At 41.9% G+C, this 127,754-nt stretch overlaps 4 protein-coding genes across 5 annotated transcripts; 2 read left to right on the top strand and 2 right to left on the bottom strand.

Moving 5' to 3' along the window:
* Nucleotides 1–6,874: 6,874 nt before the first annotated feature.
* Nucleotides 6,875–17,371, top strand: LOC139576251 (high choriolytic enzyme 1-like). Its single transcript, XM_071402078.1, has 7 exons — nucleotides 6,875–6,948; nucleotides 7,040–7,186; nucleotides 7,291–7,408; nucleotides 8,626–8,804; nucleotides 16,580–16,661; nucleotides 16,836–16,960; nucleotides 17,213–17,371. Coding segments are annotated over exons 2-7 (627 nt in total). The 5' UTR covers nucleotides 6,875–6,948; nucleotides 7,040–7,065; the 3' UTR covers nucleotides 17,215–17,371.
* Nucleotides 17,372–17,526: 155 nt separating this feature from the next.
* LOC139576252 (FAS-associated death domain protein-like) lies at nucleotides 17,527–19,006 on the bottom strand. The gene is made up of 2 exons (XM_071402079.1): nucleotides 18,600–19,006; nucleotides 17,527–18,164 (listed from the first exon to the last, which is right to left on the bottom strand). Exons 1-2 carry the CDS (start codon nucleotides 18,895–18,897, stop codon nucleotides 17,875–17,877), a joined length of 588 nt encoding a protein of 195 aa, XP_071258180.1. The 5' UTR covers nucleotides 18,898–19,006; the 3' UTR covers nucleotides 17,527–17,874.
* Nucleotides 19,007–20,155: 1,149 nt separating this feature from the next.
* On the bottom strand, nucleotides 20,156–71,869 carry LOC139576249 (anoctamin-1-like). Of its 2 annotated transcripts, none has more exons than XM_071402076.1 (25): nucleotides 71,790–71,869; nucleotides 67,923–68,095; nucleotides 61,214–61,558; nucleotides 49,120–49,218; nucleotides 48,490–48,641; nucleotides 46,036–46,090; nucleotides 45,641–45,692; nucleotides 45,403–45,458; nucleotides 45,275–45,316; nucleotides 41,136–41,200; nucleotides 40,811–40,945; nucleotides 38,994–39,154; nucleotides 37,082–37,164; nucleotides 35,512–35,583; nucleotides 34,341–34,415; nucleotides 33,305–33,506; nucleotides 32,925–33,036; nucleotides 32,677–32,734; nucleotides 32,236–32,336; nucleotides 31,839–31,981; nucleotides 29,686–29,838; nucleotides 29,095–29,147; nucleotides 28,745–28,929; nucleotides 23,739–23,844; nucleotides 20,156–23,575 (listed from the first exon to the last, which is right to left on the bottom strand). In XM_071402076.1, exons 2-25 carry the CDS (start codon nucleotides 68,028–68,030, stop codon nucleotides 23,363–23,365), a joined length of 2,826 nt encoding a protein of 941 aa, XP_071258177.1. In that variant the 5' UTR covers nucleotides 68,031–68,095; nucleotides 71,790–71,869; the 3' UTR covers nucleotides 20,156–23,362. The 2 variants fall into 2 exon arrangements, with proteins under 2 accessions (XP_071258177.1, XP_071258176.1); XM_071402075.1 differs by lacking the exon at nucleotides 71,790–71,869 and adding an exon at nucleotides 70,522–70,955.
* Nucleotides 71,870–113,362: 41,493 nt separating this feature from the next.
* Nucleotides 113,363–119,141, top strand: LOC139576247 (apoptosis regulator BAX-like). The gene is made up of 6 exons (XM_071402074.1): nucleotides 113,363–113,730; nucleotides 114,381–114,429; nucleotides 114,524–114,685; nucleotides 117,064–117,196; nucleotides 117,316–117,420; nucleotides 118,591–119,141. The coding sequence occupies exons 1-6, from the start codon at nucleotides 113,664–113,666 to the stop codon at nucleotides 118,687–118,689; spliced, it is 615 nt and encodes a 204-aa protein (XP_071258175.1). The 5' UTR covers nucleotides 113,363–113,663; the 3' UTR covers nucleotides 118,690–119,141.
* Nucleotides 119,142–127,754: the final 8,613 nt, after the last annotated feature.

Genomic DNA, 127,754 nt, shown 5'->3' with positions numbered 1-127,754 from the left:
AACAAATAATGTGTAGCTATGACAAGAGATAGGTTCCCAAAACACAAAATATGCTCAGTTGTGATGACATTCACACAATGTTAAAGTGAGGTTGCACAGGATATTACGCTAATGTTGTAAAAATGTTGACAGAACACCTGGTCTAAGTTATTTAAAGGTTTGCAGAAGATTTAATTAAGTTATGGGACTTGTCTGGGATGTTGCTAAAATATTATTGTGATATTCACGCAGGTTGCACAAACATTACCACAATGTTCCAAAATTTTCAAATAAGTCATGCCGTTTTTATGATGTTCATAGCATATTTGTTGTAGGTTTAACATAATATTCTATTGATGTTCACGCAATATACATTTTACTTTGTCTCGGATGTCCTCAGAACATTTCAAGAACATTTAGAAAATGTTATATTTACCACAGCATTCTCAGCATTCAAATTTGTAGCTCCTTAAAGCATGTTGGAATACCAGTGGTGTAAAGTACTTAAGTAAAAATACTTTAAAGTACTACTTAAGTAGTTTTTTGGGGCATCTGAACATTATATTTTTGACAACTTTTACATTTACTCCAATACATTTCAAAAATAAAATAACGTACTTTTTACTCCTTACATTTTCCCTGACACCCAAAAGTACTTGTTACATTTTGAATGCGTAGCAGGACAGGAAAATTGTCTAATTCACACACTTACCAAGAAAACACCCATTGGTCATCCCTACTGCCTCTGATTTGACAGACTCATTAAACACAAATGCTTCGTTTGTAAATTATGTCTGAGTGTTGAACTGTGCCCCTGGCTATCCGTAAATTTAAAAACTTGAAAATCGTGTCATCTGGTTTGCTTAAATTATTTATACTTTTACTTTTGGTACATTTAAAACCAAATACTTTTAGACTTTTACTCAAGTAATATTTTACTGGGTGACTTTTACTTTTACTTGTCATTTATTTGAAAGTATCTTTACTTTTACTCAAGTATGAAAACTGGGAACTTTTTCCACCACTGTGGAATACCTCCCCATTAAGTTTATTTTTTATTTTTTATACCTCACATGTTGACAATCTGCAGCTTATTTAATTCATAGGACATTTGAACAGTATAATATGTGTGTCGTCCGGGGTAGGCTGTCATTGTAAATAAGACTTTGTCTCAACTGACTTGCCTAAATATAAATTTTTTACATCATACAAACACAATCATATTTTTTGCACTTCATATGTTGACAATCTGCACATGTGGCGTTTCTTTCCCAAACCAGGTCTTTCAGCCTCTGCACAACCAGGGAAGGTCTCTTACATCTTCTTTTTCAGTATATAGCCATGGCAATATGTGACCTGTTTCAGGAAACTATGTGTATGTCGCGCGTCACTACTTCACAGGAGAGGCATTTGAACTTTTTTTTATCAAAATGTGTTTTTTGGCAGAAATGCCTTCTGGAGCAGGTAACTTTGATGTGCCTTAACCACAAACTTGTATGCCATCTGTGAATAAGAATAAAATTGTTAAATTACGAGACTAGTTGGTTTAGCTATGGAAAAAGACTGGAACCTTCCCGCCAGTCATGATTGGCTGAGATAATGGCTGGGCTGGACATGCCGAGAGATGAGTTTGGATTGGTGGTCAGCAGCAAGCCACTGGCAGCATCGGGGACGGGGTAAATATCTGGTAGGTAGAACGCACTTGTTTGTAATTAGCAGAGGTGGGACCAAGTCATTGTTTTACAAGTCACAAGTAAGTCTCAAGTCTTAGCACTCAAGTCTCAAGTCAAGTCCCAAGTCAAGTCTCAAGTCAAGACCGTCAAGTATCAAGTCAAGTCTCAAGTCCTAAACTTTGAGATTTCGAGTCCTAAACAAGTTATAATGTGCTCCTCACCAAATGTAATACCATTTCATATTTTTAACAAGAGTAATAGTTAGTATATTACATTTACGCAAATCATGAACGCTTTTAAAAACATCTATATATTTATTACTTTCCAAATAAATGGTTTTAGGAACAGCAGTAACATCAGCCAGTTGTAGCTCAATCTTGGGTGCAATGATCACGTTCCCGCACTGGCTGACTGTGTGGAGGCTCATTGATTTAACGTTACGTTAGCCTACATGCTACACTAGTAAAGTTATAAATTATATAGCTGTCGGCTATATTAGCCACAACTTACCGTTTTTGTGCAGCTTCAAATGTCAAACAAAGTTGGACATTTTCTTTCCGCATGTTTTGCAAGGTGCAATCCGTTTTTTGATACAGCGTCCTCTTTATATCCAAAAATAATAATTTAGGGTATCATCTTTCCAAGGGCTCCATTTGAATTCACCCGCCGACGTTCCTCTGCACTGCCACACACAACTTTTTCTCAGCTGGCACAATTTGATTGGCTGCTGTCCGATTCAAACTGTAATCCGTTAAATGAAGAGTTGATGCGCTGCATACTTTTTAAAATAGCATAATTTTTTATATTTGGCCTTGGGGAGTGTATCAAGTCAGGTCGATTCAAAAGGCTCAAGTCCAAGTTAAGTCACGAGTCATTGGTGTTAAAGTCAAAGTCGAGTTGCAAGTCATCATATTTGTGACTTGAGTCCACACCTCTGGTAATTAGCACTGCCAGACACAGAACACCACACGGGCATGATGACAAACGTTAGTGAAAAATAAACATTAAAAAAAAAAAATATTGCCTAGAGAAGTTCTGAGATTATTGTGTTGGTCGTTTGAAGTAAACAATTATCCAAGTTTGTGGGCACGCCCCATCTATCTAGCAGGTGGTATCTGCATTCACTATGAATGCTAGACTTTGTGGTACACTATGAGCAGCCGAATACAGAAGAAATCGTAACTTCCCGATTCTACCAGAGAAATGTAGAACTGATGCATATCAACATATCAACTTTCCCACAGTACATTTTTTTTAAATGCTGTGCCATTATGCATAATTTTTATTGAATTACCTTTTAACTTGTAGGGATGGGCACTCTCGAATGTCTTATTTATAGGCTACCCTGAGTTCCTCTGTTTCATATTTCTATCATATTAAATATTAGCCACTGTCAATATTGACTCTCCGTAGGCCTAACCACGCATATTCAACTGCCAATTTACTGTTAGTTCCCTTCAGTTGTATTGCCTACATTATTTTCAATTTAATTTCATTGTTTGGTTTAACTTGATTTGCTTCCTTGCTGAGGACCATTAGTAACAGTTGATAATATAAAAAAGGCATGTTGTCTAATTAAATCATTTTCGAGCAGAGCGCAGACCAAACCGTAACAGTTTGAACCCTATGCATGTTGCAATACTTGCCCTTGTCATCACACAGTTCCATGGTTAGTGTAGGCGATAGACAAGGGTATAGCCTTCTATTGTACACTATTCTCCCTATTATAATTCTATGTACACTAACCTTCTATCCAGGGGTTGGAACCGGTTCAGGGAACAGAACAGAAAACCGTAACAGAAAGACATTTTCAGAGGAACAGAATCACAACCTGGAATGCAAGTGATCTACAGTCGTGACCAAAAGTTTTGAGAATGACACAAATATTAATTTCCACAGTTTGCTGCTTCAGTGTCTTTAGATATTTTTGTTACTATGGAATATTGAATTATAATTACAAGCATTTCATAAGTGTCAAAGGCTTTTATTGACAATTACATGAAGTTGATGCAAAGAGTCAATATTTGCAGTGTTGACCCTTCTTTTTCAAGACCTCTGCAATCCGCCCTGGCATGCTATCAATTAACTTCTGGGCCACATCCTGACTGATGGCAATTCTTGCATAATTAATGCTTGGAGTTTGTCAGAATTTGTGGGTTTTTGTTTGTCCACCCGCCTCTTGAGGATTGACCACAAGTTCTCAATGGGATTAAGGTCTGGGGAGTTTCCTGGCCATGGACCCAAAATATCGATGTTTTGTTCCCCGAGCCACTTAGTTATCACTTTTGCCTTATGGCAAGGTGCTCCATCCTGCTGGAAAATGCATTGTTCGTCACCAAACTGTTCCTGGATGGTTGGGAGAAGTTGCTCTCAGAGGATGTGTTGGTACCATTCTTTATTCATGGCTGTGTTCTTAGGCAAAATTGTGAGTGAGCCCACTCCCTTGGCTGAGAAGCAACCCCACACATGAATGGTCTCAGGATGCTTTACTGTTGGCATGACACAGGACTGATGGTAGCGCTCACGTTGTCTTCTCCGAACAAGCTTTTTTCCGAATGCCCCAAACAATCGGAAAGGGGATTCATCAGAGAAAATGACTTTACCCCAGTCTTCAGCACTCCAATCCCTGTACCTTTTGCAGAATATCAGTCTGTCCCTGATGTTTTTCCTGGAGAGAAGTGGCTTCTTTGCTGCCCTTCTTGACACCAGGCCATCCTCCAAAAGTCTTCGCTTCACTGTGCGTGCAGATGCACTCACACCTGCCTGCTGCCATTCCTGAGCAAGCTCTGGACTGGTGGTGCCCCGATCCCGCAGCTGAATCAACTTTAGGAGACGGTCCTGGCGCTTGCTGGACTTTCTTAGGCACCATTAAGCCTTCTTCACGACAACTGAACCGCTCTCCTTGAAGTTCTTGATGATACAATAAATGGTTGATTTAGGTGCACTCTTACTGGCAGCAATATCCTTTCCTGTGAAGCCCTTTTTGTGCAAAGCAATGATGACGGGATGTGTTTCCTTGCAGGTAACCATGGTTGACAGAGGAAGAACAATGATTCCAAGCACCACCTTCCTTTTGAAGCTTCCAGTCTGTTATTCGAACTCAATCAGCATGAAATTGATCTCCAGCCTTGTCCTCGTCAACACTCACACCTGTGTTAACGAGAGAATCACTGACATGATGTCAGCTGGTCCTTTTGTGGCAGGGCTGAAATGCAGTGGAAATGTTTTTGGGGGATTCAGTTAATTTGCATGGTAAAGAGGGACTTTGCAATTAATTGCAATTCATCTGATCACTCTTCATAACATACTGGAGTATATGCAAATTGCCATCATACACACTGAGGCAGCAGCCTTTGTGAAAATTAATATTTGTGTCATTCTCAAAACTTTTGGCCACAACTGTATACTGTTCTGGAACAAAACCATTATTTTAAAAGCATGGAAAACAGTTAATAGCGTTATTTTACGTTTCTTGAATTTTTTTCCCAGTCCCACAAAAAAACACAACACAGCTCCCATGCAAAGCCCTCACTCTTGTCACTCATAAAGGTATTCCGTTGTCTGCCAACCAGCTGAAAATCTTTGCCAGTGGGTGTGTGTGTAGGCTACCTTCCCCTCCCCCTCTGAAGCATAGGCTACTGTAGCCTACTGACATTACAAGTGTGATTCAGAAATTAGGGAGAGAGATATTTAATTAGAAAAGAATGGATTTACTTTTTTAATGCTAGTTAAGGATACTATCGTTATCATGTTTCCCACCTCCTCCACCCTCTCTTGCTCTCTCCCAACCTGCAAAATCGCAGCCGCATCTCACACCCTACACTTGTCTGTCCAATGCATGTAAACAACTATAGCTTGCCCGCTCCAGCAAGCAGCTCTATCCGCATTGATTGGTGAAGAAATTTAATGTTGAGCTAAATGTAAAACTATATATACTTCAGAGGTTTAAAAAGGAAAAGAAAGGAATTATATAAACCGTTAAATTTTTGGGGTTCAAACGGTTTCCTAACTTTATTTTGCTGGTCGGAATGCGTAAAGTCGGAATATTCTTTCAACATCCCAGACAACTCCCATAACTTAATTAAATGTTCTAAGAACATTTAAAGAACAAGGACCAGGTGCTCTGTCAACATTCTTACAACATTATAGGAGTGTCTTGTGCAATCTAACTTCAACATTGCATGAATATCATCACAACTGAGTATATTTTGTAATGTACCCACACTGTTCCCACGACCTAATTAAATGTTCAGGCAACCTTTAAAGAACTCAGAAAGGCTGTTCTGTTAACATGCTTGCAACATCAAAGGAATGTTTTGTGCACCCTGATATGAACATGATCTGAATGTCAGCACAACTGGAAAGGAACATATCTTATGTGATGTTCCATAAATCTTCTCACCAGACTGTACCCACAACCTAATAAAACATTCTGGGAACCTTTACACAGCGTTCTAGGAACGTTCTTGCAACATCAGGTGAGTGATTTATACAAACATTCTATAATTACCAGCACAACTGGACAGTTTTTGTGTTATGAGAACTTGCACAGAACCAGTTTTGGTTTGCTTGGATGGCACTATATTTTGGGATGTCTGTTAAATGACCAAAATGTTAATGTTGATGTAGAAATGAACACTTGCAAAGCATACCTAGTATTATTCTTATGAGCTTTGCCCTGAAACAAGGCCAATACAAAAACGGTCTGCTTTTCAGTTGTTCATTTGTACATTTACATTTGAATCATTTAGCAGACACTCTTATGCAGAGCGACTTACAGGTAGTGGATTCAACTAGGTAGATAAAGAAGACAATCACAGTCATAGCAAGTAAAACATTTCTGTAACCATTACTGAGAATGTTGTTGTTAACGGGGCTACTTGCTAAAATAATGAAAACGTATGTTGTCATTTATTTTGTTGGTCTTATTTTGTAATTGTATTTTGTCATTTTTGTCCATCCCTGCTGTGACCTTAAAAAAACTTCACACAATAAATATATTCATGTAATGTGTTCTTTATGAGTTTGTACACTTTACATTCATTTCATTTGTATTCTACTTTGTCATTGTCTGTCTTATTTCATGTTGTTCCCCGAAGTCTAAAGGTGAGAAGAATAAAAACTATTTTGGCACTATCACACATTTCCAACCATATGAAAAATATTAACAATGTCATGTCATGATTTAGCAGACTTAATGGATCCGATGTCCTTTTTACAGAGAATGTTGCTGAGGAAGACACTTCTGCTGAGCTCTCTGTTGGTGAGCTGCTGGCCAGAGCCAACAGGGATCTCAGTAAGTTGGCACTATGTTCAATGCTCAAGGATTAAAGAGCATTTTTTGACTAGCCCTCAGAGTCACTTGTTCTACGTGTTTTATTCTCAAGCCCCCGAAGCCGATGAGCCTACTCTGATGGGTGACATTGCCATGCCCTCGGAGAAGAACGCTGACCCCTGCACCGCCCGCGGGTGCATGTGGCAAAAGTACAGTGACGGAAACATCTGGGTGCCCTACGTCATTGCCAACCACTTCTGTAAGTGTTCACTTACATGTACATTTCATTTCATATATTGAGATATTGTACAAGCGATACAATAATTTTACTATCTCTTGTTCTTAATTTGATCTCTACAACAGCATCTCGCGAAGTAGCCATCATCCAGCGTGGTCTTGACTCCTTCGCCGAAACCACCTGCATCCGCTTCTTCCAGCGCCAGAACGAGAGGGACTATCTCAGCATTGAGAATCGCAGCGGGTGATCCTGAATTTAAATAACATCGTTAAACACTTAGAATATTACATCAACACATTATTCATTGAATTTCCCTTTGAGGATCATCCATACAATAATTGTTTTGCAAACCTGCCCGTTTCCTTTATCCTTCATGATTTACCTTTATCTTTCATTAGCCTGAAGTTTTCTGAACGTTATGCTGCGTTCGTAACCAAGTGGGAAGTGGAGACGACAAAACGTTATTTATAAAAAGCAATCGATTAATATGGGTTTTGAACACTATAATTAGTTTACAAGCATGATATCTGCACTTTTAGTTGATGGTATACACAAGTTGTTGGCCATTAGCCAATCAGGGTTTCTCAACGAGTTCAAAGCCTGTAAATGCATCGAACTGGTGTACAGTGATCCCTCGCCACTTCGCGGTTCACTTATCGCGGATTCGCTATTTCGCGGATTTTCATAATGCATTTTTTTTTTTTTTTTGGTGCATTGTGCTCTGCATTCTGATTCGCTAAAAACTCACTCCCGCTTCTTGTATCAAAACATGCTACGAATTGTGCTATCATTTTGTCGTCTCGTGCAGTTATGTGTACGTACATAAAACAGCTTGGCAAATTTACATTAAGTTGGACAAATTATCTTGTAATTTCGAACATCTCCTAAACCCATAATGTCGACGAAACGGCCTACACGTGAGTCACTGTATTTGTATACATGTAATAGTTGCTAATTGTAAAAAAAAAAAAAAGTTTTCTATTTCGCGGATTTCACTTATCGCGGGTCATTTTCGGAACGTAACCCCCGCGATAAACGAGGGATTACTGTATTCATGACTTCACAACTGGTAAATTCCAACCTCCCACTTGATAACGAACGCAGCATTACTGAACTGACTACATACATAATTTGGATATTTTCTGGCATTGGATTTAATGGTCTGCCTCGATCCTCCGCTGCCTTATATCCTCAGCTCTAGAATTTCAATAACATCCTTAAACAATTATATTGTCACATCAACACATAGTTCATTGAATTTCCCTTTGAAGATCATAATCCATACAATAGTTGTTTTTGCAAACCTGCACTGTCAGGTGATCCCCACCACCATTCATCGCTTATGAACCCATTACCCTGAGGTTTCCTAAAACCTTTACAATAAACTAGATGATTAGTGAAGGCCTTATTTCTGGCATTGGATTTGGGACACCTTGACCCTCCTCTGCTCTTCTTCCCAGGTGCTACTCTTATGTTGGCCGTCGGGGTAATGCCCAGACTGTGTCTCTGGCCCGTCAGGGCTGCCTGTACCACAGCACCGTCCAGCATGAGCTCCTCCACGCCCTGGGCTTTAACCACGAGCAGACACGCAGCGACCGTGACAACCACATCCGTGTCGCCTGGGAGAACATCATTGATGGTTTGATACCATGCCTTTATTCTGTATCCCTTTCACTGACATTCATTTCTAATGATAAGAAATGGAGTGCCTCTATCTCACTGATAATTATAACAATACACACTGGGTTTTTCAATGTGTGACTTCTTTGGTGTTGCATATGACTTGTCAGTAAGCCTGCTGTAACATTAGTGTAATCCAGCTGTAACATTAGTGTAATCTTTAGACTCCAAATTTGAGGCCTATAGATGATATTACAGTTGTTGTTCATTTCTGTTTAGTAAACAGGTAGCTGCTGAAGCCGTCTGAGTGGTTGGCTTCTGAGCCCATCATACCACTCCTAGTCCCTCTGATGGACTCCACCTTTCCCAATCAAATACAATAAAATACAACAGGTGTAGACCTTACCGTGAAATGCTATACTTACAATCCTTTAACCAATAACGATTTTTTTCAGAAATATAAGAGTGAAGAAAACCTTTACGAAATAAACTAAAGTAAAAAATATAAAAACAGAAGAAAAAAATGCAACACAATAAAAGAACAATAACGAGGCCATATACAGGGTACTGGTCCCGAGTCAATGTGCCGGGGTACTGGTTAGTCCAGGTAATTGAGGTAATATGTACATGTAGGTAGGGGTAAAGTGACTTTGCGTAGATAAGAAACAGCGAATAGCAGCAGCATTAAAAAAAGGGTGGGTCAATGCAAATAGTCCCGGTAGCCATTTGATTACCTGTTCAGCAGTTTTATTGCTTGGAGGTAGAAGCTGTTAAAGAGCCTTTTGGACCTAGACTTGGCGCTCCGGTACCGCTTGCCTTGCGGTAGCAGAGAGTGTCAGGTTTTGGCCAGGACTGTTCAGGTTTTGTTCACTAGATGTCCCCCTTGCACCTTTTTTGTACCTTTTGTTTTTTCTTGCCCTAATTATTGTTTGCACCTGTAAGTCATTCCCTTGATAGTATTTAACCCTGTGTGTGTTCCTCAGTTCCTGGCTCAGTGATTGTATGTTAGCACCCAGCCCCAGCCTTTGTGAACATTTTTCTCTTGTTGAATTTTCCAGAGGTTCTCTGGTTTTGTTCTCGTGTATTTTTGGATTGATCTTTTGAGGTTTGTTTTTTCCCTTGCTGTTTTTACCACTTTGTGGATTTTCTTTTGTATTTTGGAAGATATCTATTTTTTTATTAAACCACCATCTCTAGTACTGCTGTGTCTGCCTCATCTTCTGGGTTCTGCCAATTATTAGTGACTGTTTCTCGCACTGGGTCCTGACAGAGAGAACAGTCTATGACTAGGGTGGCTGGAGTCTTTGGCAATTTTTAGGGCCTTCCTCTGACACTGCCTGGTATAGAGGTCCTGGATGGCAGGAAGCTTGGCCCCAGTCATGTCCTGTGCCATATGCACTACCCTCTGTAGCCCCTTGCGGTCAGATGCTGAGCAGTTGCCATACCATGCGGGGATGCAACCAGTCAGGATGCTCTCGATGGTGCAGCTGTAGAACTTTTTGATAATCTGAGGACTCATGCCAAATATTTTCAATCTCCTGAGGGGGAATAGGTGTAGGTCGTGCCCTCTTCACAATTTTTGGGGTGTGAACTTGAAGCTCTCGACCTGCTTCACTACAGCCCTGTCCATGAGAATGGGGGGTGCTCGGCTCTGCTTTTCCTGTAGTCCACGATAATCTCCTTTGTCTTGATCACGTTGAGGGAGAAGTTGTTGTCCTGTCACCACACTGCCAGGTCTCTGACCTTCTCCCTGTAGGCTGTCTCATCGTTGTCTGTGATCAAGTCTTTCAAATGACCAGCCTTTCACTGTCTGTGATCAGGCCTTTCCCATGACAAGCCTTTCAAAGCACTTCATGGCTACAGATGTGAGTGATATGGGTCAGTAGTCATTTAGGCAGGTTACCTTGGTGTTCTTGGGCACAGGGACTATGGTTGTCTGTTTGAAACATGTATAGGTATTACAGAAAATGTCAGTGAAGACAGTTGCCAGTTGGTCAGCGCATGCTTCGAGTACACGTCCTGGTAATCCTTCTGGCACCGCAACCGTGTGTATTTTGACCTGTTTAAAGCTCTTACTCATATCAGCTACGGAGAGCGTGATCACACAGTCGTCTGGAACAGCTGGTGCTCTCATGCATGCTTCAGTGTTGCTTGCCTCGAAGCGCGCATAGAAGTCATTTAGCTCAACTGGTAGGCCCAACTGGGTATCTCGCGGCTGGGCTTCCCTTAGTAGTCTGTAATAGTTTGCAAGCCCTGCAACATCCAACGAGCGTCAGAGCTGGTGTAGTAGGATTCACTCTTAGTCCTGTATTGAAGCTTTGCCTGTTTGATGGTTCGTCGGAGGGCATAGCGGGATTTCCTATAAGCGTCCGTATTAGAGTCCCGCTCCTTGAAAGCAGCAGGTCTACCCATTAGCTCAGTGTGAATGTTGCCTGTAATGCATGGCTTCTGGTTGGGGTACGTACGGTCACTGTGGGGACGACATCATCGATGCACTTATTGATGAAGGTACTATTGTATAGTTTTTAGCCAGTAGACTCCTAGGAAAAAAGGTGCAATCTAGAATCTAAAAGGGTTCTTCGGCTGTCCCCATAGGAGAACCCTTTGAATAACCTTTTTTGGTTCCAGGCAGAACCCTTTTGAGTTCCACGAAGAACACTTTCCACAGAGGGTTCTACATGGAACCCAAAAGAGTTCTACCGGGAACAAAAAGGGTTCTACCTGGAACCAAAAAGGGTTCTCCTATGGGGATAGCCGAAGAACCCTTTTGGAACCTTTTTTCTAAGAGTTCAGTTCTGAAAGTAGCACTCAGGAGCCAAAAGTGGTCCCCGAAAATTGCATCCCATGTCACATATGTGCACCACGTCATATCTCTCTCTCTCACTTTAGTGAATTTACGAGGCATTCAAGACAAGACATTGCGAGATACAGATTACCAAGACATATGCGCATGGTTCTTTCTGCTTGCCCCTTTCCGCTCTCCCTCACGCTGGTTCACCTGCTCTTTCTCTTCGCTAATGATGCGAGCATGTGTTCAGTCTTCGGTCTGTTGCATGTAGAATATCCTAGCCTATTCATTGATGATATGCCCTGCTTTACTGAAGTTGCGAGACGTTGCAAGCCAAGAAATTGCAAGATACAGCATTCCATTGCGAGATACAGCTTTTTATTGCCGATAGATAGGCCTAGTGAACGGTTCCAACTGTCTGCCTGGTGACCAACCAGCCTATAGTGTACCCCTCAGAAGTACTGCAACTAACCAGTCGCCTCCCTTTCAAAAATACTGAATCTTAAGAGTCGATTCCTAGCAGAATCAAATCTTGACACTCAGAAATGGGAGTCAAGGAGTTGAGGAATCAATCATCAAACCAGTCAAAAGTTTGAACACACCTACTCATTCAAGGGTTTTTCTTTATTTTATTATTTTCTACATTGTAGAATATAAGTGAAGACATCAAAACTATGAAATAACACATATGAAATGATTTAGTAACTAAAAAAGTGTTAAACAAATCAAAATATATTTTAGATTTTAGATTCTTCAAATTAGCCACCCTTTGCGTTGATGACAGCTTTGTACACTCTTGGCATTCTCTCAACCAGCTTCATGAGGTAGTCACCTGGAATGCATTTCAATTAACAGGTGTGCCTTGTTAAAAGTTCAGTTGTGGAATTTCTTTCCTTCTTAATGCGTTTGAGCCAATCAGTTGTGTTGTGACAAGGCATGGGGTGGTATACAGAAGATAGCCCTATTTGGTAAACGACCAAGTCCATATTATGGCAAGAACAGCTCAAATTAGCAAAGAGAAACGACAGTCCATCATTACATTAAGACATGAAGGTCAGTCAATCCGCGAAAATTTCAAGAACTTTGAAAGTTTCTTCAAGTGCAGAGGCAAAAACCACCAAGCGTTATGATGAAACAAGCTCTCATGAGAACCGCCACAGGAAAGGAAGTTACCTCTACTGCAATAGATAAGTTTGATGTGTGCGTGCTCAGTCCCCTCCTGTACTCACTGTTCACTCACGACTACATGGCCAGGCACGACTCCAACACCATCATTAAGTTTGCAGACGACACAACAGTGTAGCCTGATCACCGACAACGACGAGACAGCCTATAGGAAGGAGGTCAGAGACCTGGCCGGGTGGTGCCAGAATAACAACCTATCCCTCAATGTAACCAAGACTAAGGAGATGATTGTGGACTACAGGAAAAGGAGGACCGAGTACATCACTGGGGCTAAGCTGCCTGCCATCCAGGACCTCTACACCAGGCGGTGTCAGAGGAAGGCCCTAAAAATGGTCAAATACCCCAGCCAACCCAGTCATAGACTGTTCTCTCTACTACCGCATGTGAAGCGGTACCAGAGTGCCAAGTCTAGGAAAAAAAGGCTTCTCAACAGTTTTTACCCCCAAGCCATAAGACTCCTGAACAGGTAATCAAATGGCTAGCCGGACTATTTGCATTGTGTGCCTCCCCCAACCCCTCTTTTACGCTGCTGCTCTCTGTTTATCATATATGCACAGTCAGTTTAACTATACATTCATGTACATATGTACATACTACCTCAATTGGCCTGACCAACCAGTGCTCCCGCACATTGGCTAACCGGGCTATCTGCGTTGTGTCCCGCCACCCAAAAACCCCTCTTTACGCTACTACTACTCTCTGTTCATCATATATGCATAGTCCCTTTAACCATATCTACATGTACATACTACCTCAATCAGTCTGACTAACCGGTGTCTGTATGTAGCCTTGCTACTTTTACAGCCTCGCTACTGTATATAGCCCCGCAACTGTTTTTCACTGTCTTTTTACTGTTGTTTTTATTTCTTTACTTACCTATTGTTCCCCTAATACCTTTTTTGCACTATTGGTTAGAGCCTGTAAGTAAGCATTTCATTGTAAGGTCTACTACACCTGTTGTATTCGGCGCACGTGACAAATAAACTGTGATTTGATTTGAAGTTCATTAGAGTTACCAGCCTCAGAAATTACAGCCCAAATAAATGCTTCACAGAGTTCAAGTAACAGACACATCTCAACATCAACTGTTCAGAGGAGATTGCTTGAATCAGACCTTCATGGTCGAATTGCTGCAAAGAAACCACTACTAAAGGACACCAACAAGAAGAAGAGACTTACTTGGGCCAAGACTTACTTGGGCCAAGAGTCCAAATTTGAGATTTTTGGTTCCAACCGCTGTGTATTTGTGAGACGCAGAGTAGGTGAACGGATGATCTCCGCATGTGTGGTTCCCACCATAAAACATGGAGGAGGTGGTGTGATGGTGTGGGGTGTGCTTTGCTGGTGACACTATCAGTGATGTATTTAGAATTTGAGGAATACTTAACCAGCATGGCTACCACAGCATTCTGCAGCGATACGCCATCACATCTGGTTTGCGCATAGTGGGACTATCATTTGTTTTTCAACAGGACAATGACCCAACACACCTCCAGGCTGTGTAAGGGCTATTTGACCAAGAATGAGAGTGATGGAGTGCTGCATCAGATGACCTGGCCTCCACAATCACCCGACCAGAACCCAATTGTGATGGTTTGGGATGAGTTGGACCGCAGAGTGAACGAAAAGCACCCAACAAGTGCTCAGCATATGTAGGAACTCCTTCAAGACTGTTGGAAATGCATTTATCATGAAGCTGGTTGAGATTAATGCAAAGAGCGTGCAAAGCTGTCATCAAGGCAAGGAGTGGCTACTTTGAAGAATCTAAAATATAACACGTATTTTGATTTGTTTAACACTTTTTTTTGGTTACTACATGATTCCATATGTTTTATTTCATAGTGTCAATGTCTTCACTATTATTCTACAATGTAGAAAATAGAAAAAATAAAGAAAAACCCTTGAATGAGTAGTTGTGTCCAATCTTTTTACTGGTACTGTACATGTAGGTAGGGGTAAAGTGACTATGCATGGATAATAGATAATAAACAGCGAGTAGCAGCAGTGTAAAAAAAAATGGGGGGGGGTCAATGCAAATAGTTCAGGTAGCCATTTGATTAGCTGTTCAGCAGTCTTATTGCTTGGGGGTAGAAGCTGTTCAGAAGCCTTTTGGACCTAGACTTGGCGCTTCTGTACTGCTTGCCGTGCGGTAGCAGAGAAAACAGTCTATGACTAGGGTGGCTGGAACTCCCAAAAACACATCAATGCTCATGAAACGAACTCCAACAAGAAACGAGGGATTATTAGACCACTTATCGTCATCAACAACTTTGATCCTTTTTGCAACTTTCCTCTTTATCTGCTGACAAGATAACCACTCTAACAACCAACCTACAGTGGGATAGGCCAGAGTCCAAATTTCCATTCGGACATGCTGATTGGCTGAAAGGAATGGCCTTTTCTACAAATGAGGGGATTCAATTAAGCTACCCCGGGTTGCACCAGGCTATGGCCAGTCACGTTACTGGGTGAAGCCGGACTGGGAGGCCAGAGAGGAAGAGAAGAGTCTTCTCCTGCATGTGGCGAGTTCTTGTATGGAGGTCAATGAGAGAGCGTCGAATTTGGTTAACAAAAAATGTAATTTCTTATTTGCTATGCGTGGCTTATTTGATCAAATAGAAGTTGTGTAATGCTTAGGTTGTTATTAGTGTAATGATATACGTAGGACACATGACTTCCTGGCAACTTTGAGAAAAAACACATTATATCAGAGTTGTCCCTGTTGTCACACTTGTATCTGCCTTCTCATTGGCTAGAATGGCAGCCTGGTCTCATGGACTAGGCGTAACATAGTAAATGCAAATCAGGGACACTCAAATTAGTATGATAATTTATGTTTGGTATGGTTACATAAGACAGAAGGTACTTAATGCAAAAACGAAAGGAGGGTGATTGGTCGGGTGGATGGGGTGGGTGTGCAAGGCGAACGTCTAGCAACCCAAAGATTGCGTGTTTGAATCTCCTCACGGTCAACCTTAGCATTTTAGCTAATTAGCACCTTTTCAACTACTTACTTATATTTAGCTAATTTGCAACTACTTGGCATGTTAGCTGCCACTTCCCCTAACCTTAACCCTTTTCCTAACCTTAACCCTTTAATCTAACTCCTGAATTTAGCCTTAGCCTTAACCCTAACCTCAAACCCCTAGCCTAGCTAGAGTTAAGAGTGGCCAATGGAGTAGCCTATCTGGTCAATATAATGGATAATCGATGGGGAGGCATGACCTGCTGAAATCGAACCATAATCTGCGCCTCTTGACTTATTGTCAACAAGGCAGCATGATGCATCGTTCAGAAACATAGGCCTACATCTCTTTTCCATAAAATATATGTTTGAATTGTCAAACTAGTTTTCATTGGGAAGGCAGATCTTGGCCTCTATTCAGTCGGTATAGCTGAAGCATTATAGATTGAGTGATAGAAATGTCATGATCATTTCCGATTGAGCCGACATATGCAGCGTTTACTCTGAATCCAGTCTCCGCTATAACACAGGAATATTGCCTTTACATTTAAATTATGCTGAACTTCCGCAATACGGACTGAATAGAGCCCAAAACGTTTTTACTAAAAGCAATCACCTTCGCATGTTAAAACACAGAATCTTACATTACTCCACGTGCCTAACACGCTTCACTTTTGATTTGAGCCCAATTCGCCATTGGCCAGAGTAGAGGCAGCCCGTTTCCAAAATGAACACAATCACTTTACACCCGGGAACCAGGGCCATCTTAATCGAATCCCCTTACTGACTTTGCTCATGAAGTAGATTGAAACACAGCCTATCAACTCTGTGAACATTTTGTCTCGTGTTTCTCCAGAGTACAAGTACGCATTCGATAAGATTGCCACCCTGAACCAGGGAACTTCCTATGACTACAACTCTGTCATGCAGTACCACAGGTCAGCTATGAGGTCTTTATAATCATTACAAATATGTCTGGAGTGGACCCCTATTGTATTGCAAGTGCTAATACACCATCCATTCCTGTGAGCTGTCATTCAGGCCAAGCTATATTGTACCTTCAGCAGTGACATTGTTGAATAGGCATGTATTGTGATTTGGTGTGGTTACAGGTACGCCTTCTCGAAGAACAACCGCCCCACCATGGTGCCCTTCCCCGACAGCAACGTGTCTTTCGGCGAGGCCACTCAGATGAGCAAGAACGACATCGACAGGCTGAACAGGCTGTATGGCTGCTGTGAGTACTGTCACAGTGAACAACTTACTGTACTTGGGTTTGGATGATTAAAATATAGGCCGAGGCTGCTCGAATGGCTCATACATCCTCGTTACAACCTCCTGGATGCCTCTTCCCCAGAGCTAATATAGCTCTAATGTACCTAGAGCTTAATAACTGTGAGATTGATGGTGGGAGGATATATTACAATGGACATAGCTTTATGTGCATGAGTAAATAATCAACAAAAATGATCATTTCCCCCCCCAATAGAAACAGTTGGACACCTGTGGTCTCGCTTCCCGATGGACTCAAGATCATTCCGCTGAAGGAGTAGAGTGACCTCTAGTGGTAGAACTGTTAGAATGTAATTTGCCTCAAAACATCAAGACTGCAAACTGAAAATCACAATAAAAATCTGATCAACTGAAATCAAAAGCTTAATCTGCATTGATCCTTCCTTTCAATACAGTTCTCCAAATGTGTCCATACAACATGCTTTACTCAACATAAGTATTCTAATGCTAAGTATTCTAAACAAGTATTAAATAAGTAGACAATTATTTTTACCAGCTTGAGGGAAAGACTTCTTTCAACAAAATTTTACTAATCTCAACAGTGGATACATCAATATCAAATTTGAATGCACATTATCTATACAATTTCATAATATCCATAGTTCAATCAAGTTTCTCCCAAATTCCCTTAAGGTACGTAGTAGGAATGTATGTACCCAGAGTGCACTGGGCTACTCTGCATAAAATTATACTGGTCCATGAGTATACTGGTATACCAATATTGCCAACAAATTGTGGTGATTTACTGAATCTTATAAAAGTACCAAAATCACTGTGAAAACAATGAATAAATAATCCATTGAGTAAATAACAAAATAACAGAGGCCTGAGAAGAGATGAATATTGTTTGTCACACTTTCACTGTCCACCATTAGCTGTAAGTTTTTCAAGTTCTGTCTGTATCAGATCAGCAGTGTAGTTCTGATCACAGGAGCGAAGGGCCTTTATCATAGTGTCTGTTTTGGCCTCAGCTTTCTGCATTTTTCGCCATTCCTTCAAAAGCTCCACCACTTGCTCCTCCAGGTCATTAGGGTGCTTCTGTGAGATGTGGTCCAGTTTGGCCTCTGGCAGGCCAAGTTTACGGCCATATGCTCGCCACCTCCTTCCAAGGTTGTCAGTGATCACTTTGGTTGCAATGTCAAGTTTTGCTGGGAAGAGAGAAGATGCCAAGGAATGTAAATAAGTCCCCTACAAAAGTCATATTTCCAACACACTGCACTATATACAGTAGGCTATACATTATCTGAGGCATACAGTTGCATTTCATATTTGCCCTCAGAGGAAATATCGGATTTACACTGGCAAACATTTACTGTATGGGAGATCATGTCAGAAAGATAGTGACAATGTAGCCTAATATCTTTCATAGCAATTGTGACACGGTTCCCGAAATAACATGAAGTCATGATCTCTGATACATTCTTACATTCAACAAGACATAGGGCACTTCCCTCTGTAGAATGACTAAGCAACACCTCCCTTTTAAGTGTTGAAACAGGCGTCAGAGCCCAAGAAAAAATGGCCTATGCTATGTCAACATTTTGCCATCAATATTCGGGAGTGGGGATAACCACTTAATTTACCTTGCTCCTCGTCGTTAGGAAGATCATTCGGTGATCCAGCATATTGACTTTCACAGTTGGTAATTTTGTCTGCAAGATCTAGGCGGCCAATGTCTTTCAAAAGCGAAACTAGAAATACCGTGTTGTCAGGTCCAAGTTTATTTCTTTCCATTAAACCCGTGAAAAGTTGTAAACCATTGGTCATCTTCTCGAGACGATTTTTCCCTATTTCTTTAATACAAAGGAACTTCATTTTCTCCAATTGATCACCAACAAGTTCACCTGAAATCTTCAGCAAAAAGTTGTTAAATGAGCTCATCTTGGCTGTAGTGAAGCAAGTAACTTCCTCACACACGACAGCCCGTCTTCTTTGGGATTGGGTTGGCGGATCGCATTCAACTTTCAAGGTGTATACATCGCCACCTACTGTACTGGATTGGGAGCCCAGGCACGGGAAAACTACATTAAATTCTCTTCATTAGTCCTGTTCTTCTAAGAACGTGAAATAGACCCCTAGACACCACTTCCCTCCTCTCGTCTCCCCCCACTACACCACCCGAACATGCCTCTCTAACCCTGTCACACAACCTCTCCCTGTCTACTTCATACAATTCACAAAATAACCAACACATGCGCCCCAGTTTCCTCCGGTGAACACTCATCACACATACCCGTTTGTCTCCCTATCATCCACAACGTGGCACCTGTGTGCCCAAACCGTAGTCTACTCCACACAACTTCATCTCTCCTACATCCCATACTCCCCACCTCTTCCTTTACTGACCAATGCATGCCATAAAATTGCCTCCCTCTACTACTAGCATCCCACTCCCTTTGACAAAGATCGAGCCCTTGTTCCCGGATCAAGGACTTGACTTCTCTGCGGCCCTGCGGGACCTGAATATCTACCCCCTCTCCTCAACAGCACTCTTAGCCACCACATCGACCTTCTCATTACCCTCCACACCCACATGGCTGGGAACACAACAAAAGATGACCATCACTCCCATCCGCTCCAATCCCATTAACAGCACCATCATCTCCACCAACAAGTCTCCCCAATTCAACTTGCCCTTCTTCACACTACTCAACACTGCAGCCGAATCAGAGCAGACCACCACTGTGTGGTTTCACCTCCTCCACCCATCTCAAACCTACAATCATGGCCATCATCTCTGCCGTATACACTGACACAATCAGTTAACAGTTTACATACTCCAACATTAAAATCTGGGATATATACCCCAGACCCCACCCTTCCACTCACTGGATCCTTTGAACCATCTGTATATATCCTTAAATACAAATAAAACTGGATTCTCTCTATATCTCTCCACACACCTTCTCACGTCCTCACCCCATTCTCTCCTGGCCTCAGGCTCGTCCCCATAGGCCCTCTGCTTACCCCCTCCTCACTACACACACACACGACAGCTTTTGCCAATGTTTCGCTTTTGATTAACACTAGTGGCACTTTTGTTCCATGATCAGGGTGAAAACATTGTATTGCTAACATGAGACATCAATTATATAAAGAACACATGACACGCATACATACATATACTGTACACTTCTCATAACTTGTATTCTTTTATTGGAATTCAAACATCCAAAAATGTTAACTTTAGGCTGACAGAGACCTCTAGTGTAAATATAAGCCCTGCTGTCAACAAAAAAAAAAATCTCAACTGAAATATGAAATAAATGTAGTACTATCCTAATCAATTATAGTTGCAATGTTGCTGTACAATTCAGGTAAATATTTAATACACCAAGTTGATCTCTACTGCTCCAGTTAAATCTATATCAAGAGGAATATCAAGGACTGAAATATCTAAGGATCAGTTGGGAATAAGATGCCACTCGAATCAAAAACAAGGTATTGTGGCTGCCATTCAGCGTCGGCCTATAAGTCATACAATGAACATACCATATTAAGTCGATTAGTAGTTAAAAAAACAAAAAACAAAACAAGAACATGTCCTTGCATCAGAAATTAAAATATGAGGTAATGCAATATTCTGCAGTGTCCTTTCAAATACATTTTAGACTACGTTAATGGTCAACAGAGTTCTTTCTATAAGCAAAATGAAAGACATCTTATATAATCAGTATCAAACACCTGGGTATGCATCCAGGCGTTATGTAATATTCCAAACATATTATATTGCAAGAGGTCGATGTTGACACATTTCAATACCGTAGACACACAAAACAGAAGTTTAAGACAGTTAAATATTGTACATATCATTGAAAATAAAATATATCATAATTGTTAATTGTGAATAACGTAATTAATTCCAACAGTCTGGGGGGGGGTGGGGGCTGGTTCCATGTCATTCCATTGAAGTGAAGTAAAACATTTTTTTTTTTACCTGTTTGATCAGAAGTCTTATGGCACAAAAAGGGACTAAATCCAAGGTCTGTCACATTCCGAAACACAGATTTACAGATCATACTGTATAAAAAACAGTGGTCACAAAGAAGAAAAACAGGGACATGCTCCCACAAAGGACAGAAAAAAATGTTTTTCCTCTCGTTTGTTTTTGTCCTTCATTTGTAAATATGGCCTTGGTTTGATCATGCGGTTTTAAAAAGGCTTTTAATGATGTTGTGCAACTTGTGTTAAGATTTTTTTTGAATGAAAGTTGATCCTGTTTTTACAAATCATATACACTGAGTGTACAAAACATTAGGAACACCTGCTCTTTCCACGACAGACTGACCAGGTGAAACCGGGTGAAAGCTATGATCCCTTATTGATGTCACCTGTTAAATCCACTTAAATCATTGTAGATGAATGGGAGTAGACAGGTTAAAGAATAATTTTTTATCCTTGAGACATGGATTGTTTATGTGTGCCATTCAAAAGGTGAACAGTCAAAACAATAGATTTAAGTGCCTTTGAACAGGGTATGGTAGTAAGTGCCAGGCGCACCGGTTTGAGTGTGTCAAGAACTGCAACGCTGCCGTTTTTTTTTTTTACACTCAACAGTTTCCTGTGTGAATCAAGAATGGTCCACCACCCAAAGGACATCCAGCCAATTTGACACAACTGTGGGAAGCATTGGAGTCAACATGGGCCAGCAACCCTGTGGAACGCTTTCAACACTTTGTAGAGTCCATACCCTGATTAATTGAGGCTGTTCTGAGGGGGAAAAAAACCCTCAATATTAGGACAGTGTTCCTAATGTTTTGTAGACTGTGTATATTGATAGGATTCAATATTGACTATGTATTGGATATGCATTAAAAAGTAAAGTTTACTTACAAATGATATACAAAATGAGCTGACAAAATACCTTCTTCCTCTCCTTGAAATAGTTGTCTGTGCATGGGATCCATTCAAATTTTTGTTAATCAGAAAATAAACTCCTTCAAAGTAATTTGTGCTTATGAAACAAAAATGTAGGCCACTGTCCCAGTCTAAATGTTTGAATTGCTAGAATTTTATTCACAACATGGCTATTATAAAGTTTTCCATCCAACCTTTTTATGCTAGTAAAGTACATGTCAGGGTAAAAAAGGTCATGACAGGTCTGATGGAAACAGTCAAATGTTTAGTAAACTTTGCAAATGTCGACAAAATACGATCGACAAGGTGGGTTCTTTTTGTGTAGGTAAAATTAATTATGCGAGAAATATCGGTGGAATAACCATCATATCGAAGTAAACTTGGGAGTCACGCGATGACATGTGTGGTCCTGCCACTACGAATCGTCGGGAAAGCAAGCAGATTAAATAAATTATGATAAACTTCACATGGTGGTGAAAGTGCTAGGTGATGAGCTTGATGCTCCTTTCCAGTAAATATCGAGGATCTTATTCTGGTGATATGATCGTCGATGCTTGGCTGCTATTTGACAAATAAAAATAATCTCGCTCTTTTGTCCATAATATCCTCATGTAGGCTATATGCGCACTCTAGCCAACAGCGCGCAGATACTTGCCAATACCAGAGTGGGCACACTCGCTATATAACATTTTTTGTGAGAAAACCATCAGTAAATTTGAAAATGTGATGGATACCTTTAACTTGTAGGCATTTTTTTTATTCGGTATGTGGGAATTAACTGCAAAAGGTATTTTTATGTGTACTACGTCATCATGCACATACTTTTATCTGCAACATGTCAATTTGATGGAAACATCTCTGGTGGGAAAATTTGCATATTGTTTTTATGCAGATTTTAGAATATTTGCATGAAAATCTGTTGCCAATTGGATGGAAACCTAGCCCATGATAGTTATGAATGAGTCTAATAACAAACAGGACATAAAAAACATGACATAATGGAAAATTGGCATGGTAAACAGGCAGAATGGCAAGCTCCTTTACCTGATCTCAGTGTCTTAAAAAGGCAAAAGTTACAAAATAAAAACATTAGCTAGCAAAATTGCATATTCAAAAAATATCTACATGTTTTCCTGCATTGTATTATTTTTGTGCAAAAGAGAGAAAAATCACTTTGAGCCTTCTGCCTGATACCTGGTTCACCAAAAAGATGGGCAATGACTTGCTACAAGTCAGAAGGGGTGCAGGTGCAGAAGCCTGCCAATAACTGCCTCCCTCTTTTCTTGAGTAGGCCGCTGTGTGTGTGTGTGTGTGTGTGTGTGTGTGTGTGTGTGTGTGTGTGTGTGTGTGTGTGTGTGTGTGTGTGTGTGTGTGTGTGTGTGTGTGTGTGTGTGTGTGTGTGTGTGTGGAGTGTGCAAGTCCAGACAGAGGGACTGAAGGTTTTTAAACAGATCAGATGAACGGACAGATGGAGCCGCCCCCTAGGGCACTAGCAGTTAGAATGTGTATGCGAGGCAGGGCGAGAGCGGGGCTGAAAAGGACTTTGGTTGGTGTGGTTGTCTCGGAGGAGCTTCTTGCCCTCTTCCTCCTTCATGAAGAGCTCCACCATGAGGATCTTCTCCTTGTGGATCTGCAGACTGATGTCCTTGGGGATGTCTGGGATCAGCCAGTCAACAAAGTCACTCATCAGCATCACCACATTCTAGAAGGGAAAACAGATGGTACGGATCGGAGGCATTTCTTTCACAATTCCTTCAATACAATTCCAAAAACAGTCATTCAAAAGGATATGATAAAAACACTTTCAGCATAAAAAGATGAAACCCTCAATGACTCATAGGTTTGTTTTTGTATAGGCATCTGACCTGAAAAACAATGACAAAGGCCAGCCGGCAAGCCAGTATAGCCCAGAACTCCTTGGAGAGGTCATAGGGGGTGTTGGACCATAGTGTCTCTCTGTAGTCTTTGTATCTGGAGAGAGGATAGAATTGGCAAAATGATTGACTATAAATGACAACGCATCCAACGAGTACGATAGACTCCACACACATTCTCATGATGTAATACCTATTTGAAAACAAGGCACAGTAAACATGTCGGCCCCGCAAGAATGACGCGGCGCCCCCCACTTGGGACAATTAGTGGCAACAATTCAAAAACGGGAGAGGCTATCCGGACACGCCTGGTGCCCAAATTGAGAGTCGACTGGAGATGAACGGATTCGGTTCAGTCAGTCGTCCTGACGAGCACTTCCCAGCTAGCTAGTTAATGCTAGCTAGCTGGCAACAACAGCAGCATGGCTCTGGTTAAAACTTGTAAAATAAAGTGATTATTTCGATGGGCGAGGGAGAAATACCTTGTAGTATTGGTCACCATCTGGATGTCACTGGGACATGGAAACAAGCTAACGCAATGACAAGTCGGTGTGAATGACAAGTGCAACAGTGTAGAATCGAGGTGTTTCCCTTTTACCAATGTTACTTCCAGCTGGGCAGCAGTTGCTTCACCGGGCAGCTGTATCACATGTCGCTGGCGGTAGCTACGTTAGCTACTTTATGTTTAGCTCACATAATACAATTTAAAAGTATGCATTAAGGTGTCATGTCATTAAACACGGCAAAAACAAATGTAGACATTAATAAATGCATATTTTTTTTACAATGATGGGTTAGCGCCAAGACAGACAGATGTGCGGTGGCTTCAAAACAGCTCACTCTGTCAGTCATCTAGTGTACGCAACGAACAAAAATTTTAACGCAACATGCAACCATTTCAAAGATTTTACTGAGTTACAGTTCATAAGGAAAATCAGTCAATTGAAATAAATTCATTAGGCCCTAATCTATGGATTCCACAACTGGGAATACAAATATGCATCTGTTGGTCAAATATACCTTTAAAAAAAAGTAGGGGCATGGATCAGAAAAGCAGTCAGTATCTGGTGTGCCTCATGCAGCGCGACACACCTTCGCATAGAGTTGATCAGGCTGTTGATTGTGGCCTGTGGAATGTTCTCCCACTTCTCTTCAATGGCTGTGTGAAGTTGATGGATATTGGCGGAAACTGGAACGCGCTGTCGTAAACGTCGGCCCAGAGCATCCCAAACGTGCTCAATGGGTGACATGTCTGGGGAGTATGCAGGCCATGGAAGAACTGGGACATTTTCAGCTTCCAGGAATTGTGTACAGATCCTTACGATATCGGGCTGTATATTATCATGCTGATACATGAGGTGATGGCTGAATGGCACAACAATGGGCCTCAGGATCTCATCACGGTATCTCTGTGCATTCAAATTGCCATTGATAAAAATGCAATTGTGTTCGTTGTCCGTAGTCCGTAGCTTATGCCTGCTCTTACCATAACCCCACTGCCACCATGGGGCACTCTGTTCACAACGTTGACATCAGCAAACCGCTCGCCAACACCATACACACTGTCTGCCATCTGCCCGGTACTGTTGAAACTGGGATTCATAATTTGCCCACTGAAGTTGGTTACTACGCCGAACTGCAGTCAAGTCAAGACCCTGGCGAGGACTACAAGTACGCAAATGAACTTCCCTGAGACGGTTTCTGACAGTTTGTGCAGAAATTCTTTGGTTGTGTGAACCCACAGTTTCATCAACTACAGATAATCCTGCAGGTGAAGAAGCTGGATGTGGAGGTTCTGGGCTAGCGTGGTTACACATGGTGTGCGGTTGTGAGGCCGGTTGTACGTACTGACAAATTCTCTAAAACAACGGCTTATGGTAGAGAAATAAACATTGAAATATCTGGCAACAGCTCTGGTGGACATTCCTGCAGTCAGCATGCCAATTGCACACTTCCTTAAAACTTGAGACATCTGTGGCATTGTGTTGTGTGACAAAACTGCACATTTTAGAGTGGCCTTTTATTGTCCCCAGCACAAGGTGCACTTGTGTAATGACCATGGTGTTTAATCAGCTTCTTGATATGTCAGACTTGTCAGGTGGATGGATTATCTTGGCAAAGGAGAAATGCTCACTAACAGGGATGTAAACACATTTTTGCACAACATTTGAGCGAAATAAGCTTTTTTGTGCTTATGGAAAATTTCTGGGTTCTTTTATTTCAGCTCATAAAACATGGGACAAACAGTTAACATGTTGCATTTATATTTTTGTTCAGTGTTTCTAAATCATTGGGCACAGTGTTTCCTTCGCTCCCGCTTGCAGAGCACTGCTGGGGGAAGTAGCTCGATAGTGTAGCCAATATCATCACGCCAGTGTGACAGCTAAAACATTCATTGGAGTGATTTTCATCCAAAATGTACAACTACGGCATTAACATCTATGTTTTGGGATGAAAAAAACCAAACAATTTCTCTGATAAAAACAGAATGATTCTGAACACTCTCCTAAGTCCCAACTATGGCAGACAAGTTTTAAATTCTCACAGAATTTTCTAGCCACAAGCATAAACTAGCGAGTTGGAGAAGGCTCATTAGGATGACTGATGGAACTGACTGAACCTAATCCGTTTGTCCCCACTCAACTCTCCCTGCATGACATAAGTCATCAATATTGGGAACCAGGCATGTCCATATATCCTCTCCCAATTCAACCTAGACTATACTGAAAGTAACAAAACATGTGCCCGTTAGAGTGCCATTGTGTGGTCGATATGAATGTGATTGGATGTGTTGAGTCTTGAGAATGGTTGCAAAGGGACGATATATTACTGGAAACTTGTGAAGTTTACAAGTAAACAACCAGAATTTTGGTTTCTTTCAAGGATTTTATGTAATCTATCATAAAACAGATTGTTACAGGTGTCTGTAATTATCTTTGGCACACTGTGTGGCCTTATCACATGTAAAATATATGAAATAATATAGAATGACAAAGCTATAAAACCTCCTAATCCATCAACTTTGTGAATACCATTGGTGTTTAATATGAGGGTTTCAGCATTATCCCTTTTATTATACACTTGTATTTATTTTACTATGTCAATATGTACACTATATATAAAAACGTATGTGGACACCGCTTCAAATTAGTGGATTCGGCTATTTCAGCCACACCCATTGCTGACAGGTGTATAAAATCGAGCACATAGCCATCCAATCTCCATAGACAAACATTAGCAGTAGAATAGCCTTAATGAAGAGCTCAGTGACTTTCAACGTGGCACCGTCATAAGATGCCACCTTTCCAACAAATCAGTTCGTCAAATGTATGTCCTGCTAGAGCTGCCACGGTCAACTGTAAGTGGTGTTATTGTGAAGTGGAAACGTCTAGGAGCAACAACGGCTCAGCCGCAAAGTGGTAGGCCTCACAAGCTCACAGAACGGGAGCGCAGAGTGCTGAAGCGTGTAACGCGTAAAAATCGATTGTCCTCAGTTGAAACACTCACTACCGAGGTCCAAACTGCCTCTGGAAGCAATGTCAGCACAATAACTGTTCGTCAGAGCTTCATTAAATGGGTTTCCATGGCCGTCAAGCCTAAGATCACCATGTGCAATGCCAAGCATCAGCCGGAGTGGTGTAAAGCTCACCGTCATTGAACTCTGGAGCAGTCGAAACGCGTTCTCTGGAGTGATGAATCACGCTTCACCATCTGGCAGTCTGACAAACGAATCTGGGTTTGGCGGATGCCAGGAGAACGCTACCTGCCAGAATGCATAGTGCCAACTGTATAATGGTCTAGGGCTGTTTTCCATGGTTCGGGATAGGTCCCTTAGTTCTAGTGAAGGGAAATCTTTTAACGTTACAGCATACAACGACATTCTAGACGATTCTGTGCTTCCAACTTTGTGGCAACAGTTTGGAGAATCCCCTTTCCTGTTTCAGCATGACAATGCTCTCCGTTCACAAAGCGAGGTCCATACAGAAATGGTTTGTCGAGATCGGTATGGAAGAAATTGACTGGCCTGCACAAAGCCCTGACCTCAATGCCATCGAACACCTTTGGGATGAATTGCAACGCCAACTGCGAGCCAGGCCTAGTCGCCCAACACCAGTGCCCGACCTCACTAATGCTCTTGTGGCTGAATGGAAGCAAGTGCCCGCAGCAATGTTCCAACATCTAGTAACATCTAGACCAACTCCATATTAATGCCCATGATCTTGGAATGAGATGTTTGACATTTTGGTCTTGTAGTGTATTTGTGGTCAATGTTTTGTTGTCAAACTGGTGGAAGTTGTGAAAAAAGTCAATAGTTGGAAGAGTTGCAGAGTTTATTGAAAATAATGCCATTGTTGATTTGATGCTTTTTTTCATTAATTAGGCTATTTTTCTCTTGAACCATATGATCTATCTAATATAAACTCATGGACACAGATATAACAAAAATAAAAGTTATTTAAGTATAAATGACAAAAGTGACCATAGATTCTGTTAATTGCCCAAATTATTGAAGACTCCGGTTACTTTGGTAAATTACGATTAGCTTTGGTCAATATTGTTGTTTTAATTACTAGTCTGGAAAATATTGCATTGAGACCTTTCGTGCAGATCGATAATTCGGTACCAGAGTAGCGCTTTTAGTGTTTTTCACAACATTCAAAATGGCGGAAAATCCATCATGGTGGACCTTATGGGTCGCTGAGGCAATCTTGTTCCTTGTGAGGAGAGGGACCTATGTAGCGAATTTCATGACATTATGTCAAACAGAGTGCGGAGCGTGACCTTTCAAAGTTGTCATTTTCAATCGCTTGTTATAGCACCACCATCTGGCCAATCAGTGTCATTTTGTAAATGCCGGACCTCTATGGCAAGACATCATTCACCCAAGTTTCGTCAAAATCGGGCCAGTGGTGACGTACACACATACACACGGAGACAGATTCATAGTCCTCTTCCCGATTTCATCGTAGGGGGCAATAATATTTTGACTGTCTTACCTGCATATCTGCACTTCATACCCCAGGTGCATAGGCTGCAGAGGGGCAGTGCCAGGCTGGAAGTCACTGACGTTGAAGTAGGACAGAGTGTGGTTGACAAAGCCGTGCATGGAGCCATCGGGGCTGTACATGTACTGGTAGACTAGTCGAGGGATGAAGTCTGACGTAAAGGAAATCACAAACGCCTGGAGAGAGCAGACAGAGGAGAGGGGAGTGGAGTTATGACCAAAATTATTTTCAAATGTCCACTAATGCAAATGACAAAATGTCAACATTGTATAATCTTGATGACAGACCTGGAAATAATGAGCACTTTAAATGTTTTTATTAATGTGAAGGTATGCACTTACATTTACAATGACTGCTACTTTGCTGAGCCCTCTCAGAAGATTATACCAGATGCCTGAGAGAACAAATAAGATATAGAGATATGCCCAAAACACCAATAACTGGGTAGACAAGCGGGCTTCATAACATGTACCTATTTTAATTAAAAATGGTAGATGCAATGGTTGATTCATTGGTAAACATTTTTTTATAATGATCACACCATCAATGTGCACCACCAGAAAAACATTAACTTAAAATGTATATCTCACTGATATACTGAATGGATTGTTAATAAGGGGTTAATAAGGGGCTTTAAGGATCATTCGATTTTACTGCATTCTTGTAGGCTAAAAATGTACTGCATTCAAACCAAATAGCCACAGTATTTGGTCAAAGTCAGAGACTGACTCAATTATGTATTCACACAAACAAGACCAGAACATTTGTGAGGGACCTGTGTTTTCAGATGGGAAACTCCTGCAATCTAATTCAATTTGGTATCTATTGTGTAGGGTCAAGTCTAGGAATCTCCAATTATGTAAAAATGCTCTTTTATTATAGCATCAATAGACCAGTGCTGTTAAAAGTGTGGAGATGGAAACCTACTGTACCAATGTCTTTTGCTCTGGCTGCGATGGGCCTCCTGACCTCTGTGACAAACTTCTTAGCATCCAGACGGATCTCGATGATGTTGTTGAGCAGAGCAAAGAGTGGCGCCAAGGGAAAGGAGGCCACAAACAGGGTCACCATCCCAAACTGGATGACTGCAAGTTAAAACATTTTTTTTTAAAGATATTCAAATGGACATTATAACCACAAGGAAATCAACACAAAGCATGCTGGGTAGATTAGATCTCAAATTAGATAACTGGAGCACGAGTATAGAGGGAAGTGGAAAGCGGAGCACAAGCCTATAATAGTCTACTCTTAATACCAGACTACGCTAGATATGCGTTTACATTTAAAATACACAGTACATACTACAAGGAGAACATATGAGAGACGAACATGAATGAGATGGTGGAATGAGGACACGCCATGTTTCTGCACTTGCTTTCGGATGGCCAGTCAGAAACTTTACTGAAATGTACTGGGTAGAACTTCCAGAGATCCAAGCAACAAAATATATACGAAAATTGCCCACTTCACACTCTGAATGGGTTCAAACACTCTGGTCTTTTGTGCCTGTGTGCAGGTTTTATGTCTGCTGCATCCATATATTAAACCTAGCTGGTTTTCAGTTGAGTACCCTTGAAAAAGCCACTTAAAAACAGGCATGCCTACCAACCTAAAGATGGACTGAATCTTTGAGTCAGAGTATATAGGACTGCTATGCTACAATAAGATGACTGTGCTTCTATAGCTGCTATCCAGAGATGAACTATTTCTAGTTGATAAAGTTGTACAGTGTAAATAATAACTAGACATATTGAACTAACCCTGGAATCATTACCATAATCCTTCTTTATGGCTTCTGTGTATCAGGGTATGGAACTGCATTATAAACACTGTAGTTCAAAATACTGTGAATGAATTCCACACAGTAATTATTCAAGGTTTATCCACTGCACGGATAGTGAGAGGGAGCAGTGAGGCTTCTTATGACTGATATGGTGTGGGAAAAAGAAGGGAAAGTGGGATACCCCATTCAGTTGTACAACTGAATGCATTCAACTGAAATGTGTCTTCCGCATTTAACCCCTCTGAATACGAGAGGTGCGGGGGGGGGGGGGGGGGGGCTGCCTTAATCGACATCCACGTCATCGGCGCCCGGGGAACAGTGGGTTAACTGCCTTGCTCAGGGGCAGAACAACAGATGTTTACCTTGTCAGCTCGGGGATTCGATCCAGCAATCTTTCAGTTACTGGCGCAACGCTTCTGGTATACAGTAAGTAATGTAGTAGTATCAGTATGTTATGGCACAGATGTACGGACGTTTGAGGTTTCCCCCATCTCCGTCTTACACAATGTGTCTTTTCAATGAACATGATTGCCCAGTTATTCAGTCGGATGCTGCAATTATGAAAGAAGCCACTGATAAAGACATCTAAGGACTAAAGTAAAATCAGGTCAACTAAATCCACTTACGTTGATTACGTCGGCATCATAGACAAAACAGTTCTCTGCTTCTCCACTGAAGATTATCTCATGCAGAGAATACGCATTTTAGAAAGGGTTCCACATCGGAGGTTTTACAACTAATCAGGATCTAATACCGTGAGCGGCATGAAGTAACATTTCTTATCAAATGTCACGCTATGCCGTCAATAAAGTGATTAGTGGAATTAGCAAGCAAGAAAATGTTATCCTCGGTAACACCGCTCTTTACGCAGTAATCAGTGACATTTATAGAAGTTGCCAATTTCATACAAACATGGTTTTGTCGTCCCTGCATAAAAACACACAAAGACCTGACCTCAATAGCAAGAGCTTAAAAGCTTAAAATAATTGGTCAACTAATGTACATTAGTTGACCAATTATGTATGTAGTGCACAGTACATTAGAAGTAATTCATTGCCAGTAATTAGTTGACCTTAAAAGGGAAAATCCAATCAGACATGCTTATCACACTCCCTAGAATGAAACAGTATATCTATGATCTCTATGATCCTTTGCTCCAAATCTCTACTCACGGCACACTGCAGTAGTTCATTTCCCTTCTGTCTCGTGTGATAAGGAGCATTTGGAATAGGGTGGGCTGAGGGCGGCTGATCCTCAGTAAGCTGTCAGGAGCTTTACTGGACAGACTGACATATGACTCACTCATCTCCATGTACTCTGGGCTGAGGCCCACAAAGGGACCCAGGAAGTGGTCCTTCTCATGACGCTGTAGGGTCATGTTATAGTCCTCCTGCTGCTGAGAGTCCATGTCAGACTTCCGACGCCTGATCATCTTCTTTATTTTACTGTTTTGAGCAGAGAAAAGAAATGGTAGTAACATGAGTCCAGCCCTGAGCATCTTTCTTTTAGTGCTTGGGTGTGTGTGTGTGTGTGTGTGTGTGTGTGTGTGTGTGTGTGTGTGTGTGTGTGTGTGTGTGTGTGTGTGTGTGTGTGTGTGTGTGTGTGTGTGTGTGTGTGCCTGCATGTGTGTGAGAGTGGGTGTGTGATTATGTCCTAGTTTCATCCAGACAGAATGGCGCCTGCTCTGTACTGTACTTACGGGATGCCGATTTCAAACAGGTTGTTCTGGATGAGCTGTTTGCCAAGCATGGTGATGCAGAGCTGAATACACAGCTCCATCAGACAGCCTGCGTGGGCACACTGGTGTACAGACGAGACAGCAGTCAACCCCATCAGACACACAGATAACAGAGGTAATCTCCATCTAACAGGTTTGAAGGTTGGCTAGCTTTGATTTGATCTACAACGCGGATAGGGCTCAAGGGCACCAGGCCTGGAACCTATACAACTGCCCTGGGATACCTATAGAGGATCTTGCCCCTGTTACTTCGTAAATAAGGGAGGGTTATAACCATTACAGCATATGGTAATATTTCCATTGATTATCCAGCATTGAATCCTTAGAACTTATTTTGGTCAACATTTAAAAGGCATTCTGGTCAATGTTCAAAGATAAACAAAGACGAACACAGTTGATTACCTCCTCCATCCTGTATGACCCGATAACATACACATAGTCCCCAGGACGCCCAACCATTCTGTGGACATAGAGGTTGAAAAAAGTTCATATTCATTGGCCACTATCCTTAAGAGGTGTAAATCACACTACAAAACAAATGATTAAACATAAAATCAGGTTTTATGGTCAAAGTGTATCTATGGTCGAATATCTGTTAAGATGTTTGAGTTGTGGAGAAGCTTATTAGTCAGAGTAGAGGAGAGTTCAACCTGCCCCTGAAGAAGGCCAGGTAGACGATGGGGGAGAAGGCATTGGCAAACTTCAGAACAAAGGTCTTGATTATCAGCCTCTCCTCAAAACTCTTGTCAGTCTTTGGCACCTCTGAGAATAAAAACACAATGAGTTTATATCACTTGACTGATAAAGAACTGAAGAGGTTTCAGTGGTCAAGGGGGATATAATCCAGAACTGTAGCTTTTGTTGCCAACACCAAAAAGTAGTTAAAAATGTAGTAAAAAAAATATTGGTAAATACAGTCAATACAGGTAGCACTCCCAGATAGACTGCAGGGTCTAATACAGGGAGAGCTTTGCTAAGATGGTACAGTTGTGTGATCACATGCTTCCTTCTCATATTTTGAGGGACTAACCAAGAAGAGTGAGCCAGCGAGCTACGGCACCGTAGACCTCATCCATGATGATGATAATCACCAGGTTGATGACAGCAGCTGTGCCCTTGACAGTTGCCCGGATGTTGGAGCGAGCCGTGAGATTGGAGCTCATGTGTAAGGCAGCCCTGATGGAGATTCTGTACAGGATGACCCCGAACACTACAGCAAAGGTCACACCAACCTGCAGAGGAGACAAGAGAAGAAAACCTTTGACTTCATGAGCTGTTTAAGGCCAGGCACCACACCCTAATAAGGTACATATTTTTTTTTATCTTAATCATATCACAAATCAACTTTTACCAGTTGAATGTAAACACAAATTTAAAAAAAAAATTGTATTAAAATGTTTCTGAAATATTGTGTTAAAATATGCAAATTAGGCCATATCTAATTAAACATGCACATATTTGCATACCATGCAAATACATTTTTCTGGACACTGGATGAAGTCAAGCTAAATATTTTTGTTTCCTTTTGTCAGGACACTCCAGGACCGGACTTGTCCACAGCTGCTTTCAAAATACTTTGTATCCCTCATTTACTGAAGTATTTCCATTATTTCGGCAGTTACCTGTAGGCCTAATTGTGTGTGTGTCCAGAAGATCTGCATTGCGTTCAATTGCTAGACTAATTGCTAGACTCACTTCAACTTAGCTAAAGTTTCCCAGCCTAATTGTGTAACCAAATATACAAATGGAGATTCAGTGAAAACAAAAATCAGACATTGATTTATCAAGACGAGTTCCTGTGCTTGTCTCAAGGCAGCACAATGCCAATGTCCCAATTAAAATGGTGCTGAAATTACCATCTACTTGACCACACACGGCAATTGCTTTACATTTATTATAACGGTTGGATGACTTTGGGAAATTCACGTAACCCCCGGCTCTACGAACTAAGTGTGTACCCCACCCTGGGTTCAAGGCTAAATCACTGAAAGCCCGATCCTAATGACGTCCCTGGATCTAATACCACAGACTAACATGCTGTGTGGGCCCTGGGCACATCAACTTACCATAAAAAGCATGATGAAAAATCCCATCATATATGCTGGTGCACGGTCTGTACATGTCAGTTTCACTTTTTTATCCTGAAACAGAGTAATTAATACATAATCAGGTGAGAAATAGGAGCAAACCGTAACAACTATCTGACAGCGATTTGTGTCCTCAGCCGTGATTGCTTATGCTGACAGCCATTTCCAATCAAGTCAGAGCGACTCTCGCCCCGAGCGGACTAACTCCGCTCCAACCAAGCACACGTAACCTGAGCTCCTGGACACGAAACTGTGCAGTCAAATCGCATCTCAATGTGTCTAAAAAAAGTATAATTTTTTAATAAATAAAAAGAGGGTCAGCGACTTCAGACCGTGTTTCCAGATGAGCAAGGGAATGTAAGGTAATGACCCCTTCGTGGTCTGATGAGAAAGGAGCTGACATGCACGAGCTGCAGTTCAGAGGAAGCCAGACATAAACAACCACCTGTGTTGATATCCAACATGTGCTAACTGTTGTTATGCAGCAGTAAATAGAGACAGTGGAGGTTGTTCAGCTTACTATAGACTGCAGAGCATCTAAGACTAATAAAATAGCTGATAGGAGTATTGAGGGTGGGGTTATGGGTTGTGGACAACTCCAGGATATATTATATTTTAGAGCCTAGGAGAAGATGAGACGTGCATGTGGAGACAGTGTCAGTAGAATTGAGGTAATCTATATAGGAGTCCAACTTTAGATTGGCATTCTTCGGTGACATTGAATAAAGTTCTGGACTGTGACTATATGTCGATAACTTTACAATGGGTGGAGTTCACGAGAGAACAAAAAGTGGAGGCGACAAACGCCATGTGTTACGTAACCGTGCCTTTACTCATAGCACATGTGTGTTCGCAAATAGGAAATGTCGCCCAGAGACAAGAGCGAGAGGGGAGAAGCAGTCTGTGTGATTCCATTAGGATGGTTCCAGTCCCCATCTCTGACACTATAAGGCAAGAGCACCAGCGCAACAGACACTTGATGCAGCAAAATAATAGACAGAGAAACACTGAACACCATAAATAATCTTCAATATTTCATTTATTCTATGCATGGATGCATACATAGAATGAAATAAATCATTTAATAATATTTATGGTGTGTTGTTTGACAGCCCACCAAGAGGCACATGAGTGATAGGGAAAGGCCTACCTTGGGAGACATATCCTGTTTCTTCAGGGTCTTCTGCATGACTTGGATCTCATACTCAGCCCTATGGTGGTCCTAGAGTGGACAGATGCACATTAATAAACAAGCTCGTCCAGCGGTATCATCATCAACACATTTTACTCAAAAATGGAGGAACTGACATCATCCAGGTCAAATGGCGTTTTTAACCAGTTGTCAAGTACATAGCAACACCCACACAGAAAACTCTGTCATCTGCTAAGTGTTTCAGCTCAGTGCGGTGTGGGGTACCACCACCGATATTTCTAGCATACAGGAGGAAATGTGTGACAGAACAATGTTAGGAGTACTGTAGCTGTAAGAGGGGATGCAGGCTTTCAAAAATGGGTTTGGCATTCATGCATTTGGAAATGTTTACTTCATTTTGATAAGGACACCTACTAGAATACCTCTACGGGTTATATTCATTATCTTGCCTGTCTACTTAACAACCTTACCCCCATCTACCAGTAAACATAAACAGTCATTGGATATTAAACAGAAACAAGCCCATAACTGTGCGAGCAGACAGAAACGGAGAAGGCTAAGCAAGTGTCTTTTAACCATCTCTGACATGCAAAGAGCCGAGGGAGAACCGGGGCAGGCAGTCACGAAGCACGGTTTACCAGACACCCTGGTGGTAAGGCAGGTATGAGGGAAACAACTGTCAACTCTGCTAACATCAGTAGGTGATGCCTAGTGACTAAACGTTTTTATAAAAAGGACAGGGGATGTTAAGAAGCACCTTAGTGAGAGAGAGAGAGAGAGAGAGAGAGAGAGAGAGAGAGAGAGAGAGAGAGAGAGAGAGAGAGAGAGAGAGAGAGAGAGAGAGAGAGAGAGAGAGAGAGAGAGAGAGAGAGAGAGAGAGAGAGAGAACAGATATTCCTTCCATATCTAGACAAAAAGACACCTTCTTTACACGGCCTCTTCTTTATATTTAAAAAGGGGTGGGGTTAAAAAAAAAAAAACGTGGTACATTAAATTCCACCTCAAGACCTAGTCATTGTCTTGATCTTATCTCATATTTCTTGTGTTTTTATTTGTTACTTTATATCACTACATTGTTGGGAAAGAGCTCACAAGTAAGCATTTCACTGTACTGTTTTACATCCGTTGTATCCTGTGCATGTGGTGAATAAACTTTGAAACTTGAAATGATGGCCAGATCGCCAGGCTACTCCCACCCCTCAAAGTGGCAAATAAGGGACTGTTTGAAAGGGGGTCATATAAACAATTCCTTTTTTTTTTCTTTTTTTTTTTACAAGTAACATCCCATGAATTCTGTCTGAAATAGATAAGAATGTCAGAGTGAGGGAGAGTGATATAAACCTTGTCGGGGGAAGTTGGTTAGTATTGAGTAACAGCAGCTGTAGAGAAAGCTGCAAGAAAATTAAGTTAAAAAATAAAATCAATTTCAAACCTTGTGCGCCTGCTTCAGGAACCACCATAATATAAAACATAAAAAATATGATTAATAGGAGAAATCCTTTTTCATTGTATTAGACGTTCATGTCCAAATTGGCCAAACAGGTCCAAAACAAGGGCATAGGCTCACCTCTTCCTCTTCAAAGCCAGTCAAATCCCAGATGTAATTGAGTCTCATTTGCCTTCTCTTCCAGTGCTCCATGAACATGGTAGCTGGGAAACAAAACACAACCCATCCTTAAAAATCAATCCCTCCAAGATTTTGCGATCAAAATGAGTTTTTGCAAAATCAACAATAGCCAGCATATTATGCACAGTCTCGAAAACCAGACACTAGGCAACAGTGACCAGGGTCTGGCTTCAATGATGGACTCTTTTGGCATAGAGGAACTACATCTCTGCCTACATCACTACTCTATCCAGGGTGGGTCCTATTCAGACAGAAAACTCGACCAACATATCACGAGGCAGACATGCCAGGACGTCGCGATTCAAACCAAACATTTGAAGGCAAAACCTTTGCAGTGGTTTTAGAAAGGTAATTGATGTAAAACTAGCCACTTGTGAAATGCACTCATTAAAAATAACCTCTGATCTCCATCTTGCTAGCTACTATTTTATATTTTATTAAAGTGTACTGACTGACGTCGGCAATGTTGAAGTTCCTCTATGCCAGGGGTATTCAACCTTTTCTTGCCCAGGGATCCCCTCCCAGGCAAACCGGAGGCCCAGGGAACCCCATCATACGTTATCAAAAAATAATAATAATATGGCAAGGAGAAATAATCAATATATTAAAATGTATAGATTTGGTAGATAGATATTCATTATTTTGACATAATTGGAAGAGAAAGTGTAAACTAACATAGCCCATAAGCTAGAAAGGTAACTCAGAACTCCTAAGAGCAGCTGTTTAGACAAAGGTTAGCCATGTGTTGGCAACAATGTATATCCAAGTCAAGAAAGCTGACCAGCAGCCACACTGTAGCCTATTCGCAGGTGATTTTTTAAAGTCTGTCAGATACTCCAGTTAGTGTAATTGGCTCCAATGAGTGTTATTTGCTCAACATTAGGAGTTGAGAAATAAAGTTGAAACCATTAGAAATAAGATATTGTCCTATTTTCTACTGTAGGTATGTAATTCAAAATGCCTTTATTCTGTTGGTGCTAGCAATACATTTGGAAAAAATGTGGACCCCCTGCAGTACCTCCACGGACCCCTGGTTGAATGCCCCTGCTCTATGCCAAAAGAGTCCAACATTGAAATCAGACCCTAGGTCTAGTTACTGCCTAAGGTTTTGTTTTCGAAACTATTATGCAAGGGCTTGCAAATTAGACCAATTACTGCACTATTACCACATAAAACAGTCAAATCATTGCAGTAATATGTCATTAAAACTGAGCGATCACCGCATAACAGAGGACTCACAATTTCAACCAATCACGGCACATTTACCGCATAATATGGTTCAATCAAGCCACATGTCAAACTTTTTCCCTCAGCGTATTTCTGACAAATTGGACAAAATCATCGCATTTTGCAATGAACAGTATCAGAATTGCCGTAATATTTTTTATAACCACCCCTGCTTAATGACTACAGTACGAGAAAGACAAAGGATCAGGGTTTATACTTTATACTTCATAAATATAGTCAAAAAGATCAACATCTCTGAAACTCAAACAAGTTACGATATTATCTCCTCCAAATATAGGAACCTACAATCCAAACCATTATCACAATTTTAACTCAAAAGATTGTCTAATGGCAACTGACACTCTTCTCCCGTGGCTCCTGCACTTCCTGGTCTCATAGACTAGACGTAACATAGTGAATGTAAATCCGGGACACTCAAATAAGTATGACATGTTATATTTGGTATGGTCACATAAGACAGATTGTTATTTAAGTCATAAATGAAAGTAAGGTGGCTCTGAGACCAGGTTGCTCTGCAGGACTCTGCCTGGTCCCGTGGTCTGTAGCAGATGGCATTGTTTTATTGGCAGAAGATGAGGGAGAGAACATGGGAGGGACGGCTCACCCCAGAGGGCCATGAAGATGGAGAAGAAGACGGTGGCCGGGTTGTCAAAAAGATGGCTGGCCCTGGCCGTGCCGCATGCGGTCTTCAGCTTCCAGTAGCTGCAAGCGCGGTCACACAGTGGGCACATGGTGATGTTGTTTCTCGGATCACAAATCTCCATGCTGCGTGTGGGAGAAGAACGTTAGTGGAAAGCCTGAGTAAAAGAGATCTAACCAGAATGGTCAGCATAAACTAAATTACCAGTTTGAGAGGCTATAGAGTCCAAAAGCAACGAGGAATGAAAGAATGTAATAGAATGTAAAAAAAGACTAAACCTTGCGTGCTCCAGTTCCCGCAAAGGGTTGGTATTTATCAAATGTTGAACTTGACGGGAAAGTGTGCATATCTCCACGCAAATCTCAGACCATGCGTACGCACAACTTCTAGTCGTTGATCAACTGTATTGCAAGCAAATACTGTCATTTTGGGAAATGGAGGTGGTTGATGAACAGTAATTCTAGTAGGCTAATAAAAACGTAGGTCTAATGATAAAACGGATGCATTTGCCATTGGTAAGAAGATGGCATAGCAGCATTTCCTGATACACAACAAATATTAGGCTACCATTCCATCGCTCATTTAATAGCCAATCATGCTCGAAAGTAAATAGACTGGTAGCCTATGGCAGTATGGGTAGGCTACAGTATTGCTGTGCAATAGGAGCGCAACAAAATGGCCTGTTTAATCGCAGAGCCTATACCAAGGTAGGAGACAGAAACACAATCATGTACTGATGAACAAAACATTGAACGGCAATTCGTATTTTGATTAGAAGTGTTGGCTGTAGGCAGCATTTACTTTTAAACTGGTCAATAGACAATCAATCTTGTAGAATGTGCGGCCAGTGTTTGGCACTAGGTATAGGCAGCATGAATTTTTTTTGTTTGAAAAAAAACTACTGCAAAAACATTCTGCCCACACCTTTACAGAAATGTGATCAACTTTGCCATTGCTCTCTCTTTTATAAACTGTCATGGTCCAGTTTCAACATCTCCAAATCCTACAGCAAATTAGGGTGTTTTTTTGTTACCATAAAAGGTGAATAGAGGGCGTTTTCTAGGCGGGGTTGTAACGCTCGTTAATGAGCGCAGAAATACAGTATGGGTCTGAATTATCAATGAAAACGTGTATATGTTGCATGCAACAGTTTGTTGAGCACGCAAATCCTGGAATGTCCACAGACGCCAGAATCTAGTGAGAAATGTATGCATGGTTGACAAACAAGGCCCCTGGAGAGCTACCGTACTGCAGGTTTACTCCAGCCCTAATCTAGCGCACCTGATTCTAATAGTTAGCTGGTTGATTAAGCTGAATCAGGTTTGTTACAACTGGGGTTGGAGCAGAAAACTACAGAAGGATAGGTCTCCAGGGAATGTCCTGATGGGATACGTGATCATAAAGTGGGTCTGCCGCCCAATCGTTCTGCTCTAGGTAGACTGTGTCGTGGAAAAATCCACAGGAGCACTGGTTTATGGCCAAGGTAACTGGCAGAGTCTCTCAACTCAGGCCAACAGACTGTAAGAAGGCGCTACACAGGTAGGGTCGCTTATAGATACATACAGGGAAAAAGACACCAGGAACGCACAGACTCAAAATGAAAAGCAAATAACAAATCACAGCATGTCTGTGCAAGGTAACTGTTACAGCACTGTGTTCAGCAGCTCTTGGGTTATTGATAAACCATCACGTGTGCTTCCATGCCGTTAGAAATCTAACCATGTAAGTGTAGTTGTGGATTTAACTGTAGTTGTGGGTGTAGTTGTAAGATGTCATTGTACCTGGGAATGTCATTGTCCACAGTCGCACAGCCGTACAGGAACACTATGACCCCCACTATAGCAGCAGGGATCAGCATCTGGGTGTAAACCCCCAGCCAGGCAAAGTACAGGCCAATCTTCTCCCCAAAGTACTTCCTGCAGGAGAGGAAGGAAAGCAGCACTGAGTACATACATCAGGAATCAGTTCAGATATGGTGATTATTAACTAACATTAACTCAAGCCAAGCCAATGATATAATGCTTTGTCTTTTTGATTGCTACAATACAGTATAGCATATAGTCTCTGCCTTATCATGTCTTAGAGTTTAGAGCAGGATTCTCTCACCTGATTAACCCAATTGGTTGGTACTTGTAGAAGACACTGTAGCTTGCCCATTCTTCATACAAGATCTGACGAGACAATAACGGGTAAAACAACGTCTTAAATTTAACAGTACTTAGAGAGGCAAAACCATGATGGAAGACTACATTTAATATAGCTTCTTATCTTACTTCTGAGTCTCATTATAGAACAGAGGAAAAGTCGGGTTGGGCTCATAAATGATTGAAATTCATCATGCAAATTATTAATTTAAACAATGCTGGTAGGAAAAGGTCAGTCCCATTACAAAGCCCTTATGAAATAATGCATAGCTGTTACTAGTCACAGCTATGCTGTGATCTCAATTGTAACGATGTGCGCTGAGAGTCGGGAAGCAAGTTCAGAGAATGAGTGTTTTAATAAAATAAACGGAACATAATACAAGAAACACTGACAGCACACAGACATGAAACAGAAACAATGACACCTGGGGAAGGAACCAAAGGGAGTGACATGTATAGGGAAGGTATTCAGGGAAGTGATGGAGTCCAGGTGAGTCTGACGACACGCAGGTGCGCGTAACGATGGTGACAGGTGTGCGCCATAACAAGCAGCCTGGTGACCTAGAGGCCGGAGAGGGAGCACACGTGACATCACAAAGCTATATTTACAGCATGAGTTTTGCTAAAGAAATCAGTGCCATTAAGGCCCAGGGGCCAGTTGCATAAAACTCCTTAAGTTTATTTTTCCCTGATCTTTTCCCTTAAAGTTTCCTTAACTTCAATCAGGTGCAGAACACATTTTAAGGTGAATTCCCCCTTAAATGAAGTAAAAAAGTTAAAGGTGCCTATGAAGTCCTCAGGAGGCTGAAGAAATTCGGCTTGTCACCAAAAGCACTCACAAACTTCTACAGATGCACCATCGAGAGCATCCTGTCGGGCTGTATCACCGCCTGGTACGGCAACTGCTCCGCCCACAACCGTAAGGCTCTCCAGAGGGTAGTGAGGTCTGCAGAACGCATCACCGGGGGCAAACTACCTGCCCTCCAGGACACCTACACCACCCGATGTCACAGGAAGGCCATAAAGATCATCAAGGACAACAACCACCCAAGCCACTGCCTGTTCACCCCGCTATCATCCAGAAGGCGAGGTCAGTACAGGTGCATCAAAGCAGGGACCGAGAGACTGAAAAACAGCTTCTATCTCAAGGCCATCAGACTGTTAAACAGCCACCACTAACATTTAGCGGCCGCTGCCAACATACTGACTCAACTCCAGCCACTTTAAAAATGGGAATTGATGGAAATTATGTAAAAATGTACCACTAGCCACTTTAAACAATGCCACTTAATATAATGTTTACATACCCTACATTACCCATCTCATATGTATATGTATATACTGTACTCTATATCATCTACTGCATCTTGCCATCTTTATGTAATACATGTACCACTAGCCACTTTAAACTATGCCACTTTATGTTTACATACCCTACAGTACTCATCTCATATGTATATACCGTACTCTATACCATCTACTGCATCTTGCCTATGCCGTTCTGTACCATCACTCATTCATATACCTTTATGTACATATTCTTTATCCCTTTACACTTGTGTGTATAAGGTAGTAGTTGTGGAATTGTTAGGTTAGATTACTTGTTGTTATTACTGCATTGTTGGAACTAGAAGCACAAGCATTTCGCTACACTCGCATTAACATCTGCTAACCATGTGTATGTGACTAATAAAATTTGATTTGATTTGATTTAGATTTGAAGTCCCGTGTGGCTCGTGTGGCTCCCGTGTGGCTCAGTTGGTAGAGCATGGCGCTTGCAACGCCAGGGTTGTGGGTTCATTCCCCACGGGGGGACCAGGATGAATATGTATGAACTTTCCAATTTGTAAGTCGCTCTGGATAAGAGCGTCAGCTAAATGACTTAAATGTAAATGTAAGTCCCTTAACGGCTTCCTTCAGTGTGGATATCAATGTAAACAGCATTTGTGGAGGTGAATGTTGCTTTTATCTGCCCTGGTTACAATAGGAAAACATCAACCTGCTAAGTTCTATTTTGCTAGCTCACAAAATAAATGCGATCTCTTTGATGAGATGTTCAGTCAGTGAATCAGGCCGTCTCCATGGTAACCAGATACTATTTCTGCAGTACATGCCTTCAAACTACCACGAACCCCCCTTAACCTGTTAAACTCTGAACCCCTCTGGTGGCATTTTATAAATTATGCATAATCTTGTATACTACCCTCATTACGTAGAAAGGTAAGAACTGTGGGATTCCGATAAAGGTGTCAGAAATAATGTTACTGGGCCTCCCTAGGGGACCCGGGTTCGATCCCGGGCTGTGTCACAACCGGCCGTGATCGGACGTCCCATAGGGAGGCACACAATTGGCCCAGCGTCGTCCGGGTTAGGGGAGGGTTTGACCGGGGGGGCTTTACTTGGCTCATCACGCTCTAGCGACTCCTTGTGGCGGGCCGGGAGCCTGAACTCGGTCGCCAGTTGAACGGTGTTTCCTCCGACACATTGGTGCAGCTGGCTTCCGGGTTAAGTGGGCGGGTGTTAAGAAGAGCAGTTTGGCGGGAGGACGCATGACTCGACCTTCGCCTCACGAGCCCGTTGGGGAGTTACAGCGATGAGACAAAATCGAAATTGGGGAGAAAAAGGGGGTAAAAAAATAAATATATATAATAATAATGTGACTACTACAGAGCCCGAGATACTAGCTAGCTAACAAGACTAGCCAAGCTATCTGCGTTGTTGCTTGCATGCGATTGGCTGTGGTCTTTGGGGTGGCACTCGGCCTGGAAACAGTGCTACCTGTCAGGCATCATTCAGGGCTTAAATACCCCACGAGCTCAGAAGCTGTTAGGTCAAGGTAAGGAACATTTAGCTTGCTAACATTCTAACTTATAAACTGATAATGAGCGCCAAACACAAATGAAAGCATGATGTTTACATGAAATGTAGGATCCCTTAGTGTAGCAATCAATAAAAACGCATGCGCCGATCCACTGTGGGCTCTGCCGCCCAGCCATACTGACAATCTATCATCATTACGTCCACTCCTATTTATAGAGTTTCTCGTGATCTCGACAAAACAACTTCTGTTATGTCGTGATCATGGGATAAATAAGTTGTGATCTCGATAACGAGGGAATTCTTTTTATTCATATGTCCTCTCTGGACTTTCGTAATTAAGGGAAACACTTAAGATGTTTTATGCAACTGGGCCCAGGATCAGCATGTAGGGACAGGGTGCTGTGGTCTGTGTCGTCTGACAGGTCAAGGTCATCCTTGAGCATCAAATGTTATTTAGATTACACTTATATTGCCCCTCAGTAGTCCCTAGCGTGCATCTGCATTAAATAATATAAGTGAATTTCACTGTTGGTTTCATGTTGCACTCCTCTGCCTGTCATACATGAGGTTTCACTAATGAAGTGCCATCACTGAACAGTAGTCCCAATGGCACAGCACCGAACAGAGCTTCAGTAGGTTACTATCCTCCAGCCAAATGGTCCTGTCTGTTCCCAAACAGAGCTCCCACTTTGCAAGACAAATTAGTGATGCTTGTGACTCATCATAGACCAGCCTAGCGTAACAGAACACAGGACTGGAAAAACAACAAACCATGGAACAACTCATCACGACATAGCCTCTGAAATGTAATCATGCCGTCATCTCAAGGACATAAGTCATTTCTGTGACAGAGCACTCAATTTGCTCTGTGCACGGACTACACCAAATGAGTGGGAAAAAAACATACCACTGCCATATCGCAGCTTGGAAATTGAGTATTTCTCTGAGGCTTTAGATTTACTTTGCTCTGGGCTTTAATCGCTTAGATTCGACCAGACTGGTTGTCGTACAATGCTTGAGGATGGTGAAAAGGGATTAAGCCTGTTGCCGTGGTGACACTTTCAATACATACAGTATAATTATTATCTAAGCCAAAGGGGGCTTTTCCTCTCCAACGTTGCTGACGGCTTGTGTTTAGAAAGCGTTTGAATTCTGTGCTTTAACCTTTTCAATATGCTCTGACGCTGGTTTATGATAATCGCTAACAGTGACACAAATAATGGATGTGTTTGTAGTTTCATTGATTGCTTATTGACATGGCCGATGATTTGCTCGTCTCACCTTTCTGTCATTGGCCTCCGCCCCCTTGCCGTCAACATCCCCCTGCAAGACAAGTAATGACAGAATTATATCTGGTCACAGAGTGCTTGGCTTCGCATGGGTATTGATATGTGTGGTAATATACTCACATCGTGAAGAGGGTACGCAGCAGTGTAAACACCGTTGCCAAGGAGACTGGTGATTCCTGTAAACGTCATTTTCAAGAGATCAAATTTACTATCAAACAGAAGGCACACAATAGCAATAATATTCTACTACAGCATACTACATGTAGTGCTGTCTGGAAAGATAAGACAGATGTCATTTACACCCCTAAAGGATCCAAATTCATTGTAATATCCTTAAGAGATAGGGGACATGGCTTACCCATGGTGTATTTGGCTTTCGTGCATCTTGTACGTTTCAACACTTCATATACCTAAATGGGTAAAAAAAACATGAAAATAAACACAAAAATACTTCTGCAATGTATTAAGATGATCTCAGGTAAGAATCACATCCAAATAGGGCAGAAATCCTGTCTTGTGCCATGAATGTGTTAAGAAATTGACCTCAGCTCCTGGCCATTAATGAACAACTCTAAATGCATTGATGGACAAGTTGTTTTCAAACTTCACAGCAATCTCCACTGCGAGCAACATACGCTAACTGAGAAAGAATCCAATGAAAAGTAAATTACATTAGCAAATCATACATTTACTTGTGGTGCGAAGGGCTTTTAATTGACTTGCCCATCATTCAAGCAGATCTATAGTACTTACTATTGAGGCCCTGGTTTTGCTGTCGAAGAAAGAATCTCTGTCTGAGAGATCAAACCTGTTAATACAGAGGAGCCTTCTGTCAGCGGTTTATTTAAAGAGCCATGTACTCAACCAGGAGAAAGAATGTTAGTTTTGTAGGTACGCGGAGAGCAATGTTTTTTTTTTGTGTGACCAAGATGTCACACACATTGTCATTATTTAGACCAAACATACAATACAGGGTGGCTACAGGTATAATACTGGTTGCAACATGTCTTGGTAGCTAGGGTTAGTCAGCAGCCTGGCCTACACAGTGTTCATTGAGAGACAGGAGCTCAAAATAGCCTGTAACCTCTATGCCCACTCTCTTGAATAAAACCTAGCTTGTTTACTAGCCTCACTCAAAACACATTCAAATATTGTGCTTTTTACAATACATAATATTCTAACATCCAAACGCAGATGAACTATTCCCGGAACATCAGAGGATAAGTCTCGGATTAAAAATAATATTGAATCGCAGTGTGGATCTCTTCCAAACAACAGCTTGGTTCAGATTTTGTTTCTGTTGATTTTGTATCCGTTGGTTTTGTGCCTGGTGATTTTGTGCCGGTTGATTGCACCTCTACATTATTACTGTCAAGGCACAGTGGGGCCATTAGCCATGTCAAAAATGACAAAGAGCTCAAGACTGGTGAAGACTGCGGGTAGAAGAACAATTTAAATTCCATTTACTTCAGCTCAGCCAGATCACATTATGGGGAAATGCACCTACTGAGATTAATAATTACAGGTAGCAACCAGTATCATTCATACATAATCACATCTTCTACACATTAAGCATCCAGCTCACTAATTAAAATCTTTTAACATTAAAACCACTGGGCCTTGTGGGACTCCCCTTCAAGCTAATGAGCAGTCATTTTTATTGCAACACTAACAGTGTAATTAATATATGTCATACATGCGATCGCAAAAGTTATAATTTGATTGTGTTTATGAAGGTCTAACGTAACAGAATACTCTTTATTTTATTTCAAATAACTATTGCATTTTCATTAGATTCTGTTACTGTAGGCTATACAGTATGTAAAGAAAATTATTAAATAAAAACACAAAAATGTAAGTGTTCCCTCAATTTTATTAGTGGAGTGCCTTTGTTACAGCTATGAAACAGAAAGCATACAGTATGTCCATTGAACACGCTAACAGCTTATTTTTTTAATAAATGAGCCCCCCCAAAAAAAATATAATAATAGCCCAACCACCAAGGCGCGCAGTCAGCAAGACACGCAGTCTAATGACGAAAACATCAGTAGCCTAAACATCATTATAAGCCCAATTGTGCTTAATAAATAGTGAAAATCAGCACATAAGCAATAATGGCATTATAAGAAGTGTCGATATGACAGCAGTGAAAAATAGTCCGTTATTTATACGTTGGATACCATGGCAAATGTGTTTGTTACTTCGTTATCAAAATCTGAAGCGATCCCGTGACATGTTTTATCCAAATAAAAGTATCCCATACAAGTCTGACCAGAAGCTCTCCATATACACACTCTTTCCACCGAATGCTTCATGGACATACAGGCTTAAAATGAACGCTTTCAGCTCAACAGACAGATCCCAGGCAGTGTCTCCTTACCCCGTAATGACATTTTGAGTTGATAATCGCCATGTAGCAAATGTCATCGGCTTGTTCTATCTAAATGGTGCCATTCTTTCCGCTCTCCTGTCTCACTGGCGGGGGGACCTACACAGTGCCCACCATTCTGGCTTTTTTTGCTCTTAACTCTAGAAGGTGTAGGTTATTCATGCTGAGGCTTAGAATCAGAAGAATAATCATCAGAGATGTCATGTTTAATTTCTTCCCGCCATCTGAGTTGTTTTCAATCGGAACTCGTAGCATCGCTAACGCAACATGTGCATCCGTTCATCTTGGTCGTCTTGCCATTGTAAATTACGCACGCTCTCACTGTGTACTCCCCCCCAATTATATATATTTTTTTAAATGGCATGTCCTCATAAAACTGGTTGTAACTCCAGTTCTGTTTGTCCTATTGAGATTCTAACAACGGCAGTGTGTTATATGTACTTATTTAGGAAAAGTCAAGGACTGAGGCGGCAAAACTTAAAAAAGGGCAGAGTAATAATTGTTTTAAACTCATGAGCAGTCAAAATGACTGCTTTAGCGGTTATAGTGTAAATAATGCCACAACCAGTACTGTAATAATTTCAATAGCTATACTCTTGCATTGTACCCATGTCTTGAATTGCAAATACATTTCTTTCCTATTGCATTACAAACATTTCAGGCCACTTTGAATTTCTCACATGCAGAGTACTGGAAGTAGACCCATTCACCTTTGAGCTCTGCATCATTGATCACTTGTCAGAACGTGCTTAATGTTCAATGATGAGCCTACACCCCTGAACCCATGCCACAGGTCTCAGTGCTACTACTATACTCACAGGTGCTGCTTTTCCCGGGAGAACGGGTGGGAAAGATGCTTCACATTTTGGGGTCTATTTGGCTCCACTTTAGGATGAAGTGGCGCAGTCACTTTGTGGATGAACAGATTGATCCTCTCCACCACATTACCTCCCTGTTTGACTTCGTACACCTGAAGGGAAAGGGAAAACAGGAAGAAGACATGTTTAGAAATGAGTGCATGAAAGGTTATCAGTTACATTATTACATTTTTTGTCAATTAGCAGACGCTCTTATCCAGAGCGACTTACATTTAGTGCATTCATCTTATGGTAGCTAGGTGAGACAACAACCCATCACAATCGTATCAAGGACATGTTCCCTCAACAATGTGTTTATCAGCAACGTCAGTGCTAGTAGAAAAAGTCCCTTTTTTACTTTTTTTGGGGTGGGGAGGGTGGCATCGTGACACTGTGAGAGTTATTTAAGATACTCTTCAAAAAGAGTTGTAGATGTTTTCGGAAGTTTTGCAGGGACTTCGCTGTCCTGACTTTAAGGGGAAGCTTGTTCCACCATTGGGGTGCTAAGAGAGAGAAGAGCTTCGACTGGGCTGAGCGGGTGTTGCCCTCCCATAGAAACTGACCAGTAATCCATCTAAAGGTAGGCCATACCTTTTTGGTGGGCATCTTGAGCTTCATGAATTCTGCCTCCCGACAGAGCACATCCCAGGGAGCATGGATCTTCAGGAAGCCAATTCCTGGGATTTTGTTCTGGAAAACAGAGAATGTGATGTTGAATAAAATAAAAATCAGGCAAAAGGTTTTCATGGATATTTTATGTGTGTTGAAAATAAGTTTCCCCTGTTTTATCTGCGTGATATATGCATACCTAGAATAAAGCTACCGTCACATCTCTAAGGACTACAGTAAGTTTTTCCAAGGTAAAGCACAGAAATGCTACTTCAGCATTGCAACTGAAAAGAAATCGCAATGCTACAGTAGCAAGGATTGTTGTTGGTTAGTGTCAGCCAAAGGCTGTATCCACTTGAATAGAAAACAATGTCTGATAGTCGAATATATACCAGACAAAAGTTCTCTCTCCACAATCTCCTCTATAAAAAAACAACAATGGTTATGTAAGTCCCTCTCATATGCTCCTGACCTACTTCCTCATACCTCCCAGCCCACTTCAGGGTCCTGGCCCTGTCTGTTGAGAACACCGTGGCAGACTACACTTTCCACAGCAATATCAAGCAGAAAAGATCCTGCCAATTCTATTTTGGGGCTCTGGTTCGATTATCCACAAACAACCCTCATTCATGGACAAAGTCAGTTAATAAAAGAAAACAAGGAGGGTTGAATAAACTATGTTCAGACTTACTCAACAAAGCATAAGGATGTTGTCAACAAGTATGAAATCATTTTGAATTTGCCTTAATATCACTCAAAACAAAACTTCTCCCTTGTGAGCAACACTCACTAAATGGTAAGAGACCTCTTCATGCATGCAATGGGAAACCAACTCCCACAGAACCACATGCCTCCTACCATTTTTCGGCGAAATGTCGCGTAACAGACATTACGAAACACATATCAACGATAAAAGATAGAACAGTAAACACATGTCAAATCTTTTCTTAAGTGGTTTCAGTAGAGGTCTGCAAAATGGAGTGGTTAGGAACTAGGCCTTACCATTACTCTTTCATACGGGGCAGTTTCCCATGGATTTTAAAAAACAAATATGTTTTACGCTGTAAAGGTAATTCAATCTGAATGGGACACACAATGTATCTTGTGTCTTGATCAATGCAATGATTTATGCTGAATGAGTAATGATTAATAGCCACAATAGCCACTCTCTAGGGTGTACAGTATGTAATTACCTATGACAATAGGCTTCTTTTTGCTTGTAAGGCTGAAAATAATTACTCCCATTTTAGATAAAATCTATTGCACATTATGGTGGCAAAATTGCAAGATTATGTTATAATACTTTTATTGCATCAAATGGTTGTTTTATTCAACAGAATAGAGTATTCTTAACTATTGTGTGTGTGTTCTACTGAGGATGGGCCTCTGGGAGATAACACTGACAGGAGATTTACCATGTCTTTTGGGTGATAAAACCTAAAGAGCATTCCAGAGCATGAGTTAATGTTTCTGTTCTATACCGTACCAGGGAGAGATGGCTCCAGTTTGGAGTCGGAGGGCCAGACACTGTTTAATACAATGAAAACTGTTGACACAGCAGATACTGTCTGCCATGTATTATAGGTATCTTTCATACAAATCTTAACCTTGTGACCCATTCTATATACAGTGGGGAGAACAAGTATTTGATACACTGCCGATTTTGCAGGTTTTCCTACTTACAAAGCATGTAGAGGTCTGTAATTTTTATCATAGGTACACTTCAACTATGAGAGACGGAATCTAAAACAAAAATCCAGAAAATCACATTGTATGATTTTTAAGTAATTAATTTGCATTTTATTGCATGACATAAGTATTTGATACATCAGAAAAGCAGAACTTAATATTTGGTACAGAAACCTTTGTTTGCAATTACAGAGATCATACGTTTCCTGTAGTTCTTGACTAGGTTTGCACACACTGCAGCAGGGATTTTGGCCCACTCCTCCCTACAGATCTTCTCCAGATCCTTCAGGTTTCGGGGCTGTCGCTGGGCAATACGGACTTTCAGCTCCCTCCAAAGATTTTCTATTGGGTTCAGGTCTGGAGACTGGCTAGGCCACTCCAGGACCTTGAGATGCTTCTTACGGAGCCACTCCTTAGTTGCCATGGCTGTGTGTTTCGTGTCGTTGTCATGCTGGAAGACCCAGCCACGACCCATCTTCAATGCTCTTACTGAGGGAAGGAGGTTGTTGGCCAAGATCTCGCGATACATGGCCCCATCCATCCTCCCCTCAATACGGTGCAGTCGTCCTGTCCCCTTTGCAGAAAAGCATCCCCAAAGAATGATGTTTCCACCTCCATGCTTCACGGTTGGGATGGTGTTCTTGGGGTTGTACTCATACTTCTTCTTCCTCCAAACACGGCGAGTGGAGTTAGACCAAAAAGCTCTATTTTTGTCTCATCAGACCACATGACCTTCTCCCATTCCTCCTCTGGATCATCCAGATGGTCATTGGCAAACTTCAGACAGGCCTGGACATGCACTGGCTTAAGCAGGGGGACCTTGCTTTTAATCCATGGATTTTAATCCATGACGGCGTAGTGTGTTACTAATGGTTTTCTTTGAGACTGTGGTCCCAGCTCTCTTCAGGTCATTGACCAGGTCCTGCCGTGTAGTTCTGGGCTGATCCCTCACCTTCCTCATGATCATTGATGCCCCACGAGGTGAAATCTTGCATGGAGCCCCAGACCGAGGGTGATTGACCGTCATCTTGAACTTCTTCCATTTTCTAATAATTGCGCCAACAGTTGTTTCCTTCTCACCAAGCTGCTTGCCTATTGTCCTGTAGCCCATCCCAGCCTTGTGCAGGCCTACAATTTTATCCCTGATGTCCTTACACAGCTCTCTGGTCTTGGCCATTGTGGAGAGGTTGGAATCTGTTTGATTGAGTGTGTGGACAGGTGTCTTTTATACAGGTAACGAGTTCAAACAGGTGCAGTTAATACAGGTAATGAGTGGAGAACAGGAGGGCTTCTTAAAGAAAAACTAACAGGTCTGTGAGAGCCGGAATTCTTACTGGTTGGTAGGTGATCAAATACTTATGTCATGCAATAAAATGCAAATTAATTATTTAAAAATCATACAATGTGATTTTCTGGATTTTTGTTTTAGATTCCGTCTCTCACAGTTGAAGTGTACCTATGATAAAAATTACAGACCTCTACATGCTTTGTAAGTAGGAAAACCTGCAAAATCGTCAGTGTATCAAATACTTGTTCTCCCCACTGTATCTGTTGTTTGTCATGTAGGTTGAAAGCGGTGTATTTTGCCTATAAAAGACCTTTGTACTTTTGTCTCGGGGCTCTCAATGAATCATCAAAGACGTTGATTCGTCAACCAGCCATCGCTATTGCAAAGCTCTCACTAATAAAGATTCAGTTTAAGTATAACTCTGACTTGTGTAATAAGTTTGTCTCTCCTCATTTGATAGTACAGAAATTAACCACCACATTTGGCGACGAGGATGGGATGTGAATCTTCACTTGGTGACCGCTCCTAACGACATGGGTAAATCGTGCACGAGGGATCCCTCAAATGTGGGATCTCAGGGAGACCACACTTCGGGAACGAAGCAGATGGACCCACCTTTGATCTGATACCACATCTCGAACATAATAAAAAAAAAAATAATTTAAAGAGGTGAGCGAACAGCACACGAAGTTGAGTTTTTAAGAAAAGCTTCTGTTACGTAGGCCCTGAGTGTGTATTCCTGTGTGAGGGGGGCACCTTGCAGGCGTAAACAGGGCCGAGTCAGTGGAAGATGATCTGAGAGTTAGTCGACTCAAAGACACCTATTATTGGTCGGTTGCGGGCGACCTAGAGCCGTCCTGACACTGAATTGATCACAGTGGGGATTAGTGCGGTCTGTAGGGGTGAGGGGCCAGGGTGACTGTGGGTTCTGTGTGAAGCACGGTACCTGGTGAACCCCTATTGGAAGAAGAACCTCATTCTGAAAAGTGTCTGTTGACTGTCTAACTGACCCTCAGAAGTGGTGAATTCCAATTATTTTAAATGTGCTAGCCAGGTATTCCCTGGGTTTGGTAATTTAGCGTTGAATATATAGAATCTGTGTGAACTAGTTTTGGCCATTTAATGTTAAACCATACAGAATCTGTGTGAACTAGTTCAGACCATTTGTGATATAGTATAAGATAGTAAGGTGAACCTGTACTTGTTTTAAACCTGTAATTGTTTTAAACCTGTACCCCATTTTAGAAGTATTGAAATATGTAAATGTATGAGTTGCATTATCCTAGGAACTAATCATGAGATAGAAAATATTCCTGCAGGTTAAAATATTGTTGAAAAACAACTAATTGATTAGGTATGTTTGAGAAAAGCATTGTGTGAATGTGATATGAGAGTTGTGTGAATATGGAAATTAGTCTTAATCTGACGTTTGGCTAGTAACACATAGAAATATGCTTAATCAGATTATTGAAATTTGGATAATAAGCTTTGATATAACGTTATCTTGGGGTTCTGTTCCTTCACTGCCCATAATAGAATTTCACGGGGTGGTATTGAGAGCGGGATGATATTTTAGACAGCAGAGGAAGGTCTATAGTTCCTGAGAGGCTTGATTTTGCCGTGGTCTCTGGGAAGTTAGAGAACCGTTGAGGGTCCCATGGTCATTATCCGGGAAACAAAAGTAGACTTTTTTGGTTCTGCTTCGTAGCTGTGGAGAGTCCTTGAAAAAGCAAATGGAATGGTTGTCGTGAGTACCTAAGAATTTCTTACGTTTTATATGGATTCTGTGAATATATGAAAATATGATAAATTGTATGTGTGTATAATCGATTACTAGAGATTTGATAAAGTAATACTGGGAATAGAATTAGATACAATTTAAACCACCCATTTGTAGACGTACGTAGGTTTTGAGTTGGTATCTTTAATGGATAATTTGATAAAGATGAGGTTTAAGCATTATTAAACTGTGTACAAAGTCTGGGCAATTGTCTAAAAACTGATTGGAGTGTGTTACGCTTGTCGTTTGAATGAGGAGACCAAGGTGCAGCGTGGTATGCGAACATCTTACTTTTATTAAAATGAACACCGAAAAACAACCAAATACAAAACGAACGTAAAGTTCTGCAGGCTACACAGCAACTAACAAAATTGAGATCCCACAAACTAAAGGTGGAAAAAAGGCTGCCTAAGTATGATCCCAAATCAGAGACAACGATAGACAGCTGCCTCTGATTAGGAACCATACCCAGCCAACAAAGAAATAGAAAAACTAGAATGCCCACCCAAATCACACCCTGACCTAACCAAATAGAGAAATAAAAAGGCTCTCTACGGTCAGGGTGTGACAGAGTGTGTCCACTTTTGATTAACTTACCCTAATGATGTAAGTAATAAACGCTTATTGGATTTTCTCCATCTGGGTACTACATTTGAAATAAAACTGCCCTTAAGGCCTGAAAATGTGTTTTATTTCTTTCTTTCCAGTATGAGAGGATATATTGAATAAACCTTTTTCCATAAAGTTAGAGTGATTTAAGATGGAATCTCGACGTAATTTATAACGTCGTACAATGCCTAGGGTATCCATCAAACTAATTATCACTGCGTGATTAATGTGATGTAGTAAAGTAATTGAAATACGTTGCATGAGAAAACAATCTAGTTTTATTAAAAAGCGCAAGATCTGGGGCCTCCCGGGTGGCGTGCTAGCTGTGCCACCAGAGACTCTGGGTTCGAGCCCAGGCTCTGTCGCAGCCGGCCGCGACCGGGAGGTCCATGGGGCGGCGCACAATTGGCCTAGCATCGTCCAGGTTAGGGAGGGTTTGGCCGGCAGGGATATCCTTGTCTCATCGCGCACTAGCGACTCCTGTGGCGGGCCGGGCGCAGTGCACGCTGATCAGGTCGCTAGGTGTACAGTGTTTCCTCCGACACATTGGTGCGGCTGGCTTCCGGGTTGGATGCGCACTGTGTTAAAGAAGCAGTGCGGCTTGGTTGAGTCGTGTTTCGGAGGACGCATGGCTCTCGACCTTCGCCTCTCCCGAGTCCGTGCGGGAGTTGTAGCGATGAGACAAGACAGTAACTACTAACAATTGGATACCACGAAATTAGGGAGAAAAAGGGGGTAAATAAAAAATAAAAATAATAAATAAAAAGCGCAAGATCTGTTTCCTAGTCAATGAATGTCGATTTAACTCTGACTGCTAATCTATTAATTTGGCATGTGAGAATCATCGCCGGAGAAAAGCTTGGACCTTTAATTAAGGCTATTTTCTGGGAATTGTGTCGTTAGTGTGTGCCTGATTTTACGACTACAGACAATCATAAATTGGGTTATTTGCGGGGTTTCAATAGCATCGTCATTTCAATAGCATTGGGTAGTATATGGTATTGACTCAAATCTGGGTTTCTGATTGTAATTCAACTATTGGTATGTTTTGCCTGGAACGATACGATCGCTAGTGTTTGTTTAAGATATAAACTGAACGTTTTAACAGCTTGCTTAGTTCAAATTGAAAGACTAACTCATTCAACATAAATAGCGATGTTGCCTAAATGGTCTGCTGAAATAACATATTGAGAATGGAGTCGTATTTAAATAACTGAATCAAAGAAGAGACAGTTACCTAAATCTAATGAATTCTGATAATAGCAGATAGGTAATTGCGATAGAGTTGTGCCCACCAAAATGTGTTTTTTATTCTTATGGATTGACTGATGTATTTTATAAATTTGCCGCATTACATGTTATTTTTAAAGTCTTGGACATTTCATAAGTGTGAAGCCGAAAAAGAAGAGAAAGTTGTAAAGTTTGTTTTTAATCTTACGATAGAGGTAAGGCAGAACGTTGTTTGAGTAGGGATTATATATATTTTTCCTACTGGTAAGAAGAGTTGGTTGTGCTCGCTGGGCTATATTGGGCTGTAAGGGATTCAGGTCTGAATAGTTGAATCGGAAACGTTTTGTGACAGTTTCTGATTATTGTTGCTTGGTTTTATAGTTTAGGTAACACCAGTGAATTTGAGCAGGAAGTTAATGTGTTCTAACATTATAATCTGTTTCTATTACGTGGAACAATGTCAGCTCATTAAAGTGGATTGCAGTTTGAGTTTGATTTGATTTTTACAGGGACAGTGCACATTAATCACAGTTGTGTGTATCTAATGGCAGGGTAAGCAGATTGACTAAAGGTGCTTTTCCTTAAGGGAACTATACAGTCACCTCTCATGGCGGACCTTGTGGATCTGCTGCCATAAGGTTTGGGTTTTCTGTTTAACAACAATACTGAGTGGAGGGGGAGCCTGGCCATTTAGAATCTTGAATACAAGACATGCACAAGACAGTGTACTGCACCATATTTTTCCAACTCAGGAGCTCATGCTTTCTGAGAATGTAACAGTGATGATAGCTATTGGGCTTCCTATCAAGCACTTTGAGAGCCTGTCTGCAGACAGACTGAATGGGTTTTAATGTTGTAAAGCAAGCTTGGGCCCAACTAGTCAAGTAGTATGTTAGGCTGGGGAGTATCATAGATTTGAAGTACAGTTTTGTTACCTCTGTAGTCAAACAATTTCATACGTTTTGGAAATTAGCTCAGTTGAATTTGGTTATTTGAGTTACCTTCTTCATTTGATTTTTAAAAGAGAGGTTGGAATCAAGTATGATGCCAAGGTACTTAAAATCGGATACCACCTGGAGCTTTTCCCCTGACACATAAACATCTGGCTCAGTGGCATCAGTTGTCCTCTTTGTGAGGAACATGCAGACTGTTTTTTTTTTACATTTAGATGCAAATATGAGTCCCTGAGCAACTTTGTCACCTGGACCATTACAGTAGGGGGTTCTTGTTTAACTTGTTTGTTATTTGCATGCATATATCACTGTATCATCTGCATACATTGGAACTTCTGACCCAGTACAGACAGAAGGTAGATCATTAATGTACAAGCTGAACAGTATTGACCTTTGGGGCATGCCAACATTGTGGCTAAGAGTGGGAAAAAGTTAGTTTTGACTATTACGCTGATGAGACAGCAGCAACTTTTTAAAGGTTTCAGATTTGTTAAACAACATGTTTGTTTTTACAAAATTTATGTAACAGGTTGAAATGTATAGATTACTGGAAAGGGGTTATTTATTGTATATTGTTTATTTTAGGTGTCAAGTTCACTTAATGAAACACTTTATTATCTGATGTGTTTTGAGTAGGATTCCTCATGGACGTCACCAAAAGTACATATGTTAAAGGAGACAAAGGAGAAAACGTCTCAAACAACATTTTATTAAATGGATGGGATTAAATATCACCGATTCCTTACGCTGAGAAATGTACCACATTTGCGACAGAAAACAATGTTACATTTAGAGGGATAACAGGAACAATCTAAGGAGAAACAGCTATCACATATTTGTTGGTAATTGGTTTAGTAACGATACCAGGATAATTGTATCTAAGGGTAGCGAATGCTAAATTAAGCTCATATAAACATATAGGAAGTTTAAAACTAATGATTAATGATTTGAGGGAGTACAGTGGACTTATCATCATTATCAGGTTTTGTTTCTAGTTACAAGTTTTGGCTTGCTGAATCAGTGTAGTATAATGAATGCTAACGAAGTGTTTTGTGTTTTTTTCTGGGAAAATGGGGGTTTCATTGTCTCTCTTTGAAATGTTTCCTAGGACTATAATCTTGGGGTGAGTGAGTGAGATTAAGGCCGTAAACTACCAAATTAAATAAGGCCTGGCCATTTTTTGTTTGTTTTTACCTTAAGGTTTGCAAATACCCACACACAACACACTTGTTATGACTATTTGTTGGTGTTTAAAATACTATATTTGATTTGTGTGTTCTATTTCCTTTGGGTTTAGTAAGTTTTCCATTTGTCTTAGTGCCAAGGTATCTTAAAGGGGCACGCACATACATGAATTTTCAGAAGTTTTTATTTCCTGAGTTTTAATTAAACACGTGAATTCTTTTGATAAAGGAATGTACTGGAAACCTGAGATACAACATGTATGAAATGTTTGACTGTTTTTCATTAATTTGTCTAAAATAGTAAGAAGCACTTCTTTGAAGGGTTTATATGACCTCTGACCTCTGTCATGACTTTCCATTGTGGTTTGATCACCCTCATTGGAAAGCCATTTGGATAATGAATTTAAGGTCATTTGTAATACTGATTTCAAGGTCATTTGTAATATTGTTAATTATGATGAAGTTTATAGTTCTTAGCCATATTTGTGATTTGGATGAATGTGAAGAAGGAGAGGGCGTTGCCTTTGACTAAGGGTAGGCTGCCTTAAGTCTATTTTCCTATGACCATATGGGTACAATAATTTTTCTTTATGGAGTTCTTAAGAGTAGTGATTTTAATTTGATTTTGCTATTTGAAATTTTGTTTTATTTTTTGACCAGTAGTAGTGTTGTTTTTTTATACACATTACTCACATGAAGAGTTATGTGTCAAATATGGGGGAGGGTACAGTCCTTTGAGGTTTTGGATTGAAGTTTACACACCTTGAGTGATGTGTAGGAGTGTATGGAGTTATATGTGAAGAAGTTTATTGTTGTTTTGTTTGTTCTGTTCTATTCCTGATGGGTTATAGGTCACACTTCCTAATCCTGTGGCTCTGTGATGAAGTTGACAGTGGGATGGGGAGTATAAGCCAATTTGAAAGAATAGTCTCAACAGAATGTGTTATTCTCTTTGACATATGTTTAGACATTGTATTAAGAATAATTTATAAAAGTAATAATTTATCATATAGTTAATGAACTGAACTAAACTGTTGTTCTGATCTATCCTTTCGAGGTTATCATGAAAAGTGACATCAGCCAGTATCTTAATGCATGGAAGAGATAATTGGACCGAACAGTGTGTGTACCTCAAACCCCGCTCTAACTGACTGAAGAAGAGTGACAAAGGCGTTCAATACGTGACAAAGTCGTTCAATATGGCCCTGTCCGCACCACTTCTACCGAGAGAAATGAGTCCGAGCCAGCAACCGGTGTACAGCATCCAATCTAAGCTATCAACTGCTCTTCTCTCATGTTTTTCTCAGGAGTGGAGTGAGCATGGGGAGAAATCTGTTTAAAACTTATCGTATGCTGCTGGTATACTGGTTGACGAATGGACAAGACATAATGGGTGGTAAAGGCGATGGCGGCTCAGGTGAGACATTATCATGGCCATCCACTTTGAACTGTAAAGCTATCTGAGGAAGATGAAAAAAGACGCCAAAAGAATCAGTGCCTGGAGGGGGGGGGGGGGGGGGGGGTTGGTCAACTGTGCCCAAAATTGTTTTAGACTTTTGGGGTATCAGGTCGATTGTAGAGGTCTACACAACCTCCTAAAATTATTGTAATTTAGATTAAGAATGCATTGAGATACTGATCTGTATTATAATTGTGATAAAAAGTTAATAGTAGAATTATGGGATAATTATACTGGATGTTAATATAAATGTACATTCTGCCAATGTTGATGTGTGTTAAATTGATTTTTTTTTTTTAACTTTGAGTGATAGGACCAATTTGAATCACTGAGCAATGTCATTGTAAATTTTGGTTGGATAATTAATTGGGTTTTTAATTATGATTTGGAAACTGAATGATTTTTAAAACTCAAGGATTGATTTGAGTTTAGTATGGTAATATATATATGAGTGAAGCCATTAATGTATTAGGGATTGATTGTTTTGATTGTTGTTATGAACGAAAGATGTTGACACTATTCTCAGCATGCCCTGGTGAATGGAGAGGGTGAACTCTGATCCGAAGAGTGAAACTGATCCTAATCTATTTGATCTATAGGCATGGCCTTATAAATAGTGGAATCATGATGCTTGTCTTGGGTCATGTTCATTAGGCACCAATGGAATACATTTTACTTTAACTAGGAGTTCCTACCTGGATTTGTCCAACAAGATATGCAAATTATAGTTTCTGGGATGGAAAAAGTTATTTCCACCATGCTGATCCATTGGAGTGTGATGGATAACTAAAGCTTATTTTATTAAACTCCATTGTTGCATGCACTGCATTGTGCATTAAATATGTGATTTTCACTGTCTATGAAGATATAGCTTTGAATCTCATAAACTGTATGCATTTTTCTTCATGGGTTCGTGCAGCTGACTGTGCATCATAACCTTCCCAGACAAATTGCTAGAGTGCTTAGAAAATGTGTTGGAGGTTGAAATGGGAGACCGTGCGGAGTTTCTTGGAAGGAGGCTGAGCCAGTGCTGTGGCAGCTGGTCATGTGCAGGAACCCATGCAATGAGTTATTGTTTTTATGCTTCTTGGTTTATGTAGAATATATGCATTTTCTACACGTGAATGAATGTTCTTAAATCTTGTAATTTTCTTTTAATTTGAGAGGATTCTCAAAATGGGGGATTATGGTGGTAAAATTGCAAAGAGTGGGTGATTTTGGGTGATAAAACCTAAAGAGCATTCCAGAGCATGAGTTAATGTTTCTGTTCTATACCGGACCAGGGAGAGATGGCTCCAGTTTGGAGTTGGAGGGCCAGACACTGCTCAATACAATAAAAACTCTCCTCGTTTGATAGTACAGAAATGAACCACCACAACACGCTGTCCTTTCTTATCAGATGTATATTTGGTGAAAGCTGTTCATTTGATAAAGATCAATAACGTGACAAATGCAGGTCTATTGTAGATTTGAGAAATCATAATTGATCACAGTAAACCCTCAACGCTTTGTTCCAGTATGAAAAAGATACATGACACAATCGCTACATGAAAAATAGATGGACAAATGTCAACCAGTAAGGAGGAATGGAGAATTAAGTCATGTTCAATAGAACAACCTGACCTCAAAGACAACATCTGAACATTGATTGCCAAGATGTGAGAGAATGCAGCTACACGCAAGCATTTAGGCTAAATGCACCATCACACCAGGGCTTGAATATTACCCCAGAGTCTACTACAGAATAGTTTGATCAACATTTTTGTATCAGTTAGGTTAAGGAGTCTAATTGCTAGGTTATTCCAAAAAGACCTCTTGAGATGTTCTACCGTTGAGGTCTTCCAAGCTGTGGGGGAAACACACAGTCCAAGGCCACTAACTCACCCCCTCATCCTTCTCAAGCTCCAGTCCCATCTCTCGAAGGTTATCCTCAAACTCAGTCTGGCGGAAGCGCTTGTCATCCTCATGGTAGTCAAGGCGATGCTTGTGGGCAGCAATCTCAGGGTCTTCTTTGGATGGTGGCGTGTCCCCACTTCGCATCATGCTCAGACTGCGGCGCAGGCTCCTGAGGATGCGGTAATCTGCAAACCGGGATGTCTTGCGGCGAACACTCTGGGGTTTCTGGACATGATATGTGAGAACATAGTCCACCCGCCGCTGGCCGTCCTGGAATGTAGGCCCCTGATTTGGGCCTGAGGCTGCCTCATCTGACGTGAGGGAGTTCAATGGCTGAGAAGAGAGAGAAAGGGGGATTGTAATTTTAATGGAGACATGTTGGCAGATCATGAGGAGAAGGCATGTGTGTTCTAGCCTGTGAGAGTTTGTTGTATGTACATTTGCTTATCTTTTAAATTGCAAAAGCTTAAGCCTTGTGGATTGTCAAATCCCCTCTCTCCACCGTGATAAATCAGTGCACTCAACCCCATCTCTGCTACTGCCTTCTTCAAGGAGCGGAAATTTAATCGTTCTGTACAGATTAAAATGATGCCCCTCAAAAGATGACAAAATAATCTTTGCACCCTTCAAAACATTACGTTAGACTTTCTCATAATACTACATGTCCTAATCCAACTCATAAGGACATACTGTACCGGAAGACCAGTGACCAAATCAATTAAACACTATTTTACAGTACGACTCATAGAGGAACATATGGTAACAAAGTGACTCTGGTGTTTGTCTTCGCCTGTGACCTAAAAACATTTTTGCTCCATTATCCTTAAATACATGATTTGTTGTAGTGTGAAATGGGATTTGGCAGCAAATTGAAGTAAGGCTTTAAGTTAAATGGAATATTGTCATTTAAAAAATATATATATACATCACAAATAAACAGAACATCAAACACAAAACATACATGTAAAACTATATCTAAAAATGCAAACAAACAAAAACAAACAGGGCAGATCCGAGTTCCCCTCCCGCCTCGAGCCGCCGGCCCAGCGAGGCCCCTATCCCAAAGGGATAATAATTTATAAATGTTGTAGTTCAATTTGTCCTACTTTACAAAATCAAAAAGATGTTTGTTTTACAGATGAGGATTGTGTAAATGAGACATGGATTGTAATTAATCTTTCAAAAATGGACTGTACTTGTCCACATTGAACTCACGACCTTGTCAAATTAAATTTACTGCATCTGATAACAGCTGATATGTGAAAAGCTACATGTGTGCCATATAGCACGTCATAAACAAACACCACATCTTTCACTCTGAAATAATCCTACTCTGCGGGGAAGGGTTCAAGAATGCAATCATGTTTACACATTTATATATTAAGCACAAACATGTTCCCCTTGTGCTATATAGATGTGTTACTGCAAAATAACTGTTAGGTATAGTGACACACATTGATATATAATAGGGATATAGTTATTTTTACCTTAAAATAACTCATTCAAAATGGATTGTATGCATTAACACAAACTAAATGTGTATAGATATTGTTTAAGGACTCTAGTTTGAATGGCCTCACATGTCTGTTCTCTCTACTGGTACGGCACACCCAAACACAATATTTGCTCTGCAATTATTTGCTTGAAATTCATCGCTTTGTTGAGAACAAACAGTTGTCTTCTTATGGAAAACAAACCTAATTGATAACCGAGAGACAAAAGAGCTCTAGTTTTGGGAGAAACATCTCAGTCCAAGCATCCCACTGGACGACAAGCCTCAGCCCTCTCAGAACAGGAAGTCACAGCAAAGGTCACTCCTCACAGGGGAAAATAAGGACGTGGTTACGGCATGTTACAGATAAAGGAACGGAGAACACCAGTACCCTTCCTTCAGCCACCCACCTCCTAGCTCCTGTGCTGTGAGCAAAACCAGCATGCATATCAATCGTGTTATTACTCAGCCACAGGCCCTCCTAATCTAGGGAGGCATGCATATCTTCTTCCACATTTGCATATCAACCTTTCCAGGTGTATGGTTACTGAAGCTAAGCCACCTAACTATCATGCCCATTCACTATCAGCTAAGTCCTGTGAGAGAGGGTTGAACATAACATCCATAGGGTCACTATAGGATAGCTGAACAACAATACTGCATCATTTTAATATCATAATGAATACATAAACTAATTCTGGAAATCGGTCCTCACAACAAACAACAAAAATCCATCAGTGTCTGTTTAAGAAGTCACTTGATACATAACAATACATCCACGTTCCGCACTGATTTAATTGACTCTGTGTTTTCGAACAATGTACTTGACCTTTCTTAACTGCATTAGGTGCGTGTATCAGCTTGCTTAATCATTCCAGTGTGTCTGTGATTAGATAGATCAAGACTGCAATTACTGTCCAAATGACCCTCTGACCCAATGGAAGATCCACAAGTTTGACCTAATGCAGTCTTCACAGTGATGGGGCAGTAGTCCTCATCAACAGAGGAACACCAACCTTCTACAGGCAGTACATGAGGGCGACTTCCTATGAGAATTCATTAATTGCACCATTTCTTTCTTCAAAAGCCAGTTGAACAGTGCTGAAGAGATTATTTTGAACAGCTTTAGGTTATTAACATACAGTAATTATACACAGAATTTCATCTTAGTGTGGTAAAAATTATGATTGAGGATCAAAACAAAGATTCCACCCAGGATTAGATACAGTTGAAGTCGGAAGTTTACATACACTTAGGTTGGAATCATTAAAACTCATTTTTCAACCACTCCGCAAATTTCTTGTTAACAAACTATAGTTTTGGCAAGTCGGTTAGGACATCTACTTTGCGCATGACACAAGTAATTTTTCCAACAATTGTTTACAGGCAGATTATTTCCCTTATAATTCACTGTATCACAATTCCAGTGGATCAGAAGTTTACGTACACTAAGTTGACTGTGCCTTTAAACAGCTTGGAAAATTCCCGAAAATTATGTCACGGCTTTAGAAGCTTCTGATAGGCTAATTGACATAATTTGAGTCAATTGGAGGTGTACCTGTGGATGTATTTCAAGGCCTACCTTCAAACTCAGTGCCTCTTTGCTTGACATCATGGGAAAAATCAAAAGAAATCAGCCAAGATATCAGAAAAAAAACTGTAGACCTCCACAAGTCTGGTTCATCCTTGGGAGCAATTTGCAAATGCCTGAAGGTACCACGTTCATCTGTACAAACAATAGTACGCAAGTATAAACACCATGGGACCACGCAGCCGTCATACCACTCAGGAAGGAGATGCGTTCTGTCTCCTAGAGATGAATGTACTTTGGTGCGAAAAGTGCAAATCAATCCCAGAACAACAGCAAAGGACCTTGTGAAGATCCTTGAGGAAACAGGTACAAAATATCTATATCCACAGTAAAACGAGTCCAATATCTGTCACAACTTCCGCCGAAGTCGGTCCCTCTCCTTGTTCGGGCGGCGTTCGGCGGTCGACGTCACCGGCTTTCTAGCCATCGCCGATCCACTTTTCATTTTCCATTTCTTTTGTCTTTGTCTTACACACCTGGTTTCAACCCTCCAATTACCTGTTCATTATTTTACCCTCTGTTCCCCCATGTTTGTTTGTGAGTGATTGTTTCTATGTAGGTAGGTCCGTTATTGTGGGCTCTGTTTTTGTATTGCATTCATTATATGTTGAGTAAATACGTTTATTTACTCTTATCTGCTGTCCTGCGTCTGACTCCTATACACCAGCTACACATAGACCTCCTGACAATATCGACATAACCTGAAAGGCCGCTCAGCAAAGAAGAAGCCACTGCTCCAAAACCGCCATTAAAAAGACAGACTACGGTTTGCAACTGCACATGGGGACAAAGATCGTACTTTTTGGAGAAATGTCCTCAGGTCTGATGAAACAAAAATAGAACTGTTTGGCCATAATGACCATCGTTATGTTTGGAGGAAAATGGGGGAGGCTTGCAAGCCAAAGAACACCATCCCAACCTTAAAGCATGGGGGTGGCTGCATCATGTTTGTAACGACTCGCACCGAAGGTGGCTCCCCTCTTATTCGGGTGGCGCTCGGCGGTCGTCGTCACCGGCCTACTAGCTGCTAATGACTTTTCCTCCCCCTCCCTTTTTGTTGAGTAGTGACACCTGTTTGTGGTTAGGGTGATTTGTGGGGCTTTATTACCCAGCAGCCCGGCCTGCTGGGTGTGCGGGATTGTTGTGTGTACAGTCTGTAAATTCTTGTGTGTCAGGGTACGTGTACGTTGGTTTGTGATTGTCGTGTTTCTCACTTTGTTTGTGGTGAAGCATTTGTTTTAGAGTAGCGTCGTGTTTTCACCCGTGTGGGGAATTAAATTTGGAACGCTACTCTGAACTCTCTGTCTCCTGCGTTTGACTCCTTTCATCCACTACACCCCGGGCATTACAATGTTGTGGGGGTGCTTTGCTGCAGGAGGGACTGGTGCACTTTACAAAATAGAAGACATCATGAGGAAGGAAAATTATGTGGACGGAAAATTATGTGGACATATTATAGCAACATCTCAAGACATCAGTCAGGAAGTTAAAGCTTGGTCGCAAATGGGTCTTCCATATGGACAATGACCACAAGCATACTTCCAAAGTTGTGGCAAAATGGCTTAACCTCCCTGGGATCGCGGGACGCTTGCGTCCCAACAGCCTGTTAAAATGTAGAGCGCCAGATTCAAAAAAAAATCTATAAAATCAAACTTTATTAAATTACACATATAAGATACCAAATTAAAGCTACACTCGTTGTGAATCCAGCCAACATGTCAGATTTCAAAAAGGCTTTTCGGCAAAAGCATAAGATGCTATTATCTGATGATAGTGCAATGGCTACACTCTCTTTGTTGACAATTTCAACCATGCCGGCGCTACTCAAAACGCAGAAATAAAATATAAAACATGCATTACCTTTGACGAGATTCTTTTGTTGGCACTCCAATATGTCCCATAAACATCACAAATGGTCCTTTAGTTCGATTAATTCCGTCCATATATATCCAAATTGTCCATTTATTTGACGCCGTTGTACCAGGAAAAAAAGCGTTCAATTTGCGCAAAATCATGACAAAATATCAAAAAAATTACCTCTAAACTTTGCCAAAACATTTCAAAGTACTTTTGTAATACAACTTAAGGTATTTGTAAACGTTAATAATCGATCAAATTGAAGACGGGTCAATCTGTTTTCAATACAGGATATCAACAAACTCACGGTACTTTTCAAGTCTTGCTCAACTCTCAAACATAAACACACGACGTCACTCCACTTCCGGGTCAATATCTTTCTCTGTTTACTAAGGAAAAACCTTAACTTTTTTCCATACAATGGCGACATCCAGTGGAAGCAGTAGAAACTGCGTGGATAGTGATTAGAATTCTGGTGTGCCCATGATAACCCATTGAACATACAGGAACTTAACAATAAAAAAGTTAGTCCTCAGGGTTTTGACTGCTATATAAGTTCTGTTATACTTACAGATATGATTCAAACAGTTTTAGAAACTTCAGAGTGTTTTCTATCCAAATCTACTAATAATATGCATATCTTATATTCTGGGGATGAGTAGCACGAAGTTGAAATTGTGCACGCTATTTTTCCCTAAGTGAAAACTCTGCACCCTATCCTCAAGAAGTTTTAAGGACAACAAAGTCAAGGTATTGGAGTGGCAATCATAAAGCCCTGACCTCAATCCCATAGAAAATTTGTGGGCAGAACTAAAAAAGTGTGTGCAAGCAAGGAGGCCTACAAACCTGACTCAGTTACACCAGTTCTGTCAGGAGGAATGGGCCAAAATTCACGCAACTTATTTGTGGGAAGCTTGTGTAAGGCTACCCGAAACATTTGATCCAAGTTAAACAATTTCAAGGCAATACTAATTGAGTGTATGAAAACTTCTGACCCACTGGGAATGGATGAAAGTAATAAAAGCTTAAATAAATCACTCTCTCTACTATTATTCTGACATTTCACATTCTTAAAATAAAGTGGTGATCCTAACTGACCTAAGAATTTTTACTAGGATTAAATGTTAGGAATTGTGAAAAACTGAGTTTAAATGTATTTGGGTAAGGTGTATGTAAATTTCCGACTTCAACTGTGTGCCCATCAGCTGTTTACACACTTTGAACTACTTTATTAAATGCTTTGATCTTGAGGGGGGAAAAAAGTCACATTATTTTTGAATTATATCCCACAAGACATGCCATCAGAGGTCTCTTCACAATTCCCAAGTCAAGAACAGACTATGGGAGGTGCACAGTAGCGCATAGAGGCATGAGTACATGGAACTCTATTCCACATCAGGTAACTGATGCAAGCAGTAGAATCAGATAAAAAAAGATACAAATACACCTTATGGAACAGCGGAGACTGTGAAGAGATACATACACACAGGTACTGTATAGACACGCGCATACACACGCTAGCACATGCACTCTACACACATGCACATTGTAATCTTGTTGTATGGTGTTATTATACATTTTGTATTGTAGATATGTAGTGGTGTAATAATGTTATATGATGTACTGTTTTATATTTTGTTTTAGGTGTGATGTAAGTGCCTTAATGTGTTTGGAGCCCAGGAAGAGTAGCTGCTGCATTGACAAAAATGCAGCATCCCTAATAAATACACATTCCCAATGTAGAGAAGACCACTTACGATGGAGTCATACTTGCTATATTTGCTAACGCCACCATCCTTAGTGTTCCCAAAGTCAGCTGCCTTCTCCTCGCCGGATACAGGGATATAATAGTCATTCCTCCTCATGGCGTCTTGCTCTTCCAACTCAGGGAGAAGACTACCAGAGAGGTTGTGTACTAGGAAAGTTTTACCTGTATGGGAGGAAAGAGATATGATTAGTATGGAACAATATACTGTAAGTATTTGATACTCTGAGATGTGCTTCCAGGTCAAATGGTGTTAAGAGTGTACTGTCCGGGGCCTCCCGGGTGGCACAGTGGTCTAAGGCATTGCATCGCAGAGCTAGCTGTGCCACCAGAGACTCTGGGTTTGAGCCCAGGCTCTGTTGCAGCCGGCCGCGACCGGGAGGTCCATGGGGCGACGCACAATTGGCCTAGCGTCGTCCGGGTTAGGGAGGGTTTGGCCGGTAGGGATAACCTTGTCTCATCGCGCACTAGCGACTCCTGTGGCGGGCCGGGCGCAGTGCGCACAGACCAGGTCGCTAGGTGCACGGTGTTTCCTCCGACACATTGGTGCGGCTGGCTTCCGGGTTGGATGCGCGCTGTGTTAAGAAGCAGTACGGCTTGGTTGGGTTGTGTTTCGGAGGACGCATGGCTTCCGACCTTCGTCTCTCCCGAGCCCGTACAGGAGTTGTAGCGATGAGACAAGATAGTAACTACTAACAAAATTGGATATCACGAAATTGGGGAGAAAAAGGGGTAAAAATAAATAAAAAAGAGTGTACTGTCCAGCTCAATGGCATGAGAAGCATCCCACCATTGTGTATTGTCTGATGAGGTTCTTGACAGCCACAGAAAAATAACCAACATGCTTTGGGTATTCATTTCTAGGGTAAACCAACAATGTGGATGAGGAAGTACCCATATAGCTGACTATAATCACTGAGAATCTGACCATAGTTTAATTGCACTCAACATATACGTGCATGTGGTGTGAATGTTGAGCAAAAAGGTTTTTTCAAAGAGCTAATGTAAAAGCACTGGTTTGTGTAAGCACGTCCATGAATCTCTCATGGCCTAAAGGCTAATGTTGTTTCGGTTTACCGCTTAGTCTTTCGTTCATTTGTCACCCCACATGCCTGTTTGACAATATTTCTATAAATATTTTAATATCTGAGCGTACCTAGACAACGTGCAGATCTGGTCTTTGATTAGGAATCATGGAGATGCCTTTCACAGTACATTGAGAAAATCTTCTAGAGGGAATACAATTGAACCCCACCAAGTATCTGCCTTTTCTTGGGCAGCGACTTACAGGGATTCACCTACCCTGGGCAATGCTAGGGACAGCTTCTGACAGCCAAAGACTCCTATATACTGTAAGTCAAATCCTTGTAATAACCTTTCACAGATAAGGGCCCTTGGGTGCTCTTTAGGAGAGAAAAAAGGAGTGTGTGCTGAAATTTGGAGGAGCCTGATATGGACCATAATAGGCTTAAGAATTACATGATATAATTACACTGGCAGCTCCATTCAAATCAAAATCTGTGACCTGATGTCTTGCACTGCAAAATTCTGTGTTGGAATTTACAATTCAGTAATATTCAGTAATGATACAAAAATGATTTTGTATCTCTCCATAAAGATGCTATATGAATCAAAACGGCCAAATAGTCAAGTGAATTTATTCTGATTTAGAAGCTTGATTTGCTATATCAACATGAAACAAACCTATGTGAAGTTATTGAGAGCTGAAGGAATATGATGTGATGGAGTAGCTAATACAAAATAAAATTACACCAATTAGATGGACATTTCCCAGCTATGAACCAGCCAACTATGAACCAGCCTTCATGCTTATCAGAAAAAAACACATTTCTATGCTAATTCCATTCCTCATGACGTTCAACATTAGAATAATTCAATAGCAGTCGTAGATAGATACTGTATATACCAAAAGCTGTCAGAAACATATTTCTTAACATATTTGTTTTTATGAATTCAAGCTGGAATGGTTTGAATGATAGTATAAGGCATGCTTGAATAGAGTCGTGCTTACATAAATATATCTGTCTGTGCGGCTCTCTCTATCAGCTACTGTAGCCTAGGGTAGTCCAACTGGTTCCACAATGAACACTTGTCTCAGAATACTGACATCCAGGTAAACAAACCTCTCAAAGCTACATTATAGTGAATGGTCATGATGACAAATGTGTAATAAATCGTTTCAAACCCCCCAAAATAATGTTGTGTGTTAAAACTAAATCGAGAGGGCTTATATATAGTTAATTAAAGGCTACAGCCTGCCTGCCTTCCTACATTTAACATTTACTTTAGTCATTTAGCAGACACTTATCAAGAGCGACTTAGAGGATCAATTAGGGTTAAGTGTATTGCTCAAGGGCACATGGACATATTGTTCGCCTAGTCGGGTCGGGGATTCTAACCAGCAACCTTTCAGTTACTGGCCAACGCTCTTCACCGCTAATCTGCCGCATATTCATCCATCAAATAAAGCTCTACTTTATGCAACCTGTGGTGCGCTTTTTATTGGAGTTGATAGCCTACATTTAGAAAATAATTTCAAATGAACCATTATTCAAACAGCATTAACTTACCAGATACTTTATCATGATTGATTATGGTTTGCATCGGATCATCATCACCATGTCTCTCCATTTGAACAGACTATTTAAACCGGTGATCACAACAGATTTCCTCTCTCTATCCTCCACGCTCTGAAAACCATCTATCTAGCCGATGCCTTCACTGCGCCCGTGGGCTCAATGCTATGGCGTGGCGTGGAAACGTTGGGTTTCCCACAAACGTCCCACTGCTTCCCCGCGAAGGCTAGCCTACTACAGAGGCTCGCTCTCTCTAAACAAGACATCTAATCCATACGCGTTACGAACTATTTAATGTGCATTATGTGCCCTCCCACAGTACGTCGCGCAAAATAGCTGTAATATATTTCAGTGCAGTTCATCAATAGGATTTTTAAAAGTGGTGGCGAGAGCACCAGCAAAAGACAGATGGTGACGCCCACGCCACGATCTGATGTCTCCTCCAACATGGGTAGGTGTGAGGGTATCTGGCAAAATCAGATGTTTCATGCATTACGAAACTCGTTTGACTGAGCAACATATTACAGTGCATATGGTTCTATGATTTCTAATAATGTAATGATTTGACCTGCACTGTCATGCACTCGGCTTTTCATAACCGTATCAAATTATTGATTGCTGATTTGGTGAACCCCACAAATGAGCAAATTAACTTAAATCAATGGATTTATTTTTTCAATGAAAGAACCCAGTATATAGTAGTTCGAATGAGGGCATTTCACCAAGTCAATACCTGGAGGCGACAGTCCGAACCCAAGAGGGACAGTCACAGATGAAGCGATCAAGAAAAAGGTCAGTACCCTAGAACATGTACAGAATGTACAATTTAGATGCCCAGTCGCAAACTATATCTAACTTTTATGGGGGACATTATGGATACCTGCGGAATTTGAAATGTACGTAGCCGGCGTGGGAACGACTTCGTTCTGTACAATGCTTACATTTGTCAGGAGCATGATCATGGTACAAAATGTAACTCTCCATAACAAAACATTTAAAAACGTGTTTTTATATGTAGAGATATTTCGTAGGCCTATATTTACATGTGGATAATCTGTTTTTCGAAACATTCTGGAAAATATACTCTTTACGATTAGGTTACCGGGATGCCACCGGGATGCCACAGGGAAACACCAGCGAAACCACCACCGCGACAACAAAACGCACCTGGGCTTTGAATGAACTTGAAATGAACTTGAAATGAACTTGAATGAACGAAACAATATTTACTGAAATTACTGAAAGACAGCAATTAGGCCTACCTTAGTTCAGCACAATAAAGCAATAATGTCCAGACACACAAGTAAAAAAAACTGCACTTTCACACATGGTTCCAGTCTCACCTTTTTCTGCGACTCACCTGTGTCGAAGATTATATGTTATAATGACAAGATAGTCGACTAGACATACGTGTCCTCAAAGTTAGGGTCAAACGAGATCAGGTGGGACCATTCTAGCCAATGAGAGGGCAAACAACAGTGAAACAACTAAGTCGTTTTTATCAAAGTTACCGTATGCCACTTGCTTCCACTTATGTCAGTACATTTGTAACAGCCTAAACACTATGAAACTTATATTTGATGAAATATGCCTTATGTAATTCGACACTCTCTTATAGACCTCCATACCAAAAATGGCTCATCTCACGCAGACAGATTTTGGGAAGAGTAAATCCTCTCCCTTCGCTTCTTCCTCTCTGCCTGTGTCTACCTGCTCAGCAACCCCCCTGCTACTACTCCCTCCTCAAGGATGAATCAGGAAAAATGTATTGTTGTCGTCACCTTAGTGCCACAATAGCCTACAGAGTTTCGCATTGGATTACCATTGAAGTTTACAAATAGTCTTGCAAGTCTGTGATTCAGAATAATTACATATCAATATCAGGTAAGCCTAGGATGACAATAGGAAATGCAATTTAACACATTAGGAATGCTTTCAAAATCTCTGCACACACATTCCAGCCTGGGCGTGTGGGGACTGGTATGCAGCAGGGAATAAGGTCCAACAGGGTGGCACTCTCGGCTGTTCTCAGATCAGAGCCAGACAACCTGAGACTTCGGAATTCAGTAGGAAAGTGACAGTACATGCATAAAAAGTATTATATTGTGCATCATTCACATCTGGATTCAACCACTTGTTCTGTCACATCTTTAAAAAGTAGCCTGTGTCTGTGAATACAGTCTTGTTTAAAATGTTGAAACCACAGATGGGAAATGGAATAGAAATACCTGTTGAGGGGATGGATGTAATTAGGTTAAAAATAAATAATCATATTCAACTGATGGACTTTTTTTAATGCAAATAATCAATGGACAATGAAAGGCCATCTGAAGATATTTTCCTACCAAATGCTTTTGCAACGACAGTGACTTTACATATGTAAAATGTTTCCTACAGTGCTCTGGACAAATATGTATGTTATTCTGGGCGGTAACAAAAATAATTTCTCCTTCCAATTTATCCAAGCATTGGTATCCTTGTATTGTTAATTTGATGAGTTGTCTGGAGCCTTTTCATGATGTCAGTCCTTTGGTAGAGGCTGTGGTCTTCTCAAACCACAATCCCAATGAATGTATCCATGCAGAGCGTGCAACTACTCAGGAATTCTTCTTCATTCACTTTCTGTAGTAATCAACTGTGTAACAATCAATGTGTGTTTTGCCTTCAGCTAACAGTTTGGTATGGTGGTCTTCTTTCAAATACTAAGTTTGGTCTCTCACTGTGGGGCCACACCATTTTAGGCAGAGTCACAGGGAGCTCCAATCACACAACGTCTGTCAGAGAACCCAACTACTTATAAGGCGCCACGCACCCATCCTCTACTTAATGATTTGTTTTGTTCCTTACAGCAAAGGCAAGATCTCTATCTCTCCTCAGCACGACTTGAACCACTTCTGTCCTGCTTAACTGTTCACAGGTGACCTGTTCTGCACTCGCCACTGAGCGTAGGATAACAGCATTCCGTCGTGAAGTTTGAGCACACTTACCGAAAAATGTACTTCTCAGTCTCCAGTCGAAGATAGCGCCACATCCTTCACCCCTCTAGCCTAATTAGCCACCCGCTTCATGCTGCTTTTTTCCCACCATGGTGGAAGAGAGAAAAGAGACTTTTGAGATTTGGTTAGAACACGCTGCAAGGCTAACCTAGCTAGCTCACGAAGAGCATGCTTTCTCTCCAGCTAGCGGTGTGCTAGCAATAGCTAGGATATTAACCCAAAGGGTGAATGCTAGCTAGCTAATGCCAGGACTAGCTCCACAGCTAACATTGGCCAGCACACCATTAGAGTTCACTCTTTCTGCTAGCTATTTCTAACTACACTTGGTAGCTTTACTTATCTACTCGTTTAACTTATCAGCGCCCGCACTGGCTAGACTAACTGGTTTTGCCTCTCCATACTACAGTTGTGGGAGATTTTCAGCCTTTAGAGTATCACCCTCACGCGATGCTCTCCGGCTAACGAAGTGATAACTACAGCTAGGCGTTTAGCATCTTAAAGATGCGTTAAAGGTTTTGTATAATTTCAGCCGGTAGATTTGAAAGTAGCCGCTCACGAGCCAAAATGGGTCCCCAAAAACTGTGCACAACTGTGTACAACATACGAGATGGATGACGTTGTACACAGTTGTGCACAATTTTTGGGGACCTACATCCTGCAAAAAAAGTAGATATATACACTGAGTATACCAAACATTAGGAACACCTTCCTAATACTGAGTTCCACCCCCCCTTCCCTCTTTGAACAGTCTCAGTTTGTAGGGGCATGAACTCAACAAGGTGTCGATAGCGGGGCCACAGGGATACTGGTCCATGTTGACTCCAATGCTTCCCACAGTTCTGTCAAGTTGGCTGGATGTCCTTTAGGTGGTGGACCATTCTTTATACACAGGGGAAACTTGAGCATGAAAAACCGAGCAGCGTTGCAGTTCTTGATACAAACTGGTGCGCCTGAATGAAAATGGAAAACTCATTGGATTTGCAAAATGTCATCTTCACCCAACTTTTAACCTAAATCCAATGACATGGTGACATTGTTCGTTTCTAGTTGAATTCACGTTAGTTGACAACTCAACCAAATGAAAATCAAAACTAGACGTTGAACTGACGTCTGTACCTAAGTGCGGTGTTTCGATCACTGAGAGAATATTTAAAATAGATAAGATAGTGGCGTGTTGTATTACTTCATGGAGCAAAACATGTATTTATTTTAATAACGAAACACCTGCAACTGAACACAGACATTTTAGAAGATATATGTTTGGCCGAATCGAGAACGGAGATAGTATTGCCAAGTTAAGATTGGTCTAAAATTCTCTGTGCTACCCCAAACAGTACCTATCCTGTAACAGCTATTGACACATCACATTAGCCCGTTACAGTCTGCTAGCTACCCTCCCCCACAACTACACACATAGCCCCAGGAAGATGTTCTGCACTCAATGGAAGCAGAAATACCTCTTTAAATATATATATATATTATTCAATAAAGGGTGTGTCAAGAAAAACATCACACATGGATGTGTAGGGAAATACGACAGATACCAAAGGAGTGGCAAAGTTTGGTTTGTTTAAAGCAGGGATAGGCAACTCCAGCCCTCGGGGGCCTGATTGGTATCACACTGTTTCCCCCAATCCTAATAGCTAACACACCTGATGAAAGTAATTGCATTCCAAACGGAAGACCATGATTAGTGGTCTTCAATTTATTGGAGTTACAGTACATGTGTTAGCAGGGTCTGGTGCAAAATTATGTCACCAATCAGACCCCCGAGGAATAGAGGTGCCCATCCACTGGCACACACTAGTTGAATCAACATTGCTTCCACATAATTTCAATTAAATTACGTTGAAACAACATGGAATAGACGTGGAATAGATGTTGAATGGATGTCTGTGCCCAGTGGGCACCCCTGGTTTAGAATTCTGACTGCAAGGTTCCTGCACCGTGCCTATACTCAGCACACACCTTCAGCTTGGGAAGCATTACATTTCAACACTCAACGGTCAGAGTATACCTGACTTTTTGAACTACTCTAGAACAATTTTATAAATGGCAATATTTTCTAGATCTCATAAGGTACAACTAGAGCTCAACGGTAGATCGTGATCAAAACATAGGCATATAGCCTCCCGAGTGGCGCGGTGGTCTAAGGCACTGCGGCATCACTACAGCCTGGGGTTCTAGGGTTTGGCCGGGGGGGCTTTACTTGGCTCATCGCACTCTAGCGACTCCTTGTGGCGGGTCAGGCGTCTGCAAGCTGATGGTCGTCAGTTGAACGGTATTTCCTCCTACACATTGGTGCAGCTGGCTTCCGGGCTAAGCGGGCGGGTGTTAAGAAGCACGGCTTGGCAGGTCATGTTTCGGAGGACGCATGACTCGACCATCGCCTCTCCCGAGCCCGTTGGGGAGTTGCAGCGATGAAGCAAGTTCGCAATTGGATATCTCTGTTTCAGAACCCATGTGTAGATTTAAAAACACTCAGATATTTCACAATATGTCGTTTTAGGGAAGTTTTCATGATCCCTAGACACTCATGGAAAAATAGGTTGGAGAACCTTTACGCCAAAAAAAGGGGGGGGGGTTTGATTCTTTCAGTTCTTTAACCCAAGGTAATGTTGGAAGATTATTGTACATGGAATTATAATAGGGAATAGTGTACAATAAACTGGTCTGTTGTCCACGGAACTGCGCTATGTGCCACATTCAAACTGCTTGGTCTGTGCTCCACTCCATAATAATTTAATTAGCCTACATATATTTTTGTTGTTGTTGTACTTTAATCGCTTTTCATGATATCCAATTGGTAGTTACAGTCTTGTTCCATGGCTGCAACTCCCCTATGGACTCGGGAGAGGCGAAGGTCAAGAGCCATGCGTCCTCCTTAACACAACCCTGCCAAGCTGCACTGCTTCTTGACACACTACTCGCTTAACCCGGAAGCCAGCCACACCAATGTGTCGGGAGGAAACACCGTCCAGCTGGCGACCGGAGTCAGCTTGCAGGCGACCGGCCTGCCACAAGGAGTCGCTAGAGCGCGATGGGACAAGGAAATCCCGGCCGGCCAAACCCTCCCCTAACCCGGACGACGCTGGGCCAAATGTGCGCTGCCTCATGGGTCTCCCCCGGTCACGGCCGGCTGTGACACAACCTGGGATCGAACCCAGGTCTGTAGTGATGCCTCAACCACTGCGATGCAGTGCCTTAGTCCGCTGCACCACTCGGTAGGTTACATGTATTTTTTTACATTAAATATTTTCAACTGTTAGAGATTCTCAGTAACAACCAAACGGCCGTGATGCCGTTTACAGAGGAAGCAAATTAAGCTAAAGAAACAAAGGTTTAAATGGAAAGCTATACCAACTGAAGGGAACTAACAGTTAATTGGCAGTTAAATATGTGTGCTTATTAGGCCTACTGACGTTTGATTCTGATAGAAATAGGAAACAGAGAAAGTCAGCTTATGTAATTAAAACATTGGAGAGTGCCCAAATGTCAAATTTGCCGCAATGCTTTGCATCTTCAGTACCTGCCCCAAATAGAGAATGATAGAGGCCTCTAGTGGCCAAAAGGCCATTTTAGCAATGGCAGCGCCACTGAGAGCTTTCACCATTTTAATGTTGTCAACTACATCATCAGGAGGGATCAGCCAATCGTGAAAAACAAAATTGATGACTTCAAAATTTGGCGCCTCAATGGCGCTGCCAGTGCCCTCACAGACACCATAGTGGGAAGTATATAGGGAAGCACTCTCTATCATGCTCTATGGTATACCCATTTGGCTTGTGTCTCCAAGTTTCAACGAGGGACGATGTGAATATATTTTCCTACCAAATGGTTCTGCAACAACAGTGACTTTACATATGTAAAACTTTCCTGCAGTGCTCTGGACAAATGCTGGTGCACAGCCTACAGGCCTATAACCACTAACATTAAACACATCAGTTTAATCCACAATGGAATATAGAATAATAGGGATATCATTCTGGGTGGTGTCAAAAATAATTTATCTTAAAATTTATCCAAGCATTGGTTTCATTCTATTGTTCATTTGATGAGTTTTCTGGATCCTTTTCATGATGTCAGTTCATTGGTAACCTGAGCTAGGCTAAACTCTCATGTGACGAACCACAATCCCGATGACTGTATCTATGCGGAATGGCCAACTACTCAGGCATTCTTCTTCATTCACTTTAACTTCTTATGGCTGCAGGGCAGTATTGAGTAGCTTGGATGAAAGGTGCCCAGAGGTGCCCATAGTAAACTGCCTGCTCCTCAGTCCCAGTTGCTAATATATGCATATTATTATTAGTAATGGATAGAAAACACTCTGAAGTTTCTAAAACTGTTTGAATGATGTCTATGAGTTTAACAGAACTCATATGGCAGCCAAAAACCTGAGAAGAAATCCAAACAGGAAGTGGGAAATCTGAGGTTGGTCGATTTTCAACCCAGCCCCTATTGAATACACAGTGGGATATGGATCAGTTTGCACTTCCTACGGCTTCCACTAGATGTCAACAGTCTGCAGAACCTTGTCTGATGCCTCTACTGTGAAGTGGGGCCGAAGGAGACAGGAATGAGTCAGGTCTACCATGACCGGACCATGCTCTGACCATGCGCGTTCACATTACATTTACATTTTAGTCATTTAGCAGACGCTCTTATCCAGAGCGACTTACAGTACAGTGCATACATTTTATTACATTTTTACATACTGAGACGAGGATATCCCTACCGGCCAAGAGCAGACGCTCTTATCCAGAGCGACTTACAGTAGAGTGCATACATTTTATTACATTTTTACATACTGAGACAAGGATATCCCTACCGGCCAAACCCTCCCTACCAGCCAAACCCTCCCTAACCCAGACGACGCTATGCCAATTGTGCGTCGCCCCACGGATCTCCCGGTTGCGGCCGGCTGCGACAGAGCCTGGGCGCGAACCCAGCCCAGCCTGGGCGTGAACCCAGAGACTCTGGTGGCGCAGCTAGCACTGCGATGCAGTGCCCTAGACCACTGCGCCACCCGGGAGAGTTGAGAGGGAGCTCTGTTCCATCGCACATCTGAAGTCAATGGAATTCTCCGGTTGAAACGTTATTGAAGATTTATGTTAAAAACATTCTAAAGATTGATTCAATACATCGTTTGACATGTTTCTACTGACTGTTACGGAACTTTTTGACATTTCGTCTGCTTTTAGTGAACGCGCTTCCTGACTTTGGATTTGTTTACCAAACACGCTAACAAAAATAGCTATTTGGACATAAATGATGGACATTACCGAACAAAACGAACATTTCTTGTGGAAGTGGGACTCCTGGGAGTGCATTCCGACGAAGATCAGCAAAGGTAAGTGAAGATTTATAATACTATTTATGAGTTTTGTTGACTGCACAATTTGGCGGGTAACTGTATAGCTTCCTTTTGTGGCTGAACGCTGTTCTCAGATTATTGAATATTGTGCTTTTGCCGTAAAGCTTTTTGAAATCTGACACAGCGGTTGCATTAAGAACAAATGTATCTTTAATTCTATGTAAAACATCTATCTTTCATCAAAGTTTATGATGAGTATTTATGTTATTTGACGTGGCTCTCTGCAATTTCTACGGATATTTTGGAGGCATTTCTGAACATGGCGCCAATGTAAACTGAGGTTTTTGGATATAAATATGAACTTTATCGAACAAAACATGTATGTATTGTGTAACATGAAGTCCTATGAGTGTCATCTGATGAAGATCATCAAAGGTTAGTGATTAATTTTATCTCTATTTCTGCTTTTTGTGAATCCTGTCTTTGGCTGCGTTTTTCTGTGATTTTGCAGTGACCTAACATAATCGTTTGTGGTGCTTTCGCTGTAAGCCTATTTGAAATCGGACACTTTGGTGGGATTAACAACAAGATTACCTTTAAAATGGTATAAGATACATGTATGTTTGAGGAATTTTAATTATGAGATTTCTGTTGTTTGAATTTGGCGCCCTGCACTTTCACTGGCTGTTGTCATATCGATCCCGTTAACGGGATTGCAGCCATAAGTTTTAAGTTACAACTGTGAAACAACCCATATGTGTTTTGCCTTCAACTAACAGTTTGGTATGGTGGAAGTGGGTCCTCTTTCAAATACTAATTTTGGTCTCTCACTATGGGGACACACCCTTCTAGGCAGAGTCACAGGAAGCTCCAATCACACAACTGTCAGAGAACCCCACTCCTTATAAGGCGCCACACTTCCATCCTCCACTTCATGATTAGTTTTCTCCCTTGCGGAGAAGGCAAGCTCTTCATGAGGATTGAGCACACGTACCGAAAAATGTACGTCTCAGTCTCCTGTCGAAGCTAACGCCACAGCCTTCCCCCCTCTAGCCCACTTAGCTTCCCACTTCGTGCTGCTTTTTCACACCATTGTGGAAGAGAGAAAATATCCTTTTTGAGATTAGGTTAGACCACGCTGCAGGGCAAAGCTAACCTATCTAGATTGTGAAGAACACGCTTTCTCTCCAGCTAGCAGTGTGCTAGCAATAGCTAGGATATTAGCCCAAGGGGTGAATGCTAGCTAGTTGACGCCTGGACTAGCTCCACAGCTAACGTCGGACAGCACACGATTAGAGCTCACTCATTGTGCTAGCTATTTCTACCTACACTTTGTAGCGTTACTTCTCCCCTCGTTTAGCTAGCACACGGCTAGCTTAGCTCTCTTAAATATAGTTGACCTACTTTCTGTCAGTCGTCCTTGCTTACTTAAATGGTCCCACCTACACGGTACTACGGTCCAAGAGACTCTAAAACCAAGCCAGCTACCACGTCAAGGCTAGTTTTTACAACTACTCACCGAAGCTGGGCTAAAAGACGGTTGTTCTGTGTCTTCCAAGCTAAAGTTGTCCCCTCTGTACCGATTTAAATTCAAGCAGAGGCTGGACTGGTAAATATCAGTCACCACCTCCAGAAATATATCACTCTATGTCCCCTTGCCAAGGGGCACAGAGCCTTGTTATGTCTATAAAAGCCTACTTCTGGTGAGTGCGAGTCATCAGGCTTGTGGACAGCTTTCGGCGTCCAGGGGCTCCAGATCCCACCGACACAGTCCTGGGCAAGCGGTCCTTCACTGCAGCCGACCTAAAGGGTCTGTCCCCAGCGGCAGAGAGGAGCAGGGCACAGCTCATACAGTGTCCGGCCCTGCCCCTTCTCGGGCAGAAGACAGACTCCCCCAAAGTGGAGGAGGAGGGCATCTGCTTTCTAGAGTTGGGCTTGACACGAGAACTGCTCTCCTTGTCTCCTGGGTGCCATCCCAGGAGACAGGGAGGACACTTCTCTCTCGTCTCTCTCATCTATACCAACTGAAGGAAACTACCAGTAAATTGGCAGTTAAATATGTGTGGTTATTAGGCCTACTGAGTTATTAGGCCTACCTAAGCATAGTTCATGTTAATATTCCATTACCCTAGGTCCTCCATTCCCGAACATGAAGCCGCCTGACCCTAGCAGGAAGGACCAGAGAAAAGTGTTGGCTTAATTAAAACTTCTTCAGGATTGGTGGGTAGGCTAATGCGATTCGCATGAGGTTCTAAGTAACATGAACATTTCCCAGGACATAGATATATCTGATATTGGCAGAAAGCTTAAATTCTTGGTAATCTAACTGCACTGTCCAATTTACAGTATCTATTATAGTGAAAGAATACCATGCTATTGTTTGAGGAGAGTGCACAGTTTTGAACATGAAAAGTTATTAATAAACAAATTAGGCACATTTGGGCAGTCTTGATACAACATTTTGAACAGAAATGCAATGGTTCATTGGCACAGTCTAAAACTTTGCACATACACTGCTGCCATCTAGTGGCAAAATCTTATTTGCACCTGGGCTGGAATAATACATTATGACGTTTCTCTTGCATTTCAAAGATGATGGTACAAAAAAAAACGTGTTTTTTTTCATTGTATTATCTTTTACCAGATCTAATGTGTTATATTCTCATACATTCCTTTCACATTTCCACAAACCTCAAAGTGTTTCCTTTCAAATGGTACCAATAATATGCATATCCTTGCTTCAGGGCCTGAGCTACAGGAAGTTAGATTTTGGTATGTCATTTTAGTCGAAAATTTAGAAAAAGGGGCTTAAGAGTTATGACTTAGTATTGAGTAAAATTAAGATCACTCATGTTCATATTTAGATTTAGAGTAACTGACAAGAATTGGATCATGACCAGCCTCAGTCTACACTCAGGTGGAACAACATATATGTAATGCATTTGTTGTGCCAATTAATTGTGCCAATTAATGCATATCACAACGGTCGAGAAGTGCATACACACTGCAATCTACATCCGTTGTTAAACTTGAGTGATGACTAAGCCCAAGAAAATTTGTAACTTCACATGATTAAGCCTATGTCAATACAGATCTGAATGTTTGATATCCTTTTTTTCTGTACACTGTTGATAGTAGTTGATGCCAAAGTTAATCATTGAATGTCCTACTACAAGGACTCGGTCAGCTTGACAAACGTATGTGTCATATGAACTCACACACACCAGGGATTGCCAGGGCGGGTACACTGAGCAGTCTGGAAAAGCTAATATTGTGCAATTTGTGACTGAATGCAACAAAAAGAAACAGCACAGTGACATGATCACACAGTTCACTCTTTGCCTCTCAATCACAGATTCACTCATGCACTCACTTACTCACATAGTTTCGCTTTAGGATTATTCTCATTTAAGATAATTGGATCTCTATTTCAGGAGAGGAATGACATGCATGTCCTTCTGGCTCTCCTCTCTGCTCAGGCCCCAGCAGAACAGGCCCAGCTCTCACAGTGGTCTTCTCTACAGACTGTCCTGCTCCGCTCCCCTTTGGCACCAGCTCCTGCCACTACAAAAGAGGATTCCTCTGAAGAGTTCCTGCTGGATACAGGTAATCTGAATGATATCACACACATACTTGTAGGCACTAACTCGTTCTGTCTCTCTCTCACACACACACACACACACACACACACACACACACACACACACACACACACACACACACACACACACACACACACACACACACACACACACACACACACACACACACACACACACACACACACACACACACACACACACACACACACACACACACACACACACACACACACACACACACACACAAGCGCGCACTTGATTTAGCTTCATGTATATTAAAGACTTTGTCATTAAAATAATGTTGTGCCTCGTTCAGATCTTCCAAGCACACCTCTGCCAGCCACATCACCACTGCCCTTGATAGCTTCTCCACTGGACCCATCAAGAGATGAGGTTGCCTCTTCATCTTGGACCACGGCCGATGGACAGAGCCCCTTGAAGCTGCCAGTGATGTCCTACTGGCCAAGCACCATGGGGAGGAAGAGATCCTGAAGTGGGTAGATTTGCTTTGCTCTCAACACCAGTCCAGAGAAGCTCCTAGAGACACACAGCTGTGACATTATTTTACTGCAGAGAGTAAAATGGTCAGTGTCCCAGTCACGTCCCCTACCACCTGCACTTACACAGCAGAAAGCCTCACCAATTCAAGGATGCCATTTCAGTATTTTGCTGCCGCTGCCTTCTTTCAATGGGAGCTGGAGGCCTCGAAGCAGAGGGAGGCTGTGAGGAAGGAACAAACTGAAGATAGAGAAAATCTTTAGAGCAACATCCCTCTGTCCATCTGTACAGGTTCTGCCACCAGTCGCTGAAACAAGGCTCCAACAGCCATCCAACAGCTTTCCTTGAGTGGCAGGAAAATATCTACTGCCTAGCCAAAGTTTTTTCTCTGTGCCTGATACAGGGCATTGGCGGATGCGCCAACAGTCTGCCTTTTAATGAGACTGAAAAGTAGATGGATGGTGGGGAAGGGAGAGTGACTGAAATAAATAGGAGATGAAAATTTTCATTGATGGAAGTGGTTTGTTTGATTTTGTATTTATTTCACAGGTACTGTCCATTCTTTTACTTTACTGTACATACATTGCTGTATATCACTGGATATATTATCAGGGCTGTAAAGTACTTAGGTAAAAATACTTTAAAGTACTACTTAAATCGTTTTTTGGGGTGTCTGTACTTTACTTTACTATTTATATTTTTGACAACTTTTACTTTTACTTCACTACACTCCTAAAAAAAATATTGTACTTCTTACTCCATACATTTTCCCTGGCACCCAAAAGTACTCATTACATTTTGAATGCTTAGCAGGAAGGGAAAATGGTCCAATTAACGCACTTAGAGGAGAATCTCTACTGCCTCTGATCTGGCGAACTCACGAAACACAAATTCTTCCTATGTCCGATGTTTGAGTGTTGGAGTGTGCCCCTAGCTGTCTGTAAATTTGAAGAAAAAAAACACATTGTGTCGTGTGGTTTTCTTAATGTAAGGAATTTGAAATTATTTATACTTTTACTTTTGATACTTAAGTATATTTAAAACCAAATACTTTTAGACTTTCACTCATGTAGTATTTTACTGGATAACTCACTTCTACTGAGTCATTTTCTATTAAGGTAACTTTACTTTAACTGAAGTTTGATTTCATTAAATTAAACCTCAACGTACAGCAATCTTCTCTTGTTTATTCATGTTGTCTTTATATATGCATTACAATGGCAAATGCAACGTCCTCCAAATGCAAGATGTCCTCCACCAATGTCTTGATCTTTAACTTTTGAGCGATATCCCAACTATAAATACAGTAAAGTACACAGGTTACAAAATACATTTTTAACAAAATAATGTTTTTTAGACACAACGTTTCAGTCATTCAAGGTGTTGGTCTGATGGGAATTTGTGATTTAATCTTGCTTGAGGAACAATAGAGGAACAATAGAGAACAAAAGAGGAAAGCTCCCACTTTTGCTGTGTCATGATTTACCTGGAACACCTATTGAGATGTGCCTCTTGTTAAGTAAATCAGGTGTTACATGAGGTGTAAAGGAGACGAGTGCCATTTTTAAGACAATAAAAAGCATTTACATTCCCATATCAAACCGTTTACACTAAACAGACCTTAAACAACTATCTAGGTTTGTTGCATGAAGAAATTCATAAATAGGTGCTGATCATGAAGCATGTAACTGCCAAGGTAGAATATTGAAAGTGTGTTTAACTTCAGATTTTATTTTTCTTTACATTTCACAGGATAGAGATGCCTTGCTCTAAAGAGGCACTCAGTTAATCACAGTGGGTCCACTCCTCTTCTGTAAAACTAGTTAATCACAGTTGGTTCCCTCCTCCTGTAATTCATGTGTCCTTGGGTGGGATTGAACCATGTCTCAAAACACGGCAGAAAAGGTCAAATAAGGTCACCAAAATCGTGTTAAGGTTATACACGACTGGCCAGCCCCCAAGGGCTGGTGTTGCCTATCCCTAACTTTCTCTGCCACTCTTTTGTCTTTGTCATATTTCCCTACACTTCCTTGTGTGACATTTGTTTGGACACACCCTTTATTGAACAATGAAGAAAAAAAAGAGGCATTTCTGCTTCCATTGAGTGCAGAACATCTTCCTGGGGCTATGTGTGTAGTTGTGGGGGAGGGTAGCTAGCAGATTGTAACAGGCTAATGCGATGCTCCATTAGCCGTTACAGGATAGGTACTGTTTGGGGTAGCACAGAGAATTTTAAACCAACCTTAACTTGGTGATACTATCTTTGTTTTCGATTCAGCCAAACATATATCTTCTAAAATGTCTGTGTCTTGTTGCAGGTGTTTCGTTATTAAAATAAATAAATGTTTTGCTCCATGAGTAACACCTCCACTTTGAGGTGCACCCAAATGGTAAATGCTTAGGGGACTGTCATTTGAGCATGAAGGGCCAGATTAAGAAATCATAGGCCCTGGGGCTTAGTTTTTTTTAGTCCCCTGAAAGTTATAAGGCCATCATTTCATAAACTTCACTGTGGAAAAGTTGATATGTATAGGAGAGGAAGACAAGCATGAGAGGAAGTTGTTTACACTTAATGACACCCCCCCCCCCCCTCCCCCACCACACACACACACACACTCCCATGAGAATGGTGGACAAACAGAAGATTGGACAGTTTCACAAACGCTTCCTTCTGGTCAACATCTGTGTGTCTTGCTAGACATAGACCCCTCCCAGCCTGAATTACTTTCTCCTCTATCTCTCTCGCTCTCTCTATCTGTCTCTCACCACACACACACACACGCACAAACACACATACACACAGACACAGCAATGAATACAATTAAGTTCAACAGCTCCGCTTCCACTTTTACCCATGCCCTGTGGCCTTTTGATTAGTGTAAGGGATCTCTTGGCATGGATGATCGTACTTCTGCTAAACAGGTCAAACAAAGAGATGGGTATGGATTGAATGTTGTATGCTACCAGTGTTCCTCCTTTTTATACTCTGCTGGTTGACATTCACAGATGGCAAAGAATGAAATTTAAACATAAGTGGAGATTGTTTGAGAAGGAAGATCTGTGTTCATATCTTATTCTGATTATCAGCTTATTTAGGTTGGGCTGAGAACAGCTTGAACGTGTTTTCAAGCCTATCTTTCATCATCAGTAAAACATTATTTATGTGACCTCAGATTTAAGTCAAGGGTAATCTGTCAGTTACAAAGTCAAAACAAATACCCTAATATTTTTATTGTGGCAAAATCACCAGCCATGGTTTTGCAAAACATGGGTTCTAATTCTCTATGAGAAGCGTTTCGAGTGTCCTCCTCACACCGGCAAACACTCTAGTCTAAAATAAGTGCATTAACCATTTCCCACGCACTGTCATTTTCCTGTTGCCCCCTACACATCCTGTCATGACAAGGCTGAAATTAAAACAAGCTGGCAGATCCAATCCCTTAGAGCAGACAGTGAGAACATTTTCTCACAGATAAAGAGAGTGGCAATCGAGATTGATAGAGCACTGCTGGATGTCGGAGTGATTTTTTCCCAACTGGAATGGAATGCTGTGTGTTTTATGTTATTTTTAAATCATCACTCTGTGTCTAATAAATCACAGTGTGTATTTATTTCATGAAAATAACAAAAAAAATATTTTGATCATTTATTTCCCTGAGCCTCCTTTTGCCATTGAAATGCTCAGTCTGATCGTGTGGGCATGTTGATACAAAATTGAAATATATTTACATACAGAACACAGCCTGGATTGGCGGATAGGATTGTCTAGACTCTAGACTAGAGCCTACCCCGCTTACCCCTTGAAAATAGGAGGATACATATGCAAATTAAAGATGACTGGTCATTGGTCAGAATAATGAGATCAGATTGTGATGTCATGCTGTGGGCCAAAAACTCCATCCCACCTGAACAGGCTGAAATTCCAGTCATTTTTATTTAAAAAATTCAAGCTCTTACACTAAAAGGGCATTATCATAATTTTCACAATTTCAGAGTATTATTTTGACCACATAGTGTGATGATGTCATCAAAAAACTGCACTTCCCCTTTAATAGAAACATACTCTACAAGCCTCTAGTACAGGGGCAGTGTAGTGCATTGTGGCTATGATGCTTTGACTCTCTCATTTCTGGAGACTTGGAGGCAAATATCACAGGCTAATTCTCAGACACGACTTAATCACTTTGGTTAGTGTGATGCCCTAAGGGCAAGTGAAGTGTTATTTTATGGGGAATCAGTATGTCTACTCTGCACAGTAGTCATACATGCCTTTCCACAAATGGTCAGACATGGTGTTTTATGTTTACACAATGTGATACTGTTAGATAAAGCCGTGCCCAAACATGTGGGAGGCACACTTTTCAGGTTATTCGACCACAGTATACTGCCTCTCTAAAGTCCTCTTGCAGCCATAAAGGCAGAGGAAAAACAAATACTCTAAAAGGCAACAACTGTGGGTGAAATCAGTAATACATTTTAAACACTTCCCTATTGGAAGATAGTCTGTAAGAGACATCAAAGTGCCTGGGCATTATGAATTAAGGTAACATTTTGACATACATAATTTTTTTGCCATGATTGAGCCCAGTATGTTAGGGGTCATTATTAAATCATATTATCTACTGTTGTTAAGGTTTATTTATGAATGCATATTTGAATAACACACAGTTACAGTATGACTGTTTTCAGCTGCTATACAAACCTCTGTCCATTTTAACATAACTAAACAAGCTTATGTTTAGTTCACTTATCACCTCTAGTGGGGCAGTTAAGCTGATAAATCATTCACTTTTTGATAAAAGCACCAAATTTGGCAGAGATGCTGTTTTATGTACCCTTAAAATAATTAAATATGGAGCCACCACATATTTGGCCCCTATTTCACGTCAGAGAGACTGCTTTGAGGTAATGGCACCAAATATGTCACAAAGCTTGATTTATGTACCCTGAAAAGATACGGAGACACCACAGATTTGGCCCCTGGGGGCTGTGGCAGCACTATTTATTAGTTCAGAATATTTTTTGTGACAAACACACCAAATGTGTTACAGAGCTATAGTTATGTAGCCTGGAATCATTTAGATATGGCGCCATCACAGATTTAGCCCCTTAGTGCCATGGCAGCCATCTTACAAAATGGCCATTGTTGGTAATACAATGTTACAGTTCTGAAGGCCTTTTTTTATAAACACACCAAATTTGGCACAGAGGTCAATTTAAGTACCCTAAAAAGATTTAGATATGGAGCCACCACAGATTTGGCCCCTGGGAGCCATGGCAGCCATCTTACTAAATGGCCACAGACTGTACCACTATTTTACAAACCTTTAATATACCAAAAGTTATGGCCTATACTTCTTGTTCTGAATCTCCGGAAAACCAAAAGATTTAGCAGTTACACACAATATAAATCAACGAGGGTCAGACGGAAATACAGCAGTCGTGTAGGCCAAATTGTAGACACATTATATTTATGGCGCCACCACAGGTTCTTCTCGGTTCCTCTCGATTCCAAGATGGCGTAGAAGTTCAGACGTCTTTGTTTTCGTCTTGTTGTGTCCCGTGTATATATCTTTTTTTCCCTTCGTATATACTTTTTTAGATTTTAACCTCAGTTTCAACATACTCTCCTGGAACCCACCTCACCTAATGTGGTATGGATCTGCTATTTTCTATACTTTAGAACCGGAACCCCCAACAGAAGCTAGCCAGCTAACTAGCTACTAGCTAATAGTCAGTTAGCCACTGCTAGCAGTCATCATCTAAACTTAGCCTGGTCAACTCCTGCCAGTCTGCACAGCGCTTTTCAACCCAGAGCTTACCGGACTGCTCTATCTCCACATCTCCGGTTTCCTACCGCAAACTCTGAACCTTTTCACCTGCATCATCGCAGCTAGTTAGCTGCTATCCGAGTGGCTACTCCATGGCTAATGTCTCTGTCCCGAAGCAAGCAGCAGTGAGCCTGGGAACTAGCCTCGAGCTAGGCCCATCCCTCGGCTAGCTGAAGAGGTCCATCAGCCACTCCTTGGGCTACAATACATATTTTGCCAATTGGCCTGGACCCCTTTTACTGCCGACACGGAGCCCCGCTGATTCCAGCACGACTGGTCTACCGATGTAATACGCACTAGGGGTGTCAACAGGGTCCTCCGTGGCAGCGTCTGCTTGCTGCGGCCGGCTAGCTGTTGAGAGCATATCGGACTGCTAGCTGAAGAGGACCATCGGCCAATTTCTTGGGCTACAATACCTATTTTGCCATTTGACCTGGACCCTTTTACTGCCTACACGGAGCCCTGCCAATCCAACACGACTGGTCTGCTGACGTAACCGTCCGAGGGGGCTACAACAGACTTCTTCCGTCGCGACGTCCCCCCTAAGGCCCTTCTGCAAGCCTGCTATCCCCGGCCCGCTAGCTGTCTGAATCGCCGTGTCTCCAGCTTGCCTAGCCTCCCACTGGTCCCTATGATCCCTCGGCTACGCACGCCTCTCCCTAATGTCAATATGTCTTGTCCATTACTGTTTTGGTTAGTGATAATTGTCTTATTTCACTGTAGAGACTCCAGCCTTGCTCAATATGTCTTAGCTAGCCCTTTTGTTTCACCTCCCACACATGCGGTGACCTCACCTGGTCTAAATTATGTCTCCAAAGACAAAACCTCTCTCATTGTCAATCAATGCCTAGGTTTACCTCCACTGTATTCACATCCTACCATACCCTTGTCTGTACAGTATGCCTTGAATCTATTCTTCCACGCCCAGAAACGCCCAGTTTCTTTTACTCTCTGTTTCGAACACACTAGACAACCAGTTCTTATAGCCTTTAACCGTACCCTTATCCTACTCCTCCTCTGTTCCTCTGGTGATGCAGAGGTTAATCCAGACCCTGCAGCACCTAGCTCCACTCCCATTCCCCAGGCGCTCTCATTTGTTGATTTGTTGTCACCGTAAAAGCCTTGGTTTCATGCATGTTAACATTAGAAGCACACACTGCCAACCCGGATGTCCTAGCCATGTCTGAAGCCTGGCTTAGGAAGGCCACCAAAAATCCTGACATTTCCATCCCTAACTATAACATTTTCCGAGAAGATAGAACTGCCAAAGGGGGCGGAGTTGCAGTCTACTGCAGAGACAGCCTGCAGAGTTCTGTCATGCTATCCAGGTCTGTGCCCAAACAATTCGAGCTTCTACTTCTAAAAATCCACCTTTCCAGAAACAAGTCTCTCACCGTTGCCGCTTGTTATAGACCACCTTCTGCCCACAGCTGTGCCCTGGACACCATATGTGAATTGATTGCCCCCCATCTATCTTCAGAGCTCGTACTGTTAGGTGACCTAAACTGGGACATGCTTAACACCCTGGCCGTCCTACAATCTAAGCTAGATGCCCTCAATCTCAAATGATCAATGAACCTACCAGGTACAACCCCAAATCTGTAAACACGGGGGATTGGAGGGACGCCATGTGCGACTGACGTGTTTTCCGTTTGCTCCCGTGGTATTTTTAAAGTTTATGTGAATTTTGCAGCAGAACCGTATTTATTTTCATATATTATTTTGGTGATCCCTTCCCGTAAAAACCAAGACTACTTTACTTCCAAATGTCAGCATGTCGACGAAACATAAGGCTAAAAGCATGACTTTGAGAAAACCCGGCCTACAAGACACACTCTCATCACCGCCCTCTCCTGAGCCTGACAGCCCGGGGACTGACACTTTACCCGGGGGGGCGGCTTGGCCTGGCGGCGCTGAAATGAACATTCTCGAGGCCATCAAACTACTACGCTCTGAGATAGTTGAAATGAAAACGGAGGTGGTTAATACGATTGAGGCCCGAATAAAGGAGGTTTCTGATACTTTAAAAGCAGATCTAACCATCCTGCGGAACGAGACGGTGCCAGCAATCACATCACTCAAAACAACAATGGCGTCGCACACTACAACGATTGCAGCACTGGAGACCTCCGCTACAAATGTCTCCGACTTAACTACATCCCTGGAGGCTGACGTGAAACGCCTCGCTGCGGATTTGAAAAAGGTGAAGGAGAGCTGTGTAAGTTTAGAGGGATTCTCTCGCCGCAATAACCTGAGACTTGTATCAGTCCCAGAGTCAGCGGAAATGCCTCGCGCCACGGATTTCGTTTCTGGGCTGCTGAAGGATGTTCTTGCCTTAGATGAAAAGCCCCTGATTGATCGTGCCCACCGGTCGCTGCGCCCAAAGCCCCGGGATGGGGAGAGGCCCCGTGACATAATTCTTCGAGTGCACTTTTTCCATGAGAAGATGGAGATTCTCCGACGAGCCCGCAATACCACTCTGAGCTTTCAAGGACAGAGCTTCTCCATCTACCAGGACTACTCCCCCACTGTTTCCAGGCAGCGCGCAGCTTTCGGGCAGGCCAAGCGACTACTTCGGGACCATCCAGGTGTGAAGTACGGACTGCGATTCCCGGACCGTTTATGGCTATCTCATGATGGTAAAGACTACACATTTGAATCTCCGGATGAGGCTCTCTCTCACATTCAACGTCACATCAAGAAGTCTTGAACTTGCTCATAGTTCAGCAACTGTTGCTTGCGAACTGTGGATAGTAAGTAACCCACCTGTGGTACAATTATGTTTAGCTACAACATGCTAATTTTGTATAGTTGGGGAGTTGGCGAACCCATTCAGGCTTATTTGATGTGATCAAATGTTTTGATCATCTAGTGTGCTTGCCTTACAAGCATTCAGTCATTTTAATTTCATTGTATTGAGGTTTTACTTTACTCCTGTGTTTCTAGGCTGTCTTGCTCACCTATTCAGTTTGTTTACATAGTGTCTCAGTGACTCAAAATATTCTTGGCTATTTGTTTACTGCATCCGTTTGCATTGACCCAGTAAACAGTAAATGCTTCCCGAGGCGACACGTTTTTTGGGGTCCTCACTTAAATTTTAAAAGTTCTGAGCGTCATTTATGCCCAGCAAGCGTTCAACGTTGCGCACACGTAGTTTTTTGGTATTGGTTGTAAGCTGTCTCAGCATTCAACTAGACAACTATTATAATAATAATCATTATTATTATTTTTGATTGTCTTACTACGATTTCCTTACTTCAAATTAGGTCTTCGGCTGAGAGCCTTTATACATTTTATTTATTTTATTTATTTTCTCTCTCAAATGCCTGTTATAAGACTGGGAATATAATTATATACATCTACAAGTGGTGCTTTTGTAATTTCGTTTGCACAAGGGATTCACTTTTATTTATTTTTATTTAAAAAATGATTATCTTTTTTTTGCTGTTTGATCCACTAACAAAACGCGACTTTAAAGAGCGGGACTGTGGGTTTAGGTTTAAGACCGCACTCTCACAGACATACTGTGCGAAGAGAACATGTTCTATTTAGGCTTGTACCTCGTTTGGGGAGGTATTGTCTGGGATGGGGGGAGGGGGTGGGGGGAGGGGTTGAATTGTTCAGTTCTAATGTTGTCATTCTGTCTTTTTCGTTTTTTTTCCTGTACTTTTTCCAAACATCTACCACCGTACATTATTACTCTGAGACAAGTTATTCTGGGGTTTTTGGGCGCTCATTGCTTTTCCATTCTATGCTCTAATGACAGGGTTGTATAACGGGAATGCCCAGAGGGGCCGAAACAATGCGATCAAGTACATTTCGTGGAACATCAAAGGGGTTAATAACCCAGTGAAGCGTAAGAGGGTGTTGACACACTTAAAGGGTTTGAATGCAAATATTGCATTTCTACAAGAGACTCACTTGAGGACTGGTGAGCACTTTAGGATGCGTAGGGACTGGGTTGGTCAAGTGTTCCACTCTAACTTTCATAGTAAATCAAGAGGGGCTGCCATTTTGGTTGATAAAGCTACTCCCTTTGTAGCTTCTGAGGTTATCGCTGATCCTAAGGGACGATACATCATAGTAACCGGTAAACTGTTTTCTACCCCTCTTGTGTTGGCTAGTGTTTATGCTCCCAATTGGGATGACACAAGTTTCATTTCTTCCTTTTTGTCTGCTATACCCAATTTAGATTCTCATTTGTTGATTTTAGGGGGGGGATTTCAACTGCAAAATGTCCCCAGTTCTTGACAAGTCCTCACGAACAACTACAGGCCCATCTAAATGTGCCCTACTTATTCAAGCCTTTCTTCAGAAATATGCCATGTTTGAGGCCTGGCGTTTCCTACATCCTACAGATAGACAGTATTCCTTTTATTCTCATGTCCATCAAACATACTCCCGGATTGATTACTTCTTTTTGGACAAAAAACTTCTGCCTAACCTTCGGCAGTGTACTTACAAGAGTATTGTTATTTCTGACCATTCACCATTAGTGCTTGAACTAGAGTTTCCCCAGCGACCTCCTATGTGTTATCAATGGCGTCTCAACCCCATTTTACTCTCAGATAAGGAGTTTGTCAATTTCATTTCTTCTGAAATCACCTTATTCCTAGAAACTAATTCAACACCAGGTATGTCCTGCTCTACCATATGGGAGTCTCTCAAAGCATACCTACGTGGCCAAATTATCTCTTATACAGCCAACCAAAACAGAGTTCGCTCTCAGCGACTTCGGGACCTGAGCGAATCCATAGCCACATTGGATGAGAAGTATGCTACGGTTCCTTCCTCTGATCTGCATAAAGAGCGCCAACTACTCCAATCTGAATTTGATGAGCTTTCTACCAGGCAAGCTGAACAGTTACTCTTGCGAGCTCGGTACAGAGTGTATGAACAAGGCGACAAGGCCAGTAAACTCCTTGCACATCAGATCCGTAAATCTGAGGCCTCACGTTTAATCCCACAAATAAGGACCCCGTCTGGTGCCACCACAGTTATACATAAAGAGATCAATGATCAATTCAAACAATTTTACTCTGCGCTATACACCTCTGAATCCCCTCAAGACCCTTTGCTGATTGATTCCTTCTTTAACTTCTCACGAGTCAGCAACCCTGATCCGGTAGCACCCCCCAACTCACCCCACTGATTAGCACAGATAGCATAGCGTCACAAGTAACTTGTAGCATCTAAATATCATTAAATCACAAGTCCAAGACACCAGATGAAAGATACAGGTCTTGTGAATAAAGCCACCATTTCAGATTTTTAAAATGTTTTACAGGGAAGACAGAATATGTAAATCTATTAGCTAACCACGTTAGCGGAGGACACGATATTTTTACCAGGCAGATTCGGCTAGGCGCCCACGTCCAGTTCACATGCACAACAGATATGATATAAAATCGTAAATTGGGTCTTACTATGGCTGATCTTTCATCAGAATGTTGATCAAAGTGTCCTTTGTCAAGATGAGTCGTTGGTTCCGTTCAGAAATGTTCTTTTCCCACTGCATTTAGCACAGGTACCGGCCGAGTGGCACGAATTTCTCAAACGTAAATACAATCCGACAACGGTACACCGAAAAACTCCCGGAAAAATTCAAATAATCTGATTAAACTATATTGAAAAAACATACATTACGATGATATGGTCACATGTATCAAACAAAATTCGACACGGAGATAGTTTGCATACATAACGCCAGCAAAACAGTACACCAACGCAGCTCAAATTCGAGCGATTCAGTAAACCGGAAGTTGTCGGTCACGCCAAAGAATTGGGTCCTATTTCACGTCAGTCCCAGATAAACAAAGAATTTCTCCTCTGACGTCATCTTGACAACCAGAGGAAGGAGAACGAGGTGTGTTTCTGGTCATAGGGGGCACGACCATATATAGGCAGAGCTTTGAAGCCAGCATAACACATCTTGATTTTATGTTCTTGGTCATGGAAAGTGCTGTTGAATGACTTCTGTATCACTCAGAGACAAAATTGAAACGGATTTAGAAACTAGAGATTGTCTTCTTTCCAATGGTATGATTCATATGCATATAGTAAGAGCAATGATTGAATAAGAGGCAGTTTAATCTGTAGAGCAAATTATGCTAAAGCGAAAATATTACCTCCAGTATTCTCAAGAGGTTAATGGCCTGAATATGCCTTCAATTGATACAGACACCCATGACTGTCTAGAAGAAGAATTTACACCTGAGGAGATTGCAACAGCAGTGTCCGCAATGAAAAGTGGTAAATCACCGGGTCCGGATGGTTTTCCAACCGAATTTTACAGGACGTTTTCTGGTCTGCTTTGCCCATTCTTGTCTCGACTATTTGCAGAGTGCCTTGATACCTCAAAGCTACCGCCTACTCTTTATCAGGCTTCAATTTCATTACTATTAAAGAAAAACAAAGACCCCCTGGAATGTGGATCCTATCGCCCAATCTCGCTTTTAAACTGTGATTACAAAATTCTAGCCAAGCTTTTAGCCATCCGTATGGAAGGCTCGCTGCACCAAGTAATACACTCTGACCAGACTGGCTTTGTGAGAAATAGGCATTTGTTTTTCAATATTAGGCGCCTTATGAATATACTGTACTCCCCAGCGTCGGAGGACCCAGAGGTAGTGGTCTCACTTGATGCAGAAAAAGCGTTTGACCGCGTTGAGTGGGATTACCTAACAGCTACCCTTTATAGATTTGGCTTTGGTCCCAAATTCATTGCGTGGATAAAGATTCTTTATTTTTCCCCCATGGCTTCGGTACGGACTAACAACTTGTCCTCTGACTATTTTCCCTTGCACCGCGGATCCAGACAGGGCTGTCCACTCTCCCCCTTGTTGTTTGCTTTGGCAATCGAACCTCTCGCCATTGCACTACGCTCTAATGATGCCATTCAAGGAATAATCAGGACGGGCTCAGAGCAGAAAGTCTCGCTATATGCGGATGACCTCCTTTTGTTTATCTCTAACCCTGATACCTCATTGCCACGCGCCTTATCTGTTCTTAAAAGGTTTGGATCAATCTCAGGGTACAAGCTGAATCTAGGCAAGAGTGAGCTTTTTCCTGTAAACAAGGCTGCTTTAAAGTGCTCTTTTACAAGTTCTCAGTTTAGGATTGTCCGGGATCAATTCACCTACTTGGGAGTTAAAGTGACAAGGAAATATTCAAATCTGTTTCAGGAAAACTTGGTTGCTCTAGCAGACAGTTTGAAACAATCTTTTACTTTTTGGAAGTCGCTACCTCTTTCTCTTATCGGAAGGATTAATGTCATTAAAATGAGTGTGTTGCCCAAATTTCTATATTTATTTCAATGTTTACCCATTTTTATTCCAAAATCTTTTTTTATTTCACTGGATCAAACATTCATGCATTTCATTTGGGATGGCAAGGTACCACGGATTGGTAAAAAACATTTACAGAAGCCTAAGTCATTGGGGGGTTTAGCTCTACCAAATTTTCAGACATACTATTGGGCTGCAAATTTCAGAGCCCTTCTGTACTGGCTGCAGACTGATCCTACTGGCCCCAGACCACTCTGGGTCCAGATGGAGTCTGAATCGTGTAAACCTGCTGCACTTTCTTCTGTGTTGTGCTCGTCTCTCCCAGTGTCCCTAGGCAAAAGGTGTGTCAACCCAATTGTAAAGCAGTCTCTTAAAATTTGGAATCAGTTCCGTTTAGCCTTTGGCCTCCGAGGCTTTTCTCTATCAGGCCCAATCAATCAGAACATTTTATTTCCTCCATCTTTGAATGATGGGGCTTTTGGCATCTGGCACTCACTAGGCCTCTCCTCACTAGCCCAATTATTCTTTGATGACACATTTGCCTCTTTTGCTCAGCTACAGGAAAGGTTCAACCTCCCCCAATCCCACTTTTTCCGCTATCTCCAGACTAGGAACTTTGTCAGAGCTAACACACCTGAATTTCCCCATAGGCCTGCGAATACAGCTATAGAGAGCATCTTGGAGCTGAACAAGCTTCCTAGGGGCACAATTTCAGATGTATATGCAATCATTCATGACTTACAGAACCCTTCTTTGGTGCCTTTAAAGACTCGATGGGAAAAGGATTTGGGGGAGGAACTTGGGGAAGACACCTGGGAATCTGTGCTGCGCAGGGTGCATTCGTCCTCTTTTAGCACTAGACACAGCCTCATTCAATTCAAGGTGGTTCACCGTATCCACTGGTCTGGGGCCAGACTTGGAAGAATATTCTCTGATTTTGATCCTACCTGTGTCAGATGTAAAATTGAACCAGCCACACTGTTGCATATGTTCTGGGGCTGTCATAAACTGTCAGGTTTCTGGGAATTAATATTTAAATGTTTCTCTGATATATATGACACTGTTATAGATCCGTCTCCCCTTACAGCCCTTTTTGGTGTACTGCCCATAGGTACCCCCCTGTCAAGAATCCAGTCGGACACTGTTGCTTATACAACTCTTTTAGCTAGACGGCTAATACTACAGAACTGGAAGATGGCAGCTCCCCCATCTTATACATATTGGGTGAGAGATGTGTTGTGCTCTCTGAAACTAGAAAAAATTCAATTCAATTCACGTGGGAACCCCAAACTGTTTAATGAGGCTTGGGCTCCATTCCGGTGTTACTTTAAACAGTCCATCCTCTGATGGCATTCCTATTAAAACCAAAATAAGTCTGTATTTGACCCCCCTGTGACTTACTTAGGGGTTGGATGAGCATTTCTCTGTGTTTTTTCTGGGGGGGGGGGGGCATTAAGGTTGATGTGCTTATTGATTGTGACCTGCGGATGCCTTGTTCATCTTGCCGGGGCAGAGACTAAGGTGTGAGCTTGTTTTTCCCAGTTATTTTTATTTTTAAATTTTGTTCACGCCTACATAAAATTATTATTATTCATTTTTTATTTTAAAGCATTGTAAACTTTTCATTTTTGGTCCAGTGGATGGTTGGTCTGTGGCCTTGACTGTCTGTGAGTGGTTGCATTTCTCCACCCCATCCCTTGACTGTTTACAGGAACAATGGTGAGGTGGTTGCTCTGTCCCTATACTATAGATTGCCCTTTAACCTTTGTAGCCTTCTGCCTGGTGTGTTTAACTTGTCTAAAGTATGGTATCTTTAAAGCAATTTTTTTTTAATGTATTATTTGTATTTTTTTCTAGTTGAGTATATTATTTATATTGCTTTGTCTTGTCTGTGTGTGTAAAACTTAATAAACAGAGTTTTCAAATCTGTAAACACGGGTACCCTCATAGATATCATCCTGACCAACCTGCCCTCTAAATACACCTCTGCTGTCTTCAACCAGGATCTCAGTGATCACAGCCTCATTGCCTGCGTCCGTAATGGGTCTGCGGTCAAACGACCACCCCTCATCACTGTCAAACGCTCCCTAAAACACTTCAGCAAGCAGGTCTTTCTAATCGAACTGGCCCGGGTATCCTGGAAGGATATTGACCTCACTACGTCAGTAAGGATGCATGCTTATTCTTCAAAAGTGCTTTCCTCACCATCTTAAATAAGCATGCCCCATTCAAAAAATGTAGAACCAGGAACAGATATAGCCCTTGGTTCACTCCAGACCTGACTGCCCTTAACCAGCACAAAAACATCCTGTGGCGTACTGCATTAGCATCGAATAGCCCCCGCGATATGCAACTTTTCAGGGAAGTTAGGAACCAACATACACAGGCAGTTAGGAAAGCAAAGGCTAACTTTTTCAAACAGAAATTTGCATCCTGTAGCACAAACTCCAAAAAATTCTGGGACACTGTAAAGTCAATGGAGAATAAGAGCACCGCCTCCCAGCTGTCCACTGAGGCTAGGAAACAATGTCACCACCGATAAATCCACGATAACTGAGAATTTCAATAAGCATTTTTCTACGGCTGGCCATGCTTTCCACCTGGCTACTCCTACCCCAGTCAACAGCCCTGCACCCCCCACAGCAACTTGCCCAAATCTCCCCAATTTCTCCTTCACCCAAATCCAGATAGCTGATGTTCTGAAAGAGTTGCAAAATTTGGACCCCTACAAATCAGTTGGGCTAGACAATCTGGACCCTCTGTTTCTAAAATTATCCGCCGCAATTGTTGCAACCCCTATTACTAGCCTTTCAACCTCTCTTTCGTATCGTCTGAGATCCCCAATGATTGGAAAGCTGCTGCGGTCATCCCCCTCTTCAAAGTGGGAGACACTCTAGACCCAAACTGTTACAGACCTATATCTACCCTACCCTGCCTTTCTAAGGTCTTTGAAAGCCAAGTTAACAAACAGATCACCGACCATTTCGAATCCCACCGTACCTTATTTGCAAATTATGGTGGAAAATAAGTATTTGGTCAATAACAAAAGTTTATCTCAATACTTTGTTATATACCCTTTGTTGGCAATGACAGAGGTCAAACGTTTTCTGTAAGTCTTCACAAGGTTTCATCAACATTTTATTTTATGTTGATGAGGTAGCCTTGCCTGAGATTTAACACCAGCCTCGGCCGTGAATTAAATATTATTTTGGTCTATTGGTTAAGACGTTGACTTCCTGAGTGGGAGACTGGGGTTCACATTCTACATGAGCATTTATATGAATGGCTACTAATGCAACTTTGCAATGCACGGAGACATTGAGTTAGAATTGTTTACAATTGTGGTGGAACATTTTGAAAGCTGTGCTTCAATCAGACAAGAACTGTGGCTGGCACACCTCTTTAACTTTCAACCCGTTTCATGACAAAATACTGTATGGGCTCCCGAGTGACGCAGCGGTCTAAGGCACTGCATCTCAGTTCTAGAAGCGTCACTACAGACACCCTGATTCAAATCCAGGCTGTATCACAACCGGCCGTGATTGGGAGTTCCATAGGGCGGCGCACAATTGGCCCAGCGTCGTCCGGGTTTGGTCGGTGTAGGCCATCATTGTAAATCAAATTTGTTCTTAACTGACTTGCCTAGTTAAATAAAGGTTAAATAATAAATACAATTATACACTAGTTTTTCTTCTTGCAGTTTAATATAATATCCTGTTATTTCAACAAAGTAAAGGCCATGCCACAGTTCGGTTTGCTATGGACATTTGATGGTGAATGTTGGTCTGAGGCAACATCAGGTAATGGTGTACTTACTGCTGCCTAAGACACCTTCAAAATCTTAATTTAAGATAGCCTAATTATTATCTTCAAGAACTATCTGGCCTTAATAATGGACATGTACTCTTATAATCTCCACCCAGCACAGCCAGAAGAGGCCTGGCCATCCCTTAGAGCCTAGTTCCTCTCTAGGTTTCTTCCTAGGCTCCTGCCTTTTTAGGGAGTTTTTCCTAGCCACTGTGCCTCTACATCTGCATTGCTTGCTGTTTAGGATTTAAGGCTGGGTTTCTGTATAAGCACTTTGTGACATCTGCTGATGTAAAAATGGCTTTATAAATACATTTGATTTGATTTATTGGGTCAGTGGAGCAATACACAGCAATAGACAGAATATCAAAAGAAATCAGCACAGCATCAAAAGCCGTTACCTGATACCCTGCATTTAAGTGTATGTTGTACAACCAATTCCGTATATCAACCAATAGCAGGCATGTTACAAAAACGTTGGGAGATGTACACAGGGGTCTCTAAACTATAATTAAGCAACAAGGCCGAAGGGGGTGTGGTATATTGGCCATTATAAATTGGGTGGTTCAAGCCCTGGATGCTGATTGGCTGACAGCCATGGTGGTATATTGGCCATTATAAACTGGGTGGTTCAAGCCCTGAATGCTGATTGGCTGACATGCACAACGCAATGCGGAGTGCCTGGATACTGCCCTTAGCCGTGGTATATTGGCCATATACCACAAACCCCAGAGGTGCCTTATTGCTATTATAAACTGGTTATCAACGTAATTAGTATAGTAAAAATACATGTTTTGTCATACCCATATTAATCGGCCATTTCTCCGCTTAATGTAAATAGTTCATACGTTAACCAGTAGATTACAGGCAACATCCGCACTGAGCTAAAGGCTAGAGCTGCCACTTTCAAGGAGTGGGACTCTAACCCGGAAGCTTATAAGAAATATCGCTATGCCCTCCGACGAACCATCAAACAGGCAAAGCATCTATACAGGACTAAAATCTAATCGCACTACACCGGCTCCGATGCTCGTCGGATGTGGCAGGGCTTGCAAACTATTACAGACTACAAAGGGAAGCACAGCCATGAGCTGCCCAGTGACACGAGCCTACCAGATGAGCTAAATTACTTCTCTGCTCGCTTCGAGGCAAGTAACACTGAAACATGCATGAGAGCATCAGCTATTCCGGACGCGTCACCCCATGGACCTCCTATTCCGGACGACGCTCTCCATAGCCGATGTGAGTACGACCTTTAAACAGGTCAACATTCACAAGGCTGCAGGGCCAGATGGATTACCAGGACATGTACTTCGAGCATGCGCTACCAACTGGCAAGTGTCTTCACTGACATTTTTTATAATTTTTTTAATGATTATTTTTACCCCCTTTTTCTCCCCAATTTTGTAGTATCCAATTGTTAGTAGTTACTGTCTTGTCTCATCGCTACAACTCCCGTACGGGCTCGGGAGAGATGAAGGTCGAGAGCCATGCGTCCTCCGAAACACAACTCAACCAAGCCGCACTGCTTCTTTAACACAGCGCGCATCCAACCCGGAAGCCAGCCGCACCAATGTGTCAGAGGAAACACCGTACACCTAGCGACCTGATCAGCACGCACTGCGCCCGGCCCTCCACAGGAGTCGCTAGTGCGCGATGAGACAAGGATATCCCTACCGGCCAAAACTCTCCCTAACCCAGACGACGCTAGGCCAATTGTGCATCACCCCATGGACCTCCCGGTCGCGGCCGGCTGCGACAGAGACTGGGCTCGAACCCAGAGTCTGGTGGCACTGCGATGGGGAGAGGTTGAAAATGTCAGTGAAGGCCTCCCGGGTGACGCAGTGGTCTAAGGCACTGCATCGCGACGCTGTGATGCAGTGCCTTAGACCACTGCGCCACCCGGGAGGCCTTCACTGACACTGCGCCACCCGGGAGACCTTCACTGACATTTTCAACCTCTCCCTGTCTGAGTCTGAAAATACCAACATGTTTCAAGCAGACCACCCAAGTCCCTGCGCCCAAGAACACTAAGGTAACCTGCCTAAAGCCTAGCGACCAGTAGCACTCACATCTGTAGCCATGAAGTGCTTTGAAAGGCTGGTCATGTCTCACATGAACACCATTATCCCAGAAACCCTAGACCAACTCCAATTTGCAAACCATCCCAGATGATGCAATGTCTATTGCACTCCACACTGCCCTTTTCCACCTGGACAAAAGGAACACCTATGTGAGAATACTATTTATTGACTACAACTCAGCATTCAACACCATAGTGCCCTCAAAGCTCATCACTAAGCTAATGACCCTGGGACTAAACACCTCCCTCTGCAACTGGATCCTGGACTTCCTGATGGGCCGCCACCAGGTGGTAAGGGTAGGTAACAACACATCCGCCACGCTGATCCTCAACACGGGGACCCCTCAGGGGTGCGTGCTCAGTCCCCTCCTGTACGTCCTGTTTACTCATGACTGCATTGCCAGGCATGACTCCAACACCCTCATTAAGTTTGCCGATGACACAACAGTGGTAGTCCTGATCACCGACAACGACGAGACAGCCTATAGGGAGGAGGTCAGAGACCTGGCCGTGTGGTGCCAGGACAACAACCTCTCACTCAACGTGATCAAGACAAAGGAGATGATTGTGGACTACAGGAAAAAGATGACCGAGCACGCCCCCATTCTCATCGATGGGGCTGTAGTGGAGCAGGTTGAGAGCTTCAAGTTCCTTGGTGTCCGCATCACCAACAAACTAACATGGTCCAAGCACACCAAGACAGTCGTGAACAGGGCACAACAAAACCTATTCCCCCTCAGGAGACTGAAAATATTTGGCATGGGTCCTCAGATTCTCAAAAGGTTCTACAGTTGCACCATCGAGAGCATCCTGACTGGTTGCATCACTGCCTGGTATGGCAACTGCTCGTCCTCTAACTGCAATGCACTACAGACGGTAGTACGTACAGCCCAGTACATCACCGGGGCCAAGCTTCCTGCCATCCAGGACCTCTATACCAGGCGGTGTCAGAGGAAGGCCCTAAAAATGGTCAAAGACTTCAGCCACCCTACTCATAGACTGTTCTCTCTGCTACCGCATGGCAAGCTGTACTGGAGCTCCAAGTCTAGGTCCAAGAGGCTTCTAAACAGCTTCTACCCCCAAGCCATAAGACTCCTGAACATCTAATCAAATGGCTACCCAGACTATTTGAATACCCCCCCTCTCTTTTACACTGTTGCTACTCTCTGTTATTATCACTTTAATAATTCTACCTACATGTACATATTACCTCAATTACCTCAACTAACCGGTGCAACTGCACATTGACTCTGTACCGTTACCCCCTGTATATAGCCTCTCTTTTGTTATTTGCTGCTGCTCTTTAATTATTTGTTACTTTTATTTCTTATTTTTTTAGGTGTTTTTCTTAACTGCATTGTTGGTTAAGGGCTTGTAAGTAAGCATTTCACTATAAGGTCTACCTACACCTGTTGTATTCGGCGCATGTGACAAATACAATTTGATTTGATTTGATGAAATACTTTATCAGATGAGTCACAACTCTTTGGATGAATAATGTAATAACTTCAACCGATCATGTAATAACATACCAAAATCCATGTTTGTATGTATGTCTTGCCTCAATTTGATACACATACCACCACTAACCAATTACAAACACTACAGTGTGTGTGTGTGTGTGTGTGTGTGTGTGTGTGTGTGTGTGTGTGTGTGTGTGTGTGTGTGTGTGTGTGTGTGTGTGTGTGTGTGTCTGTACTTGTTACTTGTTCTATAAGATATACTGAACATGAAATGTATATCAAAACATTTCTCATTCCGTTCCAAAATTGACCAAGTTATAACACCTCTTTTTTAAAACTAAAGTCATCGACATACAATAAAGTATGATCGTCCTGATCATCTCAATTAAAACAGACTCATCTATCCGATTGAAATGATTACCTGTAACCTGATATTGTGATTGTGGGTCATGTTGTTGTTGGTCCACATTTCTTTCTGTCTTTGTCATGGCTTGTTCAATTCTATCAAAAACGTTAGTTGGCTAAACAACCAAATGTTCACATTTTTGCTGTGGATTTCATCATACCTACAATTTGCGGTCAAATCTGTGCGCACAATCATTTAAAAAAAAAGGCCCCTGGTCCCCATCCAGGGAGCAAGTAGCAACAAGCCTGCTTAGCGTCAGAAGCAAGCCACTCTTTTGATGTATGGGGATGGGGCTGAGGAAGCTTTCAAATTCATACACAGTGCTGTAGATGCAAGGACAATCCATGACAGTCCCGTTGATCGTTTTAAAAAGGAGCTACACACCGTCTCTGTCTTACCCAGCTGACTGATGAGCTGTCTTCAGTGTCTGAAGAGTCTCTCTGCTCTAACTCTCTCTGAGACTTTAATACTGCCACATATGAATATTTATAAACGTCATGGGTGAGAAAAAAAGGGTTGTCCACTCCTTAAAGGTCCAATCCTGCACCCTGCATACCACTGCTGGCTTGCTTCTGAAGCTAAGCAGGGTTGGTCCTGGTCAGTCCCTGGATGGGAGACCAGGTGCTGCTGGAAGTGGTGTTGGAGGGCCAGTAGGAGGCACTCTTTCCTCTGGTCTAAACAAAGATCCCAATGCCCCAGGGCAGTGATTGGGGACACTGCTCTGTGTAGGGTGCCGTCTTTCGGATGGGACGTTAAACGGGTGTCCTGACTCTCTGAGGTCATTAAAGATCCCATGGCACTTATCGTAAGAGTAGGGGTGTTAACCCCGGTGTCCTGGCTAAATTCCCAATCTGGCCCTTAACCATCACGGTCACCTAATAATCCCCAGTTTACAATTGGCTCATTCATCCCCCTCCTCTCCCCTGTAACCATTCCCCAGGTCGTTGCTGCAAATGAGAACGTGTTCTCAGTCAACTTACCTGGTAAAATAACGGTAAAATAAAAAAAATAAAAAAATAAAATAAAAAAAATCATGTGAGGGTGTGTTAAGCAAGAAGGAAAACATCTACTGTGTCTGTAGTGTAGAACCAGTAGATTTCTCACACTCTCATACTGTATCCCACGCACAACTGCGACACACACGCACACAAGCTCAACACACACACGGAACACGCACCCACACAGATGTGTGCACACACACTAAAGTTTGACCCTGTTTTTGACTTGTTCGGTATGTTATACGAAAGGGTTTTGAAATATACATCTTGCGATGCACTTGGACACATCATCGGTGATGTAACATGGGGTCATTTGGGTGTTTCGGTGTCTTTCAACATCAGACACCCTCGCCCAGGTGACCCAGCCGGGGTTGATCAAGCCCAGACGTGTCCAAGTAGCACTATGTCACTCACTGATCATTTCTCTTGATCCACAGCCACGTAGAGGCTCTATCGGCTGCCTCTGTGGCGGTCTTGATGGAATTCCGCCTGTTGGCCCCTGCGATGACCACACTGACACACACACACACACACAAACACACACAAACACAAACAAACACACATTCTCAGGTAACACTATACTTGATTATAGATAGTCATTCACATCACCTTTATGAAACCAGTCATGACATCATTGGAAAGAGATTTTCCCCAAAAAAAAGTTTCATTGTACAACTGGAACTTGTATTTTTGATGTCACATTATCCAACCCCTGACACACCAAACACAAAACGGGCTGTGTATCATGATGAGTAACCTTGCTTGAGACCCGGGTTAGAATCGAGTCTGTGCCAGGATGGGTCTCTTCCAGGAAGGGGAAGTCAAAGGGGGGTGAAGTGTAACAGAGGTGGTTTGGTAGTTTCATGTTGAGTGCGATACCTGAAGACTTGCGTTAGTTCCCCCGAGATGAAGAAGATTACACCTTGGAAGCATTTTGTGGTTGTACCTTGCTCAATGGCACAGCATTTTACATTTTAGAAATTTAGCAGACATTCTTATCCAGAGCAAATTACAGTACTGAGTGCATACATTTTCACTTTTTTTTTTTACTGGTCTCCATTGGGAATTGAACCCACAATCCTGACATTGAAAGCACCACGCTCTACCAACTGAGTTACAACGGCAGGAGATAGCATCTAAGATTAGATACCAGCAACCTTCCAGTTGCAGGGTCACGTTCACTAGATTTTTCCCATCAGACCCAGAATTTAAACCAGCATAGTTCAGCAAGGTAACAAGAGGCCCCAGGTTTGATAACCCCCCCCCGAGATTGTTTCTGTGAGCCCTGGGATTCAAACTGGCAACCTTCCAGCTACTGGCCTGCCACTCTATCGTCTGTAGGTATCAAGACAGGTTACTCAACACAAAAGCATGTTTTACGCTCCACCACTCATTTCACCACCTCCTCACAAATCTGGGTCACGTCACCAACGGGACAGACTGGTTTCTAACGTAGGTCTTCTTCAGGCCACAAGAATGCATCACGCTGATAAGCTAAAGTATAGGCATATTCTAGGTCTTCAGCTCTAAGCTCTCAGACAAGTTTACTCCACACCTACATCACTTTTTCACTTTTTCACTTTTCCCTTAAACTGCTAAGGGCAATGCTGACCCTGTACTGCTCCAAGCCTGTTATGTGTTTTGTGTGTCATAGGGTTTGGTACTGTGACCATTATACAATAGACTTTGTTTAGATATTTGTTTTGCCTTAGTATGGGTCTGTGTGATTTTGTCACATGCCTATGTGTACCTGTGACAGTGACTTGTATTCATGGATGCCAGGCTTCCCCCAAAAATCTAACAAGAAAAAGACGATGTGTCTTTCGTCTTTCTGTGTTGAATTATTTTCCTTAAACTCGCAACACACTGAATGTATCTCACCAGAGAAAGCATCCGAGCAAGCAAAACAGTGCCTGTCTGTCTCTGTATGTGTAGCCCATATATCTAATGCTGTCTGGTTAAAAAGAGTATGACATTGTTGCCGACCGTAGCATTGAATGCAAAGGAAGCCAGCGAGCATTTGGCTTCCCTTGATAAAAAAACATAAAATAATAGCCAGTCAGCATTGTGCTAAACTGAGTGAGTTCAACTGTGAATGTTCCTGGCGCACCAAAAGAAAGTGTCAAGGGAAGCTAGTTTGGATTTGGCTTCACACCAATCACATCAAAAGCAAAAAGTAATTGACACAAAAAACTTGAATTGTTGTATCTCGTTGTGTTGTTGTCCTCTGGTGGTTTGTCAAGTCAACAAGCGTTTTTGTTATCAGCTCCTGCTTTTCCCAGTCTCTCTTTTTCTTGCCCTCCTGGTTTTTGACCCTTGCTTGTTCTGACTCTGAGCCCACCTGCCTGCCCCTGAGCCTGCCTGCCGTCCGGTACCGTTGACCCACCTCTGGTTTACTGACCCCTGCCTGCCTTGACCTGTCTATTGTCTGCCCCTGTTGGAATATCAAACCATTGTCAATTCGACGTGTCTGCATCTGGGTCTTACCTTGATTCCTGATAGTTACATTAAAAAATCCCAAGGTCTGTAGCAAATTGTTTTTTTATCAAAGTGAACAATTGAGTCAAATTTTGCAGCTTAACCACTCCACTACTCTGGCTTATGTACTTATGTCAAATCAAATCAAATCAAATGTTATTGGTCACATACACATGGTTAGCAGATGTTAATGCGAGTGTAGCGAAATGCTTGTGCTTCTTGTTCCGACAGTGCAGTAATATCTAACGAGTAATCAAACAATTCCCCAACAACTACCTAATACACACAAATCTAAAGGGATGGAATAAGAATATGTACATATAAATATATGGATGAGCGATGGCTGCATAGGCAAGGTGCAATAGATGGTATAAAGTACAGTATATGCATATGATATGAGTAATGTAAGTTATGTTAACATTATTCAAGTGAAATTGTTTTAAGTGACTAGGGATCCATTTATTAAAGTGTCCAGTGATTTGGCTCTCTATGTAGGCAGCAGGCTCTCTGAGTTAGTGCTTGCTGTTTAGCAGTCCTCAGAGAGAGAGACACAGCTGCATGTGAGCTCTCACATTTTTCAACATGTTTTTTTACAAAAGGATAGATTTGGAGTTAGATAAACTTTTTCAGCAGGAACATATGCAGGATGCTACCCTCTACAGCATGGCCTTTGCTCCAGATCAAGATTCCAGACCTACAACCTAATTTTGACCAAAATTAACCGGAAAGATTACTGCTACCAAGTTTTCCTTTTCCAAGCTATACGGAGGGTGCTCTAGCAAACAAACAGCAGAGACCTGAGGACACCATCCAACCTGGAGCTGAGTGAGTAGTGTTTGGTCTGATGCTATTTTGAAAGCTAAGACAAAAAAGAAAATAAATGTTTAAAAAAAAAAGTACATTACAATGATATATTTTACTTTATTGGGACTGAATGCTGAGTTAAGGCTGCCAGGCATGCAAGGACAGACCAGATACAACTTCAATTAGCACTGAGGTATGAAGTAAAAGGTGTCAAGGCCTTTGGGCCCAACAAGTGGCAGGAGTCTTTGAAGCCCCCTTATGAAGCCCCCTCCTGCTGTTCAAAGACCATTCACTGGCATTTTCTACAAGAAATCTCCCTCCAGAAAATCATAGACATCAACATAGCTCAGGCAGTAAGAAGCTCTCGCATCCATTTATATGCAGTCTTATACTCAGCTGGCCCCTCCCCGGATTTTGTGTTAAATACTCTACAACAAAACTTTCTCTACCCTTAGCCTTGTTCTGAACACCTCCAAAACGAAAGTCATGTGGTTTGGTAAGAATAATGCTCCTCTCCCCACAGGTGTGATTACTACCTCTGAGGGTTTAGAGCTTTTTTTATTTAACCAGGCAAGTCAGTTAAGAACAAATTCTTTATTACAATGACGGCCTAGGAACCGTGGGTTAACTGCCTTGTTCAGGGGCAGAACGGCAGATTTTTACCTTGTCAGCTCAGGGATACAATCTAGCAACCTTTCGGTTACTGGCCCAACGCTCTAACCACTAGGCTACCTGCCGTAGTCACCTCATACAAGTACTTGGGAGTATGGCTAGACGGTACACATTCCTTCTCTCATCACATATCAAAGCTGCAGGCTAAAGTTATATTTGGACTTGGTTTCCTCTATTGTAATCGCTCCTCTTTCACTTCAGCTGCCAACTAACCCTGATTCAGATAACCATCCTACCCATGCTAGATTTCGGAGACATCATTTATAGATCGGCAGGTAAGGGTGCTCTCGAGCGGCTAGATGTTCTTTACCATTCTGCCATCAGATTTGCCACCAATGCTCCTTACAGGACACATCACTGCACTCTATACTCCTCTGTAAACTGGGCATCTCTGTATACCCGTCGCAAGACCCACGGGTTGATGCTTATTTATAAAACCCTCTTAGGCCTCACTCCCCCCTATCTGCGATATCTACTGCAGCCCTCATCCTCCACATACAACACCCGTTCTGCCAGTCACATTCTGTTAAAGGTCTCCAAAGCACACACATCCCTGGGTCGCTCCTCTTTTCAGCTCGCTGCAGCTAGCGACTGGAACAAGCTGCAACAAACACTCAAACTGGACAGTTTTATCTCAATCTCTTCATTCAAAGACTCAATCATGGACACTCTTACTGACAGTTGTGGCTGCTTTGTGTGATGTATTGTTGTCTCTACCTTCTTGCCCTTTGTGCTGTTGTCTGTGCCCAATAATATTTGTACCATGTTTTGTGCTGCTACCACGTTGTGTTACTACCACGTCATTGTTATGTTGTGTTGCTACAATGCTGTGTTGCCATGTGTTGCTGCCTTGCTATGTTGTTGTCTTAGGTCTCTCTTTGTGTAGTGTTGTTTTGTCTCTCTTGTTGTGATGTGTGTTTTGTCCTGTATTTATATTTTATTTATTTTACATTTTTAATCCCAGCCCCTGTCCCCGCAGGAGGCTTTTTGCCTTTTGGTAGGCCGTCATTGTAAATAAGAATTTGTTCTTAACTGACTTGCCCAGTTAAATAAAGGTAAAAAAATAAATAATAATTAATAGAAGCTGTTTTTCAGTCTCTCGGTTCCAGCTTTGATGCACCTGTACTGACCTCGCCTATGGATGGTAGCGGGGTGAACAGGCAGTGGCTCGGGTGGTTGTTGTCCTTGATGATCTTTTTGGCCTTCCTGTGACATCGGGTGCTCTAGGTGTCTTGGAGGGCAGGTAGTTTTCCCCCGGTGATGCGTTGTGCAGACCGCACCACCATCTGGAGAGCCTTGCGGTTGAGGGCGGTGCAGTTGCCGTACCAGGTGGTGAAACAGCCCGACAGGATGCTCTCGATTGTGCATCTGTAACAGTTTGTCATGGTTGTTGGTGACAAGCCACATTTCTTCAGCCTCCTGAGGTTGAAGAGGCGCTGTTGCGCCTTCTTCACCGCTCTGTGTGGGTGGACAACTTCAGTTTGTCTGTGATGTGTACACAGAGGAACTTAAAACTTTCCACCTTCTCCACTACTGTCCCTTCGACGTGGATAGGGGGGTGCTCCTGTGATGCCTCTAAACATGTGATACTTCTAAACATAATTGACCAAAACACACACCACATAATTACATTAGGACAGGCCTAAAGTGGTATACTGAACCAGTCTGGTGCTCAGGGGTGTCCAGTAAACCAATAGGCTCTCCCCTAGCCACAATAGGCTACCTGCTTACACTGGTAGTGGAAATCTATCAACATCACACCATATGGCAATGTGGGAGCTGGTGGTAGAGCCTAATAGCCCACGTGTCTTCCATGCAGGCATAGTGAGACTGAGAGTCCATTGGGCTTTTGTTATGTGGTAGAAAAACCAGACAAGCAAGATGGCTGGAGGGAAGAAGGTGGAGTGTGAAGGAGGGGGGTTGGGACACTAAAATCCCATGTCTGCTCATCAAAACAGAAATGACACAGCACCACCTAGGGTTAGGCTATTAGTGACCATGTAACAAGGCTGTGTTTATTTTGGTGCTGCTCTGTGTTGGTGTCATCCTACAGATTGCCTCCTTGATAGGCTATTCCTAGTAGAGGAGAATTCCATAGGGCAACAGCGACATCTCCTAAGAAGTTTGTAGTTTGAGTAAAAAACATTGTGAAAAGGTAAATCCCATGAATGCAATGTATTCATTTAGTTCAAACTAATAAAGCACTGCAGTGTCTGAACGCAAATTCACAACTTTGTTAACTAAAATGTTCATTTAAATAATGTGCGTGAATGTTCTGTTTGTTATTGTGTAATTTAATTAAGTTAATTTAAGGATGTGAGTCTCAGTCAGTGTAATGCCTGCGTCTGTACCTTTAAAATCATGAAAGACAATAATTTAGCCTAGGCTTCACCAGGGCTTTTAAAACTTTCCTTCCACAGTGACCCCCGCCCAGGCAAACCGGCAACCTAGGGACCCCATCATATGTTAGAACAAAAAAAGTAATGACTTGTCAAGAAGAAGTAATCCATTTTTAAATTAATAGATTTGTTAAACAGTTTCATTATTTGACCCCCTCACAGATCATTGGAAAAGGAAGTGTTAACTCTAACATAGTCTATTAGCTAGAAAGGTATCATTGCAGTGGAGAGACATTTTGCTGTTGTAATGCTAATGATCTCCAATTCTACACATTTTTCCATTGAGCTGAGAGAACATTTCGCAGATTTGAAGCTAATTTCCAGCAATTCTACACAGTTTCGCATGGAGCTGAGAGACAATTTTGCGGTTTGTAAGCTCATTTCCTGCAAATCTATGCATTTTGCCATAGCTAATGCTGTGTTCCTCTGCTCAAACAACAAAATCAATGAGCATGTCATGAATGCCCCCTTTTTTTCATTTTTGATTCTCCCTGACTGTCTAGTCTTTAGTTGATTGTTAGTTCTCAAAGATGGTATTATAAAGAAATATATATAGTTCAATATCTTTTCTGCATGCTTTCTATCTGGCCGCAAATCCCAGTTGGATAACCCCTGGGCGACACTGTACTACAATGTAGGATCGGGAAGGGAGCATGGCAGTACCAGTGGCTAGATACTGAGTTTCCTGAAGTCCCACATGGAGATGGAATTCATGTTGGAGGCCCAGGCAAGGAAGAGGGCAGATGGTGAGAAAAGCAGAAAAAAGGGTGCGAGGTGCATACCCAAACCGACTGCGAAATACAAGCCGAGGACTTTCTCCTTTGGGTCAAGTTCAGGAGATAAAATTGCATGTTACACACTTGAAAACACTGAGCAGTCGACGGATAGTGTACTTGAAATTGAACCTGACAAAAGTGAGGAGGAAGAACCTGCGTCGCCAGGTCACCCCAATGATCAGGAAAATGACCTGGATGACTCTGGCCCAGTGGGAGGACAATTCATGGAGAAAGTGGATCCATGCCTTTTGGATGATCCGTTTATGGAAGGAGTTGGGTTCGGTCAATTCAATCAAAGTATCCTGAGTGGGATTTCTTGTGTGTCTGCTGCTCAGAGGGAGAGGGCGTTTCAAGACTCGGAATGAAAGCAGTGTCATGCCACCGGTCCTGCTTTGCTCTCCGGAGCAGAGCGCCGCTGAAAGGAGTGATAACTAGGGTGGGGTTGAGTGTTAAGTTGGATCAACGGAAGTTAGGGATCCCCATTGTCTGTGATGCGCGCCATTTGGTGCGACGCAGATGTTTGGTGCGACGTATTTTCGGTGGAAAAAAATGTAGTGTTTCAATTGTGGGGGTGGCAATGTTGCTGAAGATCAGAAATGTTCTGTTCGAGTGAGACAGATTGAAGTTTCCAGGGCGAGAGCAGTGCAGAACGTGTCATATGCTGAGGCAATGAGGAAAGTAGAGGATGGTGGGCAAAGGGTGAGGGAGTCTGAGAAGATCCCTGTGAGTAGTAGACCAGTACAGAGTGACCCGAACAGTTTCTTGGTGTTTATTACTATGGTCATTATTTGTACCACACAGATGGAAAGGAAATCCCAGAAGATTGAATTGATAGTAGCAGCAGCAGAGAAGTTTTGGGATGTTAGATATTTTAGTGTAGAAGAACTACATTGGGTTTTGAGAGAAGGGGTTCCAGCCTCCCAGGCCAACGGCCTGGTGTAGGATCTGTTTGGGCCAAAGTAGTGGGAAGGGGTGGTGGGGTGTGTTGGGTATAGTGGTATATACACTGAGTGTACAAAACATTAAGGACACCTGCTCTTTCCAGGACATAGACTGACCAGGTGAATCCAGGAGAAAGCTATGATCCCTTATCGATGTCACTTGTTAAATCAACTCAATATTAGGAAGGTGGTCTTAATGTTTTCTCCACTCAGTTAGATCAGGTCCTCAGGAGCCGGAGAGGTGTCACAGTTTTTTCCCATCCCTAGAAAACACAGCTGATTAAACGAATTGCATTCTAAACTGAAGATCATGAATAGTTGATTATTGGAGTTCGTGTTATCTGGGTCTGGGACAGTTGCCCAACCCTGGGTTAGATGGTGGTGCAATTTGTTAATTTTTTTAATTCCCTTTTCTTTGTGAACGAATGCGTAATGCACGTTCCAAACTGTGAAAGGTAGCAATACGCAACATAGTGTCTACTCTGCCGGAAAGCACACGAAGAAGAGGCGCAATTTAGACACACAAGCAGCCCTGAGCACTTGCACACCCCAATGTTTATTTCCGTGTTACTTCCTTGTTCTGTCTAGTCTCTGGTGTTTTTCCGGAGAGAAATAGGTAAACAGCGGTAACATTTTTTGATTCGGCTACATATCAACGCGAGCGACACATAATTCTAATAGTTTTTTTTTTCGATCACCGGCTTGCGGTTACTGATTGGGACAGACCCGCTGAAGAGATCAGGAACTGTAGGACTTCTTCGCCCCAGTACTTCTCGTCGATGGCAGACTCCCGAGAAAGAAGGAAAACTGGCGAAGATGAGCCTCAGGGTGCAGTCGGGGGTGAAGGTACATATGAATAGGCGCATGAGACTTTGAAAGGTCGTCACCTAAATGTTTTAAAATCTAAAATATTGTCAAATAACAAACTATATGCTCCCGTCAGAATCCTTACTTGCGGTCGAAGCTAGACTTCATGTTGTTCTCTGATCTTTCAGCATATAGGCCTAGTTCTAGACTAATTAGCGAAATGGTGAAAACAGTCAAGTGAGGTCGGCTATTTCAAAAATAAAAAAATCTAGCACTAACAATCTAGAACTATTTTGGCCTACACACTTTGGGCTAGGAAGTCCATAGGAATGTCCTCTGACGTCACTTCACTGTAACAAATGTGAAACAAAAAGTGTAATACGAGGTCTCAAACTCTAGAAAGGGGTCAGAGTTGGAATTCCGAGTTGTATGACTGTTCAAATAGATTTTTTTCCCGAGTTCCCAGTTGTTTTGAACGCGACAACTCTAACCCCCAAGTACAGTGAAGTACAAAGTCTACATCATGAAGTTAACATGTAGGTCCTGGGAGTGAGGGAAAAGTATCTACCAATTGAATTGGAGCACAATGCGTGATAAACACGTCTATCTAATCACCCCAATAAACTGTCATCATGTCATTAAACATTGATAATAAAAACATAAAATCACTAACAAAATCTTTGTAACAGATGTCAACGACAACAGAATTATGGAACAAGGAGCTATTGTTTTAAGAGGGTAAATAAACATAGCACTATTACCATTAGTATCCATCCTGATTATCACATTATCCATTTTCACAAAAAAATATGTATTTTTTTAATCCATGAAGGTATGTCGTAGAGAGGATCAATGCAGAAAACCCAGAGAGGCATTTGGCTCCAGAGGACCTTGGTGGCAGACCCAACGAACAAGAGGACCACCAAGTCAAAGACGTGGTACACCAGCTGCTGCTGATTGCTGATGACATGAACAGAAATGCTGAGCTACAACAGTATGACATTATTTTCTTCTGAAATAGCATATTAGCTACAGTACCTTCAGAAAGTATTCATACCCCTTGACTTATTCAAAGTGTTGTTGTGTTTCAGCCTGAATTCAAAATGGGTTAAATTGTTGTTTTTCTCACCCATCTACACACAATATAACGTAATGACAAAGTGTGTATATATATATATATATATATATTTTTTTTTTATAAATGTTTTCTAATTGATTGAAAATTAAATAGAGAAATAGCTAAGTTACATAACTATTCACACGCCTGAGTCAATACTTTGTACAATCACCTTTGGCAGTGATTACACCTGTGAGTATTTCTGGGTAAATCTCAAAGCGCTTTCCACACCTTGACATTTCCCCATTATTGTTTTCAAAATTCTTCAAGCTCTGTCAAATTGGTTGTTGATCATTACTAGACAACTATTTTCAGGTCTTGCCATAGATTTTCAAGTAGATTTAAGTCAAAACTGTAACTCGGCAACTCAGGAACATTCACTGTCTTCTTGGTAAGCAACACCAGTGTAGATTTGTGTTTGTGTTTTAGGTTATTGTCCTGCTGAAAGGTGAATTCATCTCCCAGTGTCTGGTGGAAAGCAGACTGAACCAGGTTTTCATCTAGAATTTTGCCTGTGCTTAGCTCCATTCCATTTCTGTTTTATCCTGACAAACTCCCCAGTCCTTAACGATTACAAGCATGATGCAGCCACCACTATGCTTGAAAATATGGAGAGTGGCACTCTGTAATGTGTTGTATTGGATTTGCCTTAAAAATAACACTTTGTATTCAGGACAAAAATTGAATTCCTTTGCCACATTTTTTGCAGTATTACTTTAGTGCCTTGTTGAAAACAGGATGCATGTTTTGGAATATTTGTTTTCTGTACAGGCTTCCTTCTATTTAAATCAAATCAAATTGTATTTGTCACATGCGTGGATATAACAGGTGTAGACCTTACAGTGAAATGCTTACTTACAAGCGCTTAACCAACAATGCAGTTTTAAGAAAAATACATTAAAAAGTAAAGTAACAATAGCGAGGCTATATACCGGGGGTACAGAGTCAGTGTGCGGATGCACCGGTTAGTCGAGGGAATATTTACATGTAGGTAGAGTTATTAAAGTGACTATGCATAGATAATAACAGAGTAGCAGCAGTGTAAAGGGGGGGGGGGGGGGCAATGCAAATAGTCTGGGTAGCCATTTCATTAGATGTTCAGGAGTCTATGGCTAGGGGGTGGAAGCTGTTTAGAAGCCTCAAGGACCAAGATGGCAGGAAGTTTGGCCCCAGTGATGTACTGGACCGTATGCACTACCCTCTGTAGTGTCTTGCTGTCGGAGGCCGAGCAGTTGCCATACCAGGCAGTGATGCAACCAGTCAGGATGCTCTCGATGGTGAATCTGTAGAACCTTTTGAGGATCTGGATAGTATTGTGGAGTAACTATAATGTTGTGGATTCATCCCCCGTTTTCTCCTATCACAGCGTTTAAACTCAGTAACTGTTTTAAAGTCACCATTGGCCTCATGGTGAAATCCTTGAGCGGTTTCCTTCCTCTCTGGCAACTGAGTTAGGAAGGAAGCCTGTATCTTTGTAGTGACTGGTGAATTGATACACCATCCAAAGTGTATTTAATAACTTCACCATGCTCAAATGGATATTCAATGTCTTGTTTTGTTTTTTACCCATCTACCCTTCTTTGCGAGGCATTGGAAAACCTCCCAGGTCTTTGTGGTTGAATCTGTTTGAAATTCACTGCTCGACTGCGGGAACTTACAATTATCTGTACGTGTGGGGTACAGAGATGAGGTAGTCATTGAAAAATCATGTTCAACACTTATTGCACACAGTGAGTTCATGCAACTTCTTATGTAACTTGTTAAGCACATTTTTACTCCTGAACTTACAGTATTTAGGCTCCCCATAACAAAGGGGGTGAATACTTAGACTCATTCAATTTCAGCGTTTAAGTTTGAATTAATTTGTAAACATTTTGAAAAACAGATTATGGGGTATTGTGTGTAGGCCAGTGACAAAAAAAATCAAAATGTAATCCATTTTAAATTCAGACTAATACAACAACATGTGGAAGAAGTCAAGAGGTGTGAATACTTTCTGAAGGCACTGTATTTGGCTGGTCTATGTTATGGTGGTGGTTTTATGTACTATTATTTTACTCAAACAACAAAGATTGTAAGCCTGGATGTGAACACAAATGAGTATATTCCCATATCCTATCGTGGTGGTCTGGCAAATTTTCATCGAATTAAGAACTTTATTATTTTGTCATTGTTTCATTTCCTTGACAACAAGAAACATGGAAAAAGAAACTCTTCCTCAGTTTCTAATTATTTGCCTCTCCTTCCTCTGACAGCCTAATAAACAGAGTCCAGGTAAACTGTGCCCAGGATGTGTTCTTCTCAGTGGCCAGGGAAATCTTTGCAGATGGTATCAACTGGGGCAGAGTGGTCTCCCTGTTTCACTTGGCCTACAAGCTCATTTACAAGGTAACACCCAGAATGTGCATGTTACTGAGTATGAAATCATTGAAACGTTCAAATGTAAAGCAGAATGAATCTCCCCTCACTATATATATATTTATTTATTTGTTATCCCCCTTTCCAAGGCACTGACACAGAACCACTTAGAAAGCATCAAGAAGGTTATTAACTGGGTATTACAGTTCATCAGGGAAAATGTCTCCGCTTGGATCCGACAGCAAGGAGGATGGGTGAGTACCCTGCTGGAGTATACCAACATGCCCACCCATGAAGACTCCATTGCCAGATTTACAAGGAGACCATATTTTATTTATTAATACCACAAGAGCAGAGACACTGTCACAATCAGTACATACATGCAGTAAAGAGATCAATTGAAAACAGACCGTGGGGGGATAGAGGAAGGACGTCGTCATTGATGCCCATTCAAAAAAGCTGATCTAACGAAGTGGATATTCGTCAAATCTGTCATGATGTCCTAAATGTTAACCACCGTTCGGATAAGCTGATAGCATAGCTAGCCATATAGCAATCAGTGGTGGTATTTTCAGTTGTTTTTAAGTGTAATGCAATTGATTGGTAAAGATGACGTGAACATGTATTGTGGTTTCCATACAAGCATTGTACACTTTTTTTTTTTTTACCCCAACATAATGTCAAATACACATATAAACAATAGCCTAAATGTAGGCTAACTTTGGGCGGAGGTGAGGAGATTCTGGATCGATTCACCACAGCGTTTCCATGGCCTTTTCATTGGTTTGGACGAACTCTTAACTGATCTATTCAAGAATGCACATCTGACAAGTATAGACATAAGTCACACGCCCATCTGACAAAACAAAAATGTAAAGGATGCTAGTTGAAACGTTTGTGTACATACTGCGTATGGTGACTCACATGCACATGCATGCATATCAAGGAGGAAGCACTCACTCCTACTCAAATACGACCATGAACATATGTGTACTCGACAGCATTGTGTGCACATGTAATGCGGAGGCTCCGAAAGGAGGTCCTGCTTGGGGGTTGTCGGTTTTAAAACACAGATGGAGTTATTAAATGAAGCTGCACCAGGGGTTGGAGGGGGTGTTAGAGAGGGACTTCAAACGTCGCACAGCACATTGGGGCCATTAGCCAATGCAGGCAGGTAATTCCGATGTGGGCAGCACCGAGTGCAACTACCTGGGCCAAGTCACAATACTGTCAGTTCATAAAGCTAAGCCTGTTTGATGATGAGTAACCTTGCCTCACACCTATAGATCCCAGAACTAGCACTAGGCTTTAGCTCAGCAGGCTGAATGGTATTGAGTCCAGCCCATGACTATGGTTAGTAGGGACAATGTAATGGTTCCACTGTTGAATGTGACCGTGTGGTTGACTTTTCTTTTTGCTTGCAGGAGGCGGTTGTTAGCACTGTGTCACATTGGCGTACGGTGTCGCTTGTGGCTGCAGTGGCTTTCGTGACAGTCATGGTTTACTGGAGGAAAACACGCTGACATCTCAGGACGTGTCCTTGGTGAAATCAAAGTGCTCTTAAAATGTGTACATTTCTCTGGGAACGGGTTAATATGTTATGTCCTGTGCAGTAGATTTGACTTTGGGGCAATGGTGACATAGTAATCTTGTTTTATATGTTGAATTGATCTGAGAAGAAACAGTTGGTGCCTTTTGGGACAGTACTCCACACTGAGAAAGTATTTATTAGTACCAATGTGAAACTGTATTTTTCTATTACTCAAAAAAAACTACCTTGTAAGGTGTTTTTTTGAACATGAGATGTTTTATTGAATCCCTAATCTCCTATTGATTTGGAATTAAAAGTAAGCCACTACAGTTTTTTCACAGCTTTAAATATATATTATTTGTATGTATCTGAATGGAACAAATGTCTTTTAAATCGTGGCAAACATGCACACATGTTTAATAAAAATCTTTTTGCCAAGGCAAAGTAATATTGAATTTGTAATTTACTGTCAAAAAGAAAGGAGGACCAAGGCGCTCTTCATATAATTAATTAAAATGCCTTCATTAGTATGGCATGTTCAATAGAAACAACGTTTTTAAAAAACCGACGCGTTTCGGCTGCATGGCCTTTGTCAGGGAGTACCAAGGCCATGCAGCCGAAACGCGTTGGTTTTTAAAAAACTTTGTTTCTATTGAACATGCCATACTAATAAAGGCATTTTAATTAATTATATGAAGAGTGCCTTGGTCCTCCTTTCTTTTTGATGACCAATTTACCCCTTTTACCAAAGAGCACCTTCTATCTACCAAAATCTACTATAGTGTACCTTTGTAGCGCTTCCCTTCCTCCTCTTTCTACTTTGTAATTTACTGTGTTGGAACTCCACTTCCTGAGTAATGTTTAGTTTTGTACCCTGCTTCCTTTATCATTGTTTGGCCAGACCCCTCTTTCACTAATATGTTTTATGACAGAAGTTTAGGTTCCTTCTCATTAAACCTGAAAGAATTGCCACATCCCAGGGGTGGGCAATCTTACCCAGCAAATGCTGGTGTGGGTGTAAGCTTTTATTCCAGCCTAGAGGTAACACACCTGATTCCACTAATTAAACTTGTATAATAGAATGACATGCAGTACTATGCTTAAACCACAAGATGTCGTAGTACTCTTATGAGAAACATGTCGGCGTATTCTAAACAAAATTGGAATTGTACATTAGTTTAGACTATTTCACAAACCCAATTTAGTCTGCGATATAAATTGATAGAAGCCTTTCACCCAATACGTTCTTACTTCTTCTAACCAAGGCCATGATTACCATTGTAGATATGTTTTATTATAACACGTTTACCTGAGATGCAGGTGCAAGACTCTAGCCCAGACACTAAAAGCAAATTGAGGTTCGGGTGGGATTACAGATATTTTACCCCCCACATTTCCCTCCCCCCTCATCACTGATGTTTTATTGTATTGATATTACCAAGAATATGGTGTTGTCATTTTTTAAATTTGACCTTTATTTAACTAGGCAAGTCAGTTAAGAAAAAAGTATTATTTACAATGATGGCCTACCCCGGCCAAACCTCCCCTAACCCGGACAACGCTGGGCCAATTGTGCGCGGCCCTATGGGAGTCCAGATCACGGCCAGTTGTGATACAGCCTGGGATCGAACCAGGGTCTGTAGTGACGCCTCTAGCACTGAGATGCAGTGCCTTAGACCGCTGCGCCTCTCAGTCGTCCCAGTGTTGGCACAGCTGTGAGAAATTGTGCTGGTTGATCCTCAATGTGAGTGGCAATGATGAAAGTCCTGTAGGGAAGGTTGTCTGACCACTGGGTGTCACATGTCACAGGTGTGGCGTAATTTGTAGTATGGAGCACAGTGAAGGGGTGTCATTGAGGTAAAGCACATTTCCATGAAAACATAAAATAAGGCAAACTGCCTTCATACAAGATGTATCATTAACGTCTGCCTCCCCAGAACTGTTGTACCTTTTAGGAGCTTGTGAGTGCAACCTATCCTGGCCAGGACTTAGCATGTTTTTTATTCTGCTCTGCAGTGTGTATGCACTGTTAGTGATTCTGTTAGTCCTTTACCTGTCTGACAAAATGACCCTGCTGGGTTATACTGAACATGATCAATGATATTACATAACAAATGCCTTTCAATGAACCTTATTAGACTGCTCTGATCGCTAAAAGGAAATGGTGAACATGTATTAATCGTCTCAGTGTAAGTAGCTTTATTCTCAACCAAGGGCCGGATTCAATCAAAACCGCAGGAAACGGACACTAGTGAAACATTCTGTTGTTCCCTGCTCAAGGGAAGGTTTATTTACGATGACGGCCTACCCCGGCCAAACCCGGATGACGCTGGGCCAATTGTACGCCGCCCTATGGAACTCCCAATCACAGCCGAATGTGATACAGCCTGGATTCGATTCCATTGTGTAAACACTCTCCAATAAGTGTGTAATTTTTTTTTATGCCACTGGTGCAATGTAATTTCTATTCAATGCAGGTTCCTGCGGTGTGAGTCTGATTGAATTCTTCAATGCCAAGTATTTTCGATTGCGTCACATTGGCAGTGTCCCTTGCACGTGACAATTCTTCACTGTCTGCACCTGTGTCCTGCTTTGCCTGGCCCAACTCCAACAGACACAGCTGTGCAAATTGAACCAGTCTGAGCACAACATACAGGGAAAAAAAGCGTGGGGATATGATAGAGCTCCCAAATGTTGCTCAGCAGATCAAAGGGGAACTCCTCCACAGTGGTTACACAATGTGTGAGTGCCTGACATGTGCATGGCATCCTCCTCTTCTACAACGTTCATTATTTGGGCAGTATTATTTACAAGGATGCAGCATTCAATGATTTTGAAGAATATTGGGTGTGCACATTTTTTTTCTACCTCATGATCAATATTTTTTACAATTAGTCATCGACTGTCCAACGGTAACCGGGGCGCCGATTTCTGGGCCCGGGGAAAGATTTCACTTTAATTTCCCCCCTCCCTATTGGTAACATACATTCTGCATCAAACCATGAAACACCTGCTAAATCACATGCTCGACGGGCGTCTGTCATCTCACTCTAATTAGCCGACATCTTTAGGCAATCTGCTGAAAATGGCTGTCGCTATTGGTAACATACATTCTGCATCAAACCATAAAACCCCTGCCAGATCACATGCTCGACAGGCGTCTGTCATCTCGCTCTAGTTAGCCGACATCTTTAGCCAATCTGCTGAGCATGGCTGTCACTGGAAATCTCAGCCACGTGGTAAACACGGGGCTAATAACCAGTGATCCACACAACCTCTAAAAAGTGAAGGCAACCAAATAACACTCAGTGGTGCAGTAGATACAGAGGAGAAACCCTGAGTGGCATCAGCCCAGCCATCACTGCGTCGTCAGAGAGGCTAACACACTGACAGTGGACTGGTCGCTGCACTTGACTAGATCTCACAAAACACCCCGCTATACATGCGCCATTTGTAAATGGATGGTCGTTTATGATTTAGGTCATTTCTATAAAATATCCTTGAGTACCACTTGTGAACTTTGAACCACAGTTACCCCCTCATATAATATCAGCCCTCCTATGACATCAGAGGGTTAATAGTTATCATGTGGTGGCAACTAAAGCAAATTGAGAACTTCTAAAGACTGCAATAGGGAAGGATCGCTCCACGACACTGAACAAAAGTCGGTGTGATCCCATGTGGTCCCCTGTAGCTCAGTTGGTAGGGCATGGCTCTTGCAATGCCAGGATAGCGTTGGGACCACCTAAACAAAATGGATGCACGCGTGACTGAGTTCGCTTTGGATAAAAGTGTGTGCTAAATGGAATATATTATATATTATCATGGTAGCTTATGGCATACTGATGTAAGTAAGGAAACAAATACCATTTCATGAAGTGCCGTACTTCAAGCTTCAAGGTCCCCAACTCAAAGGTGAACGGCATTGCTGTGATAGTCAAAGCAAACAGAAATGGGCCAATTCTATTTGCCTGTTTCTCTGACTTTTAGAGCAGATACACATCTTAAGGGGTTATTTAGGATCACTTAATCACCTCGGCGAGAGTCAACCACCTATGGGTTCCCTTCTGCACCTGTTCAAACCCCAGGGTCTATGTGCCAGGGGGGGGGGGGGAGAACACAACGCAAACCCCTGGCACATAGTGAGGGCAATGTACTGGAAGAAAACAAACACAGAAAAGGACAAAAAAGCTGAGCACTTGTTTATAATTGTATTATCAGAAAAGCTGCTTTACTATGAACAAACAGGCAAACTTTGCCTAAATTCCAACTGGACAATGTCATTAAGACAATTCACTCTGCAATAGTCTTCATGTGAACATATTACATTAAAGCAGTATCCTTGATCATCTGAATGTATAGCTAAACAACATTGAAACAAGCGTGGCGATGGAAGAGTACGTTGGGGATAGCTAACCTCTCCATTAGGAAAAACTCAAATAGAATGAGATTATGCAATTTAGTAACAGATAGTATTAGAGCATCAAAATGAGTGTCTACATCATAGGATGTTGTAAGACTGTTGATAAGGTGATATTTTGTGCAAAGAGAGAAGACTTTTGGTCTGATGCCCAGTATGTGTCCTGTGTTTGTGTCACAGCACTTGGCCATTCATTTACCCTTTTTTCAATGGATAAAATACAGTATTTTTGTGTTCAACTTTTTGTAAGTTATATTTCTCCAAACTTACACAAAGAGCAAAGTAAATTAGGTCCCACTTTAAACAAACAACAGCACCAGGCTTAATGAAGCATTCATTAAAAAAAATGTAAGGCCTATGCATCATATCGTTTATAAGCATATGTCATACTATATAGAGGGTAAGTGGATGAGACTATAAAGGGTGGCAAAAGGCTTATGTCACATTTGGAAAAGCAGCAGATGTGAGGACTTTTTATCACCCATAAGTTATAAATGATTTGCGAGGCATATGTATATAGTGCCGATGAACACTTTACGAATCTACTGTAATGGACATTAGACTTCTTGGCAGTATAAGGGCAAAAAGTTTCAAAAAAAAAAAAAGGGGCCCTCTGACATTTCTTTGTAGTTAGATTCTATCCCACCAGATGTCAGTATTCTTGGTTTGTAACTGTTCGGTAACTTCCTATTTTTCAGAAGAGACTATTCATGTGCTATGCAAGATAGCATTGTTGCAATTATGAACAAAGTATTGTCACATTTGAGAATAAATGTTTTTTTTACCACTGGAGAACACAGCTTGGAAAGAATCTCAGAGCCAATACTTGGCAGCATCTTAGTTCTCTTCTTGAGTTTTAAACCCTTTGCAACTTTTCAATACCCATCATTTGAATATTTTCGATTACCACTGACATTGCGTGTATATCTGGAAAATATTTAATAAGTGTCAGTATCATTGGTAGATAGACACATTATATGAACTCTTATTGTGCATACCAAGAATATATTATTATAACATTGCAAGGAGAACATGTCCTCCTGGACAGAGAAAAAGGAGACAATGTCATTGTAACAACATTCCATGTTCAGCTTTCTGAAACATTTAGAAACACAAAAATGGTGCGCTAGATATGACAATGTATAAATATCCCTCTTATCTTTATTAATAGGGAACCAGTGAATGGTTGTGCCACTGTTCCATGGTCACTTCAAATTCCATTCTGACAGCGAGGGCACTTAAAGCACTCTCAAGTGTTCATTCATGATCAACCTACAGCAATGTGAGGTTCAGCCAAAGCTTCTTTTTTTTTTTAAGTTGAGCGGTTCACGGCAGTTATTCTAGACGAATTATCAACACTGAGAGATCCTTCAACTCCGATGTCGTCTAAGGAGGAACCTTTAACCCATTGTGTGCCTCTAATCCTCAACTCCCACCCCCGTGACCCCCGTTCACATCTCTGCTGCAGGGGAGGCCGACGACATTGCAGCCAGACTCTACACTCATTAGATAAATCCTCATCACTCATTGTGATTATATTTGACGATATAGACATGTGTACTGAGCAAGACAACACCAAGAAAAACATTGTCCCAACATTATGCTCTAATGGAAGGAAGGCATCAGACCAGTGCATGGACCAGGCTGCTGTGCAGTGCTGTTCAGCATCACCTAGTGTTTCCGTGGTTGGCTGGGTTAAAGCTTAGAGGGAGTTAATGCTCCTCCTGTGTGACCTATAATCCGCTGCTCCCTCTCTCTGGCTCTCCTGTTCAACTGAATGGAGAACTTGGGAGGTGGGTGAAAGGGAACAATTGTTATAGCTGGGGTGAACCTGCCTTTCAGACACTGTCTGTCTGCCCCTTGCCAGCTGTGCAGTTAGTGTTAGGGGATTTGTGATAATTTTCCCCACAGGGCCCTGTCCTCAACTCTGGTGAGGGAGTACTAACGGCTAGACTATGGGGAAAATGACCCCCTGCCTCTTCCAATAGATCTCCATGGGGCTTGCTGGGAGGCAACACTGCTCGGTGGTCTTACCCAACCCGAGGCCCCTCTTAAGGAATGCCTGAGAGAAGAGCCTTCATTGGTGATACAGCTCACTTTTTAAATGAGTGTATTTACAATGCAAACCATAATTGAATGACCTTTTTTCACAATTGTAAGATTGTTGACGGCCATATTAGAACACATCTGTTAAATAGATAATTTATCTGAAAATAAACTAACCTGGGAATGTAAAAGTGAAATCATTACATTATCCCAGTTTGAACATATAGATATATGTGATGTCAGATGTCTTCCACCAGATAGGAAATAGGACCAAGCTACCCTCTGTAATTATAGTTTTGCTGTGATTATTTGCTGCAGCCGATTTGCCTGGGAAAGGTTGACTTGCGTCAACCACCTCAAATAGGATACATGTCGGTGTGGTAGGGTTCTTCACAGGCTCTTTCTAGTTCCCATCTGATATGATCCTAGCCTCTAGATCCACCTGTCTCACATCTGGTCAGTCTTATCTCCAGTGACTGACCAGGTCAAGGACTGACCTCTTTTCCCACACCGACATACTAAGATAACTTTGTTTTCCCTGGTGGTAAAATGAGTATTTATAGAAATGCCAGCTTCACATGTTAAAACACTATAGGCCTTCTGACAGGACTGGACAGGGCCTGTAAAGCATCTGTCTTATTTATTTTAACACTGTTGGCCGGCCGACCGGCATGCTCTCAGTCTATCCTGCAGCAGGCAGCACACAGGACAGTTTTCAGGATTACAGAGGGAACTTAAGGTGTCCCTCAGATATTTTGTCAGCTAAGGGATCACTGGAGCTGGCATCTGACTGAGTGTAAGTATGTCATGACTGTGGTCGACATTCTAGGAGGCTCCATGAAGGAGAGAGATTGATTATCGCCCCAGAATGTGGAGTGAGCATTCGGATTTCCAAGAAGAGGGGCGCTAATGTTTTATTCCTCCTTATTGAACTGTTGGTCATAAAAGCAGTCACATATTTCATCACGGGATATTCATTGCTGGGATATTTATGGTGTTTAAATTTAGAGAGGGCTGTGAAAGAAATGCCTCCCTCTGAGCACTGGCAGACAGTATATCACTGAACCCCAGCGATGGTGGCCCTCAGATCTCTGTAACAAACTGACGCTGAGCCTCCCATGAACATTTAGAACACGTAAAGTCAGCAACGCAACATAAAACGCACTTGTTTCTTTGAAGACAACGAATGTCTTCAGAGAACAAGACACAGACAGTGGTGCAAACAGTCAGCTGCAGTTCTTGTGGGATCATTTACAACATCCCTCCTCCCCCTGAGCCACCACTACCAACCAACAGCTTACTTACGTATCTGTGAGTGACAACGCTGCGTGGTTCACTGATATAATAATGTAAGCCGTGGTGATGGATTGGATTTTGTTCACCAGATATGTTTATCTTGTTGCTTTCAAAGCATCTGCCTGACCCGCTGACATGGATGAAGGTGGCACCGCGTGCACCGGCTACCACCGAATACTAACAGGTCACGACCTTGACAAGATCCGACGAGCGACTGAGAGTTCAGATCACAACCCTTACTCACCAAGATACTAACCCCCCCAACAAAGGCTCGCCGCTCAACAAAGACGACACAATTGGAAAACAGGAATGCAGGGGCTAAAAAGGGGGGGGGGGGAACAAATCCCATTTGATGCAAAGTTGGTCAATGGCTATTTAACTCAGAGCATGCTTTGAGGAGTATATGGACTGTGACTTTCAGGCCCTGTTTGCACAAAAGTGATGCACCTTTGAAAAGGCTCTGAATTGACAGCTTTTTCCTCGCTCTGTGTGTTTCAGGCCAGTCCTGAGACACTCATATCACTCGGGTGTGACGGTAGAGAGAGGAGTTACACTTTGAAAACACACACAGGGTCCTCGGCCCTGGCTTTTGTTCCCGGTTGCGGTCCACTGTTCCTGCTCGTCGCAAAAAGACAATAAGGGGGCAGCCACTGGATTGGCTGCCTCCGAATCAAATAGCGAACAGCCGTCGATGCAGAACTAATCTGTGAAGAGGTCTTTCCTGTGTGATAACCCCCCCTACCCTTCAACCCTCCCTCCTCAGACCAGAAACCTAATCTTTGATGGGAAATGACAAAAAAAGTAACCAGCTTTAAGCATAGCTAGATTTTTTTCATTAGTTCGAAGGCTCTCATTTGGGATGTTCCTACTTATTTGATGTGGCAGCAATTAGTGAGAGACTTTTGTCCTCCGTGAAGATGGAGCGGCCCACTTCAATGATCATGTTTATGCTCTGAATAGAAAAGGAAAAACCCAAGAGGACAGATAACATGTTCACATCAAACAGCAAACCGCTTACGCCGTTACTGTTATGGCTCGCTTGTCTTTTATGGTGACACGAAGTGTTACTTTTCCCATGAGAAAGCTTGTCGGTTAGCAGAGTGACATCATGGTCTGGGTGCCCATGGTCTGCGCCCACCTCCAGACACTAGGGTGCTCCCATTTCTGTGTGCACCTACGTCCATCACTGCCTGCTGCTTTGATTTCTCCTCGCTTTAATGGACCCATTGAGCAATAACAGCCATTAGGAGCCATGTTGGAGGCCATGCTTTCACTGGCTCAAACTGGGAGGTGAT

The sequence above is a fragment of the Salvelinus alpinus genome, chromosome 5 (genome assembly GCF_045679555.1).
Source record: "Salvelinus alpinus chromosome 5, SLU_Salpinus.1, whole genome shotgun sequence".
NCBI classification, from domain to species: Eukaryota; Metazoa; Chordata; class Actinopteri; order Salmoniformes; family Salmonidae; genus Salvelinus; species Salvelinus alpinus.
This window is presented reverse-complemented; position numbering and strand designations above follow the sequence as displayed.

Bases quoted from the DNA above. Each gene is read 5' to 3' on its own strand.
- LOC139576251 (XM_071402078.1), top strand. From the start codon at position 7,066: ATGGGTGACATTGCCATGCCCTCGGAGAAGAACGCTGACCCCTGCACC. The intron at 7,187-7,290 runs GTAAGTGTTCAC...TCTCTACAACAG, and splicing joins CGTCATTGCCAACCACTTCT to CATCTCGCGAAGTAGCCATC. The intron at 8,805-16,579 runs GTTTGATACCAT...GTGTTTCTCCAG, and splicing joins CTGGGAGAACATCATTGATG to AGTACAAGTACGCATTCGAT.
- LOC139576247 (XM_071402074.1), top strand. From the start codon at position 113,664: ATGGCAGACTCCCGAGAAAGAAGGAAAACTGGCGAAGATGAGCCTCAG. The intron at 114,430-114,523 runs GTAAATAAACAT...TAATCCATGAAG, and splicing joins GGAGCTATTGTTTTAAGAGG to GTATGTCGTAGAGAGGATCA. The intron at 114,686-117,063 runs GTATGACATTAT...TTCCTCTGACAG, and splicing joins AGAAATGCTGAGCTACAACA to CCTAATAAACAGAGTCCAGG.
- LOC139576252 (XM_071402079.1), bottom strand. From the start codon at position 18,897: ATGAGCTCATTTAACAACTTTTTGCTGAAGATTTCAGGTGAACTTGTT. The intron at 18,165-18,599 runs GTAAATTAAGTG...CTCTCTTCCCAG, and splicing joins TCCTAACGACGAGGAGCAAG to CAAAACTTGACATTGCAACC.
- LOC139576249 (XM_071402075.1), bottom strand. From the start codon at position 70,582: ATGGAGAGACATGGTGATGATGATCCGATGCAAACCATAATCAATCAT. The intron at 39,155-40,810 runs GTACAATGACAT...TCCCACACGCAG, and splicing joins GTGGACAATGACATTCCCAG to CATGGAGATTTGTGATCCGA. The intron at 33,507-34,340 runs GTAAGTTGATGT...TCTCCTCTGCAG, and splicing joins TTTTCATCATGCTTTTTATG to GTTGGTGTGACCTTTGCTGT.